At 40.9% G+C, this 130,668-nt stretch overlaps 1 protein-coding gene across 10 annotated transcripts; it reads right to left on the bottom strand.

The window, feature by feature from the left end:
* Positions 1 to 9,856: 9,856 nt before the first annotated feature.
* On the bottom strand, positions 9,857 to 121,853 carry rnf220a (ring finger protein 220a). Of its 10 annotated transcripts, none has more exons than XM_043218133.1 (17): positions 121,670 to 121,853; positions 111,769 to 112,602; positions 38,603 to 38,732; positions 33,996 to 34,044; positions 31,545 to 31,640; positions 29,445 to 29,487; positions 28,367 to 28,471; positions 27,208 to 27,329; positions 26,404 to 26,530; positions 22,214 to 22,310; positions 22,020 to 22,106; positions 21,873 to 21,928; positions 21,334 to 21,433; positions 15,751 to 15,859; positions 14,802 to 14,972; positions 14,494 to 14,568; positions 10,772 to 11,761 (listed from the first exon to the last, which is right to left on the bottom strand). In XM_043218133.1, exons 2-17 carry the CDS (start codon positions 112,415 to 112,417, stop codon positions 11,690 to 11,692), a joined length of 2,088 nt encoding a protein of 695 aa, XP_043074068.1. In that variant the 5' UTR covers positions 112,418 to 112,602; positions 121,670 to 121,853; the 3' UTR covers positions 10,772 to 11,689. The 10 variants fall into 10 exon arrangements, with proteins under 10 accessions (XP_043074109.1, XP_043074068.1, XP_043074059.1 ...); XM_043218124.1 differs by having other exon boundaries at positions 121,553 to 121,851; XM_043218141.1 differs by having other exon boundaries at positions 27,286 to 27,329; positions 121,553 to 121,851.
* Positions 121,854 to 130,668: the final 8,815 nt, after the last annotated feature.

The following is a 130,668-nucleotide window of genomic DNA, read 5'->3' as shown; positions in this document are numbered from 1 at the left end:
CCAACGTTACCTGTGTAAATCACCGCACAATGGCTCGCAATCCCAGTATTCAACAGGTGACATAAAGGACCTTTGGGAAGTATAGTTTCCACTGGTCCTATTCTGCAACAAAAGGTTTCTTAAACATCACTGCCTGAGGACAAATCATACGACACTCCGAAACAGGAAATCTCTAAATCGCTCATTGTCTGACACCACATCAAAATCCTCCATGCACACAGGCAGGCTGGGGGAGGGCCAGGTTCCAGTCTTTTTTTTTTTTTTTTTTTTTTTTTGACAGGGGATATAGAAGGACTTTAAAGAGCATGTCTAAGAATAAACATCCTCACGCAGGAGACACACTTGAACGAATGCCAGCTGGTGTATGTTGAATTGGCATCATCATCCTTTTGTGCCACCCGTGTTTTTCTGCCACAAGTATAGCCATGAGGGCATTCATACGTATTATTTATATACTAATATACTGTGGATTAGCTTTTATATTTTCAGTTCCCGTTTTAATATAGTTTTTTTTTGGGTTTAAACATTTCAATTTAGCTTTAATTTATTTCAATTTCAGCTGCAGTTTTAGTCATTTTAATACTTGAACTTTATTTTAAGCAACATTTCTTATTTTCATTTAGTTTTACTGCTGTCAAATGATTAATCGCAACCAATTGTTTTTGTTCACTTAGTGTATATGTACTATGTATATTTATATATATTTATGTACACATCCATGCTTATATTTAAGAAAAAATGTATGACTATATATTAAATATATTTAAATATAATATAAATGTTATCAATATAAATATAAAAATATAAGTATTTCCAAAACATATGCTGTAGGTGTAAATTTATATTATACATAAAAAATATACACAGTACGCACATATAAAAAACACTTGAATGGGATTTTGAATGGGATTAATCATAATTAATTATTCATTTGACAGCTCTGTTTAGTTTTGATTTATTATATATTTATATCTTATAACTGAGAGAACTATTTTTAGCCTTTTTATAACAGTAACAACACTGGTATTCAGGCTAGACTGAGGTAGATGGTTTGCAGAGTCATTGCAAATCTAACGTAAGCAAAAATGATCCAAAACAAAAGCAGCTGCACGGTGTTGGTTTAACAAGGATGTTAAATATACATTTGTGAATGTGAGAATGCGACTTAGTCAAATATATTTACCTTGAGGCTTCATGCTACAGCAGAAGCAACAGTTAAATACTTTAAAATGCACAGACAAAGAAGATAATAATGGAATTTGCTGCCAGATTTGCATAATCTTTGGTTTTAAAGTGAAAGAAAAAACTGAACAAAACAAACACCTCAAGGCAACTAATGACAGAGAGATTTTGGTACCATTTTTACATCACTGGGTCGAAAAAGAAATGTCCAGATGAATGACTCTTAATTTGTGAAATGTGACTAACTTGCTTTACTGAAATACTGTATATTTGTCATGGGGAAACGAAGAACATGTTTGTGGTCTAACATCCTGCTAGCATTTTCATATTCAGAATGGCTTCAATATTTACACTGGGAGTTAATAGGAAGAGCGATAAGGTTTATTTGCACTATTAGGAGGTTTAAATTCACAGTAAAGATCGACGTTATGCAGACCACAAAAAAAGGGGAAACAGAATGACATGGCATGTCTTTACGTCCCAAAATAAAGTCGACTGTGACATGAATGACACCGAGATTATACTAACCTGTAATGGTGTTTTCTCTCTCCCTAGTTGTACTTTAAATCCTAGTCAATCAAAACATTACTTGTCCTCCTCTTCATTAAAGCTGCTAACTGTCTGCAATTAAAAGAAGGAGCGTTTAGCGTCGTGAATGACAGAGACAAAGTTCTTAAATGCTAAAATTTGTGGTTAATTAAGGCAGGAAAAAAAAAGCTGGCAGTCAGTTACAGAATACAGTGGATTTGGCGGATTTAAAACCAGTCTTTCCAACCCCCTGTTTGCACAGGTGAGTCACGGCCGCCTCGGGCCATCATACTCTACCTTTTCTTTATAAGACAGAGGGGATGACAGAAAGAAAAGCAGAGAAAGAAAGAGAGTAAAAAAGGAGCATAATCACATTTCAGCGTGCCTCTCCTGCTCTACGCAAGTACCTATACAGAATCCATTCATATGTAAAACAGCCAAAACAAAAAACAAGATCTCCTCAGAGATCTCCTCAGAGGTTCAACGAGATGATTCAAGAGACTGGAAGGAGGAAACGGGCCTAAAAACGGCTTAGATAAAATACAAAATGAACTAAATAATAACAAATAGACAAAACATCTTGTTAGACTACACTAAAATGTGTTTATTTGCTGCCCTCTAGTGGATACAAAGATGAACCGCTGAGGACAGAAGTGAAGGACAAACCAGAGTAGCCATGGCATCACTATACGCTACCTATACAATAAAACAGAATGTACTACAGAGAACGAGCGAGCTCTGAAAGCCGGCAGGTCAGATATCCACGATGGCAGACATGTATCACAGGTAACAATGGTCTGCCCGGCAGGAGTGATGGACGAGGCAGAGTCAACATTCTCCTGCTCTCTCACCGTATTGACGGTAAGGATCAGGGTGCTGCTGTCAGAGATAACAGGCTGAACAAGACAACATCCCTCTGTCCTTATCTTACCACTGGGTATGGCCCAGGCCAAACTGTTGCCCCATGCCTTTTTCATAGAGCTGCCAAAGCACGGGGATTAGAAATGGGTTGAAAGTATAGAAGAGTAAGAGGAAAACAGTCTCTTCACACCAAGACCAAACTATAAATACTTGGTCGTATGTTTTTAACCAGCAACCCTTTAAAATTACAGTGATGGTTTACATTTAGTCATGTACTAAACCTTTTACATTGTTCTACACCTGTTTCACTTTCTTTATATAACGGAGGGGTAAATAACAAATTAAAATGTCAGTTTGTTCATTGCACAAACACATTGCATATAGCATCAAAACAGGCGGTAAGCTATAATATAAACTACTGTTGAAAAGTTTGGGGATGGTAAGAAGTCAAGAAGTTTAAGCATTTTAAAGGCTGATTTATTACTGGCGAAGCTAATTTTTCAACAACCAGTCAGTTTCACACGGTTCTTTAAAAATCAAATTAAAAACCATGCAGTGTACAATCAGTTAATTACAATTGTTAAATTAATTTCTTAATTTTTACTACATATTTACAGTTAAAAAACCCAAAACCTTATCAACCGTAAACTTTATATGTGTGTGTGTGTGTATATATATACTTTCATTTTTTTGTTTAATGAATTAGCATGAATTCATGATCTTTCCAGCCATCTTTCCATCCATCAATGACTTTTGTATGACTTTTGTACACTTATGAATCATTTTTAGTCTAATTTGTTAACCGGTTTGATTGAATCATTGAACTGAAGCGACTTTTCCAGTCCACTGAAAACACAATACATTTTTAACTTTACAAAGCAAAGAAGGTCATACGTGCTTAAAGACATAAAAGACAACAGAATTTGCTTTTGAGGATGAAAAATCAGTTTACATTATTAAATGAAGAAAAACTCAAGTACTGTACTTCTTAAGGTCATTTGTATGTGATCTCCAGTTCCTTACTAACAGTACAGTACGCTGTTTCCTCACAACAAAGCCAATATTAACCATGTACTGTGTCTGTGTTTGTTTGGCAACAAGTGTAACGTTTGCTAAGCGTTGTAAAAATCCCCTAATTAGAGGCTCTTCCCATTAAACACGCTAAAGTCCAGTCGAGGGATTATGACACAGTTTAACGCACACAGTTAGCGGTATTACTGCACAATTAGAAAAGCATACCCTCGCTAAAACAAACTAAGTAATGGAGCGCGATGAGCCACGGCTACAGTACAAGTGCTGTTCTTGAAAGACTCAGACATCCAAACAAAGCCATTATTATAAGCCTCAGAAAACAGATGCTTCAACATATTTCTGTATTAAGACAGTACACAAACTGCGCAAACACCTTCGCAAGACTTTGTTAAACCAGATTAAAGCGAAGCAATACTGTTGTTCTGGCAAACAGACCGAATTGACCGTAGCTGCAACCCTTGCGAGTGGCACTAAAGGCTCACGCGAGGCCACGCTCAGGCCTGTCAGTCACCTGCCTCTCAGACAGACAGATACTGTAAGGGACACAGAAATAGCAGAGCCACACATCCTGCACCCCAGCCCCCCGACGTGCAGACAAAGGGCCAGTGTTTGCCCCCCGGGCAGACGGAAAGATGAAAGGTAAGGTGATGAGCGGGGCAGATGAAACGGCCGAGTCAAAAGCTTCTCTTGTGCGAGCGGTGTGTGTGGACTGGGTGGCGGAGGGGCTGCTGGGGGTCTAAAGTTTCAACTGCTCGTGCCCATGTGGGAGGCGGCTGATAGCTGGGTGCTATGCTTTTTCAGTGTCGTAGAGAGAAAGGGGTTTAGGGGTTTTAAAAAGCTTAAGAAATTGACATGAAATCGTCACGCATTCTATAATGATTTCCCCTTTCCACTGACATTACTCAGGCCACATGGTTTGTTCGATAAAATAACATTTTAATCTTTTTTTTGCATTCGGTGTGTGGTTGTATTATGGAACATAAAGTCCACTTTTTACAATCCAATGAAGCCATTCATTTCAAGGTTTGCAATTCATTACGTTAGCAATTCTTTAAATGCCACAAAACCTCAAATGTGATCATGGCTGTACTTACTAAAATTTTACAAAAATAGCTTTATAGATTGTTATATGAAGTCCCAGTTTATACTGTGAAAACTTAATAATATTTAGAAAATACATAATGTTTATTAACCCATTGACTGATTGATTAAATGATCAATTGATTGTGTATGTATATACATAGTTATTAATTATAATATCTACAGGATATTTAAGAATGGCCATTTTTTAATGAATTTAGGTCTGCTGAAGAGAGAAAGAGCAATCAATCATTCAAAAAACGACTACAATGGTTGTCTTATTTGTTGTCTTGTTGTCTAATCATATAAACACAGTTTATCATAACTGTAAGTCTTATGTTCTTTATCACTGTCATTTTTGTCAATCTAAAAGACACAATTTTGAACATTATGTCAGTAACAGGTTTCAAACTAAAAATTAATTAAATTTTCTCTGAAAAATGAATTCTGACCTGTATAAGTCAAAATGTTCTTAATTTATTTATATAAATGAATAAATTAATATAAAAGAACTGTATAGTAATTATGATAATGGATAGAAAATAAGTTATTTATTGATATATGGCTGACTAAGCAAGGCTTTCACTAAAATAACGTTTTTTGACATAACATAGCACTTAATATGACTAATATAATCACTTTGTATTTGAATATTATTTTGTATTCAATTATTTGATTTAAAAGCTCACGTGAACATTATCATGAAAGGCTCGCTTATTTGTCTGAGAGGCCACTAACGTAAGCGATTTTCAAGTGCTATCATATGTGCAAAATACTACAATATACAACCCCCGTGTTACCCCCCATCTCCTGGGGACATGTCAGACTCAAAATAGAGCTAAATATCCTTGTGGTGAGTTGATAAATTCACGTGGGAACCGCCATAACACAAGGGTAATCTCCTCACGCAACAAAATGCTATAAAAATGCTACTGTGTCGAAATGTCTTTAGATACTGCATAAATTATTAATTATGCAGCTAATGAGAAACCAAACGATTCAAGTTATGTAAACAAAAAAAGTTCTCCCTGAAAATGAAGTTTACCTTCCTGCCTTGAACCAGCTCGTCTCTACCAAAACCTTTAGCAGTGCTTTGCGCCCTCGTGTGGTAGGTGAGGTGTACTACAAGACACGTGCAGGCCGCTTATGTATTTATAATGGTCTTCTAAAGAGTAAACCTGCTTGTGTTAAGAAATGTTGGGAATAAATCTCTTGTATAAAAAAGGCAGATGTGACATTATTATTAAAGTGTGTGTGCATTTTGACTGACATTTTCAAAAGCTGTTTTAGGCTACTATAGAGTTTTATGGTGAGATTAAAATATGAATACTTAAAGGAAAAGTTCACTCAAAAAAAAAAAAAAAAAAAAATGATAGTATCATTTCCCAACCTGTATGAATTTCTTTGTACAGCTGAACACGGCTGAACTGTTTGTTACCAGGCTGTTTTGGGTCACTATTGACTGCCATATTATTATTATTCCCACTCTGGAAGTCAGTGGTGACCCAAAACAGCCTGGTTACAAACCTTTTTTCAAAATATCTTCCTTCATACAGATATCTTCACATTCATACAGATTTTAAACTACTCGAGGGTGAGTAAATGATGACAGAATGAAAATGTTTGTGTAAACTATTCCTTTCATTTTACAAAATACAAAATATAAACTCATTTTAGCAACCTGAACAGGCCCTCAAAGCCAGACAGTTTTGTGATTTTTTTTTAGGTCAGCAGGTCAGGCCTTCTTTTTTTTTTGTTGCAGTCTGCCATAATCGAATGTGGATGCATCGAGTGTGGATGCATCTTGTTGCAGGGGTCGTAATACGTTGTTCTTGTGATTGATATCCGTAATCTCAGGGAAGTAGCGGATATGAATGCTACAGCAGATTTTCTTTGGTAATAAATAGGTCTTGGGAGAGATTACTGAGCCTGGGGAACAACACTCCCACGCTGGCCCATTAAGAGTCAACGGCAGCGAGTCTTAATATCTCATCTTTCACGCGAGCAGGTTTATGGTAATCCTGTCAGTGCTAACACACACACATGCATGCACATACATGCACAATCTCCTACACAAACACACAAACCATTTCACCTCACCTCGTTATTAAACAAGCGTCCCTGCTAAATCCTCATAATGTCACTAGGCAATCTTGTAAGCATTGGTGAATATAAGAACAATTCAGTATGGCTTTAGCCACAACGTTAGCTGCGGAACAAACCTTTCAAACGCAAGCATCTAATTCCTCCAGGCAGCTCCTGAAAGACAAGAGAAAAGGGGGCATTTTGCACCCATAAACCACAACCATTCAAAGGTTTTCATGGGTGCCTTAATTTTGAGTTTTGGAATATGGAAGATTGTGGATATTTGTAACACTTTTTGCTCTAACATCTGAAACTCTGAACATATACGTATGCACTAGCAGTTAAACATTGTGTGTATCTGTCACATTCATAATTAGACATAATTACTCAAATATATGATTTTGTTTCATCTCTGTGGGTCCAGTAGAAGTAAATTTATTCCAGTATATTATTTCCAGGATCAACAGAAGTTTCAAAAAGAACAGCATTTTTAAAAATACAATTCTTTTGAAATTATAGAAATGTCTTTACTGTTTATTATAATGCTGGTCAGATTTTGCTGAATAAAAGTATTCATTTTTGAAAGCGATCATGTATGGCTGTAATTTCATATGTATTTTTTCACTCCGGTATCTTTTATATATTGGCATTAGTTTACAAGCATTTTTTTTATACTTCCACCCCAGTTTGACAAAAATAACTTTATGATCAAAAGCAGTCACAGGGAATTTAATCTCTCTATATCCACTTATGGTCAAGTGGAACTAATGCACAACCAGTAAATTTTCATTGTATTAGCTTCCTGAAAATAAGACTTTGTGTGTGTAGTTTAAATGCACTCAGGAGATGCTATTTTGCAGCACTAAACCTGAATGAGCAATTTAAAAATATGCCAGATGGCCAAACATTTCAACATTCCTCAATTTCCTACTCCAGAGCATAACGAAATACCCAAAGCTGTTCTTTTTTTTTTTTTTTTTTTATTCTGTCAAGCACCTTGAGTGAATCGATCTTATAAAGAGTCTGAGGAGAGGAGAGGCTCCTAATTGAATGAGTTGTACAAGCACTTCAACCAGGAAGTAGTGGACACTGAAGGGGTGGAGACATGGTAAAATTCCCACATGAAGGTGTAAATTACCATTGGTACAGACAGCCAATGCGATCGAGGAATTACCCAAAGCAGCAGAGAAGGCCTGTCCTATTGATTGGTCTGCGGAGATGTTTGTAAACTGCCTATAATGGCCCCCACACTTTATACTCCCCATCAGGGATGGCTTTGACCTCCAAAAGCAATTTCTATAGATCTGCTTCCACTCATCTAGCTTCTTCCTGATTCTAGCGCCACTCAGGCCACCGGGTGGGCAGTAACCCGAGCCCAGCCGCAGCCTGCCTAATGCACTCTATGGATCGCGCGGCTGTCTGGAATACACAGCCTTTGACAGTAAGTAAAGACTTGGGTTAGATGGTAGAGAGGTGAGATGATCCAACCACAGTCACGTTCTTTCACCGCTACATAGGAGACACATTACTGCCTGAAGCCCAGTCTGACCTCTGGTAACCATTAAATCCCTGTTCCTACAAGGTATCACCGATATTGAGGATACAACATAGACATCAACCAGATATCGGATGCCTCGTTATCAACAGGATCAATAGATCGAGTTCAGAGAAAGGATCATGTAAAAAATAAATGCACATTTTTATAACGGTAAATTATACAGAACTGGTACAGAACTATAAAGCACGAAAAAACGCAACACAGAACTTCACTGCTTTTTAAAGGTCAATCTTTTCAAAGAGAAAAAGATACATTCTGTAGCTTGAAAAAAAGCTTGATTTTTATTTATAGTTTATGTGATGAAACTTGAAACTTTTTAGTGTGCTTAAAAGTTTCAACATTAAGCCTATTAAATGTTAAAAATAGTAGCCCTGTATTGAATGACTACAACTGAGGGAAAACAGCAGTAAAACATGGCACAGGCCTATTTAAAAATGAAAACAAACACACACACACACACAAAAACATTAACATTCAAATTATTACAACGGCCTATAAATAGCCTATCCTATAATAACATGCCACATGAATAATTAGCAAAATGTGATTCATTTTGTACTGAAAGACAACATTGCTTGTTTCTTATAAACAAATTAAATGTAGCCTAAATAAAACAAAATGTATGTTACTCATTTAAGTATATAGGCAGTTACCTATATTTCATTTCAGATTTTCGTATTTTAATTTACTAAAACTATTTTAATGATTTTAATCTTAGTTATTGATGCAACTTCAATGCAAATTTAGACGAGTGATTTGTGTTTCAGAATTAAAATGGCCTCACTTGAATGTGCACCATAATTAAGTCCTTAAACTGCAACAACATAACTGCTGTTTACTTTCCAAGCTTGTTTCGTTCCTTTCAAAAGAACCCACAAACACTTCCAACAAGAGGCTGGAGCTAGCCTACAATGACTTAATAGAATCTCCTGCTGTTTTTCCAACATATCTATCAAACTTTTACGGCCGTCTGAAAATGCTTATGGACCCTGCTACTGTTCGCTCCACGATGCTCCAATGCAGCGTGTACCTAGAGTTTGGCATGGGATCAGAGGATTTGTTGAGGAGGTAGACGACTTCTTAATTACATCTTGTAATTTCATGAAATTACGGTCTTTATTGTTAAAGTGTGCGGTGCTTATGCTTTGATACTGTTCAGGTAAAACATCACCTGGGTAAAGCCTGTAGATGGCAGGACACTTACGCTTCCTTTTTCCCAAAAAGGTCCAAAATTAGGTCCAAAAGACCCTGTTCGATGCACTTAGTGTCGGGGAAGGTATGAAATCAATGGGTTAGTCTCAAAACCTCGTTATTATCCACACCGGATACAGTGTAATGCACATCGATATTAAAAATTGCAACGCGTTAGGAAGTTGTTTTGCTGCCTGAAACTCGATGGACAAATATTGACTCGTGTACTTCAAGAGCTATGTCAGCATGTGGTAACATGATAACCAGCTTCACTTCTAGAGTTTTCAGACTGGTACAGCTCCACTAGGCTAGGTGAATGAAGCCAGCACATGGTGACAGTTCAGATTTACAGTCATTTAATTGATGTCAAATGTAACTTACAAACGGGAAAGACACGTACCATTTTCAAGAATATACAAGGACACAAATCATATCACACAATCGTCTTGTGCAATCTGTCATCTTTGGGGCAGGAACGAATTGTTCGGCAAAGGAAGAATACAAAGAGTCAAACCTAATCCTTATTTACTACATGTATTTTACAAAATAGTTGCAGAGAGAGGTATTTTACATATGGAAAGAGTGATTTTTAAGTGTAAATCTTGAAGATATCGGTACAGCTGTTTTTACAGTATTTGACTGTGACCCAGCTATGGTGAAGCTTTAAAGAATAAGTTGGAATAAGTTATAACAAATGCAACATTTGACTGTTTATTGTGATGTTGGGATCAGCAATGACCTTTCATTTCTTCCTTTTTTGCGCTTACATCAATACAGAAATCACAGAATACATAGATGTACAAATATAAAGCACACGGTCTCACTCCTAGGGAAAACGTGAGCAGTCAGTCAGTCGGCCAGTCAGGGAAACAAGTCTTGACTCTTCCAGTTCTTTCTTTGAGGGGAAAAAAAGGCTCCAAGAGGAAATCTGAACGTAACTTATGAGACCACCCTAAGTGTTTGGCGTTTTCTGAAAAGTCCCTTTTTTTGAGGAAAGAAACTGATGATTTGCAACCTGTCAGGGGTCTTAATACTGTATGTTCAATGGAATGAATAAGCAGTCATTTCATTTGTTTGTAACAGACACACAGCATTCAGCATTAAAGTCGAAAACGCTGAAAAACGTGGGTGAATAAAAGGAAATCTTTCCATTTCTTAGAAAAAAGCAAAGAAAAAGAAAGATACTTTCCCTTGTTTCAGGATTAAATCTACAGTTTTTACTGTATATTTCAAAGAAAAATGTACACCTAAATCTTTTAAGTCCTAGTTCGAGTAGTTTATTATTATTATTACTTAAATTTCTTCCTGTACAATGAAATACAACTTCAACTTCAAGACAACAACATCTGCTTTAAAAATACAGAGGGTTTTCTTTTCTTTTTTCTTTAGTTTTTTTTTTTTAATTCACCAAGATTGAAACATATCCCCTCCCTCCCGACCCAAGCCACCCCCAACTAAAACTGGACTCTTATTCAATATATACTTCTGTATGTGCGTGTGTATGTCCATGTGTGTGCGCGTGTATACAAGTGTTTTGTTCTCTATGTCATTTACTCACAACACTGTAAACATACAGAGACTATTATACATGTGCTTGCACTGATTCATTGAATTTGGTTGACATCACTAGAACACCACAAAAGAAGTAATGATTTGGGGTGAACGAGAACACAATGGAGAATCGAGATCGAAGGGTTCTGGAGAGCCTCGGGTGGTCCGTTTAAAGTCTCTTCTTATCGTCAGACTGATGTTCCAGTCAGGTTAGCGTCAGCGGTCTTGGAGAAGAAGTTGCAAAAGTGGTAGACGAAGAGCAGCAGCAGCAGTGCGGGTGGAGGGACAGAATGAGTACTCTTTCCTTCATCTGAGAAGATCACGTTCCTCATCAAGGAACCAAGCTTTGACTTTGGAGAGGATGGACCATGGACCAACAAAAGAGGGAAGACTCTTCACATAAGCAATTATATTAGAGAACTGAGTCTACACAGTCCTCATTAGTCCTATGCTTGTGAAGACAGTTCCCATTTAAAGTCAGTGCGAGTCTGTGCTCGAGCCTCTCATGGTCAGGACGATACTTCACTCCCTCAGGGGATGGGGAAACCAAAAACACTAGCGCAAATGGAAACGAAAGTAACACAAAACAACAACAAAAGAAAAGAATCCGAGCTGTTTAGCTCACAAATACACACGCCTGAGGTCCCCTGGCGACGTGATGGTGTTGCATTGTGGGCAGAGTTTCTTGTTTCCCTGTTGAAAGAGAAAGACGAAAAAGTTAGAAAGTGATCAAAATGCTATGCTAACAAAGGCTTGTATACTGTCACTTGTGAGCTATTTAATACATTCTTGATAAATAAAAAAAATCTCTCTCTTAAAAAAAAAAACTGGACTCAAACTTTGGTAGTGTTGTTTAACAGTGGACATAAAAACAGGCCTTACATTATCGGCCCACCCTGTTCGACAAGCATGCGCCTTTCCCACTACCACTCTGATGTTCAGCCAGTACCCATAAAATCCTGCACCATAAAAGCAAGAGAACAGCGGGCAGAGGTAGAGGAGGAGGAAGGTGAACTGTGTGGTCTGCTGTCTGCACCACACACATGCCACACAGCCAACGACTGAACATCACAACAGGATCTGCTCTTAAAGTCAGCAAACTATATACTCAGCTTCAAAAATACCACAACATTTGACGGAGACTCAAACAAAGCACAAGAGATATAAAACCCTCACATTTGTGCTCTGCTCAAAAAAAAAAAAAAAAAAAGAACCCAACTGTCGGGTGACATTCAGACAGAAACGTTACTCTGAGGAATCTCGCAACCCTTGGCGATAATGTCCTCGTGTGACCTTCTCGCACATATGCCACTGATCACACGCGGGGCATTTTTCTCCTCATACACAAAGTGCACTACTTCAGCTCCTACAGGAACTGATGCGTTTAAACATACAGCAAAGAGACTCGCTGTTAGCAAACGAAGGAGTCTGGGAGCAGTAAGGGTGTCAGAGCGTGAACCCTGCGGTGTGCCTTCACATCTGTCTGTAAAGAGGATTTGTGGCTCCATAGGATTCAGTTCATGTCTAGGGCACCAGAAGCCGCACCGATGATCCTGACTGTACAGCCCGAAAAGAAAGAGAGATATCCAACAACACACATTCTGGAATGTTCCGCTTTAACAATGGGCTCTACCATCGAAAAGTGAATGTGCAAATAATCGCAACGGTTCAAACTTGACATCATGGTCTGACTATGCGAGTGGTTTATTTTGATGTGGCTGGCGTGAAGGAGAAAAACTGTGAAACTGAACTTGAATTCTCCTACAAAGAGTCAGGTTCATTTAGGCTCATTTTTCCTTACCAAAATTTTTTTTTTTATAAAACCCTAAGCAGTGAAGCAGCAAAACCCCCAATGTGCTTCCCCCTATACCCACGATTCTCCAGACACAAAGAGGACCTGAGATTTGGTTTCTTTGTTCTAGGAAGCCAGAGTTTACCTAGTTTTAATGAGCGTGGGCAGGTCACGGACTAAACGCGGGCTCCTCGCATCAGCGGCGGGTAGCTGCTGCGCTCCATTAGCTTCATAAAACAAGGCTGACGCTAACCAAATTACACGCATTTACTTTGATCAAGACGCAAGGAGCCCCGCCGTGCTACTTTTATTGCTGTCTTTAGGCAACAATTTTAATGCCTGCATTACTAACAATCCGCTGTGGCAGCGCGGGCTTGGCTTGCACACACGTCTCTGTTCTTGTCTGTGAGCCGTACACAGAAGGCCTTGTGATAAGCGGAGATGGAAGGAGTTGATTTAATATATAGCATATTGGAAAACGGCTGAAGCTGGGAAACATTTCCTTATTAATTGCTTCCGTGTGTGGTGACAGAATGTGTTAGCGGCTAATGAGAGCAGGCTCCCCGAGGAAAAACCCTCGCTAAAACAGCTAAGAAATGAGGAAGAGCTTCTGAGTATAAGTGTGGGGATTACAAACAGACAAAGAGGAAATCACAATTCTGATGATAAGAGGGTAGTTGAACACGCAATGCCGACTAAAGGGATTGGAAGTGGGAGAGCTATGTGAGGAATATCACTGATGTGGATGAGGCAAACTCTTTGACTTAAACTGTAGCCAAACACCATAGCATTATCAAAATAAACTACTCCATTATCCGCATTATACAGTGGCCTAGGCCTCGAGTGACTCACTGCCTGAGATGGTCTGGGCACTCTGTGGTACGTAGAAATTAAATTTAATATGTACCTGAACTACTTGAATTTCAAAACTTAAACCATCCACATCTGCCATCCCCAATGTTTCTGTTACACTTCAGTTTGAAGAATGTACATAGCATGTGATGTGTGTTTCCAAAAGCAAAGGGCCTTCAAATATGAGATGGAACTTTTCCAACAATAATAAAAAAAAGAAGTTGTGTTTTTATATATACAATATACAAACTACTTATAATGTGTAAGACAGAAAAAAAGCTTAATTTAGCTTTAATATGTTTAATCATCTAAAATAAAATATCTAGTATTTGTGAATTTTCTATTATAGAAGTAGTGAAAAATCTTTAAAATAAAGAAAAAATTAATTTGTTATACAGTTTTTTTTTCTCTGTGTACCCTCTTACAAAAATACAAAGAAAGCTATATATTTTGATTTAACATTTAACCTTCTATTTCAGTAACACAAGTATAAATAGTAGGAGAAAAAAAAAAAAAACTTGTAATGAAACCAATTTCACATTTGGTAAAAAAAAGTTTCTCCCAACAGTTTAAAAACTCAAAAAAAAAAAAAAAAAAAAAAAAAAATCAAAAAAAGAAAAAGAAAAAAGTTTTGATTAATTCTTAACTAGCAGAATAATCATTTTAGCCCAACTATTTAAGAACAAATACACAAGTACTGCAACGCAACATGTAAAATTTAACACAGAATCTGCAGAACATTAAATATGACCCTACTTAAAAGCATGTGTGCAATTCTTACCAGAGTCCTTAGCCAGCATTCTTCACAGTGCACGTGCCAACACTGGATGGAGGTGAGTGGCATTGTATACGAGTCCTGAGGTAGAGAAACAAGACAAAAAAAAAAAAAAAGAGCAATGATTAATTTAACCAGGTCAACTGCACACAATTCACATCTAGCCACCCACATACACAACATCAGACGTCACTAGACAGCACCAGAACAGCACAGATCGGCCATGGGGGGCAGGCAGGTGGGCAGTGAGGGAGCATGTGGGGCAGTGCAGGGGTCAGGCGGGGTCAGGCCAATGGGAGCACAGAGAGCCTTACCCTCCGGAGCGGCAGCAGCTTCTTAATCCCGCTGCTGGCCGCAGTGGCAGTGCTGCAGCCCGTTACGTAGCCTCTGTACAAACAGTACACGCCGAGCTGCAGGGCCTCTGCGCTCCCGTGCCTCTCGACCGCCTGATGCTTGCCATCATGCCCCGTTTGGGTCGGCTTGCGCTGCAGGGATATTCAAGAGCGGCACTGAGAACAAGAATGTGGCCGCTACGGCAAGCACAGACACACACATCAGACCAACGGGTGCAGTTATCAACAGAAGCTCTCAGCCAACATTGAGCCATGATGAAAGGGATGTTCAGGAGTTCTGTTGCATTTTCAATATCGAGTTTTGATATCATGCTAAGCAGTCTGAATCACGGCTAACACTTGCAGTCCAAATAATTTACTGAAAATACATTTTTTGGTCTGCTATATATTCAATAACCAGCAGGTGGCAGTAGGCCACCACTGGGAAATGCTCAACAGACTGCATGACACGGAAGCAAACAGCAAATCTTTCCAATTAAATGATCAAAACATTTACAAGCCTCTTTATTAAGACCAGAACTGATCTGCCTCTGTACGACTATAATTGTTTTGTTTCTTTTTGACAAATTCAAAAGTCAGAATGGATTGAATCTACCTAAAAACCTAAGAAACAGGCATGACAGATTAGTCAGAAACACCCACAGGAATAAAGCTGAAAATGTCTAGCCTAAATATCCAGTACGACGGCCACTACTTCTAGAAGAACTCCTTCAACAGAACATTATTGTGCGGGTTAATTCCAGTCAATACGAAATTGAAGCCGAAGGAGGCAAACCATCACAAAGCTTTAGCCGACTAGATGCATGATTGCGGGTGTTAGGTTATATCACCACGGCATGTTATTAAGGATGGGTTACAACCAAACACACCCACATGAACGCACATATTATTGGCAAGCGAGAGTTCTCACCATGCATATGAGACACTTGTATCGGTCTCCTCTGAGGATCTGCTTTTCCAGTTCTCGTATGCGGGCCTTTAGCGCCTCCAGTGTGGTCGCTGTGGAGTCCTCTGTGATCCTGCAGGTAAAAAAAAAAAACATAATAAAATTGGTTAAATTACAGCACTGCAAACAAGTTTGGCTCATACATAAAACTGAAACAGTGGAATGCTAATTACTTTTTAAAAGTTGTGCAGTCACGCAAATTTGCAATTTACATTTGCAAAGCTACCACACAGCTTCAGTTCAGACAAACACTACCGCTAACTCCCAAAAACACGAATGCAAAATTAAAAACAGACGACCCAACTGGAAACAGTGAATTCATCACTGCTAAGGACCATGATGAGAATATGAACAAATGTTTTTTCTTTTCAATCTTACTAAACAGTGCACTGGGCTTCCTCGGTCTTCTGAAGTCACACTCACACCAGCTCCCCCAACTTCTCACCTCTCAGGCTTTCACTAAACATTCCTCAGACAAATGCCTCTCAGCTGCTGAATGTATATTTAACACTGTCCACAGCATATGAACTCGCAATAACTAAATCAATATGGCCACCATTGATTGTGCGGCGAGGCGCTTGGCGAGATGTTTATGGTGATCCGCTCATTTTCCAGCCAGATGGAGCACTGATCTACAGTATTGATTTAACGTTGCGCCAGCGTTCTCCTAGGCACAATCCCCCCGATTAGTGCCTGCCGTTCCACTGACTTTTCCAATAGCTTCATTTATTACATGCCTGTGTGACTCCACAATGAGTACACGCTCACCACACACACTAGGACATGGGCCTCTCTGTAATCAGGCCGTATTAGAATGTAAATCAAGGAAGGGCTATTAAAACGGAAAGAACCATTTATGGACTCAGCATCTCCAATAAGGCCAACCTAAAGGAAGAACAATGACAGTGTAACCGAAGAATCATGAGCACTTTGAGAAGTAAAGCTTAAAATGTAGGTGCCAGGAATTAAACATGTCGCATTTCATTTAAAGTAGCAATAGATATTTTCTTCTGTATTGTGGCATCAACATGAATATCTGAAAAAGAAAAAAAGGGTGGAGGCTTTATTCAGTCCATCAATTGTTAATTAGATGGAGGTCATACTGAATGCAAGCTTTTGGGGTCTATTAGGATGAAACAATCGGAGAACTTTGATAAAAAATTACAAGGTTGAAACAAATAAAATGCTTGAATAAATCGATCACAATAAGATCTCCATGTATTTCGAAAACAGAGAGTGAATTTTTATTTTTACTTAATCTCAATGAAGGTTTTAGCAAAACTCTGAATTCTTCCAGCATCTTCTCAAGGTCACCCTAAACCTAACCTCAGTTTCTCTCAAAAGAACCCAACAACACAACGACCTTGACCAAGGAGAGCGAGTAGTCCGGGCGGTCAATTCCCTACAGCCTACAATCAGCACAGGGACTATAAAGCTTTAAAATCTCTTCTTATTAGTGGCCGGCTTGTAAAAAAGCATTTAGTCTTGATTAGCGTGCATGCTTATAAAGCAGACAGGAGAGTAGGTGTACCGTGCTCCATGCCTGCTGTTTTTCTTTAACAGCTTCATAAATCGCTGTGGTTCACTTGCCCGTATGCCGTCACCAGCCCTACAAAAGAATACAACTTTTCCCCCAAGTAATGTCCGCCCCGCTCCAGCATGAATATTCATTGTGTGGCGCTTTATAGAAAACCACATTCTAAAAGTTATTTAATTCCCTCGGGTAGTAAAAGAGGGTTTTACTCTTTCTTTGTGTGGATGGAGATGAAGAGTTGGCTTGGGGGATTGGGTGGTGGGAGGGGGGCAGTCTGTGTTTTAATACAAAAGCAGGTGTAAAACCTGGAAAGGGGTGGCTAAGCAAGTACAAAACTGAAAATCATCAAGGTGTCGTTGAGTGTGTGGGAGAAATTTTTAAACATATTAAACACAGGCCTTGCAGTGGTGTGCTGGCTGAATAATGTCAATGACATCATCTAGGGAAGGAATAATGCCATTTCAATTAAGAACTTAAGTTACTCAGAAAACCACAATGAGCAATGACATCCAAACTAATAATGTCACTCACCTACAGCTGTGGTCTATAACGCCACACCCATTATACGAAAGTCAATTTGGATGCTAAATCCGATGATGGACGTGCTAGTATAATGCTTTATACAGGCATCACTCTCTTTTTTACGGGATATTTTTATTTTTAAGCAACAAATGCACAAGTTAAAACAGGACGTAGTAGACACTACTATCACACTGCCATTACGATCTGGCTCTGAGTGTGAAGCTATTTCTCATTTCATTATCCTGCCCCTTAACCATCCGTCTCCATCAGAGCAGAGCCTAACTGTAGAAGGTGGTCTAATCTATAGGTCTATATGTCCTGACATGAGAACACATGAGTTACAAGTACAGACAGACACTGGGAGATCTTTATAAAGTGACTTGGCTGTCAATCAATCCTTATATTCAGTTGTGATGGCAAAAGTAAGTGCAAGCTTTGATTTAAAAGGCATTTAAAAAAATAATATGCAATAAAATGTCTACTATATATTTTATGTATATAAAATAAAAAAACTGCTCCTTAAAATTAATAAAAAATTTTAATAAAAAAACAATAAATTTGATTATTGTGGCAGTACACCAAAAAATTGTGCCGTTTCAAGTTGAGCATGAAATTTGGCTGCAATCACACGGGTGGCAAAGAGTCCCTCATTTATCATGTGCAGAATGAGCGGGGACAGAGGCGACCCCTGTACCCAGAGATCATTACCCATCTGGGCACAGGAGAGCTTGGAGAATTCATCAGCCCCCTCTGCCTTACAAAGACACACATGTATACAATTTACACAACTCACGACACAATAACGCAATAACCTCTTACTCCAACACACACACAATCCACAATGAATCACTGTAACTAAAGCGGACAAGTCTCATTTTCATTGCAGATTGAAATGCATGCGTTTTACAAACAGAGGGGTTGAGATTGTTTTCAGGCTGGAAGTGGAATGAAATGATTTCAGCTCCTTATGTGGCCTCTTTAAAGCACGCTCAGATTAAGACCCCTCACTTCAGGAAATTGGAAATTAAACAATGGTACAGTCATTCCCATAAATTTGCATGTTTCATCCATTTGACGCACACAATGGGGACAAAAAAAATAGCATAAGTACGTAATTTGTGAACCTACATTTCAAAAGCTACAGCAAGAGCTTTGCGTTTCAGCTAGGAAAGAGTTAATACACTTCCCTCCCCCTTCTCATGACCCCTCAGGATTTGATTAATGATATCATCATTGAGATTTATCTCCCCGGCCCCTTTCATAAGACAATATCGCGTAACATCCTGTGATACCTGATCAAATCAGCAAAAGGAGAAAGGAGAGGTGCTCTTCCAAGGAGAGGGCTCTACTGTCGGGGAGAGATGGATAGATTCAGACGGAGGGCCGAGGAGGACAGGCACAGACTGGGAGAAATATTGCGAGCGATATTAAATAAACGAGTGTGTGTCACGTCTGGAGCTAAGCGCTAAGCTAATAAAACGGGTGGCGGGTGGGTTGTGCTCATTGCTCGCTCTTCTCTATGACATCAAACAGCTGCGGTGATTCATACCCCGGCCAGCTAAAACACTTAATGCCCCCCGATACAACGCAATGGCTAGTCTAAACGGCTGCCTGCTGCTCCGAGCGTGTGCACGGAGGGAGGGCGAAAGTGAGCGAGTCTCTACGGAGGAAAGCAATGAATCAATCTAAGCTGTCACGCTCCTGCAGCTCCACTTAGAAATCCCGTTCTGTCCATTTTCATCCTCCTCCTTGCACACCCACGCTCGGACAGAGACACACAGTGTTCATAACATCATCCACTAACAGTCATTTCCACACACTCAGTCAAACCTATCACGCAACGGTGTGCAAAGTCACGCTTTTAACCGCTGGTCGTGGTAAATGTGGTTAACAAACGCGATTTCAATTGCAGACTGGAGCTGACATCAAGCTTGCGCTACGGATGAAGTCATTCGCAGACGCACACTTGACTGGAGATGGGCGAGAAGAACGTGCTCACGACGTGCTGACGAGAAAAATCAATTGCTTCGGGTGTGCTGTGCTTATTCACTAGTTATCCGCCCCTGATATTTAATATGGGGCCCCGTGATGGCCGCCCGCACAAGATTGATTCAGCTACACTAGAAGAATCTCCCTAGAGAAGAAGGCTCAGAGGACACAAGAGACGGACAGAGAGGATGATGAATTTCAGAAATTACTATTAGAAATACTTTGGAATATTCTGATTAGTAATAAATAAAAATTGTGTTAGTGAACATGTAAATGCAGAATATAATAAGGAACAAAAATCTTGAAAAATAAATCAACAAAAACAAATTAAAATTTAAATGTTTTTTTGTTGATTTATTTTTAATTTTAAGATTTTTATTCCTTTTTCTTGAAAAAATTTAAATCTATCATTAATCAATTAGCTGTATATTTATACTAACAAACAAAAACCTCCTGATTAAGAATATTGTGTACATAAAGAACATTTTTGTGTGTATATTTATATTTTATTAATATTATTATATAATATTTTCTCAAATATATACATGCACCTGTGTGTGTGTGTGTGTACGTGTGTGTGTTACAAACTTAAAATTGCCATTGCCTTGGACATCCCTGCACAGTGGGATTAAACAAGGATAGAGACAGGACACAGGTCATGTCGACCGATAGCTGTTGGGTAGGCAGAGTGAGGTATGTCTGTGGCTAATGCTGTGGACCACATCTAAACGGCAGGGGGAGATCAAACCAGGACAGTCACACCGCCACCGTGGCAATAAACCCCTCTTCTACCAGGAGCTGCGCTCTGACCCCAATTACCTATACACTGGGGCTGGGCCCCGATGCACGCAAGCAGGAGGAGAGTTTAGCAGGAGCACTTGTCGGGGAATATGGATGAGGACACGGAGATGAGGGAATTACAGGGGCCGGCCTTTCACCCACTCAGGTTATTCAAATTTATCTGCGGCTGGAGGCAACCTACTATACTCCCTCCATCTTGTTTTCACTCACAGTGGAGTCTAAAAATTCATTTCGCTTTCTCTGTGATCCTTTGTTGTTTGATAGTACACTTTCATTTGCAAGACGATTCTCTTTAAATAGCATTTGTAGATTATACAGATATAACATTTTATATATTTCATATTTTAAGTTTCAGGCAACAGGGACACTTTTTCTTGTGTGCTGCCAACAATTTCACTTTATCTGGTCTCATCTCTAGCAATAAGAGATAAATATTGCACAATTCCTGCAGTGGAAAGCTGTAGTATGGAAATGGCTAAAGGGATATTAGCATTCCCGGGCTGTGCAGCGAGTCAAGCCCAGACAAGGCTCAGCTGCCTGGGATCAATACTCTGGGCCACTCCCTGTGATCAAGCATGCTCCGGAGAGATGAGCACACTAAATGCATCATTTATGATCTTGCAGTCCCTACACAAACTAATCTCACCCCAATACACCAGCAAACACACTGCCACTGCGGACAGGTGTGTGTTTGTACTCACTTCTCGATCTCGCTGTTTTTACAGGTCCTCGGTGTGGAGGACGAAGATGAAGAGCTTGGCTCCTGTTTGCTGCTCTCGCCATTACTGGTGGAAGGCATTTCTGCAAAAATAGACAAACAGAACATTTATAATGAATGAGGGGCTAACAAAACCAACATTTCATTTTATAATCCAACTCCACAAATCCAACAAATATATAGACAAAAAGAGGGTTGTTTTGTTTTTTAAAGAGATTGAATGTAAACAAATTAAATTGTTAAAAGCACGACTACAACAACGCATATACTTTTTGTGCATGTTTGTTTTTCACTTTTTAACCATTTATTTGACCAAAAAACAGCAAAAACAGTAATACTGTGAAATGTTATTACAATTTAAAATAAGATTACTTTCAGAATAGATATTTAAAGTTCATATATTAAATCTGGTTTAAAATATTATGTTCATATTTTGAATACACCACAAAACCTTTTATTTTTCACTATTCAATGATGAACAGAAAGTTTACAAGAACAGCATTCATTTGGAGGCCAACTCACCATCACTGGCCCATTTTGAGAACTCTGGTGTTATTCTATTGGACGGCACACCACCACTATATAAAAAAACAACAACAGAAATTTAGCCTAAGGGCCAAGTATATGGATTTGTTGTTTGTCATTTTAAAAGAAATCATTGGAGCCTACTTCAAAACAGCTCCACGAAGTGCCTCGCGTTCTTTGGCCTCTCCTTGGTCCTCTCCAGAACAAGGAATGATGTCAGCTTCAGTGTACCTGAAACCTTGAGTTAAGGAATAAATGCATCTAATTTCAGTTACTTTTCTGTGACTACTACAGTCCACTGAAGAGGAAGACATTTCAAGTCTACTAATCAAGGATACTGGGCTTTGCCATACTCCAGTGTGTCATCTCCATCCACATCCAGGTCTGCATCACTGTCATGGCTTTCCTTCGTGCTACACATGGCAAAGCCTGTTCCTAAAAAGAGGGAGGAGAGGAATAAGAGTCATCAGGAAATGAAATTTGGGTTTAAATCCTTTAATGACACACATTATACATTACAATAAATCTGTCATGCCAACTGTAACAGTCCCAATCCGGGACAGGTTCCTCATGCCAGAGAAACCCCAATTAGAAAGCTACGACCAGAACCAGATTAGTGCAGACAAGCCAGAAGACTGGTGCTCTGGGCCCAGATGGAGCCATCAGAGAAAGTCTGAATGGGAGTTGTGTCAGGTGCCTGTCAGGGTGTAGGTCCTGAGCACTGGGGCGTGCAGCCTGAGTGGCACTTCTATAAATCCAGTGATGAGCGCACAGACAAACTCCAGCTGCTGGCTGACTGGGTCCTTCAGTTCTGGTTAGGAAGAGGTTGGATCGGCAGCAGCCTGAAGGGTGGGAGCAGCCCGCAGAGACCCAGAGTCTGATTGAGCCGTGAAAGGCTAGAACGGGCCAGGCCCCTCAGGGGCTGATGGAAGGATGTCAGGGCACTGCTGGAGAACGGGTTTGTCACGGATGAGGAGCTGAGGTAGGAAATGGAAGTGGAGAATGGTACTTCCTCTTGTTCCTCAAAGCGCTACGACACGGGATGACTACCTCACAGTGTGGAGTGGATAAGTACAACCTTCAGGGAGAGTGTTAGGCACTGACGGAAAAGAAGAAGACTGAAAGTAGATGTGGCGGCCATGATCTGTCTCTCTCATTCTCCGTAAAGGGATCCAAAAGAGGCAGAGTAGGGATAAAATGCATCACAAATGCTTGCCCTTTTTTACAATGTGCCGATGGTTTTTAGTGATCAAATAAAAGAGACCTTTTAAGTTTTATTTGGTCTCTGTGACTGCAGAGGCATATGCGCACCATAGCTGAGCTACATAAATTCAAGCTCCTCGAAGAGAGAATGTGCACCAGCCTAAATGTGCATTACTTTCCAACAATAACTTACAGAATTAAACATATGTTTATTATAGTTTCTGTCCACTGATATATATACTGATAACACAATGACAATAAAAGTATTCTGATAAAAATAATGATAATAATAATAATAATAATAAACTTTTAAAACCCAGACTTTTAAGGAGTACTGTAGCTTGGTTAGAAATGTTTAATAGTATTTAAGCATGGCCAAGCTTTAATTATAGTGGCACCCACAAGAAAGAAGAAAAGCGTGCGCCCACATTAAAACATGAACTGTGGGTTCTGTGTTTGGAATCACCTAATTCCGGCTTGGAAATAGTCTAAGTGGTCTATAGATAACCCTTCCACTTCTCTGACTTAACTGAAGGGGGTGGAAGGGTGCAGTCAGCCAAAAATAAAAGACCATAATCTGTATATGATGGCAAACATTTCATTAATGCACTGTCGAAAAGCTGCAAAGAAAGCCAAACTGGGGTAAAAATGAGGGAAAAACTAATAAACATAATGTTGTGACCACTAATGGCAGGCAGGCCAGAGGAAGATGTGGCAGGCCGTAAGCAGCCAAAAGAAGAAGAAGAAGAAGAAGAAAAAAAATCACTGTTAATTCAATCAATTGATCAGGCTATGGATCCTGGCTAATGCTTTGCTAGAACCAGGGCAGGAAGGATGTCATGCAGCATTGATTCAGCATGGACAGGAAGACTGTCCGCTGTAGTGCGTTCACTGACGAAATCTAGCTAGACTGAAAAAAGCATGGCAACCCTACTTAGGCAACCACAACTTCAAAACAGCCACCTGAATGGTGTATAACTACTTGAGCAGTGCTGTAAGTGTGTCTGACTGTGAAAGCTGAGGCCACTGTTAAGCGGTCTTGGCAGGCAATCTAATCTGTGCCGAAAAGGTCAGTGCCACTCTAACTGCCTCTCAGTCAAATTATGCACACCGTCGCACCGCCTCTTTGCCCGGCAGCCTCTGGGACATAAGCTTACTCCTCTTCTTCGTCACTGTGTACAGCGGTGTAATAAAAAAACTCCCTTATAATGTAGCCTGTATTTACCTGTATTACTCTGCAACACTTTGCATGACAATAAAAGCCATTTGCAACATGTCATGTTCAAAGCAAGTCCTGTCTCCATTTAAATGTTAAGTCGTTGCATGCATAAAAAACATTTCCCTTGTCGGGTCACATTTTGCAAGCTGATTTACATATGCCATGATTGTTAAGTGCTAATCTACATATGTCACCCAAGACAGGTGTGTCATGTCACAGCTAAGAAAGGGGAAGCAGAGATCCCAGAGAAACAGGACATGAAACATGGCCTCTCCTCCACCTCGTTGCCATGACACTTATCTGCCTTTCGCAGTATGTGTCGCAGGTCAGAGTTCACCCAATCAGGATGGCATTTACCATGTATGCCTGCCAGGGAGGGGGCTCAAAGCTGCCATCTCTCAAGGTTCTTTACAAAGGCGATCGGCGGGCCTCTGTTCTTCTTTCCTGACTGCACCAAATCTCCTCCATCTCTGCCTGTGACTGTCATCGCTATCTCTTCATCAACACAACAGCCCTGCTAAGCCACGGATACAGGAGGCCTTACGGGCCTCCACCACAAACTGATCCTCTTCGATTTCTCTCTTCCTCTCGGTCTCCCTTTTCCCTTATCATACTCTTTTTGTTCGGTTTAAAGCATTTCCTCTCTGCTTTCTTCCTGGGTCCTCAAAGAGAGAGAGGTGCTGGTGCTTCAGAGACGATAGCCCTCTTATCCCATTGAAGACTACTTTCAAGCCCCCCTCCCCAGTCCAGCTCCCCCTGGGCTGGAGGGATTCTGCAATGCAGACCGATTGAACGCTTGAGGACTTCAGCTGAGCTTTCAAGGCAAAATCCACCTTCTGAGCATCCTGGGGGGAGCTTTCAAGTGGCCCCTGGGCCACCGAGTCACTTCTCACCAGGTCCCCCCTCTATCGCCATTACACCGGTGCCTGTGCTGAAGATAAAGGGCTGGCGAGCTTCTGTACAGACACATGGCTCTGTTCACATGCAGAATTGATCTGGGCCACCGTCTGTCTAGCCAGGCGTTAGAGGAGCAAGTCCGTTTCTTTTCTTAATCCACACAGCTTTGCAATCTGTTCTCTCCTTGGGATCGAACAGCCTTTCCATTTAAGAGCGTGGAAGTTTACAAAAGACCACTGAGGGAGGAGACTAACTCCTTTTCTAAATATGAAACGAACAGTGAGGGGGGAAAACTGAGAGGTTTTTGATAAATGTTCACTTAGCACTTCCTCTAAAGTGCTAACTTAACCGAAGAAATAAACCCCTTTCAAAACAACTCATCCAACATTGAGAAAAGTTCCAAGATAAAAATCTCAAGTATGGAGCAATGACTGACACTTCCTCCCAAGTGTAAAAATAATCTGAAGGGGGTAAATTATTTATGAACCAACTAGAATTCCCTTGAAAGTCTTTCAATGAGTGTGACAGCACATCAAAAAGGGTCTTAGGGAGCGTGTGTGTATGTGATAGAGAACGTCCCAGGTGAGCAGAGTTAGGTTGGGAGCTATAATTGCATTCCTGCAGCGGGGGAAGCCCAAGGGTCAGCGGCCCATTTTTCCTCACACACATCTCTGTACTGGGTGAGGCGGGTCAATTGCACAGCTAAATGTGTTTTCCTTTGACTCCTTAAAGGCCGAGCAGGGCCTGCCAGAACTCACCTTGTCTGGACTACAGATGCCTAGAGTATAAATGAACACACACATGCCACTTGAACACACTGATCTTGGGTTACATCGAGAAAGAAATGTATGTAGCCTTATTAAACAGCTTTAAAGGTTGTGGTGAACTCTGAAAAGTATTTTGACAAGCTTGGAATATAAACTTAAAAATAAAGAAAACAAACAAAAAAAAACCTTCATTAAACTCTAAACAATATTTATTGTGCAGAAAATCAGTACATTAGAATAATTTCTGAAAGATCACGAGACACTGAAGACTAGAGAAATTTGGTTTTGCCAATAAATGATATATAAATATTAAAAAAACAGCTATTTTAAACTCAAGTAATATTTAAATAATATTTCACAGTATTGTTTTTACTGTATTTTTGTTTTGCCTTGGTGACTATTACAAGTTCATTTAAAAACATAAATGCCATAAAATGCTTACCTCTAAAACCACCTTCCAGTAATGTAGTAGCTCGGACCCTCTTCTGTCCGCACCACTCATACTCCTCAAACCGCGTTCCGTTCTCTCCTTCGACATCTGCGGAATCCTCTTCTGTTGCACCTTCCCTCTGAGAGAAGAGAAACACTTATCAAACATGTACCAACACACTTCAATAGGTTCATTCAATATAAAAAGACAAAACCACAAAGTGTGACTACATCAGAGGAAATCAAAGCAGCGCTTTCAAATCCACTAAGTTCTAATGATGTCTAATTTTAGGAGCTATCAAACCACATGCAACAGAACACCCGAATCCAACCACCAAGAGTGCATTAGTATCATAAGAACTACTGGATTAGATGGGTTAAGAGGAACCTGCTACATCATATAAAGGGCAAGTGCTGCATCCTGAACCACTAAAATGGCTAAAGAGGGAAGCCAGTCAGACTGTGGGAACAACAATTTCCATTGAGCCTCTTTAGAAACTCAGTATTACTTTAATGACAACATAGTACAATATCTAAAGTAAGTTCAGGACGCCAAAACTGCCAACAAAATCTAAGTGGAAGAGGAGGAGGAAGAAGAAGAAAACTTCAGGTAAGAACTAATCCTTCAACTATTCCCTGGACACTCATGTTTGAATACAACATAGGTGTAGACAGAAGCAACTAATTCCCAGAAATATTTATATGCATGTGTTTTTTTTTTTAATCAGATGACTGATGTCCAGGGAAAGGTGAGGGCAGAAAAGCCAAAGCTTCTAGAGGAGGTTGGAGTCCCAGATCTCTGGGTTTATCAAGCTACCTTGAACAGACATTGTTCCACATGCCTACTCATTTCCTCCTCTGTCCCTGTCAGCGGGGCGCTGCACAGTGGACATACCTGTCCATCCTCAGGCTTCCGGCGCTTCATCTTCCCAATCCGGGCTGCAGCACAAAAAAAAAGAAAAGAGAGATAACATGATAAATCAATCTAATATCAGGTAATGATTTAAAAGAAATACACCCACAATCTGATATTTTTTTCGGTTGTTAAAACGATAATATATTTAATAATGAAAATGTATTAAATATATAATTAAATTAACTTTAATTAAATGCAATTTATATACAGTTAATTAATTTTAACTATTAACATTTATTTATCTACATTAAAACGAATACATTATCAGCTAAAATGCACAACCAAGTACATCACAGTAGACACACACACACACACACACACACACACACACACACACACACACACACACACACACACACACACACACACAAAAAAGAGTGAGCTGGAGTAAGCACACATAAAAACCCCAGGATCCTTTACAGATTTAGCTTGAGGCTAGTAGGCATCGCCAGCCATGGATTTTATTGAGGCAAGAAAGATGAGTTGCAAAACACGACAGTGAAGGGATAGGGCTGAGAGGTGAACTCTGTCCATTAGACCTCTGCACCCAAACACCAATTCCTCCTGGTTACATCGGGGACAGGCACAAAACAGCCAGAGCTCAGATCTCTCTGGGTGTCTCGCTTTCCCCCCCTCCCCAAGCATATAATTAGAAATTTAACACAGCAGAACAGCGCCTATTGCGCCGTAAGTCTCTGTCGCTTTTTCTTAACTGCAAATGGCGTGTGGGGACATTAATTTTTAGGTGGCTGTGATTGCGAATGGGGCCGAGGGGGACTGGAGGAGGAGAGGCGGGAGCTTCTGCCATTACCTCCAGGAGAGGGAGAAGAGAGAGAAGCACCGGCCACGTTGACAGTAATGTGGGGGAGACGGGCATCATTAAATAGCATGAAGAAAGGCAGATTAATTAGGCACGGCAGGAGTTTTTCCTCACTCTGAAATCACAGCGTCTCAGATGAGAGGTGATATACTTTAATACGGGCTTGGGCTTAAACAAAGACAGCCCCATTTGCCCTTACAGTGCCTGCGGCTGTGATAAAGGGGGGAGGGGGGGTCTTACCATGCCGCAGGCAGCAAGGGGCTAGGGGCACTCCTCTGGGCACTGGGATTGGGGGACTTTTGAAACTTTCCTTGGCGTAGCGCCTGCACCAGCAGAGGTCATCGACTGTTGACACATGAAAAAACCAAGGGTTAAGGAGATTCTCTGCTTGGGCAGGCGCTACAGTCAAGGGAAGTTCAAAAACAGTTGGCCACAAACTACACTAACTATAATAAACAGCCACATTATTTAATATCAATATGTGGCAAGGATGCTGAGGTTGATACGGGTGTCAAGCTTCTGGCAAGGCCACATGACAGACACCGCTGCTGATGAGCATTTGGCTGATGCACCCTGAGAGGTGAGGAGCTCCTTACTCGTGCCAGACGATTACCAACACCCAAAATAACAACTGGCCTCAGGTCGGTGAGCTCCCAGCTCACACCAGCCCTCCCCACAGCTCCATCACACACAACGACTAATGACTATTCAGATAACCACACAAAATAACACGGCTCAGAGTCGGTTAATAACAGCAAAGCAAGTCTGCTGAGCATGTAAAGTGTTTCAAGTAATGCTCGCCCTTTTATTTTATCACTACAAACAATCCAACACAACCACAATCCAATTTTGCTCTATTTGACACCTGAAATTTTTGGCAGGTGTAAATAAGCTAATTTTGACAAGTATGAGCATTTTGTTGTACATGTAAAAATACCTACTGAATGATCATACCATTAGTTTTAATTGACAAGTCTAGACCTATTAAGTCCATTATTTCTTCAAAACATTACAGTAATCAGACCCTAGAGGTTGATGTACTCTTAAAATAAAATGTATTTAAAAATGGCTATTTTAACATTGTTGACATTTTTATTGATGCCAAAATAATATTATTACCCAGTAATAATAATTCATATTATAAATATTACAGTGAAAGCTGCTAGGTAATGCTCTCCATATTAACTGCAAGTTGTACTGATGATATAAAGTATTACGCAGCTCAGTGGACGCCAATTACGTTTTTATGAGGCATATATCAACAGATAAATAATCATAATACATCACTTTTCTTGTTGCAGGGAGAAAATATACATACCATTCAATCGTGTTTGCCTGTTAGCTCGCACTCGTAAAAATGTCTGCAAATGGAAGAAAAGAACAAAGAAGAATCTGTCAGTCATTCGGGTTTATTTCTCATTTACTTATGAGGACTTTAATGATGCGAGTGTCACTAGATTGCGCTGGATTCTGCAGCGGATCCCTGTCTGAATGTAAACAAAACCTACTTCTCTCTTGCCAATGCTCTGCAACTCCTCTTCCATTGCACACGCCACAACTCTCCAAACTCATTTGGTTTACTAAAGCATGAAGCCCGGATAACTCTCCTCCAAAACGCCGATACGAGACTTAATAATCAATTTACGAAGGATGAATAAGGATTGAAAATGTTAGGCTTACTACAGCAGTTCGTTTCAGCGCGCCATCGCCGCCATGTTTCTACCGGTCACGTGACAGGCACGTCACAGTCAAAAGTAGCAAAAATGGCAGTTCCGTCTTCCGCCACTGGGGCGCAGCAGTATGTAAATGACACATCATCTGTGCTTCGTTCAAGATTTTTTTTTAATTTTTCTGGAGCAAATACTTGCTCGTAATAAAAAAGAAAAGTATTTAAATAAAAGATGTCCACGTGAGATTAATTATTTAAAAACTATTTTTTTCTTATGAGCGCTGTAAATTTCTTGTAAGATATAAAGATTTCTGTACCTGTGTCTTATAGACTATTCTTTCAGATGTCTTTTTCTTTTCTGATATTCAGTAACAGAATTTTTTGGCCCAACAAACATGTTACCCCACAAATATTCTACAAATAATATGTTATTTTAATAAAAAAAAAAACAGCATTTATGTAGGCTACTTTTGACTGTCACATTGATATATATATATATATATATATATATATATATATATATATATATATATATATATATATATATATATATATATATATATATATACACACACACAAGCACAAACTGTAAGCTCATTGTGCCACTGCTGTTAAAAATCAATGTGTGCATACCAGACAGACTGCATTACAAAAGAAAATCATTTGGATTTTTTGCGAAAAAAACATTTGAGATTTTGCTTTATTAATGAGAAGTTCTACAATACATATGTATTTAAGGCCTCTTGACACACACAGTATATCAGTCAGTATACTTAATTACTTTTAGTTTTGTGATCTTAGAGGCAAATTCGAAAGACTCTTCAGGGTAGTGCTGGAGAGACTTCCTATGACTAATGTTCAAAGATCTGTCCGGATAATGTTTTAATTGAGAAATTCTCCCACTTCTAGAATTGAGGGACAGATAGAGATGCTGGACGAAATGTCCCACAGACCCACAGCTCCAGGGGGAAGGAGGAAGAAAACAAACATGTCAAGGACACTGGAGCACAGAGATGATATCCAGGGCTCGAGGGCAGCGTAGATTAGCCCAGGGTTAAACTATGGATGATTACATATCAGAGCAGAACACACATTACAGCCTGAGTAAACCTGGGGCTGGAGATTAGCAGAACAGATTACAGTCTGTATTAATACGTCCGGCAGTCAGATCCAGTCTGGGATAAGATGAGAGGATATTGTGGAGGAGAAAAGCTGAATGCACATCATTCCATTCCATTATTGTAAAACATTTTCGGTAAAATCTTCAAGGAGATATTTAGTTGAATTTATGTTTCTCTTTGTGTCAAAATGAGTATATTTAATTCAGTTATTGCCTAATTGAACAGTAAAACCAAAGTTAATTAATATAGGATATTTTTACCATTTTAGCTGCATTTTTGTGTGTGTGTGTGTGTGATAATAAGTAGGAAGTGACTAATATTTAATACCTACAGTAATTATTCTTGTAGTTAATATAGTAATTTTTTGTAATGGTTGTTTATAAGTCATCACACTCTGTTGACAGAAATCCAGTTTGATTACTTCCCAGGTAAAGCACCAACTTTGACATTTTGTGCCCGGATTTCCCACATATTGAGACACCCTCAACAAGCTTAAACCCAGTGAAATGAAGAGCTGCATCACAGTGGAGAGTTTCGTGTGTGGAGTTGTGCTCAGAGTGTCAGAACTGCACAGTCTGTCACTCTGCACCTGTGACAGACTCCCTCTGTCTGAGGTTTCCCGTCTCACCTGGTATCTGTCAGAATGGTGAGCTTCATCAGAGGAGAGCGGGGACACAACTGGAGACTCGCCCTCACGTTTGATGTGCACTGACAACAGGAGAGACTAGCGAGAGAGAGAGAGAGAGAGAAACAAAAAAAAGAGAGAAAGAGGTGAGCCGCTATCCACTAGACAAACATGTCATCCACAGAACTGATGGTGTAGCCAGTTTAACAAAAAAAAAAAGAACTCCAAACCTGGTGTGCTGAAACAATATGACTGATGTGAACAATTGTTGACAGATAACCATTAACTGCCATTTCAGCTTCAAACTATGTGTGTTGACAGGACATCAGTGTTTAGAGTAATGGAGGCTTCGACAGAGAGAAAGCAGGACACCAGACGGCATGACAGGACACTTTGATCGCCTATAAACGCTGGGAGACGTAACAGGACCGTCCTTCTGAAAACCTAATTGACTTAATTTCTCAAATGACTGAAGAAAGGGGGAAGGGGAAATACTGCTTACTTTCCAGAGAGTCTTGATCCCCGTCCTGCTTTTATGAGGCGGCTATAAAATATTTGTATTTACAATCTGCTCTGATTAATCAGAGTGAGAGGAGGGGTTGCTGCTTTAGCGGCTGACAACTGTAATCTAATATTAATATGTGAAAAATGGCAGCCTCTCTCTATGGGGACAGTAAATTAGACATTATGCATGGCTCCTTATGCTTTTGAATCGCAAGGTCAGGAAACAATTTATTTGTGATCTCGAAACCTTTGGAGCTCAGGGAATACGCTGTGTGCCAGAGAGCGAGTATGAGCGCTAAGTGTTTACACGGGTCTACTCTATCTAGTGAGAGCAATGTTTAAATCAGCTGTACTGCTTAATATTTTTTTGGGGGGTGGAATAATAGACCTTCTAGTTTATATGATGAATAGAAAGTTTTAAAAGTGCCACTTTTTTAAACAATTGAATGCATCCTTGCTGAATAAAAATAATTATTTCTTCAAACAAATGTTCATTTATGATCGATAATGTCAAATTCATCATCGTTGCTAAACAATGTATGTTTAATAAATATCACATAATACTATGATTACAATGATTATGCAACACACTTTTCCATTTACGTTTGATCATTTAGCAAATGCTTAAATTCCTTTAAGAAAAAACAAATTCCTTTGAAATAGCTGAAATGCATTGCACAAGTTGACGTGTAGCACAAGTAGTAGCAGTGCTGCAGATGTTAGCATGGTAACTGTGCCGCCTACCACTTTTGGCCTTCGCCCTGTTGGATTAAGAGCCGCAAAGACTGGCATGGAGTCGCTATGGCAATGGCGGCTTGAGAGAGGGGTGAAGACGGGCCAACTCGGCCCGGGGTTAATCCCCTTTAGAACTAGCGAGCTGGCCCTGATCTGCTGCTCGCCGTCTTTTAAAGGAGAATCATGGACCCCCTCCACCATCCCAGCTAGCCTCTTCATTTTCCACACACTCCTACGGAATACTAAGTGTGCGCTATAGAATGCTCAGTCACGCCTCACACGGCCTGTTCTCTCACCCGTTCCTGTGTCTTCTGGCTCTCATGCTCTTTCCATACTCTTAGTTTCTCTCCAACTGCATGTCAGAGCCAAAGGGTTTGCCCTCTGGATGAGGCATCATCATATAAGGGTGGTTTATTATTATCACCATTCCTGTTCATTTCTTCACCAAGAAATATGCATTTTTTCTGAGATAAAGTACAAATATATATGTCAGGCAGACTGTAGAATGTGTTAAGTGAATGTGAGGTTGGTATTTCTGGCATTTGCAAAGGTTCATGGCATCATAAAATCCATAAACTGAAAGATAAATGCTTGATGTGTTGCAATACTCTCCATTGACAATGTCACATCAGCCTGTAATTCGTTCTTCCTTCAAAATCATGGCTTGAAGGCATGAGTTCATCCAAAAATGACAATTCCGTCATCATTTACTCACCCCCACCGGTAAAACTTTTTTCTTTTATGTATATTTTAAAGAATGTTTCAACTGTTTTTGTCCAGTCAATGAAGTTATTCATAATAAGGATAAGAAAACTGACAGAATTAATTTGGCTGATCTATCCCCTTAACATCCATGCTTGGAATTAAATACAAATGTTTATAGCACATCAAAACTCTCTAGTGAATCTTATGGTGACTGCTCTACATAATTCAATTGATGTGGATGCAAATTTAATTGGGGAAATACACTTGGCTTCTTCCTCCTTTTAAGACAATGACACTGAAAAACACTGGTATCATTTTCCATGTTCAGGTCTTTTGAATGGGCATTCAGGAAACATTGAAAGCTCTAAGTAAATTACTGCAGGAAATAAAGCCACTCTCTCTTACACTGGACTCTTTTTTACATCTTTGTCTATGAAACAGAGAACTAATTGCTGAGCCTATCAGTGAACATAATCATTTAAAATGGCTCCGTGGTGGTGGCCATCTTACCTTCGGTGTGCCTGGAGCTGCGTTGATGTCCTTGTGTGATGGGTTCTTGCTGTAGAGAAAAAAGACGCTGTGAGAGATGGATATAACTAAAATAATTCTTCAGATGGCTATAACCAATACATGTCATCAAGATTAAAGAACACAAACTTTGGAATCTGTCATCAAAAACATATCAACCACTCTTCTGAATATCGAGACCACTGATTCGATGTCTAGTTGGTTCATAGCTGACCTGCGCTGATGTTAATTTCGATGGAATTTGATGTGCAAGAGCTACTTGTTGCCATGACGGCTGATCTATTTTGATCATGTGTCAGAGCACTGGCTATAAACCCATCACCTTTTGACTGATCAGAAACTGCAATCTGCCATTTCGAGAGATGCAACTTCTGTCCCCTAAGGAGCTGGACTACACACGTCTCCTCCATCAACACTCACTTTAGCTCAGTCACATTGAGCGCTCCCTTGTTGGCCTCACTTAGGACCCGAACGGGCCTTCGAGAGGACAGCCGAGACAAAAGAGAACAAAGCCACACAAATCACACTTTTAATCATCTGGAGATGGAAAATGGGGGGGAAAAATCGAGAGCAGTTTCAAACCCATCCTCTACGCCACTCAATCCAGGCAGCCCTGGGTCATGCTGTATTTGAAACAATTACTGTCCAAAAGTACGACTGCTAAGCAGATTTGGGTTATAATTTTTTTATTGAAGTAATCATTCTCATGGATGCTTCCATCCAGACCTGTTCCCCCCCACCGCGACCCTCCTCAGTTAGACTAAGGCAGAAGGAAATAAATGATTTTGCGGTTATTTGATTTGTCAGTGAAACGCCTTGGGCACTTAGGACTTTGAAATATGTTGAGGACAATGCACTGGCTTGTAAACATTGTATTAAAGAGGCGGAGAATGGCAGAGAGAGAGAGAAAAAAGGGTGGGGGTGACTCCTTCTTGAGTCTGGCGGGAGGATTGTACATTGAATCTTTGCCTCATGGACATTGTGGATTGAGGATGACTGATTGGAAGGCAGGAATTATTAAACGGGGCGGCTAAAGCATCCGCCGACAATAGGGAAAGACATATCAAATCAGATTCCTCTCTGAAACATTAATATCTTTCCTGCCATCTCTCTTTTTTATGTCTCTTGCTTTTTTTTTTCACTGTCTGCATGTTTCCTTGTCTGTTGCTCTAGCTGAATTTTTTGTTTAGAGCCCCATAGATGGGTCACTGCTGCGTGTTTATGAAGCAGCGTGATGATAACCTGAGAAACAATGACGAGGTAACGATACCCTTGTCATGTTCATTTTAAATCATGCATTCACACCAAAAGAGATGGTTGAACTGAAACTGAATTAGCCTAACCCTAACCGATCCAACAGACACACTTGCCACTGGACTAATGAAACAGAGCGAAAAGAGTACACGGATCCTGATATGACTGATGAAGTTACAGTACAGTATATTTGGACCGGCTAAAGAGGCTCAGATGTAATGAATGACAGGTGGAGGCGGAGTTTGGAGATTTGCCCCGCCCTCTTCTAGGTAATAAGCCTCAAGCCCACCTTTTCTGTAGTCGGCATGATTGATCTGACAGCAAGGGGAGGAAAGAAAGAGAAGGGGACAGAGAGAAAAGATGAGACAGAGGAGAAGAAAGAGACAACACAAATCAGGAACCAGGCCTTGAGAGGGGATAAATTGCCCCATCGGTGGCAGCGCGCTGTTTGCGAGATAATAAACGGACTCCTCAGCATCATAAATCCGCCCAACATGGCACGGAGAATCTCTGTGACCTCACACATCTCCTCATGTCAAAAAAAAACAGCACTATGATACACTTCATACCCTGTAGCGTTCTAAATGCCCCCTGTGCACTCATTGGGCATCCTAGTATCTCAAAATGCTCTTTTCCCAGTGGTGGGACAAGCAGGCAAGGCCAATGACAGAAAAACACTCTTTACTAGTTTAGAAATGCCACACAGGAGCTGAACTATAGGACCTGAGGGATATTATGTAATACAGAGAACAAGTTAATTTAGGAGTAGTGCGCAGACTATAATACATAAATCGTGATGGCTTATTGCAGTGAAAATATTGGCATTTTTTAATGGAAGCATGTAAGCCTTGTACTTGGTAAACCTTGGTAAAAAAAAAATGGATGTTTTTTTTTTTTTTTATAAGCAACCTGTGTGAGGAAATTATGTGAAAAGTGTGATCTTAAGAATGAAATAATTGGAATTTTTATAATCACTGCACTAAATCGAAAAGGAACTATTGAAATATAATAAAAAAATAACACTAATACATTTTAGTTATTTTCACAAAAAATACTGGTACAAAAAATGTTAATTACACTTTCTTGTACATTTTCCACAAAAAACCCAATGTAACCTTCCTGCTCTAATGTAACGGTAAAAAAAAAAAAAAAAATAGATGAAAGATCATTTTTTAAGGAAAAGACAAAAAGATGATGAGATTAAATTGTGTCTTGTCTGGCTGGAACATCGTATTAATATCTCCCTTCTATATAATATATCCTAGTGGTGGAGTCATATAGCATGAACTCAAACTGTTGTCATCATTCTGAAATTCTCAATTTAAAACGATTCACTGTGTGTGCGGCTGACTTCAAAATCCCACAAACTCCACACTCCGGACAAACTGAGCTTTCTCTTTCTCCTATAGCAGCCAAATTCAGCTAGACCGAGAAGAGGGAGCGAGAGGGAGAGAGCGAGTGAGGGAGCTGGTGAAAATTGAATAAATGCCAGTCGACAGTTGGGGGGTTGTAAGCTGGAGATAAAGATTGCTTTTCGTGTCGTTTGCCACCCGGATCTCCCTCGCTCCGCTGGAGGCAAATTGATTACGTGGAGAGGCTGGGAAAGGGTGGGGGAATATGTAGATTGCTGTGGCCCTCAGAGCAGGCAGACGGGTAAAGGGCATGATGGATTTCCATTTCCATACATGAAGAGCGGAGGACGAGTCAGGGGAGGGGGCACGGCGATGCGGTCACAGGGGAGGGAGAGAGAGGGGAGAGCGGCGGCGGGTTCCAATCTCACACACACTCACCCGCATCCACTCAGACATCTGCCTAATGCTACATCTTAAATAGCTTTCCCCATTTTACATGCACTCAAGTCTCATTTGGTGCAGAATGAAACGCTATCATTAAAGGGAGATTTACTACAAATTGCCACAAATTCGCCATGTCACTTCCAATGATCTGTGTGTGCTAGCGTGTGTTGAGCGGAGCCCCGCCTGAGAGGAAGTATACAGGGAAGGAAGACGGCAGCAGTTACCCAGAGTTCCACACTGAGCAGAGTTCCACACTAAGCAATGGAGTGACTGCTCAGTATACTTCAGGAATTGTAGATTAACAAGAAACATATCGAGACTTTTTGAAATACTACTAACCATACTGTTCTAACCATACGATAAAGTGAGTAATAAAGTGATTTTATTCATTGTTTTGATCACTTATTTTTATTTTATTTTCGAGCTGGGTAGCCCCACACACAGTGTAATCTGCTTGGTGTAAAATGATGCTCCACATAGACATCAATAAGTATAGTTCACCTAACAATAATAAAATACCTGAGTCTGGTTATGGCTGACATTATGAAATGTCATTTTGCTCACTTAAAGGCATCTAAATATCTATATTCAATTACAATCATTCTTATTTCTCTTTCAGCCCATCTCTTGTCCTAAATCAGTATTAGGCGATTTAACTGCCTATAGCCTGGGAAAATAACTCTCTCGGCTAAAGGCAGGGGTTAAAAGGAGCGAAGGAAAGGCTAAATCACAGGCCTGTAATGCAGAGAGGCATCCAACCCTGGCAGACCTGGAGCTACGATGCAATTTCCTTAAATAACCACCACTATCAAACAGGCAGAGGCGACAGAGGCCCAGAGCCATGTCAGTGTCCACAGCCGCTGCCCGCAAGGGAGGGCGGCCCATTGCCCTTTATTAATTATTAAAAGATAACTCCTCACTGCCGTGTGATGGATAACACTCGTGTTGGAAAGACAACCTGCTGAGAATTAATATCTCCCTCTCTCTTTCTCCCTGTGTATGTGTTTGAAGCCCAGCAGCATAATCTATTAAAACAAAAAGGGGGGATATACAGCATAATGCGCAGCTTGAGCTCTTTGACATGTCTGTGACCTATAGATTCAAACGGCGTTGTTTCTTTTTATGGCTAATGTACCTTCAAGCTCACAGGGTGAAACTTCCTGCCTGGTTTGGGGGACACTGTATGAGAACACAGCGATTTAACTGTGTCAAGTCGATGTACCAACAGGCCTGTTTGAAAGCCTCAGGCAGTAGATGAATGTGCTGGATCCCTGTGATCATCCCACCATGCTTAACCTGGCCACATGAAAGGCCTAAGCGCATGTGGGCTGATGGATGATAGGGTTGAAAAGCACCTGTTCTGCTGCTGCTCTTTGTTATCACTGAAGCATTACACCAGTAGCAGGTGTCTTCACTGCTGATTTTTAGACTAAACATTTATGTGAGGGCGAGCAGCCAATGTGCTTCATTTGTTTGGGAAACGGTGACAAGAACTGATGGAGCTGTCAGAAGACGGCGGGTATAGATGTGTGAGTTTACCTGATGTGCATGTGGGTGAGCCTCTCCATCTCCTGTTCCATGTGCTCCTGAAGTTCTCCTGGACGCAGCAGAACCTGACAGATGGGGCAGATGGGAGCCTGACTGTCATAGAGTGACACCTTCTTCTTACCTGAGAGAAAAACAGAAAGATAGAACAAGAGAAGATTTATAGGTTTGTTTGGAATTCTGAAAGAGTTTGGGAAGCTTGGACACATTCAACATTCATTTTGGTCAGAGCCAGTGTAGTTATTGTTAACTACAGCTGTTAAAAAAAGACAAAATCCCCAAAGCATAATTTAAAAGAAGATTATTTTTTTAGCGAGACCAAGTAAGAACAACTTAAAAGTGTTGGCCCAGTTTTTATATAGTAAATTTGGAGATGAGCACGGGTCAGATGAGCGCTCAAAGTCTTTTCCTCTCTCTCTGGACTCTGTGGATTAAGTAGCTCAGATTTCTGCCGAAGGAGAATCCGTCATCCTCGGCCTCCTGTCTCCTGTTCCCTCATTAAACTAGATCCACAGCTCCGCACAGACAGTTACGCCACTGAGCTTGTGACACTTCAACTGTATCTCACACACACACACACACACACACACACACACACACACACACACACACACACACACACACACTTCATATACACTTATCAACTTACCAATAGACACAATTTCATCAGATGCTGTAATATAAAGTACGATTATTCTCAGTTAATGTGAATGCAACTTCAACAAATACGTATTCACTGATGATTTTGGAATCCACAAGGTATTTTTTAATAGGATATCCACATAAACACAAACAGCCATTTTATCATAAACAAGTAGGTATGCGTACGTGCGTTCACAACTGAACACATGGCTGTGTTTATTTTTGCAAAAGTCCATCCGTGTGGGTGGGTGAGTGTGTCATGGCTGCCTGTGAGTAACTAACATATCTTTAGCATGTGAATTATCTAACGTGCGATTCTGTAAATGAGTGAAAAAAACACTTCCTGTTTCATTCTTATATCTCTCAATCTCTCAGATCTGGAACTAGCCAATCAAAGCGACTATTTTTAGCCCTCTGGGACAATAGATCCTCCCTAAAACAGGATATCCTGGATGAACTCACTGTTACCGACAGACTACAGCTGTAAGTCACATGGTGAGTCTGCTTACCTAACTCAAAGCGCAAATATATACACAAACAGGAAGTGAGGAAATCACACCTTTGGAAATTCTTTGAGATGAGCATATGCTAAATCATTTATGATTTATACACTTTCTTCAAATAACATAAATGGTTTAGGATAGTGGTCACGTCCTGCTATTTTACACTTTCAGTTCTCTGATAACGTTATTTAATGGGTTTAACAGACATAAAGATGTAAAATCTCATTCCATTTCACACAGAGAAACAGCAGTGTCCAATTATCAAAGTGTGTAAGTGTGTAACAAACGTATGGTGTTTTGTAGTTCTGTTGTAATGTCTGGGAGGCAGCTATTGATCTGTTGCAGTAGGGGTTAGTGAGCATCTTTTCTTGAGATGATGAGGTAACTTGAGGGCAGGTTGCAAACAGATGTACAAACACACACATACACACACACAGTGGGACTATAATCCTGGTTCTTCTCTCTACATAAAGCCCTGGGCTCAGTATGAGCCTGTCCTTGACTTCAGAGGGCAGTGTTGTGTTTGTCTTGACATGAAGTGTGTACCGTTTGAGAGGGTGATGATCGCTAACGGTCCAGTCTATGCACACACACACTCACACAGACAAGCATGCGGGCAAACACATGTAAACGCTGACACACACGTGCGCGCATACATGCGGCAAAGTCCCTCCGGGGGCACATATCCGGCGCTCACATATTGGCCTGTCAGAACTATTTCCTGCAAGAGCACAGATTCATCAGTAAGAAGCTAGCAAGGGTCAGTATTAGCATCCCCAAAACTCCCCCTCCCACCCCCATACATCTCTCCACCTCCCCTCTCTCCTCTCCTCTCCTCTCCCCAGTCATGCGTGCCTACGCATTCCCATCCCCTATTCTCCAGCACCACTACTTAACGGCCCCACACTCTGGACACTTTAAGTGACTTTGAAAAATAGGTAATCGATTACAATTCTGTGTGTCTCTGTTTCTCTCACCACCCTTTTCTCGCTTGCCCCTCTCTCTCCTCCCTCCCAGTCTCTGTCCAGCAACATCCTGCACATCTATTTCTCATTTTCTGGCCCTTTATTTGTTTTCCGTGCTCTCCCGTCTTATCTCCTCTCACCTATTTCTGTCTATTTTCTTTCTTTCTTTCTTTCTTTCTTTCTTTCTTTCTTTCTTTCTTTCTTTCTTTCTATATGTGTATTATATTTTAGTACTATAATTATTATATAGTATATTTTATGCACTACTAATGATATAAATAATAATATATAACATATAATATTATATAAATATCTATAATTTATTTTTAATAATAATTGAATGTATTAATTTTGTGAAAAAGTAGAATTTCTTACATCTTTTGTAAAATGTTTTTCTGGGGGGTTTTTTGGTCGTTTAAAACGATTGTACTTTTTTCAGGTTTATTTTGTGAATATTCTTTTATATATATATTATTTTTTTCTAATTCTGTACACCCATATCTCCCTTTCTCCCTCTGTATGATCCTCTCTTCAGCAGCGGTCAGCTTTATTGCCCTGACAAGATAATTTGAGTCGTGCCAAAGCAATCACCATCTGCAAGAGTAAACAAAGAAAGGTCCAGACCCATTCTAAAGCAGAAAAATCTTCAATCCAACTCTTTCTCTTATGTGGCCATTTGCAACATGAAATCACACAACCTGACATATATGTTTATATAAGAAGGACATAGTCTTTTCACTCAGATTATTTAAGTTTTTACTCATATGTTTATACATTGTTAATAGGTAAAATCTAAAAAGCTATTTAAACACAGTAATATAAGTGCTAATGTAAATTGTTGCCGTATCAGTGCATGTACTGTGTTTTGTTATGTATTTAATTCATTTCTTTCCTTTTTTGTCTGTTGACATGTCAGATGGTTTACTGACAGAGTGTTACTCTGACTCTGTTATGTGTGCATGATGGAATCTGTTAACAGAGCGTGTGATTGTGTGTATGTGTGCCCCTCTGTCCGTGTGTGAAGAGAAAATGAGTGTGTGCCTCTTGAAACCGGCTCTTTAATTCATCCGTACACAATCAATGGGCTCGGTAATGGAGTCATGATGGTTTGGTCAAGCGCTTGTCGGGACCTAAACCACCTCCCTGTCACTTGTCTCCCTGAAAACACACACACACTCACAAACAGAGAGCAGGTCATTTGGCAGCTCTGATATTAACGGAGGGGATTCAGACAAAAGAACACACACTAAATCATCTATCTGTCAGCACAGACTGATGAACGCCTATATAGTGAAAGGGTGTGTGTTTGTGAGTGGACAGGGGTTTGCAAAAACCTGAGGCCATGTCAGAGCTTCGCATACATCTGTGTGTGTTAGTGTGGAGGCCTAATGTCTTTCCTATAGACCGCTCCATTATGTGTGCATGCAGTGTGGTGTAGGTGTCCACATCGTCCCCAGAGAGGATTGACTAATAGAGACAGCCAGTGATTAATCATGTCTTCCCTCTGAGGGTTGGAGGGACACAAACACAGTCCTCCAACCTTGGACACACCCTCACAAACTCATTATTTGTTATACTTTTGTACATTTCCAATAATTGTTTTCATTATTTGCTGCATTTTGTATATTTCTTACAACTTTTGCATATTTCTTGTATGCCTTAGCCTAAATATATATCAATATTTACATTTATATAGATATGTAAAAAAAAGAAAGACAAAAATACAACAGAGAAATAAATAAATAGATAAATATAAACATTTTGTAAAATATTCAAAAATTATAATACACAGTCTAAATATCTATATGTCTATCTGTTGGTCTTTCGTTTGTCCCTATAGTCATCTCTTTTTCCAAAAATGAAAAGCACCCTGCACCAGACCACATATGGTCTCTAAAGTGTCCCATTCCTCTTGTCCATATCTTATTCTTTCCTCCATTTCTCTGTTCCCCCTCTTTCTCTATCTAAGGGAGTGAGTGATGGCTAGCAGAAGACACAGAGATAAATCCTGAGGCATGGAGGGGGTTTGGCGCATGCTGCTTGTCAGCACGTTAAAGATGATTAATGTGGGATGCCCCCCTGCGCTGGACCCCTGCATGGAGAAAGGTGGGGACTCCGTTTAATCTGAAGGGCCGGCGAGACCAGCGCGCAGAGAGGGGCAATAACAAGGAAATAGGACTGACAGAACTTTTTAGTGCTGAGATTTCTCACCTAAATGCCATGCTGTGAGAGAGAGAGGGAAAGAGAGAGATGTCTGTGACAGCTCTGACTGAGTGCTGGCCTGATCTTCTCTAATTTGCCAAGATGGATGGCTCTCTCTTACTATCTCTCTCTCTCTCTCTCTGCTTTCAAAAATCCCCTCTTTTCCCCCTCTCTTAGCCATAGCACACCTTTATCACAGTACATACGCTCACCCGGACCTCTATTCTGATAGCACAGCTAATGAGGGCCAGAGCCAACGGCCTCTCTCGGCGTTAGACATTCCCTAATTATTAAAAGCACTTTCATCAAAGGTAACCTCTCGCTAACCCCACTGATAGCACAATTACACACTGGACGGCTGAGTTAACGCATGCTAATATCTTAATAGCGTCAAAATTTGCTGCCTTGGAGAAGGCAGATTCAAGCTAACTTGGCCACTAGCTGTGCGGCAATGTAGTGTTTGCTTCTAGCTGCCTCTGACACTCTTCGTATGTTGTTTTACAAGCCGCCATGTAAAAAAAAAAAAGACAGAAAAAGAGCTCCACAGAAGCCGCCTCAAACGCGAACTCCCCTGGTAGCTGGCAGCCCGCCACCAGCAGCTCCGGCTGGGGCTGTTAGCTGTCTGTCTCTCTTCTCATTTAGCCTCACGCAGCATAACTCAAACAGCATGCTCCTATTTATTTAACTGCTTCCAAATGCAGAAAAAACCTCCATGCTTACATATCTGTGTCTATAAAACCCTCGGCAGATACTGTGAAACGTTTAGATAGAAAATCAACATGTAACATACATAGGCCTCTTTTAAAGATTTACAACGGTAGTAACACCACACACATCACTGTTTGGGCAAGTCCCACCTTGACCTTTTAAACATTATTCTCATAATTGCAGCAAATTCACTAGTTCGGTGGGTTTAATGGCCTTCGTCTGGTTTACTCGGAGTCAGGAGTAAGGCTCTGAGTGTAGGTGTGTGTGCCACGTGTGTGAGTGTGTGCTTGGTGAACAAAACAGAGAGCATTTAAGGTACTGGCGAGAGAACAAAGCTGCCACTAATGGGCACAGGCAGAGAGCATGTGCCTTTTGAAATCTCTTTTTGCTTACATTGTGCCCATGCTGAGCTCAGGATGGAGATGGTAAAGGATTGCCCTTCACACAACCCGCCAGGCTCACCTGGCAATGCTGAAATTCACTAACAAACCATGCTGCCTCTTGTAAAGCTGATCAATGCATCCACAGGTGCACCATCCATGTTGAACAAGATGTTTTACTTTTTAAGTTATCCTTTTTTGATTAGAGCATAACCAAAACCTTTTTGATCATGACCATCATGGATCAGACCAGCTAGCAATGGTTTTAACCAGACTGGTATGGTCAAAAGCAAAAATAAAGACTATTAATGGCATCAATGGTTTCAGAACCATTATCAATTATGGAACCTTTTTATTAAATGTTCTTTACAGTTTTAAAAAAAGGTTCTTTAGATTATTCAAATGTTTTTTAAGAACTATTCCCTGAAAGTTGGAACCAAAACTGGTTCTTCTATGGTATCACTGTGAAAACCCCTTTTAGAAAGTCACGAAATATAGTGCTTTTTTACTGATTTAATTAGCTGCTCACTTTGATCATGACCATCATTGGGCCCCACCACCCCCCAACAACCTCTTATCATCCCTCTTCATGAATTCTTTTTTTCTCCATTTCATACCAGCACGTTGTTAAACAGGTTTTCCCAGTATGCATCAAGTGTTTACGCCTGCCTCATTCTCTCTCCTCTTGCCCTTAAGCACGCCAACATCAGTAAACAGTGAAATCTCTCAGCCTCTTACCGAATGTAACCACATTACGCTGTCTGATAACGTTGTCAAATAATGCCCGATAAGAGGAATTTGATTTGATTCAGGGCTTTTTCCCCCCCCTTTTGAGGCTTCTCTTTTCTTCTCCTTGCCTTAAGGCCACACACACACATGCATCTCTTTATACTCTGCATCTTCGAAAATGACACTGCCTTGTATGCGCAATCAAATAAATCCAGCGAGCCTGTCAGCCTTCATTTTTTCGCCTCCCCTCCTCCCTAAATCAGAACAAGGTGAGCCGCTACAAGTCATCTCCATAATGGGAAATGTGTGCTTTATACGCAAAAGGAGGGGAATTAGACTGATAATGGCACCAGCCCAGACTATCTGTGTGTGTGTGTGCGCGTGCTATTTTACTTTATTGTAAGTGAGCAAAGGAAACCCTAAGCAGGCTGGACAGTTCCTAGGCTGATTACTCAGGGTTAGGTGAAAAAAAAAGAAGAGAGAGGATGAGAGAAGAAGGGAATGAGGCATCGCGCCTCATTCGAGAGGACGTCTGATGAAATGGAACGAGGTCATCTTCAGTTTGGGACCTGACGAGCGTCGGCGTTGGCATCTGTGCTAACGGCGCACGGAGGCCGATCACCGCTGACAGTGATGCATTGTGCTGTTAAACAGCAGCTCCTCACACTACCGATCACACACACATACTCAGGGTGTCACATTTAAAAAGGCAAATGCAATCAGCACCTGAGAGAGGAGTGGGACGAGGGGAGTGGTTTGGTGTCGGTATCACTCTGTCATTCTCTCTCAGCGGTGAGGAGTGTTTGGCTAAAGATGATGTCGGTTTGATGCGCATTATTAGCATATGTGCGGGGCGTGCAAAGATGCGCTGGTAGTCATGTGGAAACACGAGCTAGTTATTAGGGCCAGATTCATAACTACGCTCATCAGAGGGGAGGAGACTTTATTATCTGAACACACAAACAACTTTGAGGACTTTTTAAAGGGCATGACGGGAAATTTTTTGTTAGTTTTGTTAGTCTGTATATGGCAGGGTTGTGCATGTATCAGTTCACACGAAAATATTAAGCAAAATGTTTTCTACTTTATTAATAATTAGTAGAAATGCTGTTTGAGCACCAAATCTGATTTGTGTGACACTATAGAGTGGTGTAATGGATGCTAAAAAAATCAGCTTGGCAAACACAGGAATAAATTGCATTTTAAAATATATTCAAATGGAAAATAGCTATTTTGAACTATAATAATATATCATAATACTATTAACAATATTATTTTGATTGTGTTTTTTATCAAGTAAATGAGCATTTACATCAAAAACATTTACATAATATTTTCAACATCTTAGTTTGCTGTAGTGTACATTTTGTAATTTTTCTTAACAAACTTCCTTGCATTTAAATTGCAATGTTTTCTGTCTCAGTTCAAATATGGAAATTTAATCTAAATGTGCATTTTTAATTCATTTCTGAATGCTGCACACCACAATGTAAGATGGTGTGCACACATTTAAGAGTGACTGGCTGCGGCTTGCTTTAGAGAGCATGTGGGTTTACTTTGAGGGAATTGTGTTGAGAAGGCATCTTATTGTGGTAAGTGTGTGTGTTTGGTTCGAGTGTATGGTGTTCAGGATAAGACTTGTGTCGGTGGGTGTGAGCGCTCACAGTAGTGACAGCTGTTTATTCAATCAATCACCTTGTGGATGGCACAGCAGAGTGAAACGGCTGGAGATTGAGTTTTGCCTCACAGGGGAAAATGGAGCAAATTAATAGACCATTACCCAGGCGCTGACCCAGGAAATGAGGGTGACACTGCAGGGTTAGATCTGCCAGCTTGCCTGCCTCTCTTTCTCTCCCTCTTTTTCTATCTCTCTCCAGTCCTTACAAAAGGCGAGAAGCCTCAGTCCCAGCACCCCCTGCTCCTCCCAAGGGGTAAGGACCATTACAACTCCGGCTTTGTGACTGAGAGGAGGCAGGAAAGGGCACATATCTGTTTAAATATGGATGGATTTGTGCAGATCTATGAAATCATGTGTTTGTCTGAACAGGTGGGCTATGTTTGCTGAGTGGGCAGTGTTGAGTCCCTTGGGACGTCAACCCTACAGGGCCTTGCACACGTGGGTGAAAGTTTTTCACTGAGGGTCATTCGTCAATGACCAAAACGCCTAGTGTCCATTTACATTTATACCCATGCACTGCTATTTGTCACAAAAACAAACAAAAACACTTAAAGATAATGCTAATAGTAATAAAAAACTTACACTAAGTGTATTGAATGCTCAAGCTAGTTCTTCTATAAAACACAGAAAAAACATTGAATGCTAAAGCTAAAAGCTAATTCTTAAAGCTAGTTTTGCTATTAAACTCACACAATGTGTATTTGAAGGGTTGACACATGAATGCAAAGCAATATTTTGTGTGCCCTGAACAAATGTAAATAAATTAATAATTAAGTCCAAAAGGTGTTTTTAATAATGAGATTTAATTTAAGACTAAAAACTAAAGTAGCAAAGGACATAACTAAAGATTAAAAAGAGTTGTGCTTGGCCAGATGGCATATATTGTGCGCTGAGTGCTCAGGCTTGTAACTGATGCCATGTGCTACCTACTTTATGCCTGTCCATTAGTGGGCTTGTACACACACACACACACACGCACAAGCACTGTTTCCTAAATAATGCCTAACCATAATTGATAGCACAAAGCCACCAATAACCTCTACAGGTTTCTTTTCATCAGTACACCGCCGTCGGTGTGCCCCTCTCGCGTTCTCTCTCTCTTCCTGCTCTCATATGCTTGTGAGGGGGAATTAATTACCAGAGCCAATTTACTGTTTATACTCTGATGTTTTAACTAATTACCACTAATGGTGACAGAACAGCAGCCAGTGGAGTTAATTGAATTTAGACGGCAGGGCTGCAGGTCCATCTGAATAGAGCCTCTCAGGAACTGTCATAACCGACCGCCCCCTACTTCTGCATGTGTTAACACCCCTGCCTGTCATTGCTTAAACATGCACGTGCGCACACACACACACACAATGTCTACTGCATAAACATAAACTCACAAACCACCAGCCCACTCCACATCAACTCCTTTTCATTCCTGCATAACCTAATATCATGGGTGAATATACATGTCTAATTAGCAACTGAGGCCTACTTTTGTACAAACGTCAACTGTCAAGTTTTTTATGTCAAAATGCACACCAATCAGATGCTGTTCATTTGCATAAAGTTCTTTGTTCAACTTTAAGTTGCAATGTAATGGAAGTAGCAATAGATTTTTTTTTATGTAAATTTGAGTAAAATGAATTATCAAAAAATGTAGTGTGGGTACTTTTGTCCATCAGTTATATACACTAAATAATTTGAGAAGTTTGCATTCATCATCATAGAGAAGAACACTACCAAACTAAGGTTTAATAATATGCATATAGAAAACACATAGGAGTTTCTATTTCATGCCAGCTTAAAAAATTAATGACTTCCAGTGGCTTTGTTGTTGGAAATCTCTGTCATTGAGAACAGGCTTTAACATTCAGACAGTTTATCATGTCATGTCTGGTTAGGACACTGTGTCAGTAACCTTACACTGGTATTTCTTCTTCCTGCTGCCTAGTTAGCCTCTGCATGGCCTCTGACTGACATGAATAATATTCTCAACACATCCTGCTTCAGCAATTTGTATGAGCTAAGACCAAAAAAAAGCTTTCCAGGCAAAGTCGTAAAAGAGCCGCCTGATATACTAAAGGCTTAATGATTTGAAAGTTACAAGAGAAAGTGCTGTGGGCCGTCACCGTCAATCATATCTAGTACCGCCGCATACGCCAAACGGTCTGGCCGCTGAGCTCACTGTTCACACGCGGCACGTATGCTCCCGGGGAGATTTTGTTAGTGCGTGTAACGGTTAACCTCTTTCCCCCTCCTTCGACCCGAAGCGCCTGAGACATATTCCTTTTTACACGTGTTAACCTGCTGGCCTCCTCCGCAGTAGATCAGATCAATGGAGCTGAGCGTCGAGGTGTAGTCACGGCCCCGGTGCGGAAACCGTCTTTGGCTCCGAGGCTGTGATTTGAATATGGAGCCGGGTGAACATGCTGTAATCTTACCCGCGACAGCTCAGTGTATTGAATGACTCTAAATTGATTTTCTGTTCGAAAAGCCACTTTTCTCATGTACTTGGCAGTTGGAGTGCAGCCCTAAAGGAAGTTTTGGTCTCTGTTGCATCCTTAAAGCCCTCGGTGCGGCGCTCTTCTCGCCCTCCTGCCGCAGTTGCTCCAGCTCTGGCGTAGACGGAGTTTGAGAGATGGAGAAAGTGAGACGTGGATTGATTTGTCATCAGAGACGCTCCTGTGTCTGCCTGTCTGCAGCTTGTGCCCAAAGCGGAGAGCTGTGAGTCTAACCCTGCAGTACGACAACACAGCCATCTCTATTTATCTCTACCTCTTCTACACACACACACACACACACACACACATAAACACACACTCTTCTGGGCATTAGGGCTAGGGATTTCCTGTTCCTAGCTCTTGCTCATCTGTCAGCAACAGCAAGGAGCTGACACGAGCTAACACCTCCATTCCACAAACCATTTAGAGCCTAAGCCTCCCTCTCTCTCCTTCCTCGCCCTCTCACTTTCTGAGAGCAGTTAACACGGCACCTGTCTGTGCTTCACAGGAGAGACTGGAAGAAATAAATCTATCCCACTGCCCTGAACACAAAAGCACTACTGAGCTAATGATATTTTCTATTTCTTAATCCAAGCCTCCAAATAATGGTATCTCCCGAATTTAATTAAAACTTGTTTAAGCAGAAGCATTTTTTTCTTACAATACAGGCAAAACACACCGTTTTTTTCTTAAATTAATAATTATATTCAGCAAGGGCAAATTAAATTCATCCTATATTTCAAAAAATAGAGCCCAGTACACATTTTTTTGGTGTAACACTATTCAGCTTTGCCATCACAGTGCTTCACAATGCTACTGTTTCACTTCTGATCAAATAAATAAAGCTTTTGTGAGCATTAAAAAAGAAAATATTACCAACCCATTTCAACAGTAGTGTTTTTGTATTTTGTGTGAATACACAAAAAATGTATATTCATTTAATTCTGTTATTAAATATTAGTGATTAAAGAGAATAAAGGAAATGAGCATGTACTACCCAAATATTAGAAAAAGAATTGAAAGAAATGAATAATAGAATATTAAAAAATTATTAATGGAAAATCTAGGTGTGATAAAATCTCATTCAATATCACACCTTCCCACAAAAATACACAGTCACACATATCCCAGCATTTCTATGTGTGGGTGTGTGTGTGTGTACTAATCTGTCAGAGGCAGTACAACTCAGAAATATGGCAGGGGGTCACGGCAGTGGAGCAGAAGGCTAATAGGAGAGCTGCTAGTTAGATGTCTCTCAGTACAAATGGGCTGTGATTTATCCTCAGCACAGCAGCACAACTGCACACAGTCTGGTCTCTATCACTCTATCCTGTCACTTCTCTGTCAGGCTGCTACTCTCTCTCTCACCCTCCCTTAGATCCAGCGGGAGCCAAAACTATTTAAGGAAAAAGTATTAAAAAGTTTACTCATCTTAATTTTTAAGTTGTTCCAAAGCTGTATGACTTACTTCTGTGAAACCCAAAAATGTTTAAACAAAACATTTATTTCTTAACAAAAGCCACTTGGTAAGACTTGAAAAACATTCAAACATTTTTAAATAGAGCTCAAGTATCTTTTATACTTTTTGAGGGCATTGCACTTTCCAAATGCAAAGACTATTAGGATGCAGCTCAACTTTGGGAAGAGTGACTTCAGGAACAGATGTGCTCATCTCTTCAGGAGGTCAGTATGATGGATTGACAGCTCACCTGCATGTGAGGCCGGAGCCCATTACAGCTCTCAGGCTGTTATCAGGTCTTGTCACCGACAGGAGACACTCAGCTAATCCTCCCACAGTGCTGCCATATCTGTATCTTTAGCTGGCATATATCCCCTGCTCTCGCTTTCACCTTCTCTAAGAGTCTCTCTTTCTGCTTCTCTTCTCAGCGGGCAGAGTTGGCAGGATGGTTTAATAAAGGCCATAGTGGGAATGAGGTCTGAGCATGGAGATGGTTATCTGGAGGAGTGGGCTTTAGAGCAGGCGAACCTCCGGCCACCCGATATGAAGAGACCATGGGGTCCGCAAGGGTCCCCTGGAGCCTCCATGAGAACAGCTCAATCAGACATGGCCGATTGCATCATAAGCATTAGCTGGCCACTAGTGGACACCACAATGATCTTATCCATGTCGGTCTCCAGGGTCCAACATCACCAGCTTCTCCATCAGCTTTCATAAGGAATGTGTTATGACTTCTAACAGCAGAGGGGGATGTTACCCCTTGGCTATGGTGTGCAAGTGAGAGGTTAGATGGTTGTTTGACCTTTAACCTTATGGACATTACTCACCCACCATATGCTTGCCCATGAGCAGGGGCCAAAATGAATATTTGCGGAGTAAAAAATGCAAGAAAATGTTTTTGGTAAGCATCATTGCATACACTTCAACAGAATTTCACATTATTTTTATTATTATGAGGAAATTTGAAAGTAAGATATAAAGGTAGATTTTTTTAAATTATTGTTAAAAAAATAATGATTAGAAATGCAATCATCTTACATATTTATGTTTACTTATACATTTCATATATTTGTGTATACACACACACACACACACACACATATTAGAGCTGTCAAACTATCACAAATAATCACATTCAAAATAAATTTTTGTTTACATAATGTGTGTGCACCATGTATAGTTTTTATTTACATTACAGTAAATAAATACACTACAATAAATACACACACACACGTGCATATATTGAAGAAAAAATTGAAAATATATATACTCTATGATTGTGTATTTATATTTTATACAGTGCACACATGTACTGTGTAAGCAAAAGCTTTTATTTTGGATGTTTTTAGTTATGATTAATTGTTTGACAGCACAAAATCTGAATATCAAGATAATATAAAAACTATAAGCTTTCATTAGATATGTATTTTAATTCCTTTAAATTCACTTGCCATTAGCTAAAAAGATGAGGAATAAAATCACAGAGGCTGAGAAAAGGAACATCTTCAACATCTTTCATGAGCAGGAGACTCTAAAGTGAACAGGTTAGGAGGGAGGGCTGATACTCAAAGCAGGAGCACAAGGATCAATAGAAAATTAAGAGCCTGGAATGGTTCTGCTGGCGTTCCCACACTAACCTCTTCACTCCTCTATCATCTACTTTTCCTCCATCTCACGTTCTCCCTCACAGATACAAAAAAACACACGCTCTCCCATTTTTCTCTTTTTCTTCAGCACCCCTGTGTCTTCCCTGTGCGATACGGACGACGGTAAGAGAAAGAGAGAAAAAAAACCTTGTGAAGGAACTGACAGGAGATGGTGGTGTTTAGGAGTTTAAGCATTAAAAAAGGGGTGAAATAAAGCAATGGAGCAGCGTAATAGCAGCGAGCGAGGGAGGGAGGGAGCTTTAGCAGTCTGCTGGCTGTCTGGGGACTCAAATCTCAGAGCAATTTTCGGACCGGGTGATTGGCAGCTTGATGTGTATTCTTCCCCTGCAGGAGCGGGGCGATAACTCTGGCCCAGTCGCCCATCTCGGGCCTGTTGTGGGGCTATTACAATGACAATGCCGATAAGGGACATTTATCACTCCTGTGGCGCGCTGACAGAGAGGCCCCATCAACAGGTCTACTGGGGCCGGTGAGGCACGAGCGAGGAGAGGAGGTTCACTGAGCCTGAATTACAGGCCACTCTCAGACACATAACAATACGTTTATCATACGTATAAGCACACTCACACAAACACAAATAGATATGTATACACATTCAAACTGTATACAATCCAGATATGATTGCACACTACAGTTTAAGATACTTTTGCAATATATATTTTAATCTATCCACTTAGTATTAAGGCATGTTCATGCCAATTATGATTATAACATTTAACAATACTTTTAACAACCATTCTAATTATATAAGAAAAGGGTTAAAACTATAATGATAACAAAACAGAAGATTAATATTCACTCTCTGAACATGATGTTTCCCAGGTGGTGAATAATAAATTAGCTTGCTCTAATAATAAACAGACAATTATTGGATGTTTCTGTGGATACTAAAATAGCTATTGTTTTAGGGATACTTACAGCAATTATTCTTGGTATAAACTTTTTTTTCTGTTTATTTTAGGAAAGATCTGTTGGAATTGTGCACATTAAGCTTAATACTACAAACACACACACACACACACACACACATATATATATATATATATATATATATATATATATATATATATATATATATATATATATATATATATATATATAAACATTCCTGCATCTCACAGTGGTGTTATACATTCTTTCAGTCATAAAACACATCCTACATTCCTATAAGTGTTTATAAAGCCTGTTTTTATGTAATCATTTAACACTTGAAAATAACAAATAGTCGAGTAGGTCTTTGCTAACAATAGCATTGTGCCGCGGTGTACAGAATGCAGGGCCCTTTGTGTCAATCTGCCCTCTGTGGTCAAAGAGCCCCATTGTGTCAAGGAAGGTGGCACGGCTCAGACCCACAGCTGCGGACTGGTGGAGGGTGGTGGCTGGCCCAAAGCAAAATGGTAAATGACCCCCTCCTCACACACATACACACACCAGCCTCTGAGACTGACACTAAATAAACCGCAGTGACAGTCGACCACCTGTAGGGTGCGCCAACGGTGAGAAAACATTGAAAATTAAAGACATGTGGCCAAAAAGTGATTCAGAACCTGCATCTACCTTCACACTCATGTCAACGCTTAGCAGATCTCTAGAAATGGGAAATATAGTTTTCAAAAAAAACACTCTGAATGAACACTTCTGTGAAATAAAGTTACCAAACGTGCTAAGCGGTGTATGGTGGCAGGCTGTTGACAGCTGGATTTGGGGTTAAGCCCTGTTCACCTTGTGAATGAGGGCTCACATTAAGGCTCTGAACCCCTCTTAACCACCCTAAGAAGCAGCTTCCACCTTTTCTGTCCCCCATTTTATGGCCCTGACCTTGAGCCATTAACACTACAAACCTCCAGACGAGCTGGATACTTTACAACACTAAGAGACTGAGAGAGTTAAAAATGGTGGAGCCTATGACAAACAGCCTGATTCGATTCTTTAAAATTTATGAATGACTTCCACCCTTATTTGATAGAAATCAGATTTTTTTCAACTGTCACCTAAATCCCAACAAATAAACACACAAAATTACATGCACCAAAATAAACAACACCAACTCCATTTATCATCGGAAACCCTGCCCACACTGTGCCTTCACCGAGTCGCGGAAACAAACTGCTTCTGATGGATGAGCACTTCTTGGGCAATAAATGTATTAACTTTTAACTATCAGCTACTGCTTGGCATGAGAAATGCCTGCGATGAATTAACCCCTTGGGTACACCTTCATAACTCAGTCGCAAGTTTTCTCTCCCTAGGTTTTTGACCATCTATCTCTGTTTCTTCAGAAGGACATTAGTCAGGTATCTATTACCCATTAGCCTCTTTCTTCACACGCCACAGGAGACTAAATGCAGGGGGGAAGGTCCAAATCTGCCTCCATGTTCAACAGTCACTTCCTGCAACCAAGGTACAGTTCACAGTCTTTTGAGCGTGTGAAACTTAAAAGGGGTGTTGTCCTAAAACAGTTTCAAGTAAATTTTAAGTAGTTGTATGTGATGGTTTTTGAGGGGAAAATCATGAAAATCCAGAACCTGTAATAGCGTGTGCTTGTGTTCTAAGTAGTCACCTGCCAGGAGGGAGTTGGTTAAAGCATATTAGTCAAGAGGTGTGTGTTGATAAGTACATAGTCTGTTTTACACACACACACAGACACACACTTGACGCATTGCAAAATGACCCATGCCCTGTTTATTGACAGACTCCAGCCTGTCTGGAGTTCATAGGGAGTCTCCGTAATCTCTCTAGAGATGATTAAAAATTAATTGATCACAGCAATATTATCCATACTCCCCGAACCAACCAGCAAAGATGACAAACCAGCTAATAAATGTTAATTACTGCTTTTTTCCCTTCCTGTTTTACGACCCCTGCCAATCTTAGTCCTCCTGATATCAGGTTGTAAATTCATTAGACTAACACACCTAGCGGGGCCAGCTCATTTAGCAATGACAAACAAGATTAGGACAAGGAGCGAGGGTTGGTGTTCCCTCTGACTCCCGACACCTGATAAGAATTTGTTTCTTCTGTTTTTTTGCTGAATACCGGAAAAGAATCCAAATTGGGAATCCAAATTAATCAGTCAATCTATCTATCTATCTATCTATCTATCTATCTATCTATCTATCTATCTATCTATCTATCTATCTATCTATCTATGAATTAATCCTTTTTGTTAGTTCGCAATTATAAAATACTAATTCATCTGATCTCCTCTCTAATATTCAGCACCAGCTCTTATTTTCACCTGTTTGTCTGCATAATTATTGAATTGGCACCAGTGGATATAACAAATAAACACCTAGAGATCAAATTCAGAGAAAGAAAGAGAGATGGAAGTGTGAGGCTAACTCTGGAGATTTTGTGAGGGGATAATTTCATTAAAGTATAATAGGCTTTGTTATAATCCAGGCAATATTTTTAAGTCATTCATATCCATCTGAACACACAGATCTAACACAAAAAGCCACCATCGCCTGTCACATTAAATTGCCAAATAATACAAGGCTCTAACCTCACAACTGCAAACAAAAGACAGCAGCCTGTTTTTTTTTTTTTTTTTTTATCTTAGATTAAAAGGAGAAGCATGGCTGCCAGACATCAGAAGTGAAAATCAAAAAATCTAAAAATCAATCAATCACATGCTGCTTATCAGGAACAGCAACTATGACATCCGCACACTAGCAGCCAATTTCCCTCGAAAGAAAAAAACAACAACCTGAAGTCAAGACCAATGCTGTTAATTCCCTTTTACCTTGCAACATAGATGATCTGTAAATACTACACGTCCACTGCAGTTAAATTTACACTGTGTTTCTTACAATGCTATATAGTCAAATGAAACCCCATTTTTGATCTCCAAGTTAGGTGTGAAACAGACAGTGGAATTTTTTCCCAGCAGTGTAAAATGTGACACTCTGAGAGAGCCTGAGGCCTGGTCCATGTGAAACACAAATATCAAAACACTTTTATTTACAGAGAGAGATGAATGTACTCTCCTCCAGACTCAAGTGCTCAGATTGTTGACAGTAAGAGACTTCTTGGCCTAAACTCTCTTAAGCCCTCAATCACTGCATACTAACAGCTGTAGCAGTCAGCATTAAACTAGAGTTTAATGGAGCAACAATAAGGCTTAGGTAGTTAAACAATGCTGAGTTTGCCTGCTTTGAGAGAATCATAGAAATGCCAAATGGAATGGCCAGAGGAGGAAATAAGTAAAATAAAAAAGGAAATCTACAATAAGTGCAATACTTTTTTTAAATTATTATTTCTAATGATTAATATTATTTAGAAAATCAAAAACAGATACACATATCATTATTATTATTAGATTTACCTTATGGACTGCATTATTAATGAAAATAGTGACTGGGTGTTCACTATGTTTTGACAGCACAAAATAAACAAGTTCCTCACAAACGTTCCTTTTAAACTTAACTCTATTAAACGTCTACTTTTTGTATATACTGTAAGTTTATGTGGAAGCTGTGGCAGCACGTTTCCAGTTTCATCAGTCTATGGGACATTTTCCTGATGACATTTCTCCACAATGCTCTGTGACATCTGCGTCAACAACTGGTGCATAGCACCACTGAAGGTCAGGGATAATGGGAGAAAAGGCCAAGGAAATATTAGACTGCTAGAAAACAGCACAGGCTCAGGCTCACCAGCAACTGTCACTCGTAACGTAAGTATATATGAAAGGCCAAGACTGAGGGGCAGTTTGCTTCGGGTTGACAGGCTTGGGTGGGCTGCGGTACCAAACGCTGTGCTGGTGAGAAAAACACAGTTTAGTCAGTGGAAACTGTCATGGGTGAGTGAAGATATGTTGACAGCTGATGGTATTTTTCAAAGGGCTTTATAGTAAGACATTTTGAAAGTTGTGAGAGTGGAGGACGTAGCCTTGAGGCACTCCTTCAGACTACAGTGTTAGGTTGTGCAGTACATCATCAGTCTCAGAGGAGATGGATGTCTGTTAAGCAATAAGGAGGAAGAGGCGTACCTGTGGTAGGCTCATGTCGTTAGCTTACTTAAACCACATTACCAAAGGGCCTCTTCCTCAGGCTAACGGCTAGCCAGGTGGTGCTGTAGTCTGGGCTGTCTGCCCTGCTCAGAAGGGTGAGAGAGAACAAGCGCTGGGTCTCCTTACAGGAAACCGAAGTTATGATGCCGCAGACATGTTCTGAGAACATTCTCACACTGCCGCTTTGAAATCGGCATCCGCACCAAAACCAGGATTAAATAACAGTGAGAGCGAGAAGGCAGGCCACACGACAGCAGGAGAGAGAGGAGCAGACACCGTACAGACACCTCGCACAGGCGAGTCACTCAATCTCAACTGCCCCGCCACAGAAAATGATCACATTTCCCTCGGCAAGTAGCAGAGCTTCTGCTGCTGGAGTTTCCTCAGGTGAAGTGTTCGCTATAAGCAGCGGTCATTAAACCCATCCTGATTCATTAGTCTGCAGCTGCTCCTCATTAGCTGAAACGTATGGGCTGCAGTCTCTTTCTTTTACATACACACACACACAAAAGCTTGGTTTTTAAAGCATAGTAAGCTGCATTGCTATTTATTACCAGCATAGGCATTATAACGTTATTCACTGCTGCTTTAGAATCTGCCTAAAATTAGGTATTTTAAGAAGTTGTGTGTTTAGTAACAGAGCAACTGTGTTTAATACAAAACACTGTGCCAAACAGTCCAGATAGATAGAGGAAAGACATACATACACTGTCCTTGCTATCCACCACCGTCACAGGCATTCCCCATAAAGCAGGCCTTTTACTCTCTGCACACTCTCTATAATATGGCCATCACCATTAAAGCTGTCAGGGCATAAGCACTAAGTGTTATAGCCCATACATTACATGCACACAGACACACACACACATACACACACAGTTGGTGGCCTTTCCACCCCTCAGAGCTGACAACACCATCCCAGCAACCCTAAGTTCTGCCTCTCACCCTGTTGCATCTTGCCCTGCCTGTCCCACAGCTCCACCTTGCTTAGGGTTGGACCATTGCACTGTGGGATAGAGGTGTGAGGACGACCCTACTATAATTTACGACCACAAAGCTGGGACCCCTATGTGCATAGAAATGTATATTTTATGTCCTCTTTGAGGCAATGCCCTACTCAAAAAACATTACTTAACAGACTGAGAGCAGAGGTCAGCCATTTTAAAACCATAGAATTCAGTTGTCAGAAAAGGGTAATTTCGAACAGCAGTGGTAAAGGCATATTATCACAGCATGATGAAACAACAGGGCAAATGAATACAAAAGAGAACAGAAATTGAAAAAGACAAGTGGATATGATCAAACTGACAGGAAGAATAAAAATGACAAATAAAACTACAATGCAATTTAAAATTTGTGAATAACACTTGAAAAACACTTTAATATAAGATGTGGCATTTATATTATATAAATTAAATTTAAAAATAATTATACCACAATATTATATTATTATAAGTATGGAAACTTCCAAATGAATGTGTTGGTGTCTTGCTACATTCTTTTTACAAATGTATAAATGCACGGTGGGTTGAAATGTGCTGACAGATTTTAAACCACGACCCACAAAAACACCCAACAATGCAATTTCATTTAATTCCAGCAGATCAGCCCTTGTCAAATCCTCCCATTTGTGTCATTCCACTCAGCGTACCTGACCTCCGTCATGCCTTCTCCCTCGCTTCCCTAGTTATTTCTGATGTATTTACCACATTAGTATTAGTGCTTCTCCCTGTCATTCTGTGCTCGCAAACGGGCTTCTGACATGCTGTTTGTGGCCCCCCAGGAACCCCGAGGGGGAGTGATCTGGTTCCTATTTCCCTTCTGTGACAATTTTCACCCTCCCTTCTACCACACAAGAAAAAAAAAGGAGCAGGCCTGGCAACAACTACGGCCAGCAAAAAGAACAGCGCTTAGGGTTTCCTGTGAGACAAAGATTGCCAATGCCAGCTTCAATATGACAAGTGCCAGTGTTATGAAGACAGACATGAGCATGGATGGGCGGGGTGACCTTTTCCAAATGTCACATGTCATCAGAGTTTTATGTCACCCTCCAAACAATATGTCAGGGGCATAAAAAATCATTACACCCTAGAATTATGTTATACAGGGTAAAAATAATAATTAACATCATATTATTCAAAGCCAAATGGAGAATTGAGGGAATTTATGAGCATCCATGTAAAAATATTCCCAGTTATGCTTTTAAAAGTTCTCCTGTCTAGTTAAATAGATAAAAAAAGCTTACTTTAGTGTCCCAATTTTAATTTGCTTTAGTAGCTGAATACAAAAAGCTTCAAAGTCAAAAGTAAGACTTCTGAATTTACAGAGGTTTACACAGGTTCCAGCGTTCCAGCGTCCTTGACTCAATTTGGCCCCTGTGCAAATATCTGCATAAACCAACAGTGAAATCCTCAGGAGATGCCAGATGTTATTAATCATGTTATTGATCACCTGACGGTGCTGTTGTCTGAAGATAAAGACACAGAATGAGCGTGTGTATCATCTAGAGCATGAACAGAGTCGGACCCGAAGCTTCTCATTCTGAGCACTGCTTAACACCTGTCTGCGTTTCAGCTCAGGTGTGTGTCTTTCTTAGATCAGCAGTATAGTGGAAGTCAATATGGACCGACCTGTCCAATCAGCACTAAGCAGCGCCTGGGATCAAAGGTCAGGATGATGTCATACATTCTGACAACACAATAAAGATTGTGTCTGAACAAAACTGGCTTGTCCTGATCCTCTCCCTCTCTCTTTCTCCATGACTCCATCTCTCTCTCTCTCTGCGATGGTGTAATGGGCTCTTGTCTTTGTTAGCCCCCCTACAAAAGGCTGCCTTTTCCCAATCTGGCACCGGTAATAAAGCACTCTGTGAAATCTTTATTGCTTTAATAAACAAGAAAGGGTGATTAATGTTGGTCTTCTCTTTTAGTGTTTCAAATAAATTATGACAGTTTTATATCACGGTCAAAGCAGCAAAATCCCTATGAAACCCGTCAAGAGTGGATGGATGGCCTTACAAGTGCAAAAATTAGCCAAACAATGCAAGTGCTGTTTCTGTAATCTGCTCAAAAAAAACAATCAAACCCCTTCAATTTGTCACGGCAATTCAGGTTTATTTTAAAGAACTTTTTTTCCCCTTTCCCTCTGATTGTTCCCGCTTTCTTTGTTTCTCTTTGCCAACTGGGTGTACATGAGAGCCTTGTAAAGCTGCACTTAGAAATATTGTGTTTGACTCAAAACATTGTTGGACAAAATGGGAGAGAACTTTGGCCCTGTACTGAATGTGCCGAAGGAAAATGCTGAGAAGTTCTGGACATGGGGCTCTGAGTCATTCGCATTAAACGAGTGAGACGTGCGTCAGTCTATGGAGCACACTAAGTCTTAAGATTCACTTACTGGTCATTACCGAATCTGGATATGTACAAAATTTAAAAAAATTTTAAACAAAAAAGCAGTAAAAGGCATGTCAGAGGAATTCACTGCAACTAGTGTAGTTTGATTCCTAAATAAATGAACCTAGAGACTACATTTATGCCACTGCTAAATTCGTAATGAATTCTATCCCTACTGTTGACCATCATCATGAGACAAACAGTGGCGGTCAGGGACAGGAAAGTCAAAAAGATGACACGCCTGTTTACCCACAGTATTCTGTTATATGTATCCTCCATCATTTGCTCATTGGGAATTCCTGTTGTACTTTTGTACACTGTCCCAGACAAGTCTTGCTAAACACACTGCTACCCATCCATCTCTAAACCCCAACTCCACCCCACCCAGCTTTTAATAGAGCTCAAGCATGTTCCACTGTGCTTTCCAAAGGCAGGAATTTAGTCATTTCTCCAAAATCAAACCAGATATGCGGGAGTGGTGAGAAAGGCACCCCGCGGTGTGCTTCATTCATTGAAGTCTGCTTTTATAAGCCCCTGCCTGGCAAACATTGGGGTCGAGGGAGGGGGAACTTATCAGGAATGGGTGCCTGTAAGTGGGCGACGCATTGCGTGTGCGGACGTGGTAATTGAAATTCAATGGAAGTTACATCATACCCGTCGTCTCTCTTAAGTGAGGTGGGAATTATACGTCCAGCATCTGAAGTGGAAAAGCACAGCTGGCAGAAAGGTTGCCACATGCTAAGGGGGTCGCCCGACAAACGACTGGGAGTCATAGAGGGTGAGGTGGGGGTGGTACTGCTGCCCTGAAGTGATAGCAAGGAACACAAGATGTCATCTCTGCTCCAAGACGAGACCCCGATGCTCTGTTAAAGCACAACCACTGCCGCCCCCTGAGATAGAAAAGCACTGAAGAAAACGCTTCAGCTGCAAAGCTGTCAATCTGGAACCTTTTACGAGTACCGAATACTTTTTATATGAAGCAGCCATTAAACATTTCCTAGAATAGGAAAAGCAAGAGTAAACCGCCTATTATATTTGTAGCCTTGGGAAAAGGCACGTGGCGCCATACCTGATAGACTCAGCGGTGGTTAGAATGCCGAACGCTTTACAAGCTCTTTACGATCTCCGACTCCTCAGTCTTTTTCTTTAATCAATGATTACTCCGTATAATGGAGGGAAGGGCCTCCCGATGCTCTCTGCACAATGGCTTTGGACACCTGGCACACAGGTAATGAACTGGCTCCCCGTAGACCTAATGCCCAGGTGCAGGTCCCGCTGGCCAGGGGTGTGTGCGCCTGTAAGTGGGTGTCTAATGGAGCTCCAGGAGGCGTGCCAAGTGTGCCAGTCCCACAGCCAGCATAGAGCAGAGCACTAAACAGAAACAGTCAGCTTGACAGAACTTAATGATACACACGGAACTGACGGATGGAAATAATAGCTGTTATTAAGGGTCTTGACTCAAAGCTTTATAAAAGAAATGATATTTATCTTTACTATGTAAAGTATGTGTAGTCATGGAAGCAATTTACCTCAAATTCAAGATTTACTTTACTTTAAAAGTAATAACATTACTTTACATCACCCATTAGATAGCTCATCACAATGTCTTCTGACCTTATTTCACAGTAGAACTTCCTGTCTAAGCTCAGAGTTTCTTCATCACCATGGGCCCAATTATCTAGGCCAATACATTACACAGAGGCTAATAGATTAGAATATCATAGCAATACAATCATTTCAGGGAGAAGTCAAGGGAGTCATTCTTCTTATTAGCCTTACTGAGAAATGGAGGTTAGAAATGTTCAAACAGGAATGTTAATACCACTTTACATGTAATTGTCCCCCGCCATTCTCTCTCACTGAAATATCTCTTTATTAATAGTAATTGAGGGTATAAATTATGAATGGAATGATTTTCCCCCAACATGCAAAAGTGAGGCATAATGATCGTAATTCTTAATCATCTTTCTGCCCCAGCCTCTGTCATCTGTCTCTATCTCTCACTTCCTCCTGTGGGGAAACCAACTAACGAGACGAACAGGAGAGCTAGGCTTTTTCTTGTCATTCAGAAGCAGCGGTGTGACTTTAGTGGGGCTGATGTGATATTATAATAACCAGTTATTCAGTTCTTAAAATAACCAATAGATATTATCATGAAAGATGATGGAAGAACATTCAAAAATCCAATGAAGGCTTTCCTAGTTCACCAGTCTAAAAATGACAAAATATAAATTTAGTTTAAGTTTAGTATAAATTTAGATTTTATATTTATATTTGTAAATTAATACATTTTAAAATATTGTGTGTTTTTTTGGACTTGTGAGCTAAGTAAACATGAAACTCCTGTGAAAAAAAATTCAAATTATATGCAATAAAAAAAGCAATTTTTGTTGCTATAAATTTTAACTATACTGTCTCTTCAAAGGCTGGTGAAAAAACACCAAGCACGTATAGCATGCATGAGCTCGCTTTCTTTCCTCATCTGGTGTTTGGATCCAGAAGTGCATGAGTTTGAGGTCCAGTGCTGTAGTGAATTCAGCTCTTAGTAATTACATAATAAGAGTGCTGGCGATAGCCTGAGGGTTGGGAGGCAGCTTGGACTTTTTTGGCAAGCCTTACACAAGCGGCGCTTGGTCTTTTTTAAGATTGGCTTTCCACACCTACGATGTACTGCTGCATTTGTTGAGCACCGTACCCCATCCCCGGTCTGTTTTTTATTTAGAAGATCAAACGTTTCACTTCATTAGGGCTCTTTTGTTGCATTTGAAGCATGTTTTCCGAAACAAAAAGACTTGGAGGGAAAAAGAAATCATGCAGTCTGCAGAGCTTTTATTGGGGGAAATAATAGGCAATTGAGAGAAGGTATTTAATAGGCCAAATCCAGCATTGCATCTACTGTGGAAAGCCAGTTGGTGTACTTTTAAAAGTATATGGCCTGATTTTTCCCGTCCCTCTCCTGTAGGCAGAAACTGTCAGAATGAGTGATTTCATAAAGGAGGAGGTGTTTGAGTTTAGCACATTGGAGGGAATTTGAAGACTCCCAGCACAGGGCATCTGCTCTGCATATAAATGAAAAGAGAAAAGACAGAAGGCAAAACATTCACTGATCAATACTCCAATATCTGGAGCAGGAAGACTTCAATAACTGCATCAGTGACCACCGATGGCTACATTGGGAAAATGATACACAATCCAACCAACTGACTAAGTGAATCAGTGCTCGACCCTGCAATGATGCTTCCAACAACAAACCATTTTTCAGCACAGCTAGATTTCAATATACCTCCCAGTAAACCTGTCGCTGTAATGTGCTCAGCGCGGGCTATTGGATAATTCTACGAGTTATTAAGTGGAAGCCATTAGACAAGGAGTAAGATTTTCTAATAATAGGGGAGGTGAACGAATGAGCCCTATACTAATCAGATCAGCGAGGGCTGAAGTGGACACAGGGTGCAGGGTGCTGACCTTTAGTGACTGGTGGTCGGTGTGGAACTGACCACAAAGGGTCAATAGCACATGCCCACCCTCTCACCCCTCCCTAACAGCACATTCACAGCCAAATCAATGTCGAATTATGGGTTATTTATTGAATAATCAAAAAGGTATTATCGCCCCTGATGTGAAAGAGGTTGTCAGAGGGGAACACTATTTATCAGCACTCCTCTCAAAATTAGGGTAATCAGTTATCATGTAAACAAGACCCAGCAGCTGCCTGCCAAAGCATGACTATTACTCACAGCTACTTAGCACCACTGGGAGAAGATGTGTGCGAGAATATACATTTTTCTGAACTGCAAAGCACTAAAAACCACCAATGTGACTGAGTCCAGTGCTGCGGGAATATTACACACACCACAAACACACACACACACGTCATCTGAGCACAGTGATATGATAGAGGTCAAAGCACCTCGTTACAGAGAGACTGCAGAGGACACAGGATGTGGCAATGAGCAGATTGAGTTTCTCTCTCTCCTAAGCTTGAGGCTGGACACAACTCATGAGCTGGCCACACACATACTGTACAGACACAAACCCTAAATTTGAATGCAAAATAAACTTCTCTGGAACTGAAAATACACCCTTTTTTTAAGCCATAAGATTTAAAAAATAACATTATTTCTACTTTCTACTGAATCAATCAACAGAATGTTCTTAACACAAATATGCCATTTTATAAAAATTTCTCTATTTATAAGTATATTACACCACTTACAATCACACACAAAATACACAAAAAAATATATGTGTGCATAAAAATATATATCTATACAAATATTTAGATTTAGGTTTAGATATTATTTAGGTTAGATATTATACCTCCCTTATAAAGTTTGCTAAAATAATTGCTTAATAAATAAACAATATTTTTCATTACATTTGTGGCTTGTTTTTTTCCCAGTACTGAAGAGTCAGTGTCCTGATATAATCATATATTTTTACATCTACACATCAACTAATAAAACTATGCTGCCGAAAACTGAGAAAAGCACTGCAGATTGGAAAACCACTGTATAGGCTTGGAGATTTTCGTTCAGTTTCTTCCCTCAGACTCAGTGAGTTTTAAGATATCCTCAGCCGCTCTTTACAAATGAAATAAATGGCAGTATGGGTCGCTCTTAAACAGCCCTATCAATCAAATACACTTACATCTGCCATAAATTTCAAAGCAATCATAGGCCCCTCTAATGCATTGGCTGGAGCCACAGCGGTAGAATCCATAGTTGTGGCCGGCCCTTCCAAACCTTTCCTCCATTTACATTATTATCTGTCACCAGATTTTTTTGTCCCTCAAAAGCATTAGAAAAGCTGATGTTGTCTCTCTAACCAGATTAAGATTGGTTTTTGTCTCGGCCACAAGGGAGGTAGAGTTACCGACAATAAGATCAAAATGAGCCAATTCCTTTTCTATTCTCATTCAAAACAAACAAAAGGGGCTAATAGCCCCAGCATCTGTGTCCAAAGCGGTGGCAGGTCGATATACACACTGATAGATGTGAGCCACAAAATTGCTGGTTATTATGGCAGTGAAAGGGCCTTGCTCGGTTTAAGTGGTCAGTGGCGATCATATCTCACTCCCTCAGATTATCTGCCATAAGGCAGAGCTGCGTTCACTTATCGGAACGAAGACTGCGCCTGAGAAATGTTCTGATAAGATATATTGGGTTATAGCAGAGCTGTGAGGAAGCAAATATCTAATATTGTATTCCAGTTATTACACTATTTTGCCTGCACGGCACTAATCCGAAGACATTTTTGTAACCGTTATATTATCCTCCAAATGTCGTGCCCTGTAGTACACATATTCCTCACCGGTGCCACTCGCTGTCTTTGTTGCAAACACACTGACTTTAAGGGCAGGATGGAGCCCAGCAACCCACTCAGGTGAGAGCGATACGTTGTTGTAATGTGGATTGTGCAAGCAACGTTAGTCACAGTGACCTGCTTGCCTTGCTTCCAGTCCTCTGGGCTTTCTGTGTACCTAGTGTCAGCCCTCCCGGGGGAGCTATCACCTCTCTCCCCCGATTCAATTCCAGGCCGATTTCATTCTCTCGCTGCCAGCCCTAGGCCGCGGCCACACCAGCGGCAACCTTGTCTTAACCCCACACTCCCTGGTGTTAATTGCATTAGGGCCACGATGTAAGCCTTGTAAAGGGTCACCTCGCAGGCAAGGCTACGTGCCGCTTACCTCACTCTTCCACCTCACCCCATCACAGCCCAATATAAAGGACTCTATTCGCTCTCATCCTCTCTTATTACACATTAGTCAACTCCCTCTATCCGTCCTGGGACCCGTCTTGTAACTCTGTTAGCACACTTGTTAGGAAAGCAACCGCTTTGCCCACTTCCCTCCCCTTTTTCTTACACAGATTTTCACCTCTCCTAAACCTTTGCCTTTCTGACCTCAAATTATGTTTATTTACCTTGTAGTAAATGTGATGTACCTCCACACATACTCAGATAGTAGAAAGCGCTGCCAGATAACCTACTTGAAGGCCTTTATTAGGCGGCACTCAGGGACTTTGGCCCTATTGTCTCACCTCTAAGCAACCACAACAACAACAAGCCAATAGGATCTTAAGAAGGAACATATTATTTACATATTTAAGCTACAGTTTTTTGTATTAATAATAAATTATTATTAAATTAGAATGAATAAAATTAAACAATACAGTCTTTTTAAATAATAATAATAGCTATTAATCAAGAATAAAAACATAAATAATACAAATACAATGTATTATTGTACAATGTAGTAAAATAAGAAAAATAAATAATTTCAGCCTTTTATCAGCAGCAAAAATATGCTAAATAAAATATGTCACAATGCTGTTCTCCCCATACTATTACACCTGTTCTCTTCATAATCAATCAGCTGCTCTCAAATAATGTCAATTTGGTGCAGTTGTAGATTAATGGCAACAATCAAAGATCTGCTGCCTGGCTGAGAACATGAAACTTGATTAAACATATTAATTAGAGCAGCCTGTAAATATGGCCTACTGTAAATATGTCCAGGGAAGAACCTTGGACCCCTCTTATGAGAGACACATAAAGCCCTGTGTCTCTAGGGGATCTCGGCCAATAAATATCATATCAGGTTCTGCCTCAAACACCACCCAAACCTCACTATAGTCGGACTGTTCCATTATACTAAGAGGAGCATCGGTCTTTAATGCCATAAAGCTTTACTGCCCCCCCCAACCCTCTTTTGGCTGATGTGAGGTTAAGCAGCAAGATGTGCATCTCATAGCTGCACGTTCAGCTTTGCTCTCGGTCCTTGGCCGGGCTCGGGGCGAATGATGATCGAAACCGTGCCTGTATAAACGTCCTCGTAAAAATGACAGCTAGACATATGTATAGATCCCCATTAAAATTTTACTACTAATCACCCGGCTGGCAGGCCTGCTGCCTGGGCCGTGTAGGATTTAGGCTCACATGCGGAGCTGCGCCAGAGGGACCAGTTCTAAATGAAGACATCAGCTGCATCTCCCTTCCTTCGCCAACCATCATAAAAGACAGTCAACAACACCTAGCCGACAGGGCCCTGTAATGGGCTTTTTATTTCGGCTTGGTCATAGTGATGGGGGAAATTAAACCCCAATTTAGTGTTTTGGGGACATCAGGCTCAAGGTCACAGAAAAGTGAGCTAGATTCACTGCATTGTCATGATTTCAAAACTTGAATATATACATACATACATACATACATATATATATATATATATATATATATATATGTAAATATGTGTGTGTATGTGTGTGTGTGAGAGAGCGAGAGAGAAAGAATATTATACAATTATATTTTTATTTATGTGTGTATTTGCAATTGTGGGCAAAAAATAAGCAAGGACTTTTTCATGTTTTCAATATTTTAAACAAGGATTTTTCAAAATATGAAAATTCTTGGAAATGCTAGTAGGTGTGTAACTACACTAACATGTTAGAAATGTAGATTAGAGATTAGACTTCAGGAATGTAGTTTTTGTTTGTAGAAACTGTTCAGAGTAACAAGAGGGTGGCATGGCAATCCAAACATGCTGGATTAAGTTGCAAACAATGACAGGTGTCTGATGGGAAAGCACACCTGCAGAAACGTACAACCATCTGTGGTTTCTCACACAATTAACCAGCTCTGAAAGCTGAATCTGCCAGACGTGTTATGACTAAAAACTGACACTTAAATCAGTTTGTTTGCAAAGTCCACCCTCTGATCTGAGGCAGCTTAATCGCACTCTGCACTAATAAAGTGAACACACGTAAGGATGCGTAGCCTTCGAACCTGTCCAATTAAAAGTATTATGTTGCATAAAGTAAGGATTAATGGACTAGTGGAAGACAGAAACACTCCTGGATTTACAAGGACAAACAATCAGCGAGGACTCACACAGCCTGCGCCCAACACAACTCCCTCTCACCTAGTAAAGATCTGTTAAATATCATCCGTGCAGTTCATCATCACGAAAGCAGAAGAGGCATGGCAAGAACAGAAGAGTGTAGTGGAGAACGAGAGAAGCGCGGCAGGTCAGATTGAGGAGATACCCTCTAAATGAACCCCTTTTATTAACCCCTCCCACTGCAGCCCCCATATTCAGAACACCTCTTCTGCCTCTATTACCTCCCTGCCCGTTTCATTATCCAGCCTGAACTCTGAATAACCCCCCTGTGGTCATTTTTTATGTCACTTCGGGTACAGGGTCTGTGATTTAAACACACAGTCACCATAATTTGATTTCTTCATGGGGTGCGCTACCGGTGCAGAGACAGGAGAGTATCGGGGGGGCTGGGTCTCCGGGGTCGACTTGGTAAGCGATAGCAGAATGACTTGAAGAGGCTAATAAAGTAATCAAGCCCTTCGTTACATGGTGATAATATTGCCCCTAAAACACTGATAACTATTACTTGGCCCAATGATTACCGTACATTAATGGCTTCCCACTTTTTCGCACCCTCTGTCTCCCTTTCAACCGCTCAGCTGCCAATTAGCAGTTAGATGAGAGAAATAAAAGCCTGTCTCCGCATGGCTGCCAATGACGATACAGTAGCCACAGAGGACCAGTGAGTAAAGAGACCAGATCCACAAACCAATGCCCACAGTTCAGAATGTATGAGATGTATGAGAAATTAATCTTTAAAATTTTCACTTTCAAATAGAACCTAGGAAGATTTTGCATGATATTTTGGTCATTATTCAAACCACTAGGATGCACCATATTCAACTGAGCTACCCGTAACCCTCCTTTACTATGTTATATCATGGTTCTATTTTCTGTGTATTTTGATTCATTCACAGAATGTAACTGAAAGTCAATTTGATGTATCATGCATTAAGAATTACAGACTTAAGACATGGTTTCTACTTTCAGACAGTCTTATGATCTCCAACCTTTCTCACAGGAGAGGGCTATCGAGCAGCCCTGCTGCCAGAAAGGCCCGATCAGTCAAGTGCCATCAATATGACCCAGCTTGTTTACACCTGGAGAGGACAAGACTGTGTAGTGGAAATCAATGGGAATCACCTGAGTGGCACCTCGGCCACTGAAAGGAGGGAACTGACAGAGAAACAGAAGAAAAGGGAGGGACCAGTCCAACAGACAGCCAATAAAACAATCTAAGAACATAGTGATGTTTCATAGTGGACAGAGTAGATTTACCCTAAATGCAATGACATTAACAAGTTAAGGGTGTTGTTGTTCACTATATCCCATGTTTTCCTCACATCTGAGAGTGTTTGAGTATGACAGGTGCCCGTTTCTTACCCTGAGATGACTCCATCTGGAGAGCAGACTGTGGAAACTGCAGCCATTACATTATATACGAGTGCATTCAGATGGAAGGGTGTTTGTGCGTGTGGGTAATTGTGTGTCTGCATTCCAAAAAGTGGCCAAATTTTTCTGCAGCAATACTTAAAAGCAATACTTTTTGCTAAGCTGTAACTAGTAAATGTATTCACCAAATTTGTGAAATGTACTGTGAGTAAATAGATATGTATCTAAACACACACACATATATATAAATGTACATACACACACACACACACACACACACACACAAACACACACACACACACACACACACACACACACACACACATACATATATATATATATATATATATATATATATATATATATATATATATATATATATTCACTCATTCAAAAGTTTGCAATCAGTACAATTTCAAATGTAATTTTCATTTCATAATAGCAATATTACTGTAAATAAACAGTTTTAGAGAGAATAAGTGACTTTTTTTTTCAAAAGCATTAAAAGCAACCCAAAACACACAAAGCATGTGCACATACACACACATACACACAAACATTATAAATTCTGAAAACGACTTACCTGAATTGTGGCAACCAAAATGAGGAAACATGCAAAAACAAAGACAGAGAGAGAGAATAAATTAACAAACATCCATACAAATTTTTCACATTAAAACAGGTTCTAGCATATGTTGCATCTATATGTTTGTGAAAGACAGATGCTGAGGCTGCTCGAGATTGTAGCTGTGAACAATATTTTCATCATGGACACTTGAGATCGCCTGTAGTTCAAGTCTCAAGCCTGTGTCCCCTCCCGCGCCCTTGCGCTGTGGTGTAAACACACATTGTTAGGTTAGAGGTTAAAAGTGTTGTGCTTAGATTCTTTGACAGTAATCTAATTTCTCCTCTCTTGCGCATCTATATTTATTTGGTTTTGTCAACACTCAGGGCTCTTTTTTCTCCCTTTAGCCTTCAGTGTATTGATCTCTCTAATGGATTGGATCTGATTCCAGAGCGTCTAACATGCTTTTGTATCCCTTTATTTTCACCCAGGAAAATCGATCAGGCAGGCCTGAAAATCAGCCAGGATCAGGTTTTAAGGGATCCACTCGGTGGGAACATTTGGTGAGAACTTTAACCATTCAATAGGACATTTTCATATATGTCCTGCCTCTTTCTACTCATTATTTTGGTTTCTGTTTTCGCAGATTTTATTAGATTAAATTTTTTTTCTGCTGACAACATAGAATAGCATTGCTTATTTGATTTCTTTAAACCATACATTTTTAATAACAATGATTTACTTATTTATTTTTATTAATTATTTTATTTTATATATTTTTTGCTGTGCACATTTTACAGTAGGTATATGTAATAGACTGATAGTTCTTTATACTTCCTGGGATATGATTTTAGTAGTCACAGACAACTTTGTTTCCTCACAAAATTAACAAAAGATCAAACTAAGAATAAAACATTACAACTGTACACACAAGCCCAAGTTCTGCTGGCCTTTCCCTCAAGGAGCAGAGTTGAATATGAGAAGAGAGTAGATCAATAACCAGGCTGATTTGGCATGTGGCAGAAAGAGAGGGTTGGAAAGAGCCGCCACTTCTACCTCCAACTCTGAAATCTGAGCAGAGTGTGTGAAGATATCAATGAATACCTTCACTTCCTCACACGTTCGAACAAATTGAACTTGTAAGGAGCTGCATGAGGGGCAGGACTGAAAGACAACCTGGCAATACTGGCCTAAACCAAGCTAGTTCAGCCTGAGAAATTAACAGGTTTCCCAGTGGGTCTGTAAATGCACCACATGAGGAGTATGTGCTTCCTCATAGCTCTCTGACTTACATATATAGGAAGAGTTCGACAGGAAGGACATGCTTGTTAAATGATCCCTGATTCCTGTTCATGTGGGGTCTTTGCAAAAACCCCTAACTGAAGCGATGACTATAAAGGCCACTAAGGTGGTTAGTATTGTTTGTTTACGTGGTGCCAGTGTGATGTGATGTGTATAATTTTTTTTATAGGGTTTAAAGGCCTTACAGATATACTCAAAAGCGAGACAGTTCTCCTAATTGTACATTTTGCACAACCCATTACACACTTCAGCTTTAAAAACCTTCAAAAGAATTTTAAGTGTTGGACTAATAGAATCATTAGCCGTAAGATCAAATCAGGTTTTGTATTATGCTCAGAAGCTTTTTCCTGTCCTCTCTCTCAAACCAGGTGCCGGCAGTATGAGAGGTGCTGCCCCATTTCCCCCGAGACAACTCTATTTGTGAGGCTGCCGAGGGTTTAACAGTGCAGAGAGCAGGAGGAGTAATGAGAGGCCGGTGACATCTCATAAACTGGTCCACCTCACACACACACACCTGTGAGAGCCCCTCTGCCACAGGACAGAGTGACATCACTGATCTCTGACATCTGCGAAGCGGCGGTTGCCAGCGTCTGATGGAGCTGCCCGTCAAAGCGCTTACAACATGAGCTACAACCTAAGGAAGGTCCCTCGATGATCACACAAACGATAGAATCATATGTAGCAATCAGAAACAACGTCTGCTCTGTCTGTCATAAAAACCTGTCCTTAAAATGCCCTGATGTTTCAGGCGATGATGCGGAAACCGTTCGTACTCGTGGTGCAGGTGCGGATCTGTCTGCTCCTCGGCCCCACATACCCATTGCCGCTTTTTTCCTTTGAGGATGAGAAGACGAGAAAAGATGAAACACTCTCTTTTCCCTCTTCCCATATCTCTCGAACAGATCCTATCATGCTTTCTATGACATTTGACAGTAGCCATTTCCAAAAGCATGGTGGCTTATGAGAGGTCTGATACTATGTTTTGGTTTCCTTGGAGCAAGCCGTCCAGCTGTGTTAACGTTCACCAGATGGTCTGCTCTTAATCACAACGATGTCAGAAGGGGAAACAAAAACATCACTCGGGCATGACAATAATACTTAGCACTCAGGTTACACTTTTCTGCTAACACTTGTAGTCAACCCAGAACTGAATTAATTTCATTTTTATCTGGGTGATGATTTGGGGAATTTGTAACTCGACAATCTGCGTTTGATGCGAGCCTATGAATTATTGAATATTTGATAGAGGGCAGAAACGCAGATGACTGAGGACAAAGAATGAACTCATACATGTTTTAATGTGATGTGCATTTAGGGTGATGGCTTTCCACACACAGATCTCTGCCAGTGTGAAATCAAATCCCCAAATCTTGGAACTGCCTACACACGCGCACACACACACGCATGTGAGTGCACAAGGAGTACTAACATTCGAACACGCACACACACGCAAAAAAGCCCCTTCTCACAGATTTATCACCCAAGCCCTGCTCCCGTCGGCATCACAGTGGCTGATTTTCTCATTTCATAGGCCACCGGGGTAGAACAGACATGTGCTTGTTCAAATCCACCCAGCAAGACGCACCGGTCTCAGCACACAACTTTCTCTTTAGCAGCTTAACAGATGCCAGGCAGGGGGGTAAAAGCTCAGAAGGGGGCGCACACGTGGAGGGGGGCACACCCGTCAAGGGCGAACCCTCTTTGCGCACATACACACACAAGGTAGAGACAAAAGCGGGAGAAATGAGGTTCCTGTGGCCCTGCGCTCTAGTGACCATGACCGCGAGGGGTTTTATTTATCATTCTGTGCCAGTGGTTTTAAATGATAGCACTTTTTGGCCCCCTTTTTTCTAGCGTGAACCAAGCAGAGCACGGCTCCTCTCCAAATATAGAGATCATGTTTGTATTGTTTGACACTGAGGCCTGATGGAGTGCTTATTCTGTTCCTGTCGACATGGGTAACCTCTTCCTCTGTGCGCATGGCACGGCCCCCCTCCTTGGAGAGGATTGGAGTAAGAAAACACAGCATCGGGGCTACAGACGAGGCGGGCTGTTTGGGAAAGCAGGGACCCACATGAAAGGCATCAGCCCATGCAGAGGGGTAGACCCAAAAGAGGTGCATATATACGTGTGTGTCAGCACATGCAGGCGAATTGCTGTTTATGTGTGCCAGACTGCTTAAAAACAGCGTTTTTTTTGAGGGGGAGTCATGCTGGAGAGAGGATTTAATTGTGGCCTTTTGAGCAATGCCGGCTTATTGATGTAATGGTTTACTCATGGTGCGGTTGAGGAGGTACAGTTTAACAATAGGGGCTTGTTAGGAGTCACTGAGTCCTGTGCACAGCATCCACATTACTTAGTGGGAGCACGCAGGCTTGTAATGAGGAGCAGGAGCGCTCAAATGATCCGCTCTGTTTGGGCTGCAGCTCAGATAGGACAACGCACATGCAAATGCCTGTTAGCCACTGGGAAGCTTTGAATCTGTTCTCAGATCTAGTTTGGCTACTTGGCAACCTGCTAAGATGAAACAGAGTGGTTAACACTCACAAGGACAATAAGCTATGACACATACTATGCAACTGGGAAAATTAAACTGTTTCTGTAATCAGCTAAACATAGCATTAAAAAGTGGCCTTTTGTATCTTCAGGCAGACAGATTACAGCACAAATGGTGAGAAAAGGCTGTTTAAATAAAAATGTGGTCTATAAGACATCATTAGAAATGTACTCATGTGTTTTTTATATTTTATTGAAATATTGAATATATTTGGTTCTCAGGTCTAGTTCCTAGCATGAAGCAGAATACTTATTAAGACATATGGCACATACTATGTAACTAGGAATACTTCTAAGACAGTATTAGAGCTGACAAAACTGAGCTTTAGTATCTCCAGGCAGATAGCTTAGGAAATGGGGTGATACAGACATATACACACACAGACACACATTTTGGAACAGTAAATGAAAGTTGGAGGACCAGAGGTAAACATGCTACAGAGAGAGAGAAAAAAAATCTTGGCTTTTTTTCTTGCAACCTTGGTGGTTTTCAGTAGAATAAAAGGATGGGATATTTTTCCTTTGATGGTATGCCAGATGGAGTAGCTGTGGATAAACAGAAAGAAGCCAGGAAAATATACAAGGTCCGGGGTAAGGCCTGGGTCTCGCCTGAGGAGCCAAACCATAGGAAGACAACTCAGTTAGGCATGAGTTCACCTGCTCCGGCACTGCAGTGCCACACCAAGGACTGGAGGGTCAGGCCACGTAGAAGCTGTTATTGTAACATGGTGAACACATGCGAAAGCTCTGTGGCCATTTATTTAATTCCAGTCGTCCAACTGAGCCTCATGTGGTACCAAAATCCAAATGGAGTCAACAGGAGCTTCCCTTCCCCACAGAATAGCTGTATTTTTTTTAAACAAAAGCAAAAGTTTTAATTGAAATCTTAAAAATTGTGGACGTATGTGGCATATTAGGCAGCCACATTGCATTGCAAGAGCAAGAGGTATGTTGCCCCTAAAAGACACTGTGCTGCATATACATGACAGATTGTTCAAATCTACCGGCCTCTGTTGTTTTCTGTTGTAATGAGTGTTTGTGCTGCCATTGCCACAGACAGACACACTCTGGGCGCCTGGCATCCCTGCCGCACATGCTGGCCTATTGTACTTGGCAACCTTGTTCCCACAAACAGATCACAATGCACTAGCTCCCTCTGGCCGGCCCCATGTTTGCACTGAGAGCAGCTGTCGGTGAAATGGCCCTGTAAGCTCTTCCTAATTACCTAACATGCTCTGTGTCTAAGCAGCCCGCCGTTTAGTCCCTTTTTCAGGGCTCCACACTGCCAGGCCTGCACTGGGCAAACAAGTCCCACTTTCCAATGCAAGTGGGGGGTCAAAGAGAGTGAGAAGAGAGGGCAGAAAGGGGAGGGGTGGGGGTGGTAACTGGGGATACGCAGCCTATCGTGCCCCACCCGCCCCCACCCACCTCCCTGGGTCAGCTTGGTACTCTTCTAGATAATATATCAGCCTGCCGTCCCCTTGGCAACCCACCCAGACCCCACACACAACACTCCAGGGTAGCCACCCCCTTTTCTGCTCCCCAGTACTGCCACCTGGCCCCCTTCGTTCAGCCTCTCAAAGAGAGAGCCTCATCGCTCAGCTAGCAGTCCATTGTCCAGCTCATGAAGTGACTGCGGGCCAATTAGCAAGTTAACAAGTTAAGAGGTGGACTCTGTCAAATGCAGAGCTTTTTCACCCCAGGGTCATCAGCGGGGGGAATCGCTGTTCCCATTCTGGGAGGGACACTTCATAAAATGGCCACAGAAGATTTGCTGAGCCCAGCATATCTCTGAGGCTTCAATGCATTTCAAAGTTCTCAGTTCTAAGTATACACGATGCAATGCATGGAAACATTGCTTAAAAAGAATAATGCGTAGAATGTTACTTTGTCTATTGGAGGAAGTTTACCAATGGCAAGTCCAATTGTAGTCCATGTTGTAGACTTTGCAAAAAAAAGGACTGGTATGATTTTAGTTGGGATAGTGCATTTGAATGGTATTTAAAAAAAGACAAATTACCGCTTAGGCCCAACTGAAATATGACATAACTGAAATATGCAATTCAGAGCCAATTCAGTTCATCCTACAATTTAATTGGTGCCTACTGGTGCCTGAATTCAGATGCTCTTTTACAGCCTCTCAGAATCCCGAAAATAATTACAGTGGTGAGATGTTCAGCTATTCTGGGTTAGTTTACAAGGTTTGCCGAGATTCATTTGTAACCAAATCCGCTTCCATAAAAACAGTCTGAGTTAGATTTTTTTTTTCCTGTGCATCAGCATTCCAGCTTACCTGTGGTCTGAACAACTCTACTAAGAAGCACGGCTGACCTGCTGAAAATGTCTCTTTTAGACCTCCTTCAATGAAGTTGAGCGTTTCAATCTGAAACAAAGCCTCAACATATTTTCCCTTTAAACTGTGCAATTCACAATGCATTCTATGGCTCCCACATCCTTTCAATGTCAAAGGCCCCCCCACCCTCTCACGACACTTTCTCCTCCGTTCCCCCTACCTCCTCGAGACAAAGACAAAGGCCCCAATTTGTCACGTCATGTCCAGCTGTTGACTGGGAAGACCCCTCAGCCAGTGAAAGCAGCACAAGCTGGGGGAGCCAAATGGCTTTTTCCCCTTTCTGTGGGAATGTTTGTCCAAGGAAACAATGCCACCTCGACGGGCCAGGGTGGGGGGTACTCCCAGGGGGGTATGCGCCTAGCTTCTTGGGCTTTAACCCTTTTAGGGAGAACTGTCCACCTTGAAAAGACCATTGAGCTGCTGCTGGGTGGCAGAATAGCATCATTAAGCTTCACTAACCTCAATGTGAGTGCCAGGACACTGATAGTGGTGATGCCTCACATAGATTTACTGCTGGATAGTGGGTTTGTTCTCTTTCCCTGAAGGGACTAGATCAGGAGAGAGTCCCAGGCTAGATAGAAACAATAGTTAGCTGTGAGGGGAGCGAAAAGGCCAGGAACCACTTAATGAAGAACGTATAATAAACTCCCTCCCCAAAGCATCTCCATGGGCTACCCAATGATACGACAGTCCCTGCTAATTGAGTAAAAAATTGGCGGTTGCTTGACCCTTCCACACTAATGGCACCTGCAACCAATTTAGGAGATGATTAATTGATATTCATGTGACATATAGGTTGACCCCCTCAAACCTAGTCTTGGGAAACCTCTCAGTCTAAATTCAGTGCATACATGCATTAATCTGATGCCCTACCAAGGTTTGTGGGTGGGTCTTTGACCGTACATTAAACTCATGACATGTAGCACTTTAAGCCAACACCTATAATCAGTGCATCAGAAAAAAAATCTCATATTGGACACAACAAGGCTTATCAAACATGTCAGGCCATCTGACGGCTTCTCCCTTGACACACTGTCCTTTTAGGGAAAAAATAAGGTGGAGTAGGTGTTCCTCACTCTCCTTTTAATGTGCTCCACAATTATAGCTGTCACAGCACAAGCCTCGGCATAGTTCGTTTCATTACCACCCTCCCTTCCCCTTTCAGTGTGTGAAATATGGAGGCAGGGAACAAACCTTCTGTCATAAATACCCTCTCCATGAGAGCCATCAGAGAGCAGCTTCATCACAGGAGGGATACGAGAGACGTTGCCAGTGGGGGGTGAATGCTTCTCATAAATTATTTGGGTGTGCAATAATATTTGCTTTGTGGAACGGGCCCCCAGTGGAGCATTTGGACTGCAGGAGCATCTATACTAACATAAGGAGGGCTGAGGAGAAGAAAGGAGAGCAAGAATGACCTCTAAGATCTTACCACGGTTGCCCTTGTGCACACCAAACCCTAAACCAATTGACCATCCACTGGCTTGCACTAGAATACTTAATCTCCTCACCCTGACTATGTCTAGGCATAGCCCACTGTGCCTCTCCTGTGCCTGATCTAAAGCTATCAATATGCCAATAATCTCTCCAGCCAATATCTCAGGCTGCTTGTGCAAATGAACAAAGAGAAGGTGTTATAGATCCTGCATCTCTCTGTTCTCCCTAAGTCAGGTCAGATGGAAAATCAGGCACAAGGGCAATGTTTAGCTAGGAACCCAATTCAGACTGACACTTTTAGGTTACGGGGGTCAAAGGCCAGTATGACCATTATGGACAACCAATTCTCCCTGCTAACTGTCTGCTTTCATCTGAAGACTAAAATTTACCAAAGAAGCACAAACAAATCTAACCAAATTTATTTCCTGTGTGATATATTCATGCCACGAATAACCACGTTTATTCATGGCACTCGCAAAGAAGCTTTACTAGGATTACCAGCGCAGATGCCTTCAGCTGGATGCACAAAAAACAGCTAACTCATAAACAGCAGGTCGTAATGCCATGCATATTCTGTCACGCTCAACCCCACGGCATTTTAATTCACAGGAAATGGCACATATTGGGCATACGCTGTGACTGATTGGCACAGACACCAATGAGAGGGCCGTATAAACAGGCAACACTCGGAAGCCACTGGAGCGTGGGGAGGCGAAGTGCTCCTCAGTACTCCGCTGTCTTCCCTGAGGACCCTGAGGAGTCATAATCAGACCCTTGTAATACACTAGTACTTGTGTGGTCCCCTGGGCTCATTTGCATACTAATTACTGATTGCAAATGAGAGGGGGTGCCGATTATGTTCTGCCTGAGTCGCCGTGGTGGCAGAATATTCCGGTGATGCCACTAAGGAGCTTATCCAACACAGCAAGCCGAGCAGAGCAGGGCCCTCCCCTGATATACAACCCCTCATTAGTATTACAATTAAGGACATGAAAGACACATAAAACATTATATACTGCCAAAGTGTTGTTTTCGTACCAATTAACACAGCTACTGATTTATTATCAGAGAGGACCCAGATCTCAGAGGAACCCAGGATCATTTCTCACACACGCACATGACACATGCACACATGTGTCAAAAACACACACTGAGCTCAGTGTGGTGGCAGAACTGAAAGGTAACAATAGACTTAGGTTTTCTGACGGGAGGACCACATAACAGCCAGACTCAGATGGCAAATCATCGTGTTATTCTGCACTGTTAACTGGTGTAACAAGCCTCACACATTGACGCACACACATACAGATATATAGGCTATCCGCAGTCATTCTTATACACCTGACACTATCTCTGCCATCCCCTTTTCTTCTTTTATAACAGCTCTTTGTTTTTGTCACTTCTTAGACTTTTGTTGGCGTGAAAGAAGGATGAGGCGATTGTGTGTGTCATAGCTCAGCCAGATGGATAGTAGGGGTCAGGTAGTGACAGTGTGTGCTTAGCCATGTTTTTTTTTTTTTTTTTCTCCTCCTCTTTTCTTGCCGGCCACCGGGGGCCTGTTTTTTTATAGATCTCTTTCACAGCTCTACCGATTTGCCTGCAAAATGCTGCAGGGGGTTTCTTTACTCTTAACTTTATAATAAAATATGTGATATCAGTGAAACAGAACAAAAGCACACACACAGACTAAAAGATGCCATGTGCAAATATGAACAGGGACACACCGGCACATATGGGGAGTGTTAGTTACCTATTTCTAAGAATTATGAAAACCATTTTAAAATTTAAGGATTTTAAATATATTTACTAGAAAGCAAATCAAAATAGGATCTGTTTTTGGTTGACCACTGACTTCCAGTATTTTTTCTTACTATGGAAGTCAGTGATGTCCCAGAATAGCCTGGTTACATCTTTCTTCAAAAAATCTTTCTTTTTGTTCGGCAGAACAAAGAAATTCATACAGGTTTGGAACTACCTCATTTTTGGGTGAACTACTCCTTTAAGAAGTAATTTTTGCAGTGTATAAAAAAGAAAGCTAACCTTTCTTTTTCACTATTAGATGGAATTTGTTTCTATCTTACCCTGGCTTTCTTACTGTGGAGTGACTAAACAGGGCAAAACACCTTGCTAGCACTGTCTTCTTTCTCCTCTCAGCGGTGCTAATGGATACTGTCCCCAGGCCTTCTTTAACTGGGGAATCAATCACATTGGGGCAGCCATTTCCAACCATTCTCACTCTCACTCAGTCTTAACCATTTCAAACAGCCCATTAACCTGCATTTAATCCCCTCAATGGCTTCTGTGGCCAAACTCTCACACACGTAGTGTCCACCACAGCCAAACACATGCGCACACACACACACCAACAAAGGCAGACACAATGACTAATTCTGACATTTTCTAACAGCGGTTTTGTTCAACATGGACAGAGATGTGACAGATTCAGTTTTTCTGAATTACAAGCAAAAATCATATTACACTCATGCCGACAGATATGTGGGAAACATGTCTAGTAGAGCACACTGCTCATTGTTGCTTAGCTCCAAAATAAGGATTAAAAATTATCCTGAAATGAACATGGTTTTTAATAACACGCAGCTTGAGAAATATATATCTCATCACACAACCTCACGGAGGTCTGTGGAACGGCTAATAGACAGAAATGTGAGTGCAGGGATTTTAGTTTCAAGTCCTCAAACGTTCTCTGCGCACCGCTGGTGACACACATCTCCCTCTCCGCACGAGTCCCGTTCATGAGTATTATATCAGGCCTAATTTTCCCCTCCATTCAGTCTGCTGCTACGCAGGGTTAACACGGATCTTTATCAGCAATCTCTCTCTTTTGCCGACACAGCTTCTCTCGAACACACACACACAAACCACACAGTTTGCCCTCAATCTCTGTGACGGTGTCATATACACATCCTCTTGCTCTCCTTCACTCTCTCACTCACAGAAAGAGACATATAATCAGTCTTTGTTTAACTCCTTGGGTTAGTAAGAGCTCTAAAAACATCCTGACACTCACATGCATTACCATCAGCCAATAATTCCACAAATCTGTGCCCATTACTCCCTATCTGCAAAACGTCAAGTCAGGTAATACGATTAGCACGCTCAAATGAAATATTGAAGACCCCTGATGCAAGTAATGAATAGAGGTGTAGTGTGTGACGTGCATATGCATGTTAATATAAACATATACATTGGGATCCAAAAGTATGAGATCACAAGTGAAAAATATAAAATAAAATTTTAGAAGATCATTTACATTGTACATTGTTTTTAATATGCACTTACAAGTGTTTTTAATATGCACCTTTCTTTGATTTCAATTTACAAAGAAAGCATAAACCTTTTTGTTTACTACAAAATTTTCTTTGTGGTCTCAGACTTTTGCAGTATTAAAGCAAATCGATCATGGCAGTGTTAAAGATCTAAGTCACATAAAAGAATTGTGAGGAAGGAAAGTGGTGAGAATGAATAGACGGATGCTGGTAAGCTAAGTGCTGTTATCTGTTCTTATTGGAAGGGGTGAAGAGATTTGCACTTTACAAAGGAGTAAGCACAGCTGTGACCTCACTCGCTCCAGGGTAGTCCTGGAGACACTCCTGGTATGAGGATGTATTTGTTTGGGGATGCAGGAATTTTAAATGCGAGATTAATGGTCCTTAAATACAAACTAGCTTGAGGATTTTTTGTAGTCTAGCGCTAATGATAAAGATCGGAATGTAATAAAGCTTAAAAAACTATGCAGTCTGTCACATTTTAGAAGAATTTTTGTATTTTCAAAAGAAACTGAATATTCAATGATAATAAATGTAGGGTGTAACTTGATTTGAGAATGTAATTTACTAAAATGGTCGCTATACCATTTTGGCAGAAAAGAAAGTTGCTAAATTTTTTGTAAATTTTTATATTGCCAAACTATTTTTCTTTCATCCACTGATGAGCAATTTACAATTAGACCTGGAATGTTCATTAAGTAAATGGTAAATTCATTTAATGACAACAAGTGAAAACACATGTTTCCTCCTAAACGTTTTTTTCTGTCTTTCTATCGGTTGTGTCTTATTGTGTGAAATGGTGTAGATTTCCAGACGTGCTTCAGGGATGGGAGGGCTCATCTTAGCCCACCCACTTCCCCTGTCCTCTCGTCCGTCCTTCATAAAAGTGCTGGCTCTTCCGGAAAGTAATGAAGGTTTACAGCTCAGCACAGCCTGCTAATTACCCTGACTAACTACCAACCCCAGACACCTGTCTGTCTGCCTTTGCTTAAGCTACAACCCAGCCGAAACAAGTCTCTATAAAACACAGCTATGTCTGCCTCATCTTATCTATATGCACTTCTGAATAAATTGGATTATTACCAAGAAAAAGAAATAAAGATAACATCTTCAAAAAATTACAATTTAAAAAGCTAAAATGGAATGATATCTATTCCAAAAAAAAACATCTCCTTTAAAGAAATACCTTGTTCTTGACCTCATCCTAACCTTTTTTAAAGTGGCAAGGTAAAGAGACAGGTTTTAAGGAAGCTAGGATACCTCTTGGACCACTGAGGTGTATTCAAGCAGTCCCCTAGCTTACCCCAGTAGACCACTTGAGCACTGAAGCCCACCACCACCTAACAGCCCTACACAGACCAATAAATCCCTCTTCATAAACAACGGCTGTGAGAGAGAGAGAAAGTAGGGGGGCAAAGAATGATGAAAGAAGAAAGAAGTCTGACAAAGACAACAGGCAAAAGAGAGAAAATCAGCCAGACACCTAGAAAGATAATTTTGAATTTATCTGTAGGTGTGCAAGGTTTGGTCCGCTCTGCAATGCCGTGTCTGCTGTGTGATTCAGGCTCGATGGGTCATTAGGGGCTGACCATTTACTACGGCATCACGACTCATTAGAGTGGGCAGCACAGAGGAAGGAAAGGCTAAAACGACTTTCCCAGATGGGACAGGTCAAACAGGAAGTGCTCAAGGGGTCAAAAAAGACCAATCCAAATACAAACAAACAGAGCGAGAATAGAAAACAAAACCTTAGCAACCTGAGTCAACAAGGAGACAATCAGAAGGTAAGTTGTTCCAGTCATTTTTCGAAATATGGGAAACTTCTAAAGAATTGGAGTTTATTAACTGGAAATATATTAAACGCAATCCCTGGTTTGCTTTCTGAGATGACCTAAGCCTTTGTGTCTTTGTGAGTCAGCCAGAAGTGTTGGTGGAAAGTTCACTGCATCCCTCCTCTCAAAAATACAGATCATAATGTTTGGAGAGGTGCTGTCATGTTGTGGTGATGGCGTCACCACGAAACTACAATTACACTGCGGCCACATCACAGGGACATAATGGAAACATGGCTGCAGTTCGGCCCGGGCATTCTCCTCAGCGAGCCTGCTATACTGCAGGAGGAAATTGAGGCTGAGAGTGTGCCATAAAACATTCCATTACTGTATCTTCTGCCAAACCAGGACATAAATTTCTACAAATGCAGCTATTTTTCCCTTTTGGCTAAACAAATCTTGCAGCATCCAGGGACAGATTGCTCAACTTAAGACTAAAAAAACAGAAAAGCGTATGGGAAAACATCTATTTACAACACAGGAGACTTCCAATGCCTTCATTCCATTATCTTCATTGTGACTGTACATCAAACTCTTTAGCTTTTCAACACTAACCTCTGAGATTCCTCGAGCTGAACTTTAAGAGTTTCTTAGGCTTGTGGGAGCTAGCAGTCTTCAGTGAGGCCCGCCGGCTGAGCCTTTGAAAGCAGCTGGCTTCTTACCGGAGCACAGGAGCTGCGTAAGAACTCCTCGACTATTAGTTTTACTGGTAAGGCAATCAGCCCTGGAGGCTTTGTTCAGGCGGCTCTACAGAATGTTTCCAATACTATAAAGTATGGAACCCAAGGACAAACCACCGGCACCCTGGCTCACACACACATACGGAGACACCAAACGGACCTGAACGCGTATACAAAGGCCAAACATCATGCGATGATATCAACCCAGGCACGATCACGTTGACAGATGTGCACATGAAGGCAACTCTGTCATCTGCACACACTTGCCCTGGCTGAACATGTGGGTCCTGTGCTCAATAGCAGGGCATCCCTTTCGCCTTTCTTTAAGACCAGCTTTAGCACTGCATGTCCACTACTCAGTATTTGCTTGAATGATTTGTGGACTCCAGGGACTAGGGATGTGCCTTTTTGTAGTAAGCCAACAATCCAAACCCCCCTCTTCCCTCCCTCTTCTGAATGCTTTGAGTCTCTTCCCTGCTGTCTTTGAACTGAGATCAGAAAGAAACATTTTGGCACACATGATGCTGGTCGATCAGGTGCAGGGATAGCCTTCTTTTGAGTGGTCTGTTGTTTTAATAATGTAACCCCCCTCCCCATTCTGAACCTTCGTCTTCCAGTGCTCTTCCTTGTACCCCTCCTGTGTCTCTCCTCTCCCTTTCAAAATCATTACAGCCCCCTTGGATTTCTTTCACCCCACGCCATGCAATTACTTCTTGTACAAAGAGAACAAAGTAAGGGCAGTTTGGGAACATGGGTCCAGAGGCTTCAGCTAGGAGAAGGGGGAGCACTTAGGATCTCTGAGGGAGGGGGTCAGAGTCCACACTAACCCAAAAGCCTGGCCTGGGAACTCACGAGTGGAACCTCTTTCAGGGGATTAATCCCCGCCTGGGCTGAGATCTCTTTCCCCTCGTCGGCACTTGAAGGAGACTCTTACTTATCAGGAAGTGATGATATAAAAGTCGATGGCTTGAGAAGCGACCTCGTAAAAACTCGAAGGAACTGAACTGCGCTGTGGCAAATTCCATAGCTTCTCTGAAATAACAAGTGCACTGCGTCTTAAGGGTTCAGAAGGACAGACGGAATGAAGAGGAGGGTGGTTTTGTCTAGAGTGAAAGGAAAGGAGGTTGCAGAAGTGGTCTAATTGAATAGTGCCTGGGTTCTGATTCCTTGTCTTCAATTAAGGTGCCAAACTTTCACGCTGAGAAAAACAAAACTTTGAGATTTTTACTCCTGACAAATGAAACCAAAATAATAATATGAAAAAGGAGGGGGAAAAAAGAAGAGAAAGTGGGGGGAGGATATCCTGTTTAACTACCCCTTTTTTACACCTGTCAAGCCTTCCAAAGCCTCAGCTCTGCTCTGTTTATCTGGGATAAAAAAAGACAGCTTTGATTGAGTAAATCAGAGAGTGAGATGTCGGCAAGCAAACGGAGGGCAGCGAAACAGCCGGTTTCAGCTCAGCGCTGCAATTTGGTGTAAATTTGACCTGAAAAACACAGGGTGTTTATTGTGCGCTATCATATAGGCCCTGTCAAAGCACCGGCAATTATTGCCATTAGGCTTCCATCATGTCAGTGGCTGTGCCTCTCGAGCGGCCCGCCTCCTTTCTCCAAGCCCTATAATCTGAACACACTTTTGCTCCATCAGGACGGCCCGAAGCAGGCAGATTGTTAAACCAGCGCCCATCACCCTCTCTCTCCCTCTCTTTCCAGCCGTCAGACAGGAGGGCGAGAGCTGGGTGCTAAGTCACCATCGGCCGCTCTTTTCTTTTTCATTTGCCTCCATCCGTTCCTGGCACTTCAGCGACTCTGACAGGCGTTTGGGGACCTGACTGATGTTTGTATTGTGTGCACTGAATTGAAAAGGAAATGGCCATTAAAGTATGGGAGATAGTGGTATGCGAGTGGGTAGAAGGATGAGTGGTGAGGTGTGTGCGCGTTACCGTCCGAGTATTCTCCAGACTGCATTTTAACATGCTTGGCTGGCACAACTCAGTTCACAGATACCGGATGAATTGTCCTGTGTATTAAATTGGTGAGTCCCCCATGGTCACCCAGAGAGATGAAAGAGCATAAGAACTCTCCTTCCGGATGATGTCATCCTCTGCCCTTTCCACAAACGCCCCTCAACCCGAAAGGCCTTGTTTCTTCAACCTCCGCCTAGCTCTCTCCCTCCTCCTCTCGGCTCGCATCAGTACCCCAATACACACCCCAAATCCACCCAGCCACCCTCACACACATGCACCGCTCCAGCTGGGCTTGATGCAGGGGGGGCAGGAGGACCACCACCTGTTACAGTTCTATGAATCCTGAACACATGGCCTCGGAAAATAGTGATTATATCAGTTTGACCTCTGAATGATCATTTACTTGAGTGATCGTCACTAAAATTCCATATGTGTAGTGAGTGTTAACCCAAACTATTTAACGGAAGTACTCTGTGAGCTGTCCCTTGTTAGATATGACTGAAGGTTCCAGAACTCTTACTTTTGTGAGAGTCAAAGCTTGAGCCAGCTGGCTAAGACGAGGGTCTCCTGTGGGCCCGAGGCCGTTTGGCTAGTGATCAGGAAAGGAGAGCTTTGTGTATGGGTACGCACACTCACACACACTAACGCAGTGACAGTGCAGTCAGTGTGAATGGCTGCAAAGCAGAAAGCGTTCAGGTGCACAGTGTGGAGAGTCTCCTGTGTGGATCATTAGGGCTATCGGAGGCACTGGAGTGGGATTAAGTGACTTTGAAAGGTAGCAGGCTCAAGCCGCAGACTCTGCCTGGTGGCCACTTAAAAGCAATAAGGTCTCTGGCACTGTGATGTCTGCCCAGCCAAGCAGGCTGATACTGTCTCACTGCTGCTGGGCTACTACTTTTTTCTACATCTTTCTACTGCCTTCTTTTCTTACATTCTCTCTTTCTTTCTTTCCTTCATACTTCTTATTACTTACTTTTACCCTTTCCTTCTTTCCTTCCTTTTTTATTTTATTCTTTCTTACTTTAATTAAAAAAAAAAAATCTATACATTAAATTTTTTTTCCCTTTCATCTGGTTATCTTCTTCCTTCTTTTTTTCTCTTAATCCTTTATTTCTTTTTGTTATTCCTTCCTGTTCCTTTTCATTTGTTGCATTTTTTTTCTTAATTTTGTTTATCTATTTTCCTTATTTCTCCTTCATTTTTTCTAATTTCATCTTTTTCCTTTTGTACTTTTCACTTCTTTTCTTCTTTTTTACCCTTTTCTTTCTCCATTCTCTTCTCCTTCCTTGTTTTCTTTCTTTCTACTTTTTTATTCTTCCTTTGTTACTACCTCCATTTTTTTCATCTGTTCCTATATATTATTATGTTGTCTCTTTCTACCATTCTCTCCTTTTGTACTTATGATTCTAAAAGAAAAATACAGCAATTAATGTGACACAGTGTGGTAATATATATCAGTATATATCCTGGCCTCCACCCACAGCTTTCCCTTGAGTACAGAGCAAAGTTATCACAGTACTGCTGAGCTTGCTTAGTTACACACAAACACACATGCATACATGGGCAAAAATGCACAAACACACACTTTTGTAAGAGGCAAATGGATAGAGAAAAGGAGACTGAAGTGGGAGAAGGTTACATGACCATTTTTTTCCCCAGTGGACAAGGCTCTTTTTTCTTCCTTTTTTTCGTCTATATAATATATACAGACACAGTGCACAAAATCTATTTTTTGAGCACACAGTATATTTTTGGTTGCTTGTGTGTTTGTATTTGATATCAAAGAAAGAAAAATCTTATAGAAAACACATTAATATACTTCTTAATTACATTAATTAAATTAGCAACATCTAAACATATCAAACGATAAATGTTTAACTTAATTAACTTAAGCAAATTAAATAACATTTTGCAATTACTAGTTCAGTTAAAACCTGCACTATGTAAAAGGATTTCAAGACACTGCCTTTTTGGAAATAAAACTTTTCTAACCACATTAAAACAAACGTACTACTAATGTACAAAGCTGTTCGGCTGATCCAATGAATACAAACTTAGTCACAGATGGTTCATAAGAATTGGACACAAATACTCTCTTGCCCACTCTCTCTCTCTCTCTCTCCCCTTGAACTGACTTAAGAAAACGCTGCAGTCAATGGTGTGGATAGGGCCGTGGAACACAAAGGGTCGGCTTCATCGCAGCTCTTTTCAGGGCTGCGGGAGGATAATGTCCGTTCTCTGTTTTGTGTGTGCGTTTTCAGGGTCACAGAGGAGGGCACATTAAGCCAGTATCGCCAAGCTGGTCATTTCACTGCTACTTCTGCTGGCAATTTCCACCTCCCTCTTTCCCTTTCTCTGTCTCTGTGCCCCCCCTCCTTCACCCTTTCTTTCCTTTCTAATACAGCACCGGGGTCTAATAGGCCTCTATTGCTGTGCGGCCATGGGGGCTTTATTGAGACACTGGAGTGTTTAAAAACAAGAGAGCAAAGTGGCAGAGGGGGTTGCTGGTTAGCTTTTACCTTTACCTCGCAAAGAAAAAAAAATGTAAAAAAAAAAACTTTCTCTGCTTTCACATTTGGGAAGGAGAAGGGAAACGGTAGCTAGCGTCTCTTTCCCTCACCCCCTCCTTCCCCGAACCCCCCCGCCAGGATGAAAGCTGCCTCCACTTTAAAGTGGATTAGAGGAGCAAAACACTGAAACAATGGGAGGTGAAAAATCAAATTAGGCTCTTAAACATCAAAAAGGGGCCTTGAACAGTTAAGCTTCCTCTCCTCTAATCTGTTTACTTTTAGTCAACTATATATTCACAATCACAAACGGTTTCTCCACAAGCTTGGCACTAAAATGCAAGTCTGTTCCTGTCACTGTAATGCTGTCCACACAAACAGAGGGTGAAAGGGCATGGCAAGCCTGTGTGGTTTAGCCTGAAGTGCTTTAAAATGATCACTTTTGAGAGGAAACTCTTGAGAGTCTGAATGCTGCAGTGGGTAAATAGTTTGTCTTATTTCCGTCTGTTTTTCTTTCTTTGCCTCCTTATTTACTATGTTTTTATTTTCTCCCGTTCTCTAAATCTCTTTCTCACTCTCCCCTCTCTCTCTCTCTTCATCCAGCAGGGGTGATTTCCACTAAAGAACACCCCAGCAGTGTTCCATGTTGCATTGTTCACGCTCTGCCTCCAATTTGCTTTCCACATTCTGCAGCCCCGTCCGAGACGTTACGCCGGCTTAAGAGACAAATCGCACACACAAAAAAAAGGAAAAAAAATGGAGAGAGGAGAAAGGGCCAGCCCTTCACAGCAATGCAATTATCGCAGCATTTGATGCCGACGGCCGCCACTGCTGGCTTTTGTAGTGTGGCTTCTGCTCTTCTCTGCTTGCCCTGTACTTCACCAGCGCACCTAATAGCCATGGAAGCAGCGATTTTTACGGTACAAGACATTAACATGGCTACACTCCCCAACAATGCCCACATTCAATAGGACTTAAAAAAGAGAGGTGGCTTCGCCTACTTAAGTAAGCCAGAACCTGCCACTGAAAGAGACAGTCCGTGAGTTTATTACACCTTCAAAGAGAGAGAGAGAGAGCAAAAAAGTCTTCAAACTACATCCAAAGCCTTAGTATAAAACTTTTTTTCCCCTCAATGATGACACATTTATTAAATACCAAAAACAGCTGCAGGCTTCCAGAAAGTGGCATATTTGCAACCGCCGACCACTTTAGCTAAATAGTTATTTATATAACAATAAATAATATGGTCACAAAATATCAATAAAAATAAATGGATAATAAAAGTGAATTAAAAGTCTAGAAATAAAACAATCAGAATGTGTATTCTGATTTAATTCCAATTAAAAATCATTCTAAAATCATCATAATTTCTGTTATTTCTACTCTATTTTATGAGTTTTATGATATGAATTTTAACGATCTGCTGGTTTTACCTTTGGCATAACTTTTATCTTACTTTTAAAAATGAATACAGCAATTAAACATGATATGATAATATGAACATTAGATGTTTTATTAATGTTATTTAAATTGAATGTGCTTTTTAAAGCCAATAAAAACTGCAAACACTGAAGACAAAAGAATTTAGTCAAATTAAACTTAAAAAAAAAAAAAAAAAAAAACAACAACTGAAAAATTACTGAATGGTATTCACACGTTCAACAAAGTAAATCAGTTTATCATTCACTTAATTAAATCTAAAACATGACAAAGTATATTTGCACCTCAAATACCAGAAGAACAAGTTGACACTTGGCCAGTGAGCTTCCTATTTGTGTTAGTGATACGCAGCTGATCTTCTGCTGTTTGCGGTTACAGATGCACCAGACAGCAGAGAGGGAGGCAGAGGAATAAAGGCGAGAGGAGGCGGAGGTGAAAAGAGGGGCAGATGAGCAGGAGGGGGCACATTTACAAAGGCAATGGAAAGAGAAAGTTAGACACAAAGAAACAACGAGGAGCAAAATGCGGGACACAGAGAAAGGAGAGCTGAGCCATTCAAAAGACCATCTGTGATTTGAAATGGATGAGTGTTTTGAGCGCTGTGTTTTTTCTTATCCAGAGCTGAATGGACAGAAACCAATCAGTAACTTAAAAAGGCTATAAACAAATAAATGTGAAAAAAGAGCCCTTCGTGCTTCCTCACAGGACAAATTATACGGGGCAAGATGCCTCGACACAGCTTTTAAATATAACAAAAAACTATGAAATCGGGAATTAACCTTGAAAGAATTATGAATAAACATATAAACAAAATGCCATTTAATTCACAAGGCGCTAGTAAAAATGTGTGAAATAACACTGATTACACAGGCTGTAATACAGATTGAATAAGCTGACAAGTGACTATAATCATTCATTTTAATTATCATTAGTGGTTTTTTTTTCTTGTGGTGTTTTCTTCCTAATATTATCAGTGGCAAAAATATTGTTATTATTGTTGATAATAATAAAATAACTCAAGCTCATTGTAATTTAAATTCATGTTACCATACAACCTTAAAGAAAATTAAAACGACCTGTGATACAGAATTACTCATGCTTAATTATCTCATGCTAATGACTGTTTATGAATGAAGAGAACACCTTAAGTGATTGATACGAATTGTATGTAAATCAAATCATGCACTCAATCTAAAGTGCTAATGCTTATTTTTATTCTAGAATAATTGAAATAAAGGTAAATGGTAGGCAAGAGGCAAAGCTACACACTATCAATATATTAAACCTGTCTCAATTTAGTTAAAGCATTATCTAAAGTATAAAGCATTAGAAGACCTAAAACATTTGAAATGATTTAAACAAATAGAAAATTATTAATTATATTTGCTACACTATTATGTTATTATATATATATAAAGAAGAATAAGTAAAAAGTGGTCATTACTGATATTAATGTCGTTGTAATAATCCTGATTCTCCTGATTGAATCAGACACGTGAAAGTTTCTCTGGTCAATTAGTAAATTAAGCACATAATAGCTTTGTATACATTACTAGACATTAAAGCAAAATAATAGACTTCTCTAAAAGCATCACTCATTAAACGTGTCTGCATGGAGCTCAACCGAGACAATGAATTACTTCTCTCTCCATAAAGTAAAATAATGTGAAATATCGCATATTTTAATCAACTTCAAAAGTATTGCTATCCTCAAATTTTGGACGGGTGCCGAACAAATTCATGGCAGTTTAATTAAATTAACTCACGGTACATCTTTGATTTGTACCCATTAAAAATACAATTTTATGACTCAATTCGAAAAAGCATCATAGAAGGTTAATGACTAAAAGTGGGGCATAAGAAGCTTAATTGCGGACAGACACTGCAGACAGTATTTTATTGTGTAAAGCTAAATTCAAGACACCAATTCTGCAGCTAAGAGGTTTGTGGACGGCATTAAATCACAGGGTAGCCTGAGACAACTGCTCTAGAGGACAAAAAATCATCCTTTAAAAACGTGAATGAACTTTTTATATGCCTCAACCGAGGGTTTAATTTAGGATTTGACTGCTGGCCGTTTGCTTTTGTATAATTAAACAGAATAAACTTAGCGGCGATTTATTAACAGTCCCATTAAAGCACATTTAAATTTATTATTAAAAGATTCAAATTACTAAAAATGAAGAAAAACTAAAAAGGTTGAGAAAAGGAGAATGTGTAATACCTGCGTCAGGCCTTTTCTATAATAATAAAGGCTAAACGTACATTAAACATACATTTCAAGCAATTTAATGAAACATTTAATTAATTACAGAAGTGCAGTGTATCCAGACAAGTATGAATGTCAGATTTAACATATTAAATATATTTTATACATCTTCTAATACTGAACCTCAGCTAAACCGAAGGTTGTTCATTTCAAAGCTTAAAGGATTACAGTGCTTGGCACAATGAGAGTGTTGAGTTGAATCTAACCTATAGGTGAAGCAAGCTAATAAACTAAAGACAAATTTCCGGATGGTGATTAACCCATGCCTTAGCTGGAACGAGCTGATGTCAGTGGCGGATACTGAAGGGATGACATTAGCTGTAAATGTAATGATGTAGCGGTTCATCTCTCTCTGCTAGGATGAGCTCCATGATGAAGTCAGTTAGACAAGAGCACAGGACTCTTATTGACCAGGGGGAGTTTGCCTAGCACTAAATTCTCAGCAATAACAATGTAGTGAATAGGTGAGAAAGGAAGGAGAGCAGAGATCAGCCCGCAGCGTGACCCAAAAAGGGGTGTCCCAGGTTTGGGGTGAAAGAGAGGAGGAGGAGAATAGGGTGACGGCTAGTCTCTTGACCTCCCAGAATCTCGGTTCCTCCTGGTGCACACCAGAAATGACAGGACCTCCCACTTTTATTCTCCCACTTATTCACCATTAAAACGCTTAGACATACATAGGTTTTTACTTTTACGGGGCATATACTGCATTTGGGGGTATCACAAAAAACTAAAACAGAAAGAAAAGCTGATGTTGTCATACCTACTGTAAATATTCGCAAGTGCTGGCCTTGACACATTAGTACATTGTGAGGGCGTAGGAAGAGAAAGTGTGAGAGAAAAATAAACAGCAGAGGAGAGAGGTAAACAAAACATCCCCTAATGGATGGGTGTGTAGGGTGTTTTAAAAGCGGTCTACAGTTGCCATTAACAGATTAAAGCACCCTTTTGGCCTGATCAGTAAAGCGTGTCGGCAAACTACTCCTAACTACTAGCAAACCGCTCCGAAATGCTCCTGCCATATTCTCACAGCGGATACATCTTCAGCAGTCGAAAGAGAAAACGGACAATACGGGGTAACGAAGGATCAGGTCTAACCCGCATGACTGCCCCCCTCCTAGCACACACACACACACTGACAGGGGGTAGTTCCAGCCTGGTTGTTGGCAGGACTCTCTGATTTCACGGCAGGCTGGGTGGTGCCATTGAGCAGTCATCATGCTCTCTTTCAGCCTTTTAGACTACAAACCCCCCACCCGTTACTTCATCCCACAACAACTACACACGCAGACATGCATGCAAACCTCACACACACGCTCCAACATTCTCACCCAAGCACTACCACGACCTTTCCCCGCCGTACAGCACCATCATAACTCAGTTTCTCACACTCTGTCCAAAGATTTCAATGTTCCAAGACTGGTCTGCACTGTTTTTGTAGAAAAAAAAATACAATTATATATATATATATATATATATATATATATATATATATATATATATATATATATATATATATATATATATATATATATATATATATATATATATATATATATATATATATATATATTTTTTTTTTTTTTTTTTTTTTTATAATATAATCTAAATATTTCCAAAATATATACTGTATGCGTGTGTATGTATATATACATAATAAATATATACAGTAAACACAGATATATTATGTAAATAAAAAGTTTTATTTTGGAATGTTATTATATACCTTATTTGACAAAACATTTTTACATTGTTGTTTTGGAAGATGAAAGCATAACGATAATTCTCCAGAATATTCAATAAACACAGAAAGGAGAGTGAATCTGCTGAGCTTTCGGTGGAGCTCCATGTGGGCCTACTTACAACTTAAGCACCATCCATAATGTCTCCTAATGTGTCATCTGTCACACATTACAGAGACGTGACATAATTTAGATGGCATGTGAGGTGAGAGAACCGTGTGCACAGGGTGACAATGTCTTACAAGGCGCAGCAGCCAGTTCTCTCCCTTATTCTCTCCCTCTCCTCTGAAAGCGGACCAGAGAAAAGCTGTGTTTTGTTCGTGAGTAAAGTTTTCTCCTCCTCTTTGAGTGGGCTCGAGAAAGTCTCCCTTCTCTCCTTTAACAAACTCCCCTCTCTTCTGTCAGACTTCCAGCGGGCTAATTAACATGCAGCAGGGTGACTTTTCGCCTCTTGTGTTCCTCTCTCTCTCTAAAGGGTACTTAATAAAATGTGAGTCTGCGGAATGCAACAAAGGCACAGCGCCTCAGAGCAGCTTCATTTCCATTAGAGAGGCCTCCCGGCTCTCACACTAACGTCTGGACCAGCAGTTCATTCTTGCAGAGCGGCCCAACAACAGGTTGGTACTGCCCCAGTTACAAGACACATTTTTTTTTTTTTTTTACTCATTATCTTTAAAAGTGTAGAATGAAGAAAGCACTTTCAGGACGAGATGAATGTGCTAAAACAGATACAATACAATGACAGCCACTCTAGTGTTACACAAAAATCAATCAATCGAATAATGGTGTAATCAAAATTATAATACACAAATTAGCAAACTTAATAAAAGTGTTTATATTAAAAAAATAAGGAAATTACTGGATACATCTTCAGAAATGGTCTTTATTTATACGTTTATTATTATTATTAATTCAATGATTTTCATTGATCTTTAGTCATTCCTGTGAATTTGAATCTGTTTGAAGTTATATTTAAGTTGGGTCAATATGAGGGAAAGTGAACCTGCCAAAGCCTGGCTGGGACTAAAAGACAAATAGTGTTTACTTAAAATATCCCATCATCGCCCGATTAAAAATTCCATTTGTTAAAATTACGCAAATATGTGTTTCATTACACATGACTAATGGCTTTTGCATTAATGAAACACTTGCAGAGCTAAGGAATTAATCAAAGAAGAGACAACTAAAATAAGGTATTAAAAGTTATTCAGGTACAGTAATTGCGGCTGAAAATTGTTTGACTTAGATGAATCCTGCTGATTGTTAGAGTTAAGGCGAGAGATGATGCCCCTCCCAAAAATACAAATGCTTGGATAAGAGCTCTTGCTATAAAATCTCCAGTTATGAGATCATTGTGGTATAATTTCCAATGGGAGGAAAAATTACCCCACAAAATAAAATGGTTTTCTCCTCAACTTAAACTCTCTTCCTCCTTATGTTCTTATTGCTCTCTCACTTCCCCAATCTTGTGTCCCTGGTGCCTGGCTCTCCCTCACATCCTTTCTAAATTATTCACAAGCAGTCCTGCAGTATGCTTGATTAAGTTTTAATTTCAGCAAATTACCAATCGGCAGGAGGCCACCCTAGTGAATCATATGGATGGCGAGTTATTTATCAGAGCTGAGGAGGCGCAGATACTTCAGCCCTCCCTGTGCTCTAATCTACTGGACACTGACCTGGACTTCATTGTGCAAATAGTCAATAGGCCACAGCTAGTCATTTACTCACTCAAGCAGAACACCTGACTTTAAATTTGAAGTGTTCACGCTGCTCATCTGTGAGAGAACAGCTGTTAAAGGTGTTAAAATTCAACTACAAAGCAAAATGCATTTATTTCCATTCTTAAAGAGATAGATCACCAATTATTTGAACACTCTCATGTCCGAACCTGTATTGCTTCATTTCCTCTGTAGACCACAAAATGCATGTAAACTATGTATGTTTGTGTGTACGTATATAATAATATATTTCATTTCATTTCATTATTAATCTATACAATAAAAGTTCTGTGTTTTTTTAAACCCCTTGACTCAAAACGTCTTCCTTTATGTTCCTCAGAAGACAGGAACATATAGGAAGTCAGACAGGTTTGGAGCGACTAAAGGATGAGTAAATGATTAGAGTTAAATTTTTGGGCAAATAACCAGATTGATTTAGTGTCACTAAATGATACATCAAACTCAAATAACAGTCGTTAATGTGCATATTACCACGAAAAAATTATTTTCCCTAACAAAACCTTTTTCTCCAATATATAAATGCATTAAGTCTGGGAACAGCATGATATTCCCCTCCTAATCTCCTGACATCATATGTGGGGCGCAGATTAGCGCTCAACACACTGTAAATTACATTGTGGTCTCATTAAGACCTAATAGCATCTTATTACTCTAATTTACCGATATAGGCGTTTGAAGGGCTAGCAGTGGCACTCCATACCGCCGCTAACTCCGTGCTTATAGATTAGCGCTCTCCTTCACAATAATCAAGCACTAACTGCAGGTAGTAATTTAGCACTCAGGATAATTACCACTAATGATCACGTCGGTGTCAGAGCGAGAGAGCGTACGCGTGTGATTATGTGCATTCACGCAGCATGTTTGCGTTAACACGGAACCGCTGTTGATTTGTGCGTGTGAAACACTAGCGCTAGCGCAGTAACTCATAACCCATTAGCCTGAGTGTGGGGAGGTAGCCAGGGCCCTGCGTCGGATTTATCACGCTCTCCCTGGGTGATTGTCCAACACGGCTTTCCTGTAGCTCTGACAATAGGGTTGGGATTAACGCGGCCTGTCAGTTTCCCCCACACTACAGATCTTTTTGTCCTCGTTAAAAGCTCCTCTAATTAGCGCAGAGGGGCTTCGCCGCTATCTGCTATCGCTCAGATACACCACGGGGTTATAGCTGGAAAAAAAGCAGCACATTTTTCCTCTCATTTTCTATGGGCAGCACACCCACACACATACAAAAGCCCCCTTACGGCCTAGGAGATATCAGCCTTCCCCTTTCTCTGGCTTTTAGCACACTGATCATAGATCTTATTCATGGGCCGTATTGCCTTATTGCGGTCTCGGCTTTAATGAGACATAATAAGGGGGACATTTCATAGCAACACGGCACTCTTTTTTTTATTTGCTGAACCGCATCTCTCTTTCTCGCTCCCTCCCACTCTCGCCAGCTCCCACTTGGCAGATGAATCATATCTTTCGCGCTACATATGCTAAAGCCATGTAATTACAGGCCACCTTAAATACAACAAGTCTTAAAGCTGTCGCCAGAATTACCCCGAAACAAGGCGGGCGGCTCTGTAACCAAGCTGTCACTGTTAAAATTAATTTATCACGAAATGGGGAGAGAAAGAGAGAGAGATAATTTGGCAGAGTAAGGCCAGTAACAAAGTGAATTGAAAGCTAGACCGACTGACAGGAATAAAAAAAGAACTAAGTAGAATGTCGACACCAGGCCTTCCACGCCGTATGACTCATTTTATTCGTTCTACTTGTTTCTTTTTCGATTTCTAAGCCCTCACAGCTCCCTTTATATATATGCTGTGGTATGATTGGCTAAAAAATGACTCACAAAGGTGTGTGATTGGGAGGTACACAAGCAGTGTGTGTGCAGTTCAGCCAAGTTTCAGCTTCCTCCCTCCCGGCTGCTAAAGGCTTTAATTCATCAGCGGGCTGTCTGATTGATCTGCTTCTCATGGGCCACTCTGCCGCTGCTGATGCTGCAGAGCGCATGTAGACGGCTGGCAGAATAAAGAGTAGCAGTTGTGTGGCTGGCTGTGAGAGTGGAGGGGACATTTTTTAAAACGTATTAATCGCCCTGCCTGATCAGGGCCTGAGTGCTGCAGACAGGCCCTGTCAGGGCGAGCGAGAGAGAGATGGTCTATAGGACCGCGTGAGTCTCAAAAGGGCTGCTATTCACGCCTACAAACACGGCTGAATCCTTCTCTTCTGTGAATAATGCACACGCACACACATATGAAATCAAACACACGCTTGCAAGCAGCATGCATGAAAGAGCACACAGCTCTCTGATGATCGTAATCGGGCCTCGATATCAGCAATTCCCTGAACGTTAAACAAGCTCCATGAAGGAAAACCAATTTGTCATAGTTATGTTTTTTCTTCCTTTGTGATGTTATTTGTATTGCCCTCAAAGCCACATGATTAATACCTTATAATGGCACCGTTATTTCACTTTTCTCGGCTGCTCGTCTTTTTTAGTTTTTTTTTGTGCACATACAATTCAGTCGTTAATTGCACAGGGATGCAGGGAGGAATAGCAATGAGAGAACCGCAAGGCAAACCATAAGGCGCTGTGTTTTCAGCCCCATTTAAACAGAAGGGTTTGCTATTGTGGTTATGCTACATCAGAGCTGGGCTCTATGGGTAAGTGACGTCTCTGTTTAAGACGTTTGTGGTTACGCGCCGTGCAACTGGTGGTGGATTAACCAAATCAACTCCCTGACCTACCACTGAGAAGCGATATTAACTTCATTCCCTCAGTTCAGAGGCAGGGTTTTTTGAAAGTCTGTAATTTTTTTATTGGATATTTTTAAATGGCTAAATAAATGAGGACGTGAAAGTAAATACATTTATAGTGCAACAATTGTATTTTAAATAAATGCTGAATTTGTAACTTTTTATTCAACAAAGAAACAATGTATAAGAAATGTTTATTGAGCTCCAAATCAGCATATTTGAAATGATCATGTGATGCTGCTGAATGGAGTAATGGCTGCTAAACAAATTCAGCTTTGCCATCTCAGGAAATTACCTGTTAAAATATATGACAACAGGATATTATTTTAAATTGTAGTTATATTTTACAATATTACAGTTCTACTGCATTTTTGATCAATTAAATGGAGCCTTGGAGAATATAAGATTTTTTTTTTAAATCACAGTATCATGGTAGCATGATATAAATATATATCAATAAAAAGGATGGCTGCTGAATTGTTAGTCACTTAATCAACTATAATGAATTGTTAGTAGCTAAAATCACAACATGTATTTATAATATGAATTTATTTAAATATTAGAGTTTAGGGCTGTGTCTAATACTGTGTCTCAGTGTTGAGTCAAGGCAAGTACATAGTGCATGAATCTTAAAAAAAGAAGACAGTTTAAAAAGACATACTATTAATTGCTGGGCTACAAATGCTTCCCACAAATGGCGCACACTAAAGGAAGCCATTTCTGATTGAATGACCATTGACTGGGACAGGGGAAGAAGGAGGAGCCAGGGATGAGAAAAGAGAGAGACAGAGAGAGAGGGTGTGTGTGGTCCGGGCTTCGCTGGCTCCCGGGGTGTTCCACTATACTGAGGACAGCACAGGGGAAGTGAGAGGAGGGAGCCAAGGTGGCGAATGAGAAGGGAAGGTGACAAGACATCAGGGAGAGTGCAATGAATAATTTATGAGGCCACTGATGGACAGGCTGAATAAGAGACACAGAGAAAGGGGGGAGACATAAGGATCAGTGGAGGGGAGGGGTGGACAGTAGAAACCAGGGACTCTTTCATGCTTTGCACATACATATACACTCGCACAGACAGACAGATGCACATACACACCACAAGCTGTTGTGTGAGCTTGGCCGGAGAGGTATAGGGTGATGGGACGCTTTGATTGTAACAAACCCCCAACATAAGGGTGAGAGCTTCAGAGAACAGGAAGGATATGCGGTGTGAAGCATATGCACATGTCCTGCCTGTCCGCTCGCTGGTAAGAATGTAGCAGGCTTAAAAAAATAATATAAATAAGAGGACTGTCACCATTTTTCACAGCCCCTGGCCATAAGAGGACAGTATGTTTAACCTCAGTTCCCTGCTGGTGCTCTGGGCCTTGTTCAGGGCACATGTGAGTGATGTAGTGCTGAGAGCTCTGTGCTCGTGTGACCGCTCCATAGGTGCACAGGCTAGGACTGGTTAAAGCTAGGATGATGAATATTTAACCCTTGTAGAAGGCGGTGGTTAATTTGTCAGGTCCGCTGGTTAAATGCCACCATTAGCATTGGGCCCCGATATTGACGGGAAGAGGCTGGAAGCAGGGATGATGGATGTAGAACAGCCCAAACCAGACAGCCGGCTCATCACGTCGCTGTATCGACAGAATATTATTAACACAGCAGCAGCGCATGCTACAACAGGTATAAGAGCTAGAAAAGACCCTCGGGGGTGGACGCACTAACACACACTGCAACACACACTCAATAAAGGATAAAAATGTACACTCAGTGGATTATATTTTATATATAACAGAAAAAAAATCTAACTAATCTCAATCAATCTGCTGTTTGGTTATTTTGACTAGTTAAAAAAAAACTACAAAAACAGCTAACACAACAACAACAACATGATATAAAATTAAATATATATATAGCTATCCTGTTGGCTGTCCATCCTAGAAACACTGCAAAAAATAAAATAAAATAAATAGCATTTGTCACAGGATATATGTATTAAATTTTTTTTTACATGTTTCTAGTATGCACAGTAGAAAGCTAGCAGGATAACAGGAAGTTATGGTGGAAGACTGGCAAACATTGCAAGCCACATTCAAACTCACATTAACAATTTTTTTTCACAATTTTTACTTTTTGAGTAACCGCTTTAAAATTCTACCGGCAGCATGTAGCTTGGGGTGAGGGTCATGTCAGTGCTGTTCTCACAGCCATAGGTAAACCCTGCCATTACAGCGCACAGCACACCCAGAACCCCTACCAAAACATTTCCCACCATGCAATCTCCCTAAAGAACGCAGACGTCCCAGCCCAACAGGGCGTCTGCCCCGACCCCGCCAATTGCCCTGTTACCACGGATATAACACCAGGTTTCTGCGTGAGGCCGTTTCTCCCCAGACACCTGCCACTGGAGCGGGCTCATAACATCTCTCCAGTTGTTACTGTGACATTGCCGCAAAGACAGGCAGTTTTAAAACCTCCACTTTACAGGCCCTTCTGCTATTCACATGGTATATGCCACCGTCTACATCCGCCGCTGATGCAAACAGCCTTGCGCTGTCATTATGAGAATTCAACTGGAGTCGTAACAGTTTGGAACAGATTGCCTGAAAATCTACCAAGGGAAAAAAAAAACAAGAAGAAAAATAAAACTGGCTTTCAGGCGAGGCAAAAAACAAATCTTGTATTTCTTTGTGCATCATTCCGTGAAATACAAACACATCTGAGAAAACGAAGTGAAACATTCTTCTGTGTTCACCCCAGCTCGGCAAGCCATTGGTGGCAGGTTTGTTGAAGCCTGACTGAACAAACAGTCTTGTCTCAAAAACAAGCCTCTCTTTTCGGGTGCTGCAAGTAAAACGTTCAGTCTCTTTCTCACATTCTTTCTATCTATGTGTCTATCTGCTTTTGGCTGTGTTCACATGGTCATTTATAAGAAGATGTGATTCTCAGATTGACCTACTTTTTCAATCAACTTTAGAAGTGGCTTTGTAAGAGTGATTAAATTAAGTCCTTTTCTGTTCTTATAAAACATTTACTAACATATTTAATACAAATCAAATGCCAAATCAAGTGTTTCAAAGATAAAAGGTAAAATGTATAAAACACTATTTAAACATACGTTCATTCTTAAAAGAGAATAGTCTACAATTTTCATAGAGCACAATTAAAGCAAAAGCGTTATCAGGATTAAATGTAATTTTCATATTCAGTTAAAAAAGATTGTGTTGCTTCTGTTTATAAACAAACGGTGGGTTAAAACTGGAGTGATATCGGTATTCTACTGCTGTGTGAACGCAGCTGTCTTCTCTTTCCCCCCCATCTCTTTTTCTCTCTCTCAAGGCTTAGGCTGATGTACTGAAGGATAGACACGCTCTGAAATGCGTAGGCCGTTCTCCCCCGATACTGTTTGTTTGTACATGCTCGCTTTGTTTCCCTCCTCTCTGCTCCACAGATCTTTGCATCTCGCCAGACTCTGTGTGTGTATCATAGGAGACCAGTAAACAAAAAGTTAAAGGAGTCATGCATGGAGGGCCTGCATGAGCCCTCCTAAGCCCCACAAAGCAAACTGGACACACACGCAGGCCCAAAAAAGGAGCAAAGTTAAAGCAAAAGGCCCCACACGAGGAGCAAACACGCTGTCATATGTGTGCAGAAAAATGGTCTCATATGGAGAGATCTGCAAAGGGGGAGCAGAAGGAGAGCTGGGACCTTTTGATTATTTGCACTTGTTTGATGTCCCTGCTAAAAAAAAAGGACAAAAAGGAGACGTGTTTAACTTCTAGAAGAGAGCATCACGCTGTGTCCAAGCCATACGACCACTATCACTAAACCCCACTCAGCCTGCCGCTTGTTAGACAGAGCACTGGAAAATCAATATATCTTTGAATGGAGGTCACAGGGGTGACTGCTTTGGGAAAAGTGACAGATTTGCTCTCTTTTGCTCTCTAAGCCCACCCCCCTCCTCCTCCGGACCCCATTCGTAGACTCGACTGTGCCCCCCTCTCCATCCCCGTTTCCCCAGAGGCGGATGCCGTGCATTCTGCCGTGGGGATGTGGTATTAGACAGCCCGTATCCAAATGGCACCCGCAGAGCAGCGCGAGCACAGGAGCCAGGGGCCAACATGACTACAGGATTACACAGCAGCAGGTGTGAATCGCAGCTTAACTCACAAAAGCACACATATACACAGGAAGGGAGGGGGCTCGATATACAGGGAGTTCAGATTAGCCACTTTTAGGTTCCATTTTCAATGGCGACAATTTTCGGCTCTGCAGTGCTGAAATTGTTGGGGTCTCGGGCCTGCAGGCGCACAGCCGTGGCCTGAAAATGGCCGACCGAAGGGGGGGCAGTTATGGGCTTTGATAGGGGTGAAGTGGAGGGGGTCTCTGCTTAAGAAGATTTTTGACCCCCCGGGAGGAGACGTGGTCAAAGAGCGTCCGTGTTCTTTGATGTGTCACAAAAATAAACTCGCTCTCGACTCGCAGAAAACACAGACAGGAAGAGCACTCAGTGCATGAGATCACTCGTAACCGTTGTGTCTTCTCTGTCCGATACTGTATCGCTCACACTGAGTGGACACAAAAAGGAACAAAGAACAGTAATGAAAAGCGAATGAATCAATATCTCTTCTACCAAATACAATGAAATTGAAGATCGCTTTCAGACTTCTTGATTGCAATATCTTATTTTTTAACCCTCAGCCTCTGTTGACACTTTCTTTTTTGTTAAAAATAACCTCTTATTTTCTCTTTAATTAGTTTTAACTTGTTCCACTAATCTGGTCAAGTAACAGAAATTACTGAAGCTTTTTTATTTTAAAATAAAATCATTTTAAAATAATATCAATTTAAAATAATAATATTTAATATTTAAAAGAATTAAGTTATACTATGTGTAGACTTGCATGCAATGCATTAATTAATGTCTTATGTCTTAAAAAAATATATTTTTATTTATTAAAAATGATTCAACAGAGCATGTTTAAAGTATTATATATACTTTATATATTTTCATATTTTAAACTATTAAGACTTAGTCTTAAGTGGTCTCAAACAACATGTGAGTCAATTAAATGTTTTATTGTTTAAAACTTGCACAACTTCTTTTGTGTATGTGTTTTCAATTATTTTCAATAAAATAGTTAATAAATTCTAAAAACAAGTGTGCTAAAATGCTAACAACTCTGGTTCAATGATAGCCTGAGATGCATATGGTTCAATTACAGCACCACACTGGGTGACAGGATAATATGACCATGGATCCATGATCACAAAATGAAAGGAGGAGTAAAAAGGAAGAGGGAAAGAGATACAGAGAAAGAGGGAGGGAGTGAAGAAGAAGAGGAGAGGCCCATTTGTAATGTATACTACAGGAGGCATTGATGATTGCAATTATCAAATAGCTGTTTTAAAAGGCCATTGATTGGTGTCATTAACTCAGCGAGTGTTTACTGATTGCTGCATTTGCACGATCACTCATGCTGGGCGCTCGCGCATCTGTTCTGATTAGCCCTAAAGAGGAGTGGGCAATCAAAGGAAGGATATAAGCTCACACACGTCCAGCTGGCAGTGAGCGTGTGGACACACACGAGCAGAATTAGCACACACACAAATTAATAAAACACACATACAGTTTCTGCATGTGCACACATAGCCAGAATTCTCAGACACATAGTGTCTGGCACACAAAATGCTTATCTACTCAGGGCTACTGTATTCAATTATGTCAAAAGCCTTGTTAGAACACGACTGAGAATGACGGCGTAACCCATCGTGATAGGAGAGGGGGAGGGAGTTCTTAAGTGCCTATTTTAACTGTTTTCTCCCAGGCTGCCTGGCTACCAGCCCACCCCCAAAACGGCCCTCTTTATTGGCATGTAAAAGCCCAGCTTCATGGGCCTGGCCAGACAGACCAGCCTGACAACTGCAGGAGCGTTTCAGCTTCCTGACCGCCCCGCACTCTGGCCCTTTCACTTACCGCACACCGCCACGGATGCCAGCTGCCACGGTGCTCTTATCAGTGGGCCGCCTCTCTGTCACCACAACAAACAAGCCCCTACTGCCACCACACAACCACCCACAATAAAAGAGGGGGAAGAAAAAGTGAAAGTGTTAGGAAGGGAGAGAACAGGTAGGACAAACATTGTCCAAAAGATGAAAAACGCAACCTTTGCAAGCAGTAAACAGAGGTGGGAGGAAAACAAGGCAACTTTTGGTGGTTGGAAGAACAAATAAAAATGCTGTCTTCATTAGTTGAAATGACAAAATTTACAGACTGATGAGAAATGGTAAATGTTTAGTTTTATTGCCTGAAATCTATTGTAGAGAGAGATATATACATAGAGAGACAGACAGACAGCCAGACAGCCAGATAGACAGATAGACAGATAGATAGATAGATAGGTAGATAGATAGATAGATAGATAGATAGATAGATAGATAGATAGATAGATAGATAGATAGATAGATAGATAGATAGATAGATAGATAGATAGATAGATAGATAGATAGATAGATAGATAGATAGATAGATAGATAGATAGATAGATTACGCAGTGAGGTAGCAGCTGTTTTAGGTTGGAAAAAGCAAAGAAAAAAGAGGAAATAGTAATGAAACTAAAGGGGACTAAATGGGCAGTGTGACCACGACAATCGAAACAAAAGACATATATTTGTTTCATGATTTCTTCTCACCATCCTCCCACATCTCTTTAGTTCCCGACCACGTCTTTCCAAATAAAAATCCCCTTCCGCATGTCACTTCAAAAACAACAATGCGGTCACACCTGAGAGGGGGCGAAAGACACACTCTCACTTTCTCCAGCACAGCTGTAGCTTAACACGGCCTGTGAAACGCAACCGCAGCGACAGACGCGAAAGTCGACGGCGCACAGACAGTCAGGCGCAGTGACAGGCATTGAATTTAAATATGAGCTAGATGCTGCGAGAGGATGCACAATTAGAATGCAGGATTGGATCAATAGGCGTGCTGACAGATGGATTACTAAGGTAAATAGATGATACATGCTGCTAAATAATTAATCAGGCCCCTACGAGCGCCTGGACAGAGAGTGACGGGAAGAAGGTACAAAATGGCAACACTTTCTAATGTGCGTGGGCTATTGGCATTCTAGAGGAGCGTGCGCGTCTCCATGCAGATTCTCCTGAGCTGCCTTTCCGCCTCAGGTCTCACCGACCGGTAATGAGCAATGATCACACACACGCGGCCCTCTCAGAAGCAATAAAGCAGAGCTGGAAGCTTCCTTAGCACCCGAAAACAAGCTACAAACTGCTACAGGTGTAAGGGCTTACAGCGTGCCTCTAGCTAATGCAAATGTTCGGAAGAAAGCTCAGCTTACATTAAAGACATTTCTCATGCAAGATGTCGCTCTGGATGCTGTTGTTTTAATCCGCGACAGTCATCTTAAACTCCCAGAAAGCCCCACGACGCATCCCGCTCAGTAATCACTCGTGTTCAATAATTCACATTTAAGGGATGCAATAAATATATATAATATGTGTGTCCTTTAGCCAAGCCAGCTTTTTGGAAACAAGTCTGTCACAGAAGACTGCACCCGCACACGAAGAGGAGATTAGATTACTGGGGGAAACAGCGAGGAGGGGTGAAGGAAGAGAGGGAGAAGGATAAAGAGGTGGTGGTTGCGAACGGGTCTGCTGTGCTGTGGGTGGTGAACCTGTTAGCGAGAGTGAAGTTTCATCCCCTACCTCTTTAAGGGACTCAGGGGGACGGGGCTTTTCAGCACATCTGCATTAGTCCAGGATGGGGAGGAGGGGGGTTTGAGCCTGATCTAAGGGCTGTTCCTGGTTGCCGGTGGCCCGGAACTAAACTCAGGGTTGACGGACGGCTCGCTGTGGTACCATGACCGGCTCCCTGACCCCGGGTGCATGAGCAGAACGGATACTAATGCCAGCTGTGCGGTTCTACAGGACTCAGCGGGCCGCTTTCGGCTTGCTTTTATAGCAAAGTGTGACATCACCATAAGGCCCACATCCAGGCCATGGGAACAAGCCTGACCTAAATCCTGGGTGCATGTGTGTGCTTGAAAGAACCCCCGTACAGCTGCGTGTACACATCCGCCAAGAGCTTGAATCTATGAATGGAAATCATTTAGGTCAACAGTCTTTTAAACCACAAATAAATCACAAGTAATATGCAATTTCATAACAAACGTGTGTGTTTGTAAGCTTCTGTATATTCATGAGGATTGTGCTGCGATGTAAGACTTTCACGTTCTACGTCAATTCACTCTGATCCCAGCTGTTTGTCTGCAGAGGATGCATGCTCTCATCTCATTTCCCCTGTTCATTTCCCTAACAGTGGCTCCAGCGGTCCGCACACACCAGCCTGTGTCCAATTCAAGTGGGCCTGCCAACAAAGCTCCGGCAGGAAGCGCTAATCCTTGATCTGCATCATGCCGCAACAATGGCTCGGCCCGGCACTCCCTTACACCGCACAGAGCGGTGCAGCCATGGCCTGCTGCACTGACACCTGCTGTCTTTTGCCAAGAGTAACCAGAGGAGAGAGAGAGACAGATCACACACTTTACTCTTCTGATCTGCAATAAAGTAATTCTCATCACTCTCAAATGCCTCGGAGAGGCAGAGTTTCAAATAGAGATGAAGCCTAAACCCCCTAAGGTTGGTTTCAAGCAAATGTTTCTTATAAAACCGCCCAGTTTTATTGCTCTGTTAAGCAACTGTGAAGATACAGAGAGACAGAATGATAGATAGATAGATAGATAGATAGATAGATAGATAGATAGATAGATAGATAGATAGATAGATAGATAGATAGATAGATAGATAGATAAAGTCATAGATGGATAGGTATAGAAAGACAGATCTCCAAGTTGGCGGCAAGCATAGAGAAAGAGAGAGGGAGAAACTGGAAGGGAGGGATGGATGAAGGGTGGAGGGGACACCGACAGGGAGGCAACATGAGAGGACAAGCCTTTTAACATCTGGGTAAGCACAGACGAGCGGCCGCTCTGCAGCCTAATTATTAGAACACTCTTACTTAACTTAACCTCGCCACTAGACCGTGACAGAGAGAGGGAGGGAGCAGGAACCAGAGCAGGAGGACAGATGAGGGAGGGAGAGACAGAAGGAGGGGGGATTTTTGCCGGGATGACAATGTTGATCTCCTTAACTCTTCACCTGCTGGAGACGAGCGACAATGGTGCCCGTTTGAGGAAAAAGAAGCCTAAAAATGTTTCTCTCCAACACCAACCATTTTCTTTGTGCGGTAATAACAGATTTCCATTATTATGATGTATCCTGGTGCATTTGCCACTTCTGCAGCAACTGTTTCCCAAAGTTTTCAATACATCCGAAAGAAAAACACACACAAACATGCCACTGACATCTGCTCCGGCAAAAAAAAGAGGTAAAAAAAACAACAACTGTGTGTTTTAACAGCTGTCAGTGCACACTGCTCTTCAGAGCTTTTGAAAGGGAAAAGACGGCGGAATAACTATACACTCTGACAGATCTGTGCGGCCCAATCGAAAAACATGAAAACAAGAATCAATCACACAGACAGAGTAGGGAGTGAGGAGAAAGAGAGAGCAGGAGAATGAAAAAGAGACAGAGAAAGAGCACCGGCAAATAATTAAAGGCTCAAACCCAGTGGCTGACTGGCAACTACAAAGCCAGAGAGCGACAGGGAGACGCAATGCAAAAATAACTATGCTTGCTAACACAATGCATCTCGGCACTGCTGCTCAGGAGCCGTGTAAATTAGAGGACGAGTCCCCGCCAGGTTTGCCACTGTAACAATATATCCTCGTGACTGACGCTCTGACGCGTTCGGGAGGACACGGGAGAATCTTTTAACATGTGTTGATGTGTGCTATAATCTGTGCTATATATCGACCCGAGCTGAAATCATTTGAAGTTCAGAACGTGTGTGGAAGCTCCACGGGGAAGGACGGGCGACCGGCGGCTCGTTGCTGGGGCGGTGGGGGTTAAGCACGGAGCTGCCAGCCGCCCGGTTCCCCGTAAATCAGCGGGGATTTATGGAGACAGGCCCACACGGCTCACGGGCTGGTCACGTCAGGAAGGAAGCCCGTGTGGCTGCGCTCTGTTGTCTTAAGGATTTTTTCCCTTTTATTTCAGCTGCTCAGGAAGGCAGCTGCAGTCTGCGTTTCAGCTCACGGCGCTGCTGATTGCTCATCCCCTGCCTTTTATTATTTTTTATCTTTCTTTTCATCTCTCTCCTTCATTCCTTGCCTTCTCTCCTTCTAAAACTATGTTTCATGTCTTATTTTTTTCTGTGGCTCACACTGAGTTTTGAAACAGGTTGTACTGTATCGGCCTCTCTGTTTATCACACACACACATTTTTCCTCTGGGTGTGAACCTGGGATAGCTGTCCTGGGTCAGGTTCACTGCTCGGCTCTGCCGTGCTAATGTGTGCAGGGAGAAGGCAAACAAACATGCTCCAGATGTAACACATTCACAGTGGGAAATGAACACACACATACACACACATATACATCAAATGCTAGAGACAAAATTCCATAGTGACTAATTTCTGCCAAAATAACACAGTTAGACATGCATAATAATGAATTATAATAATAACAATCCATTAATATTAGACCATAAGACCCACTATTTTTACCCACACTTTTAAATATTTGTTCACATATTATATTTGATATAATTGTAAAATTTAAGGAAAATTTTGAAAATGTATTAAAAAGAACATGTACACATGTGTACACGTTCACATTCTATATATGTGCACAGGGAAAAATATTTTTGTGCATAACTATAGCTGCTATGGTATTAGTATATAAAAAAAAATAATGCAAACACAACATAGTAATTTCAAATGGAACAGAAATAAATATAATATAAATTTTAATATACTATAAATGTATATATAAATTAGCATTTGTATTGTTCAGGTTTATTTAAATGTAACATTTTATATTATAAATTATATACATATAAAATATAACAAATTATTTTTTTTTACAATGAACAATATAATGGTAAATATTCTATATGTACATAAACCAAGGTAACCAGGTTTTATTTGTTTATATAGAGGCACTGGCAATATATAAAACAATCACAGTAACACTTTACAATTCTATCAAGTTAATACTTTTAATTTGGTGAAAAATATGGTTAAAAATAACATGTTCTATCCACAAGTTCAAAAATAACGGAAATGTCATGCTGTGAAGCTGTAGATGTTGTAACTTTTGAGAATCTCTATCTGCAGGAATTGTCATGATAGGACTGTATCTTGCCGAGGTTTCCTGCTCACTAGCGTAGAGGCTGAGAATCACACCGGCTGCAGTACAGTGCAGATTTGGGGCTTAATGCCCAGAGAGAGGACAGGGCTCCTGAAGTGACAGCCAGTAGCACGGTAGCCAGTCAAGGGGAACCCAATTTAAGTCTCTTCTACAACACTGCTGGAAATTCAATTGCATTAGAGCCCTTGGTGGGCCTAAGGTTTAATCTAATTAGATTCAGCTTCAAAAGAGAGGAGGAGAAGGAGAGAGGCAGAGAGTGAAAAGGCAAAACTGTCTCCCACTCTCCAAATCATTGTATTTTAAAACTCTCTCTCTGTTTTTTCTTCACATAGAGAAGGCTGAGGCTTTGCTATCCCTTCCGCCACCCTAATCCCCTCTCATTTCAGCAAGAGAAGCCGCCGCTCTTATCTGATAGTATGAATGTCAGATTACAGTCCATTGAGGGACTTGGATTATACCTGGATTGGCCCTCGAGAGCCACTATCTGTGCTTAATCTGAGCCGAGGGTGAAGGTGTTATAATCCCTCAAGCCGAACGGACCGGCACTGTATCGCTGTTTCCTGTGCTGCTGCCGGTTCAAAAACGCTACGGTGGACGCCTTAAAAAGCTCCCTCAAACGAGACCCCCTCAGAGGAGAAATTCTAGATGAGATACTGGACACAGTTTCCTCTAGTCTGTCTCTCTTCCTCCCTCACAGTCCTGCTTTCCTCTCTCATTTCTTGTTGGGTGTCATTCACGCTCCTCCCAGCCTGCGTGCTGCTGTTTTTATCGGATCAGTCTCAGCTCGCCGCCCTTGTCTCTCATCTGTTCGATCAAGGGTGCTTCCATCTCTTCCTCTCTTTCTGTATTCCCTCACTCACTCTTTACTCTGCTGTTGGGCCTCCCTGTTGCACTAATATAGCTCTTCTAAAAAAAGTGAACGGGCGGGAAAGTATTTAAAAAAAACAACACTAATCTACACATTTTAAGATTCCAGTGATTTCAGAGTGCACACAAAAAAGAGAAATTGATGAATTAAGATGAATTAAAAAATAAAGATCTGCAGAGAGAGGCGTAAACCGACAAGAAAACAGAAAATTAACAGAAGAAAGGCTTCATTTAATATATAACATAAGTTAATGTTAATAAAAATACGACTAGTTTATAGCGCATTAACTAATGCTTTTTAATTTTTTAAAAATCACATCAAGTAAAACTAATAAATGCTGTTGAAGAGTTGTTCATTTTTAGTTCAAGTCAATTTATATAGTTACAAAAAAAGATGAAAAGATGAAACCTAACAGAAAAGTACAAATATAAAAATTTAAATAAATAAAATTCAAATAACTGCTAACTAGCAAGACATGCAACTGTATTTACAATGAGATTTTAAGAAAAAATTAAATTTATTTTTGTGTTTAGTAATTACTGTTAAATAATTTGAATAATTATTAAAACATTTATTACAATAATGTGTGTGCTATAATATAGCAAATAAAACCAATAAAAACAATTGCTTCTATTAACTAGTTATTATCTTGAGAATGAACGCGGTTAAAAAATAATTTGTAAAACTCTGTGTGTGTGTGCTTCCTTGTGTGTGGCTATGTTTTCACTGGGACTTCTAATGTATTTGAGTAAGAGTGGTCAGGTTAGATTACTACAGCAATACCACGGGGCTTCCACTCTGCAGAGGTCTTATGAATCTGTGCACACATTTCACATTTCCTCACCTCCCAAACGCACACATACACACTCATTCACATACACTCTCACCCAAGAGAAACCTCCATTTCATTTATGAGTTTTATCTGTGAAATTTATCTGCTCTGTAAGACCGTTAGGGCACACTCTCTAAACATTCCCCAGCAGTTTGACTTGTGAAGCGGGACACACTTTAAACATTATAGGGATAACATATCAGGACAAGACGTTTATAAGTTAAGCACTGTTACACATATATATATATATATATATATATATATATATATATATATATATATATATATATACTGTATATATATATATATATATATATATATATATATATATATGTGTGTGTGTGTGTGTGTGTGTGTGTGTGTGTCTAAATTTATTTAAATTGTTATCTTTATTTGTTAGCTTGAACTGTTGTTAATCGGTTCAGTATTTTAAATGTTTTTCTAAAATCACTTTAGATTATCACAACAAAATAATAAAACAAAAAAAAATTATCGAACAAATGTGTGTTAGTGTGGACCTTATCACTACACAAACAAAAACATCTGTTTTGTGATCAAAAAGTAGAAGTATATTCTTAAGTATTTTAGTTATTTGTACAGACGTACCACAGTAAGTGGACAGTAATAGAGCACTTCCTTTTAAAAAAAAAAGAGTGTACTCACAGCGCTCAATGCGATCCTCCGGACTGGATGAGGTTTCTCTGTCTGACAACAGGCCTGACACTGCGAAGATCTTCTTCCCTGCATCTTCCACAGCTTTGAGAGCACTAGGCGAGCTGGAGGGGATCTGAGCACCACCAAAGTCATACTCTTTCCCTTCTGCGTCCGAGTAGCGCAGGTGCGGAGAGGCCTCAGCCTCCAGGCAGCCCTTTAGCCTCTTGGCCGGGGTGAAGGCAGACTGGTATCCACCTCCCGCTCCATCACGGTCCTCCGGAGGAGAAGCGAAGGGCCGGAAGGCTCCAACACCGCTGTGGTTGAGCATGCTTATGGGGGAGCAGTCCAGATTTGGTGGGGCAAACTGATGATGGAGGTGTAAGAGGGAAGGAGGGAAGTCCCTGTTTGGGAAGCCTGGTGGTACAGCACCCTGCCTGTGGTACATAGAGGCGAACGTATAGGAACCGTTGTTGAAGGGAAGGTGAACGTCCTTCTCCACAGAAACTGGCACGCCGAATGGGCGAGGCTGCTGGCAAGGGATGGAGGCATCGCGGCTGGCCTCCGCCGTTGATGCTAGTACCATTAGCGCTGGGGATGCTAACGGGTTGGGCAGGTAGGAGGAGCTCTCCATTTTGAAAGCCGCCCGGTGCAAGTCCATTTTGGAGACTGGGCTGGGGTTGGGCGGAGGGGGTGAGGGGCGAAAGCAGAGGGGTGTGGGAGGGTGAGAGAGAAGAGAGACGGGGTAAACGGTATGGGCAGAATGGTGCAAACTTTTGCGTTGTCGTCTCTCTGGCAGAATCAGGGGTTGCTCTCACTGGCGACTCATCCTCGACGGTCCTCCACCTGAAGAAAGTTAAACAGAGGAGGAGTTAAACCACTTAAAAACGCACTGAAACTCTTGCCTACTTTTTTGCCTTTTCCGCAATAGAAAGTTTCCCCCTGCAGATCTGAGGTTCAGATCACATATAAGCCTCTTACTCCATCTCCCTGTCTGCGGAGCAGAACGGCGTCTGAGGCAGATAAGAGCCGTGCGCTGATCAGATAAGAGCGCGGCCCTGCTCGTGTGAACACCCTGGTCCTCTGCCTCCGATGGGATTCTCATACTGATATCATATCAGCCTGCCATCTGCACAGGAAATTTGACTGAATGAATAAATTAGCCGCACTTCACCTCTTGACCCCTGCTGCAGCCAAACAGCCTGAGAAGAAGCCCTGGAGGATAACATTCACTGATTGGCAAAAGTGTGAGTGGGTTTAACGAGAGGCGTTTTAGCAAATCTGTGTCTATTTGTGCGTGTGTGCGTCTGTCCGTCATCGCCAATCCCTTGAGGGTGACCCAAAAGTGATCTGTTACAAGTTAAATGGGCATTTAAAATACATGAAATTCAGAATCTAATGTACTGCTCAAACTGCTCACTCAAATAAAAAATATAAATCCCTCTGTTTAGCGGATTGAATTATTTCTTTTTAAGCGTACTACGCTATTGTTTTATAGTCTGATGTCAGTATTTTTTTTAACTAAGTTGCAAAAGACTGCAAAAGATGTATCATGGTTTACAAAAAAATGTGAAGTCATATTTGAATATTAATAATAACAAGAATAAATAATTTTTTCAGGTGTAATGGCTGATGAAAATTCAGCTTTGCCCTAGCTTTTATAAACAACACAAAAAAAAATACTAACCGCAAACTTTTAAATGGTAATGCACGATGCAAGATGTTGTGTGTGTGTACGGAAAATAGAATTTAATCTGTGCTTCTGGAGAGCAGGTCCTCTTATTCAGAGTAATTCAAATAGATGGGCCTTTAGACTTGTGTCACGGTGAGGCCATTTCAAATGCCACACAGAATATCAAACTGCATCAAAGAAACTCCTGGGGAATTTATCAGGGCATTTTTACAGATATCAGCTGTCCAGAACACTCATTCGAATCAATTTTAAAACTCGATCTGCGCACACACACACACACTCTGCGGCCCAGTAAAAAGAGCTTTACATTATCACATACATGGCAGGGGAATGTGTGCCGTTTCCTGTCTGTAGAAAATGGGTTACACTACACCGTTTGATGCTGGCGAGAAGCCCAAGAATCGCATTACGTTCCGTCTTCTCACTCGGCCTAGCTGGGAAAATAGCACCTTGAAAATGTACCAATATCGAAAGCCCCCTCTTTTTTTCCACTCTCACACTCATCAGAGCCTCGTCTCTGTATCGAATCTCTCCCCTCGGATAACCTCTAAAAAATGAGTGCGGGTGGGTGTTGATAGCAAGGTAATACAGTGATAAGTACCTGGATATTTCAATTTTATTATCATTACCATCAGCGCAGTCAGGCAGTGTGAAACTGACAATCCAATAAAAGGACACAGGATATCCCCCCAATGGCGCACCAGAGAGAGAGAAAGAGGGGGCATAACTAGCCTGAGTGTTGTACAGATGTGCTAATCATTTCTGTGGCTGCGGCCGGTCTGCCTGGTGCCCCAGCTACACACACGCACAAAAGCATGCACAAACTGAGAGCCCAGTGTCCCAGAGCAACCAAAGAGAGCAGTGAGTCAGCCTGACACACACTGACACGCCAAAGAGTGTGTGTGTGTGTGTGTGTGTGTGAGTGAGAAACAGAGACAGAGAGAAAGAGAGAGACGGAGGTCGAAAGGGGGGTACAGGACCGCAATGTCCACCACAACTCTTGTCACGCTTCTTTCCCTAGATCTATCAATCTTTACGCGAAAAATCCAAGAATCAAGAAACCATTTTAAATGAGGCAAAATAAAACCCATTACAAAGTGCTCAACTTTGTAATTCATCTCTGTATTGCAAGGATTATTAAAAAACAGAGCTGAATGACAAAGCACAAAAGCTGGTGTTGACACAGAATAACTACAGAGACTAAATTAAACAAGTAAAAGTAAATAAATGTTATTAGTTTTACATTTAATTGAATAGTAATAATAATTAAGTCCTCTAGGAACATTTACGTTTCATTATGCTATATCTGTCACAAGTTAAAAATTGAGATTGATTATCCGGGTTAAAAAATAAAATAAAATAAAACTGTCATTGTTAAAGTGATCCAGCATAAATCTAGCATTGCATTTTCTTTTCAAATTACATTGTTGTGATATTGCGGTGTCAGTTGCCGTGATGAGCTACGTGTCTCTCTCAGAAAGTTAGTGATGTAAGAAAACAGAAAGGGTACAACAAAGACAAATAAGAAGTTGTCAACGACACATTTTCTCGGCACAGCTCTGGGGAGCAGAGCAAATGAATCCAATTTCATCGAAAACAAACGACTGTCAAATTTGACTGCTGAGAGAAAATGCAAAAGTTTTGGCGGAGGGTGTCACTCAAACCGCAGCTCCTGCTCCTCTGCCTGTCTGTCAGTATATTTAGAGATTGTTGACAACCGTGAAAGTGCCACTCTTACATTTTATTACAGGACAGGGCAGACACTGTCATTCAATACCCTCAGAAAACACACACATTCAAACCCACACATCTCCAACTGTCTGAGCTAGACACCGTGTGAGAAGACAAAAATGGCAACAGTTACAAGAATGCGGCCGGCGAAGGGATTTCATGCTAATTGCAGCTCCAAATTAAGCCATGCCAACGATTTCTCACGCTTTTTTAACTTTCACTGAGCAGCTTCCAGCGGTGTCAAAAAAATATGATGTGGTGTGAAGGCTGTTATGCGTGCAGCTGCTAAAATGGAGAGCCCTCAAACGACGTCGCAGGAAATGACACCGGCGGCAGTACGAAGCGCATTTTAACTACTTTGCTCTTGAAAACTTCCCAAACGCCTTTGTCTGAAGGGTCTCAGCAGCACTCCAGCGCTCGTTACGTTTTTTAATCGCCCTGGAGGGTAAACTTATGTTTAGCTACAACAGACTTCTTAAGCATCCACTCGAAATGGCCGCCGTCGCCGGCACAAACACGCCACTCCAGCCTCCCCTCGGCTTGTCAATCAGGGAAGCGGCGTTAAATATTTGCGGTGAGGAGGGTAAAAGGTGCCGCACTTGCTCGGCAGAAGACGGCTCACTTATTATTCCTCAAAGGAGTGCTTTCGGACCGGAGGACAGTCGATATCATTGAAAATACAGTCATTCGCCGTCCTGCAACTTAGGACCATGCAGATAATATATCCTGCTGAATTAGAATCAAAGCCCTCGTGATATGAAATCTTCCTCGGAACAATTCAATAACGTGCAGCAGCTGTGGTATGAGGCATAAAAATATGAACGCCCGCATCTAGAAGACGTGAAAGTGAGATTTAATGACAGACTGAGAACGCAGTGAAGGATAATGACACTTGGACATACAGCTAACTAAATCAATAATGATAGTACAAGCTGTGCCTCAACACTCCAGTTCACTATCAACAAATAAATTCCCCACAGTGTATGACACACAATAAAACCCAGCAATAAATAGTGGTAATCAATCACTGCTTTATTGGATCTTATCGCCTGCATAAGTATACCGAGGGCCTGCCTCTAAACTTTCGCAACTTTTTTTTCCCCCAGACAAAATTTGCACGATTTACTCTCGGTGTGGAAAACGTGCCACTCGGCATGAGCTGTCAGAATAAGTGAGGATTTGCTTTTCAAATAAAGCTTTGCGGCGGGCACTGGGGAACATTGATTCATTGTGAACAAAATGATTTTCAAAGTTTCCTGTCCTGCCTGCCCTATTCATTTCAGGGGCTGATGGACTGTTTGTCTCATCCCACCCACCTGAGCCAACTAATTCCTCACTAAGCCCAGATTATTTGCAAGGTGTCTGGATCCTCTGCGCTCAGAGCCTGGACTGGACTGCAAAGAAGCAACGGCGAGGCAAACCCACCCACTCAGCCACCTCACCGCCCTTACAGCTGTCCACTGCTGCCTGCCACTGTGTGCCGAGACAGAGCAAGAGAGAGAAAGAAAGAGAGACTTTACACTGTTTTGATTTCGCCCGGTTTGAGCACACTGTTTGCCAACCAGGGGCTCGTCAATAATAGATAACGAAGCACAATGCGAGAGCAGTCTGCCACTAAACCGCCTGAACTTGTTGGCTGGCCTGTCTTATAAAACACAAGATTAATTTAACTAGCACGGCTGGCCTCTTATTCCAAGTTCAGTTCCACAACATTTTCCACCGGGTAAGAAAACAGAATGAATTTCATGCTCATCCTTTCGCAAACGTGTGCATAAAAAAGAAATGCATTTGCCGGCTGTAAGAATAAAACACAATAGCTAATGTAAAAGGCATTTATATGCATTTCTAAACTGGTGGGAAGAGCTGTGTCTCAGACTAATGTTCAGTAGGAAGATACCGAGCAACATTCAGACAAGCAGAGAGATATAGGACTCTTATTGATCCCTCATGCAAATGCACTGGTAATGCCTTGTGAAAGAGGGTTTAAAATTTACTTATTCTACAGCTCTAAAACTCACATCTAAATAATGGACAGCTAGGTAAATCAAAAAACAACAAACTACTAGCATAGCTAATAAATTCTCAGTCACCTTACAGAAATCTCTATGACTTCCAAATGAGGTTTTGTTGGTTTGCTATTAGTTTTTTGTTCAAATGGGACTTGTTAGTTGCACTATATATATATATATATATATATATATATATATATATATATATATATATATATATATATATATATATATATATATACACACAAATAAAGATATTTGGGGAAGGGGTTTTGCACTTCAAAATAAAGAGAGCACGGCCAACGCCCGTTGAGTGTTTCTGCAATGACAGACAAATTAAATACAGTTTATCATAAGGCCAATGCGCGGCATTTTATTCTAATTAAATTATAGCGTTGATATACTAGTTATCCATTCAATTTAGTAATTTAAATAATTAATATAGTCTAATTTCAAAAGACACGGCAATCAGCAATGAACAAAATGTAAGCATTAAAAGCAATTAAATACAAACAAAAATTACAACTATGCAACAACTTCGTAACTCCTAACAAGGAAGGAACTATATATAGTTACTGCATACAAGTTAGCAAAAGAGGACGAAAGCGATGACCAGTGTTCAAAAAAACACCTCTCCGAACAGCAGCAGATTTTATTCAAAGGCTCTGCTGCGGTTGGGGCGCTTTACCTAACAAACAAAGTATCTCACTCACCATAAAATTTCAAATGTTCCGCCTCGGCACTAAATAAAAAGGTACATGAATAGGCGTGTCTGCACGCTTCAAAACATAATGGAAGGGGACATGGTGAAGTTAGGCAATCTAAGGACTACACCTGATTATTTTCATCTTTATACAACCGTCCAAACGCTTGTCACGCACGCGCATCTTAAATATTTCTCCACGAATTCAAAAGAATCCTTTGAGGACCGCAACCTTTCCCCGCGCTCAAACTGTGGTATTATTTGTAGATTATTTTAATTACCATACCGTGCCACCATCTGCATGACAAATGAGCTTTCGGTGAAGTGTTTATTAGCACGTGAAAACATAAACATGCACGAGGGCGGGTGGGTACGAGTTAACGGGGTTAATTCTACTTTAATTCGTTGGGAAACAGCACGCTTGTCGATAACACGGAATAGACAAAAGGCCAATCAAGCCGCTGCTTCTGAGAAATGCGTGCTTCGTTTGGTTTCAATGCGCGGTTTTCGGAGGGAATTTTCTTATGAATCCAGACCCAGAAAGACTTTCCCGGTCATATATTATTGTGAGTTTGAGCCGGAGAACTTCTTGCCGTCTCCATCCTCGCTTGCCTGCGGGGAAGGATGCTCTCCTATCCTCCTAATTGTTCACATAAACGAAAACGTTTGATTTCGCTTGCTCTTTTTTAATGCTACAAATCCAGATTAAAATAACTCCGGCCATTGATCCAGCCACTGGAATCGACATTAATTTTAGTTCACTTCTCACTTTGCACGGGGATCAATGAGAAGCAATAACAACTGACATCGGCGCTGAAAAGGACAGAACAGAAAATGCAGGGCTGAAAATCGAAACGCTCACGAATAAATCATCTGCTACTTTTCTTCCATCCTCTTCCATCTTTGCATCTACTTTTCTTCCATCCTGCTGTCTCGTCGGGACTCGGAACTTAACTACCGCGTTAAATAATTCGGGTCAAATAATTTTGATTAAACAAAACTCAGCCTGAATTATAATAGAAATGCGATGTTGAAGTTTTGGATGCAGGAGCGCAACAGGGTGCAGCGATTTATTTTGGTTAACGTGCTTCTGTTCGTGATTTTGATTTTAAAAAACGAATTAAAAAACATGAGGATAAAATGTAGAATACTTGATAAATGTTTCAAAGGCTGTTTTGCGTAATCATCCATGTATAATTAGACTGAAAATTAATTCTAAAATAATTCAAATGAACACTGAAATCAATGCTGTGGATTTCCACAAGGCTCCTTGTCTCCTACCTATATTTATCATATAATCTAATTTAACATTCTCAAGTAATTTTAGCCCTGTTTGCTCCCGTACGGATATCAATTAACACTCTTATCTTAAAAGACACTGTAGCTAATCTTTGAGGACATGATTTTATTATGTAATGCTATTCCCGAGAATCACAACATAAACATGATGATATTATTCAAATAGGCCTATCTATGCAAGCATCAAACACGGTCAAATTAAACATTAAGTCTAATAATAAAGATTTATGACTAAAAAACTACAATTAAATATCGCGCAAATTAAGCGTGTAATGGTGAAAAATGATTCGGTCAGTCTGAATGAAAGCGCGTAAATAAAGCGCGTTACTGTCCCGTATAACCTTTTTAAAATAAACAACGAATGAAATCATTTAATATAGATTTAGGAGTACCGGATATTGTTTTTTTGTAAATATAAAATATAAAGTCATAAATAATAATCCGAGTCAGTTGTAATATGTTCACATTTGTGAAGTGCAAAACGGTTCCACATTTACCGCACAAGGCCGTTAAGTAATACTGGAATAAAATAATGAGGTAATAAACTCCCTCTTACAAATGAAAATTCATAAATGAAATATGTTAAATTAATGAGGCTATTTACTTAACAACGAATGCGTTCTGTCGCCCTAAATATAAATAATTGATGTGACTGTGAAAAAAGACTAGAGAGAATGTAGCTCTATCCTAACAATAAAAGCATTAAACAGATTAAATAAACCTATTCATGTAAACAAACAATTACGCAAAAATGCTCCTTTAAGTTGTAGAATTGACGATAATGATTTATGGCGCTTGCTTACATTTTTCCTTTTGTGATATTTCTTTTAGTTGTTAAAAATAGATTTAAAAACCGCTGTTGTTAAAAAAAACGGACCGGCTGTAAATAATGCTTTAGTGGAGCTATTCAAATTATCGCAAGCTGCTAATAATAAAAAAGCGGTGATCTGTGAGCAACGCGAGAATGTTTTTGTAACGTTGTGGAGAACGTGCATTAAAAGAACAAGTCGTACGTAACAAGTCTTAATCTGGGAGTTTTTCCCTTGGAAATTCTATTAAAAACTCATGAGCACAGCGGAAACACTCCCGTACGTGTTGTGTAAATTGTAGCGACCCGTAGTAAACAGGTGTTTCCTCGCACCTTGTTTCCTTACTGCGCGGGTTCGATCCCTTTATACGCGCTATCCAACTAACAGCTCCGAGTAGGCCTATAGTTTTCCTATTTAACAAGCGTTGTTGACGGATTAATTTAAAACTAAACGTGCCTTTTTTCAATTACCACACATGCGCACTCACAGAGAAGAAAAATAAAGAGCGTGAGGCAGGCCGGCAGTCTATTGCGGCTTGAGAACAAAATATAAATTATCCGCAACATCGGTCTCGAGCGCATTAATTCCCGCTCTGATTGCAGACTATAAATGGAGAGGACTATAAATGGAATAGTAAAATCTTCACTCGCAGGAGCGGTTGTCACGTCCACTGTACCAGTCGCAAATTAGTTGGGAGCGTAGCCGAACTACCCGAGAAGCTGGTTTTTAAAACCCGGTCTGCGCTGATAACGTTTGGTTATTAAAGGTTAACCGCGCTGAACGTCGCGCACAAGCGTGTTGCGCTCGTGGGTGGCCGCAGACACGCGCACATCATCACGGGTATCATTAGAACAAGTTCCCCTTTAGTTCCATCAAGCAAAAACACAAATATTTCAATGACCTGCCTAATTTCCCACGGCACTAGAAAGCGCCAACTATTAAATGGGAGCTCCTTGTGCGAACCGGCATTTCTGAAACGTTACGCCTTGATAAGCAAGATTGTTTAGGGTCGTAATGATTTGTTTGTCGGCAATATGTAGATATACTTTAAGCGCAATAAGTGTTTCTTACATCCTCGGATGTGTGGCATTCCGGTCGGTTAACCAGAGGTCAATTTCAGCAAACTTTAACACCGGGAACTGACGTTAAAGTCAAAGCAAAGTTAGCCGCTAGAAATGTTTTAGGAGTTCGGTTAACACTTCTACTATAAAAGCGGAGGTGCTCCGTAAAGAGTCACTAAAATTATTGCCGCAATCAAGCCGTTAAGCGCGAGCGAAACATGTTATCTGATAGGAAATCTATTGATATGAAATAATAAAGTTGCGCATCATCACCTTAACTCAATTTCCACACACACACACAAAAGCAAACAACAACAATAACAAATGCCGTGCTATCCCGGAGCAAGACACAGCCACGTTAGGGTGCGTTAAATCAGGCTCGAGGTCACTCATTAAACAGTCAGATAAAACTAGATTTCTTCACAGAAACATTAGCCGCGTTCCCACGGGATCACAAAAACAACCACTGTCAAGACACACAGAGCACTTACGTTGTTTAAAAAAATCCCTTGGAAGGTTTAGCTGTCCTTTTATCCCCACAACTGAAACTTTTCGAAACGGCAGAGCGAAGATCGCCGCGAAGCGCGAGAGACGAAGTAGAGTCGCACCTCGAGAAAAGAACGCGAGACGGTCGCCGCGCGTCAGACAGAGTTTCCCGGGTCGCGTCGTGCGTTGAGAGTTGTATCAGTTGCATGTACCGATGAGAACGAGTCTGCGTTCAGCAGCAAAGTAGAGACGATAGGCAGAGATTTGCTCAGAGGTGGAAACAGTGTTGGAGGTGCAGTGCTGCCGCTCAGCGCCAGGTTCGCTCATTGACTGACATTCATTCTCTCCTCCTCGCGCGCTGAGGACCCTGACCCCCCTTCTCCACGCTCCCGTGGGGGATCTCAGAGGCTGTTTTGTGAGCACGGAATGAATTATCGTCTCTCCTCACCATTTAGAAGACCTGGAAAATGAAGTCCGCGGCAAAACAAAAGACGTTTCAACAATGCGCCAGGTCTTTACAGAAATAGGTGAGTGTGCAGCGTCCCATCGCGCGCACCGGGTTGCTCGCGAGTTTATCTTCAGCTATTTTTATTCCGTGTAAGTGTTTTTGCATGCTATAAAAAGTAATTCTGGTCCACTTGTTGCTTATTTGTTTCACGCACACCTGCTATTGAAGTTGAATAAGTGCGACGAATTCCTCCTGAGAACGTTTGCCAGCATGCAAAAAAACTAAAACGGGTTCTACTCTTTTTTTTAATTAAACGAAATGAAAGCGAACACATTTAAGCCGATTTGATGTTATTTCTCCGGATTTACTTAAACTAAATGACGATATATTAGTTAACGTGCTCAAACAGTAACAGACTTCTGAGATTCGCCACCACGCAGAAATCCACCTGCTGGCCGGAGCTGGAATTACACCTCGTTTCAGCTTCGAATAGAGAGCGCAAGTTTACAAATGTTTCGCTTTGTAAATAATGCGGTATTTTATTTAATTTTATATGAGTCGGTAAAGCAAGTTTGTTGTGCGGGTTCTCAGAACAGAGTAATAGGAGGGACTGCAATGTTGGGGTGATGGGAGGGCAGTAGCCATACATATGTGCATTACTGCATTACATTAGCACTCTCTTGTATTGCTAATGACCTCCGTTAAAGCATCAGTGAAACAGAGGAGGAAAAAGCCCATCCATGTCCAAGGTCCCTTTCCATTCAAAATCAAATTTCAGGCCTCAGTCTCTTAACATGTCTCTAAATGGACTGGTGTGGATTGGTGAAGTGCTTTGATGACAGCTCTTTTTACCAGGCTTAAGCACAAATCCTCTCCTCCATTTCCAGAGCCCCTTGATTCGATTGAAATTATTTTACATTCTCTCTGGACTGTATCAAATAACAAAACATATTACTATGACTTGATTGAATCCATTAAAAGCAAAGCTGGGACATTTATAAATCTACACTTCAGTCGATATAAAAGTTGAGGTAGCCAGAGAGCTACACGATTCGCTTTCTCTTTGTGATAAAGAGGCATCCTTCTTTTTTCAAAAAATGTTTGAACTTAGATCAAGTGTTTTTTTGTTTAACATGTACTTCGTGTTATTAAACGGCTCTTTTTATTGTTTTCAGGTCGCGTTTGTCATCCTTGTCACGTCTGTGTGAATGCAGAAGAGGGATAAAAATCATCACCGTTCAAAAGGGAAGTTAAACGTCATACATTCATGTAATGTTGAATGATTCTGACTTCTCATATGTCCCTTTAATGCAGAGCACAGTGATAATTGAGGGACCCGTGTTGAGGCAGGATGGCTGCAGTAATAACAGAGACATCTCTTCAACACACCAGTCAGGTCTTAATTATTACCTTTACTACTGTGGTCGCAGTAAAACGGGTACATGAGGACCAATAGTGAGATGTCCCACACAATGGAGCCTCGGCACAGATTCCTCATTAGCATATGTCAGCCATGTGCTTCAGATGGCTATTCATTTCTGTCACTTAGCACTTGGAAGTGCTCGTGCTAAGAGCTGGTAAATTAAATGCTGTATTCCTGCACTGTAACCTAAGATTACGCCGTTGTCACTGAGCCTGTCTCCTCGAGTAGATTACTTTTTAAAAATAATAAAGAAAAAAGACAAATAAAAAAGGAATGTAATTGACAAGTGAAACGTGGCTGCTGGAGAAATGACTCCGTTACAATATGAATGAAAACCAATCAGAACTAAGGATCACTTTTCTTTTCAACTGACAAAAACAAACATGTTACACCCAGTCTGATATGAAAATGAAAGGGATAGTTCACTCAAAAATGAAAATTCTGTCATCATTTACTTACCCTTGTGTCATTCCAAACCTATATGAGTGACTGATTTCTGTGAAAGACAAAATAAGATATTTTAAAGAACACTAGGATCTTTCATTATCTGAAAATATATATTTCTTTTTTACATATTTGGGTGAACTTTTGCTTTGCTTTGAACATTTGAAATAAGATACAATTATAAATAGGATTTAGAAATTAGATGTTCTACTCAGTCTGATAGGAAATTTAATGGGATATATATATATATATATATATATATATATATATATATATATATATATATATATATATCTTTCATTGTATGACCAAAAACATACAAATATTTCTTAAAACATTTTTTATTTTCATTTTTGTGTGAACTAGACCTTTAAACACTTCTAAGTAGAAACAAGTATAAATTAGAAGCAAAGATAGAAATGGCAGATAAATATGTCACACTGAGATTCTTGCAAAAAAAAAAAAAAATCTCTTTTACTCAACCATTTCCTGTACTCTAGGTGTCAAGAAGAAGATTCACCCCACCACGAAAGCTGATTTTTATTTCTTTTTTTTTACCAAAATTTACACAAGGCCTCTCTTCTTATCTAAATCTGAACCCGAGGACACCCATCACTCTCAATGGATCTATTGCGACGACTCTATACACACATGCACAAACACACACAAAAGAACAGAGAGAGCGAAAGACAGAGGGAGAGAGCGAGCGCGTAAGCATTCATACTGTAGACAGTGCTACATGATCAAAGGCGACGGGGAGAGAAGGGGAAACGAGAGCTCTAAAAATGGTTCTGCAGCTGATTCTGTGAGTCCTGGCAGTCACTCTCTCCAAATACACACACACACACACGCACGCACGCTCTGCGCTTTCATATTTAACTAAAGGCAGGGCCCGGCGTGTGTCACACTCCAACAGGGGGACACGCAGCTTTCGCTCGTTTGAGGAGCGGAGGCTTTGTTTCTCTTGGTGGTGTGGCACGGAGTACCTGGGGGGTGAGAGATTGTTTCTCTTCTCTCTTAACAGGAAACAGCATCAGGAATGAAGGGAAAGTGAGACAACGAAAGCAGGGGAACCCGACTGCTCTCAAGTTTCTCAGAGACTCCGCTCCAGAATATGGTGCTATAACTCCCCTACATAAAATCAATGATTTGTTTAATTTAGACAGAGCTCGTAAATGTGCTAATTTCAGAGACAGCCTACAAATCTAGAGGGCCTTGTTATCCCATTTGCTGCTCCATTAGTTGGGAAATGATACAGCCCAGCGTTGTTAAGAAACTGAACGTTCGCTCTGGCCATTCAACGAAGGAAATAAGCATCGTTGCTCTGATTGTCAGTGAAAAACAATGCACACCAGATTTACATTAGATGACAGTTTATTAAGAAAGATAGCAAGTTCATATATTTCCATACGGGCCTTGCTGTGATATCCATAATACTGCACTGAAAATAATTTGGTGTAGAATTTACTTAAGCGTTTTCACTTAGAAATTGCAGTAACACCTTACTTAAAGCTTTTATGTATAATGCATTATAAAAATAGCTTTAATGTGGTAATTATGCCTTGTAATGTACTTTATAATGCATTGTACAATGTCTTGAGTAATGCATTATAACACTTATAAGTTAATTTTTATGCATTTTAGACTTTAACTTGCCTTTATAATGCATTACATATAATTGTTAATTTGAGTCAAGCTTTACCAAAATTGCTAGTTAAAACTGTACAAATTATTATAAAAAATGGCAAGTAGCACATTGAATTGATTGTGAAATATTTAAGTAGATAGATGGAAATAGTTTTGCTTTCTATACTAAAATCCTCTTTATTTAAAAAATGTATAAAAATAATTTATTTGCTTGTTTTCTGGGAAGTCATCTTAAAACAAAAAAAGAAAATGTAAAAGCTATTTGACTAATACAAGCCATTCTAAAATTCTGTATTTTTATCATCAAATTATATTATTTTTACATATATTATATCCTTATGAAAAGTGTCTGAAGGGATTCAGTTTATCTTTTCATTTTAAGTTATAATCTACAGCACTCCATTTTTGTACTGCTAACAATATTTTATCTCTCTCATCTCTCTCTCACACACACACACACACACCAACTCTATTCTCAGTGCCAGGCTTCAACACTCATCTGTCTGACTTGGACTCAGCAATTAGGGGCCACACAAGCAAATGCCACTCATGACCTGAAGCACAAAGCTGCTGACAAATAAGCAGAGACAAATCAAGGGGTGATTTAAAAGCATAGCACTAAAATCTCAATATTTAGCCATTCAGATTTAGCAGCCTGCCCAGACAGGGCCATAAATTCACCCTTCCATAAATAATTAATATGACAGTGCGATGTAAATCTGAGTCAACCCTGTTGGATAAGGAATGAAGTTTGCTGTCATTATTATCATTCTGAGGTTGACTAAAATTTAAATACATTTTATCTGATGTGATAATCCAAAGACAAACGTAAATGATTATGAACACAAAAAAAGAAAACTAAAGCCCTAACTCGCATACTCCCACCGGACGTCATCACAGGCTCAGAGTTAAAAGAGAAAAAAAAAACCATATGCTTTATCTGACAAGACGCTTCTTTGGTTTGCCGTCACTTTGAATTTAGATTATCAACTGCCTCTTTGGATGGTCGTTTATGGTCCCGCCCCAGCGCCAACAACCCTTGTATGCCGCACCGCACTTTCTGACAGTACTCTGGGATACACTCCCAGCATCCATAGATAGACATTTAAATCAACTCTGGCATGGGACATGCTGTCTGGATCTTAGCTCTTCTGCAGACTGTGCACAGTAAATCAAGTGAGGCTAATATGAATCAAATCAAGACAATATATTACACTAATTGCCTTATCAGATGGCTGTCTCGAATGCTTTAAGGTCCCTTGAAAGGGTGTTGAAGCTGTATTCATACACAGGGCCGTCCTTGAATAACTCAGGTGAAACTCTATTTGAATAACAGCCTGTAATAATAAGTCAAAAAAAAGTGGCCGGGTGCAACGTCGAAGAGTGAATTTCCAGCCCTCTTTATTTGTCTCTTAACCACATCCAAGAGTGAAATAAAGGGCTTTGTGCTTGTGTGTGTCCAGCATATATGTCACATCAGCTCCTGTAGGATTATAAGTGCGCTCTGAGCGAGTGAGATTGGTCAATGGCACGCAGAGCCGCCACCTCTGACTGTGAGCATGATTCAATGTGATGTCCACTTTGTGTCCCTTTATTTGCTTCTGAAAGGAAAAGCTTGTCTTTTATGTCTGCCAAGCGGCCCTTTCCAGCCCCTGCACAGCTAATCATACATCCTGTCAACACGGCTGTGTTTTACACTAAACCCTGTTGTTCTGTTTAGAAAGCCCGGATCTGTTTATGGTGCAGAAATGATGCAGCCTTATGGTAAAATCAATAAAGCTGCACGGGTTATAAATATATGAATCTAAACGACAGCAGAGGCGAAGTAATTATACAAATAAAACATCGTGTTCTCTGTGGGAAACATGCTAGGGCATAATTGATTATCATTTTGAAGGTGATAACGAGACATTTTGCGTTTTGCTGTGTTTTGTAGCTCGCGCCTGCTTGTGTGGATTTTAACTGTCTTGACATGTCCTTGTGGAGTGATCTCAACCGTGATGGTAATAACAATAATTATCTTCTAAGTGTGGAAAGTCAAAGACATGAATATTCTCATACAGCGTTAAGTTCAGCAGACAAGTGCTTTCACATGATTTCGTCAGGACAAATTAACAGTAATTGCACACTGAATTGTTCCAGAAATATCAGATGCTGTTGCTTTCTTAGTTTGACGTTCAAAGCAAGGGGTGTTTTATGATTCGGTGGCGGCGTATAATTTGTTGATCGTGGCAATGAGGAAATCTCATTGAAAGAAAAACGTGTCCAGAAATATTAGAAGATCAAAAAACAAGCCCACGTGAACATAGGCTAACACTCAAAGCAACCAAGACTTTACAGTTGCATTTGGAAAAAAAAAATAAAAAGGCAGGATCTGCCATCACTTTTGATTAGTTTTTTAGTTACTCTTTCACAGGCTTTAGATATTTGAAAAATTGTTATTAATAAGGACATGATTTCTGGAGATTAACCCCTCGTTCCTTTATCCCTGATCCAGAGACCTTTGGAAAATTGATCCTGTTAGATTGATGGATGTCCTGTTTAAGGGTTTGTCCTTGTGCTAGTGTTTTTGCTGTAATCCTGAGGGCTCGTTTGTTTAATGATGCAATTGTATCTCATTTTGTCACTTCTGTGTAATGTCACATTGAACAAACCTCAACTTATTTAAATTTGGGTGTAATTAGTCCTAAAGAAAACCTTTGAACAAAATAAATATTTATGTTACATTGAATATTTAAACTGACAAATTGGCAGTTGTTTTATATTTTTGTAACTGCATATAGGCACACATATAAAAGCCTACGCAATGATATCTGTACATTTAAGAAACATGTAAATGATTTGGCAAACAATAAATTTGAAAGATTTTATGCCATCTAGATGGTGCAATTAAAATTTTACATTTAAATAGCTGGGTTTCTATTAAAATTGAAGAATAAAAATCGATGCAATGTCTGACAATTTATTTTTGGAATTGTCTAGAAAAAAAAATTAAGTCATTTTATTTATATATTTAATTTTTTTTACAATTTGGTGCATCCAGCCAAAAGTGTCATTAAAAAATGTGCGCAACCTCCAAGCTAACGAATGATAGTGCAGCGGTCATGCTGACCACTGTGTAAACATAACCCAGACTGATGTCCTTCAAAGTAATAAAGCCATTTAGCACAGGATGAGTGGTCAAAATGGGCTTCATCATGGAGGTGCATCATGGGGGCCCGTTATCAGGCACTGCACCATGCGTCCAACTGCCTGAGATAGAGACGGGCCTGTGAGCCAAGCCTTGATGTTGACACGCAACGTATTAGTCCCTCTGGAAAAAAAAGCTTTGTCCCAAATTTCCATTTCCTCTCCCACCGTTTTACTGGCCTCATCAAACAAGGGCAGATAGAGCTGGACACCATGAATGAAGAAGCATCTGAGAGATAAAGACAGGGAAGAAAAGGGATGTTTATTGTCCATGTATTTTTAAAGAGGGCAACTGCAGCGTAGGTGTGTAAACATAGCTTGACCCTAGAAAGTAGGAAGCAGTGGTACTAAAGAGGATCTCCGGGTAAGAAATGACCAAACAGGGGCAGTCAATGCAGGTCATTGAGCTTCATTAACACTGACACACACCTTTCTTCCATGTTATTAATGTGCCTTATTAAAGCATAAAATTGCATATTAACTATTGATCACCTATTACCATTCTTCAATAATCAATTCTAACTGCTTCAACCACATTCTAGTCCATCTTAGTTTTAATCCAGTTTAAACGGCTCTTTTGTCTAACGTTTTGGTATTTATCGTTCCATTACGTTTAAATAAAGGAGATGATCAGCACAAGTCAAAGACAGGCGATACTAAAACAATTATTTTTATAAAGTGCTAACCTTTTGACCCATGACCTGCAGAATAGGGCAGTACAATTGCAGAGAGCATTCGGTCTGTTTTGCGAGAGATTAGAGCGAGACAATCTGTTGCACCTGCCAGCCCAGCGTGTTATTATGGCTCACAGTGACCATGACAGGTCCATCTTGCACCCCAGCTGACTGATGCCAAATTCTTCAATTCGTTATCAGCACTGGATACGTTAAGGTTTAACTACTTCAGATGTGCAAGAAAAAGAAACAACAATCTGAATGGGAAATGAATCAGCGTGCCAATTAGAGCCAGGTTCTGGGCTTCCCTGTCGTGTGGGGGTCGTGTTAAAAAGAAGCCTGTGATCTGGGCAGATCTCTGGCTTCCAATACCGTCCTACACCCCCTGAGTTCACAGGACACGTATCACCTGCGCTCAGCGTCTCGGCTCCATTACGGGCCTGCCGCAGCTTCGGCGCTATTCTGCGCATCTGCTCCCAGTGGTTCCGGCGTCTGCAGTCAAAAGCCCATAATGAGCTGCTCTCACTCCAGCTGTCCCACTGATAGCCTTAAACCAGCTGCATGCTGGGAGCTGCAGGGATGGGCTGTCAGCAGGCCGATGGGCTTGACCCTTGACCCCTAGCCCAGCCGAACTTCAGCGTCCTGACTGATGACGCCGAGATTAGCGCTCCCCGGAGACACGCCGGCACACGTCTGGCCACAGCTTCGCTACCGTGACATCGATTCACGAAAGCTCCTATTTTTGTTCCACACATAGGTTACAGACCGGTTCTCGGGGTAACCTTTGAACTTTAGCAGTGGAAGAGCAAGTCTGTTATCCAAGTGCCTGATTGGAGCAGCCATCACTGAAGTGTGATTAGAAGTCCACCAAACAAACATGGCGGCCTTCATTGAATTCCTGTCAAGCCCATGCAAACCAGAGGTGACAGATGTAATTTGTTTGTCCCGTTGGTTTAATTTAAGCTGATACCTTTAAGCTAGAGCCGCAGTGTGTGAAATGGCAGAAGGAAATGGGTGCGGGAACAGTGCAAAAGAAAGAGAGAGAGAGTTCCTGTCCACTTGTCTTCTTAGTAAATACGTCTTACAGAAGGCCAGCCGCATCAGCCAAAGAACTTCCACATTTACCTTCTGAAAACAATCCATTAAAACTGTGCCGGGCTGCCGGCCCTGCCACTCCACAAGGAGCGCGAGAGGGAATGGAGCGACAGCGTGAGATAGGGACACAGTGTATTAACCAGGAGTGAAGGCATCATGTGAGTAACACAGTCGGGAAGGGAGAGAGAACGAGAGGTAGGA

Source organism: Puntigrus tetrazona, chromosome 2 (assembly GCF_018831695.1).
Source record: "Puntigrus tetrazona isolate hp1 chromosome 2, ASM1883169v1, whole genome shotgun sequence".
NCBI lineage: Eukaryota > Metazoa > Chordata > Actinopteri > Cypriniformes > Cyprinidae > Puntigrus > Puntigrus tetrazona.
The sequence above is the reverse complement of the archived record's forward strand: the minus strand, read 5'-3'. Positions and strand labels throughout refer to the sequence as shown.

Excerpts from the sequence above, each read along its gene's own strand:
- rnf220a (XM_043218133.1), bottom strand. The coding sequence starts at position 112,417 with ATGGACTTGCACCGGGCGGCTTTCAAAATGGAGAGCTCCTCCTACCTG. Across the intron at positions 22,311-26,403 it reads ACTGGAAGGTGGTTTTAGAG|GAACAGGCTTTGCCATGTGT; the intron begins GTAAGCATTTTA and ends CCCTCTTTTTAG. Across the intron at positions 14,569-14,801 it reads AGCTGCTGCCGCTCCGGAGG|GACTCGTATACAATGCCACT; the intron begins GTAAGGCTCTCT and ends TCTCTACCTCAG.